The sequence below is a fragment of the Cibotium barometz genome, chromosome 16, assembly GCF_041138505.1.
Source record: "Cibotium barometz isolate CiBa-2024 chromosome 16, ASM4113850v1, whole genome shotgun sequence".
Lineage (NCBI taxonomy): Eukaryota > Viridiplantae > Streptophyta > Polypodiopsida > Cyatheales > Cibotiaceae > Cibotium > Cibotium barometz.
The window spans coordinates 22,652,894-22,791,549 of NC_141061.1; the positions used below are offsets into that span (position 1 = coordinate 22,652,894).

General features: G+C 42.8%; 1 protein-coding gene across 2 annotated transcripts; it reads right to left on the bottom strand.

Annotated features, from left to right (window-relative positions):
• Positions 1 to 50,634: 50,634 nt before the first annotated feature.
• SS4 (starch synthase 4) lies at positions 50,635 to 121,376 on the bottom strand. 2 transcript variants are annotated; one of them, XM_086810329.1, is made up of 16 exons: positions 120,550 to 121,376; positions 119,947 to 120,214; positions 101,201 to 101,285; positions 99,909 to 100,923; positions 99,770 to 99,821; positions 99,300 to 99,422; positions 99,035 to 99,110; positions 98,751 to 98,935; positions 98,434 to 98,628; positions 98,258 to 98,329; positions 97,841 to 98,056; positions 53,464 to 53,589; positions 52,338 to 52,487; positions 52,186 to 52,247; positions 52,022 to 52,097; positions 50,635 to 51,662 (listed from the first exon to the last, which is right to left on the bottom strand). In XM_086810329.1, the coding sequence occupies exons 1-16, from the start codon at positions 120,738 to 120,740 to the stop codon at positions 51,492 to 51,494; spliced, it is 3,063 nt and encodes a 1,020-aa protein (XP_086666455.1). In that variant the 5' UTR covers positions 120,741 to 121,376; the 3' UTR covers positions 50,635 to 51,491. The 2 variants fall into 2 exon arrangements, 1 of the variants encoding a protein (XP_086666455.1); XR_015267650.1 differs by lacking the exons at positions 50,635 to 51,662; positions 52,022 to 52,097; positions 52,186 to 52,247; positions 52,338 to 52,487 and adding an exon at positions 53,714 to 53,878.
• Positions 121,377 to 138,656: the final 17,280 nt, after the last annotated feature.

The window sequence follows — 138,656 nt, forward strand, 5'->3', positions numbered from 1 at the left end:
CATACCTTGATATTTTCTTACTTGTGATGCATGTAGAGGGAGGTATTTCTTCCTTGTGAATGGAGAAGAGGGTTTTTCTTGTGAAAGGAGAAGGGGGCTTTCTTGTGAAGGGAGAAGGTCTTGTGAAGGTGAGAAGAGGGTTTTCTTGTGAAAATGGCTTATGAAGGTGAAAAGGGGATTTTCTTGTGAAGGTGAGGGCTTGTGAGAAGAGCTTGAGAAGGACTTGTGAAGGGAGAAGAAGAGGGTTTGCTTGTGATGGTGAGGGAGGGCTTATGAAGAGAGAAGAGGAGAAGGGCTTGTGAAGGGAAAAGGGCTTGTAAAGGCAAGGGGGGTAGTTATGACCCTTACACGTGGCAACACGTTGGATGCATACATTCTGTTACGTGGGATATACATGCCGATTTTGCATGGGAAACACGGGCATTGCATGGGAAAACCAATGGTGGCATACTATTGCACATTATCACTTATAAAAATCATCACTTATAATAATAAGTGTGAATGGGTAACATTCGTGGGGGTGATGGTTGTAGGCCAAAGACCCACTAATGTGTAGCATGGGGGTACCAGCGCCGCGGGTACACAAGGGGCACATGAGTATGGTGTGTAGCTAGTAACGTACACACTGGATGCCCGGGGTCACTGGTGTATATAATGGTTGGGTGGTTAAACATGGTATGCCAAGCTAGGTTTGTGTTTTGCTATTCTTGAGTTCACCTTGTTCTCTCTCACGTTTGCATGAGGCTTGATTTAGATATTTACCTTGCATGGAGGCCTGAGATTTCATATCAGAGCTTAGGTACTTGTTCTTGGCTATGGGGAAATGTTTGTAGAGCAGGTTTGAGCTTCTCTGAGCAAGGAGAGGCGTGAAGATCTACATCCATCCACCCGTTTTGTTTTCGTTTGTCGCTTCCGTCACATTGATTGTTGCCATTATTGTGGTTCTTGCTACAAGGTGTGTGGATAGGCCACACCTTGGTGAGGTCTTTGTGTTGCCTCACAGAACACAAGTCTTGGTCTCTCTCCTTCTCGACCTTGCAACACAAGCAAGTAGCGACCATCGCCATAGCCACCATCGACTGTCAGCAATGGAACTCAAAGAAGAAGAAGAAAAAAGGAAATCCATGATTTCTTTTATTAAAAATAAAGCCCTAAATCTCTTTATTTTAAAGGTTCCTTGGAGGAGGTTCATATGCGGTGATCTCAGCAAAAAGAATTTCCTTCTGGTCGTTTGTTACTCGCAGGGCAATTGGCACAATGTTTGAAGCTGTAGTTCTACATGGTTTCAAGCTTCATCGACTTAGACATCCTTACGAATAGGGGGCTCACTTATCCCTTCTCTTTTATTTTGCCATCGTTTGGTGCTACTTGCATATTATTGGTTAAAAATGGAATCCAATCACTTTGCTCCTGTACACAAACCCTATCATAGGCCCGATTCCTAGATTTGTTTTGTGCCCAATGGAATAAACACCCAAGTCTATTCCTCTTCATCAACAAATGCATTATTTGTGGGAGAAAATGAATTTATTTATGAATGATATCCACACTATTATAACACCTATAGTACCTCAGCTGTACCCATCCCTTGGGTAATCGTCGTGAGGGTACTTTGAAAAAGCAATTAAAGCCAAAACTTACACTAAAGGATTTGAAACCACCAAAGTACACTGGCACTTTACCTTCTCACAAGGCTAATGCAGTAGATCAGTGGCTTTCTAAGTGGGAATAATGCTTTACTTTATGTGATATCACAGATGAGCACATTAGAATCCATGTTGCATATAATTTACAAGATGTGGCTCATCATTGGTGAATGTGTACCTTGAACCTTTGATCGAGGAGAGCTTAAGACACTATTGCATTAAGCATTAAGGAGTTCCATCTACAACAAAAGGAGTCCCCCAATATCCTCTAAGAGTAGGTAATTGGGAAGTATTGTGGGGGAGAGGATCATCCCATATGCCACCGTTGGGAATGACAAGGTACTCAATCTTCGTTGGTCTCCCATATGGGACAAAGCTAAGAATCAATCATCTTCTAGATCTAATGCACATCATAAACAATGTAGCATTGAATATTTGGGACCACATAATTGGCAAGAGAGATTCTTTAGCGGTTTAGGAGGACTTAAGATTGATTGAATACCTCCCCACCACTTGGCCAATAGTTCACGTAAAGAGAATGTGGGGGAGAGAGAGAGCTTGAGTTCCTTGCAAGAAAACACACACACACACACACACACACACACACACAAGAGAATGCAAGACACAAGAGAGAGATGGATGGCTGAATTTTCTTCTATCTTCTTCTCTTCTCTAGAACCATATAACAAAAAGATAAGAGTACATACATAAAGAGAAAGTACTCTCCTACAACATACAAAGTGGTCGGTCTATAGTGTGAACCCGGCTGGCTCTATAACTAAGACATAACTTTAGTACTCCAAAGTGGCTATCACACAGCCTGTCATCCACCACTAGTGGCATATTAACCATAATTGCACCAACCGTGCCAGTGACACAAGTGCGGATACTATCACCCAGGCGCGTCATCAATGTCTATTGTAGCACTAGTTGAGCTCGATATCTCAACACTCCCCCTCGAGCTCAACTCCACACACTGCACTCCAAGCTCGCTCCTAAACCTGTGGAGCTTCGCTGTGCTCAATGCCTTTGTGAAGATGTCAGCCACCTGATCCTCTATGATCACATATATGATCTACATCATCTTATAGAACCTTCTCCCTCACAAAGTGATAATGCACCTCAATGTGCTTCATTCTATCATGGTATACTAGGTTACAAGCCAACTGTATGCTACTCATGTTGTCACAATAAATGACAACTTCTCTATCCACGGGCTCACCCATATCATCAAGTAGCTTCTAAAACCAAGCTGCAGCACCCCTGTACTCTGCCTCTATACTCGATAAGGCAACTGTTGGTTGCTTCTTACTGCTCCAACTCACAGCTCCCAAATGAGAACATAAAACCACTGGTAGATCTCATGTCTACAACACTACCATCCCAATCAGCATGTAGTTGCATCTCTATACCAGCCTCATAGAAAAGTCCATAATCAACTGTGGACTTATAAACTCAGAATCTGTCTAGCCGCATCCAAGTGTGGCTTCCTAGGGGCCTGCATAAACTGACTCACAAGTCCAACATCATAACTCAAGTTTTCCCTAGTAATGGTTGTGTAGATTAAGCTACGTGCTATGTGCCTGTATGTAGTGGGGTCCTCCAAAAGCTCACCTGTATATGCAGAAAGCTTTGTGTTATGATCCAATGGCACTGAAATAAGCTTATAGCCTATCATACCATACTTGGACAACATATCCAAGCCATATTGTCTCTGCAAAATAACAAAATGCCATGAGGTGATCTCACCACCTCTATGCCCAAAAATATCACAGCTCACCCAAATCCTTCATCTCAAACTTTTGCCATGAGGTGATCTCACCACCTCTATGCCCAAAAATAACAAAATGCCATGAGGTGATCTCACCACCTCTATGCCCAAAAATATCACAGCTCACCCAAATCCTTCATCTCAAACTTTTGCTTCAAAAGCCTCTTGACATCTTATACGTCAACATCAATATCATAGTGATAATCAAGTCATCCACATAGACTAACAGCATGACTCTTCTATCTGTCTTTTTTACATAAAGTGAAAAATCTGCATTGGATATCTGAAATTCAATAGCAACAAGATGCTACCCGATCTTGTTTGAACATGCTTTGGGTGCCTGCTTCAAGCCATACTATAAGGCTTTGTGTAGCCTGCACGCAAAATCTGGGTGTGCATCACTCTCATAACCTGGTGGCTGCATCATGTAAACTTCTTCTTGCAAACCACCATGCAAGAAGGCATTCTTTACATCCATCTGATGTAAAGACCAAGATGTAAAGACCAACCCCTTGTTGTAGCCATAGCAATGATAGCTCTCATGGTTGCCATTCTTGCAACCGCGCTAAATGTCTCTTCATAGTCAATGCCATAAGTCTGCGCATAGCCTTTGGCCACCAATCTTGCCTTATACCTACTCACTAAACCATCAGCATTATGCTTGACTTTATACATCCAATTCCTTCTTTTCCTTAGGCAAAGGCACTAACTCCGATGTTGCATTTGAATCCAATGCTGTCATCTCCTCATTCATGGCATCTTCCAATTTCTTATTTCCAAATGCTTGCTCAAAACAAGTGGGCTTTAATTCTTGTATCGCTTTAACCATGTAAGCATAATGATGGGTTGTATATCCATCATATCTCAACCTGTCAACAGGGTACTAATCCTCGTAGACCTGCATACACCCAGATCACTGCCAAATGTTCTCAAAAAAGCCCTCGTTCTCCTTACACCAAGAGTAACCACAAATGAGATACCAAGCTCCTCATCAAGACTCTGCTTAGAGCCGCTAGAGTCACCATCCACATATGAGTGACCTATTGATAGATTAGGCATAAAGGTTGATCTACCTTTTCCTTCCCTCTACATGATACATGTGTACCTACATCCTCAACCTGCCTAACCATGGGCTAACATTGGATCCATTGCTAGAGGATTCTCTAGGTCCACTAGGCACCTGTGGTTGCTCCTCTACATGTGGTGCAGCATCAACACCTCTTACATCTACATCTTCTGTTGCCTTCACACTGTCGGTGCATACCAGCTACTCATCTCGTCAAAGATAACATCTCTACTTACTCGCATTTCACGAGTGGTAGGGTTATAACATCGATAGCTTTTCTGTTCCATAGCATAACCAATAAAGATGCATTTCTCTACCTTTGGATCCAGCTTTGTCCTCACTTCATTAGGAACATGTATATATGCAATACACCCAAACACTTTTAAGTGAGACACATCTGGTCTTATGCTTGTAAATTTTTGTTCAGGCATCATACCATGAACAATCGGTGTCCTGTTCATAATATACATAGTAGTTACCTACTACTTCTACCCAAAAATAATGTGGCATACTCTTTTCAACCATCAAGGTACGTCCCAATTTTGTAATGTTCCTATGTTTTCTTTCTGTAACACCATTTTGTTGTGGAGTGTATCTACATGTAAACAGTCTCTTGATTCCATGCTTCCTCAAGAAATCGCTGAACTCATTGGAGAAATATTCTCCCTCACTGTTTGATCTCATGCATTTTATTTGCATGCCTTTTTCCTTCTCAACCAAGGCTTTAAATCTCTGAAAGTGAGCAAACACCTCACTTTTCTCCTTCATGAATGTAAACCCACACTTTCCTAGTGTGGTGTCAATGAATGTAACATAATACCTACAACCTGCAATTGTTGCAATCTTGGTCGGCGGTCCCCATACATCTGAATGTATGACATCTAATGGCCTTGCACTGACATGCTTTTCATGTGGGAAAGCATGTTTGGCCTGTTTATCAAGATGGCATGCTTCACATACTTTGTGCACATACCATCAATCTTAAACTTTGGCAAAATTGTAACAATATTTTGGTCATGTGCATAGACTGTAGTCACTGTACATTCACATGACCAATGCATTTGTGCCATATGTCAATATCTACAAATGACACATGCATAAACATGGCTACCTTTACTTCAGGCATGTTCACATCCAAAGTAAACATCCTACCATTTCTGTTACCCTTTGCAACCAAGCGACACTGATTTTTTAAGTCTTCCACAACATTCTTGAGGATTAAGCCTCACTTGTAGACCCTACTCAACCATCTGTCCAACAAAAACCAGGTTCTTTATAATATTTGGAACATAAAGTATAGTACTTCATTTTTCCATCCTGCATAGACAATTAAACTACTGAGTAGTACTTCAGCACAACCTGTAGGTCACCAAGTCTGACCATAGTACATGCATACATCCAATGTCAACAATACATGTGCAAACACTATTTGTACTCGCAAAATGCACTAACGCACTAATGCCAGTGACAGTTCTCAACCAGAACTTCCCAAAACTGCAAAAATACCTTGCAGCCCCAGTGAGGATAGAACAGTGATCAAAACGTGCTCGAAATGCGTTTCTGGCTGTGCAAAACTCAGTACAAAGTACTGCGTACCACATATGATCTAAGCTTGTTAGCATTGATTTAAATGTTTGGTAAATGTTGAATTAATGCTTAAATGCCTAGAATGCCATGTCACTTGTACACAAACTGGGTGTGCACGTGACATTAACCGAGTCTAGTTGGTCAGTAAAAAAACAAGCCCTCTAGGCTAGCAAGCTACTACAGCCAACCAGGGAAAAAACTATAGCACCCCCATGTGGAGCAAAACTGGGAAAAAATGGACAGTGAGGAAAAAATGGAGAAACTCCTACACGGGCAGGCACACCCACTAAAAGATCCCTGTCCCCATCGTGCAACGAATTCAGGGGTGCCAGTAGCGAAAGTAGCATTTCTTACGCGGGGCAAGGTCCCTCACTCGGGGCCTTGCCCACGGATATCCGGACAAGAGACTAATCCCTTGGTTCTTCCAAAACCGAACCCAGAAAAACTTCCCTAGCCCGGAAAGCACGAGCGATTCCTCCAGGATATTTTTACTCTATCATAGTCAAGAGCCTTAACTAACTGAACTGATCTAACCAAACTCGTAAGTATCATAGTCAGATCAAGGAAAAGACTTGCACTTGGATCATAGAAACCAACGCTTTTTTCCTCATTGAGAGGCATAGCCGTTGATTCTTTTCCATAGAACATTTTTTATCCGAGATTTACTTCATCTATCGTACCATAACAGAATTGAGTCTCATTTTAGGGATCCATCAGTCCAGCCTAAACCCATCCAGTCCCGTGAGTTAGTCAACCTCCCAACCACTGTAGTGATGGGATCCAATTAGGAATTTGGTTAGGTTTTGTCCTGGGTACCAAGGAAAAGAGTTCCCAGGCCCCCTAGCCGGATATTCATGAAAACTTAAAACTAGTCACACCACTTATACACCGAATACGAAATTGCCTTTTACATAGATTTAGCTATCTTTAAAACAATCATTTAATGAAATCATAGTGTCACTGATTATAATCCTCAAAATCTCTAGTTGAATCCTTATTTCCAGTCATTCCTTCATTGGTGTACCTATGGCATCATTGGCAACCAGAATGCTCACCACCTGTCCACTTAGGGGCCTTTTTGATGGTTCCTAGCTCATAGTACTCGGCAATATATTCACATATCAAAATGGAATCTCCATTGAAGATCAGCAAGATCAGCAAGGTCAACCAACGGATCCATATAAAAGAGCCATGGACTCATCCGTTGAGGATCAGCAAGATCAACCAACGGATCCATATAAAAGAGCCATGGACTCATCCGTTGAGGACCAGCAAGGTCAATCAACCAGATCCATGCCCAAATTCAGAAAACAACTCTTACTCCTTGTTCCAATATCTTCCATGACGCACGTGTGGGTATCTTCGGCGACCCAGAGCCCGAGCACCGTATGGTCAGCACCCTCTAGGATCCTTCGCAGGTCACCTAGCACTTCACTCATAGGCCGCTTCCTTGGTCCCTCATCCACCGTACCGAAAGCTAACCATTTAAATCGAACCGAGGCTGGTCAAGACCTCGCCCAACTTTGTTACATGAGACGTCCTCTGTTGACTCTCCTCAGCTGTTGCAACTTTATCAGTTAGGTCTCCACAACCTCATTCATCACAAGACAATCAAAATGCTTCCCAGCATTTTTGACATAAAATAGTCATTTAAAAATAGGTCATAAATACAGTTTCTATAATGAACTCTCGTCTTTCCACATTATTCCACATTATTTAATTCCACATCCATTTCATATGTATTCCTATTCTCATCCAATCACATCATTTTCATCTCATCACATCTTTCCTCAATTTATCCTCATCAAATCTCATCCACTCGCATCTACCCATATCCACATCTCATCACATCACATTCATTCACATCCCATCCATTCAGACCACATCACATTCACTCACATCATATCTCATTCACTCACATCACATCTCATTCATTTTACCTCACATCTCATTCATTCACATCTATCCCGATTCACATCCCATCACATCACATTCATTCATATCCATCACATTCACATTCATTCATATCCATCACATTCATTCTCATCACCATCCCATCACATACATTCTATCCACATCACATCACATCTATCCACACACATTCATACGCATCTCATCTCATTCATCCACATCCATCCAATCGTTCACATGTACGACTACCCACATCTATCCATACATTTATATCTATCACTTCACATCCACATATATTCATGTCACATCATATCTCTATACATCACATCACATTCTTTCACATACACATACACATCCATTCTTCACATACACATTCACATCCATTCTTCACATACACATCCACATCCATTCGTTCACATACACATTCACATCCATTTTCATCACATATCATCCACTCACATCCCATATCATTTACATCCTGATTCACATGACATCACATCTCTTCCATTCATTCACATCTATCTGATTCACATCACATCTATTCATAGAATTTAAACATAGATTTTAAGAGAATTCTAATTTTGATATAAAATTTATTTTATGCATCTATTTATGCATAAAAATCAACTTTAATGAGAATAACACTTGAAAAAAAAATATTCCTTTATGCATCTTAAAATTCAAATTTAATGAGAATAATAATTCCTTTATGCATCTTTCTATGCATAAAAATAATTCCTTTATGCATCTTTCTATGCATAAAAATCAAATTTAATGAGAATAACACTTTTGAAATAAAAATAATTCCTTTATGCATCTTAAAAATCAAATTTAATGAGAATAACACTTTTGAAATAAAAATAATTCCTTTATGTATCTTAAAAATCAAATTTAATGAGAATAACACTTTTGAAATAAAAATAATTCCTTTATGCATCTTTCTATGCATAAAAATCAAATTTAACAAGAATAACACTTTTAAAATAAAAATATGGATCTTTCTATGCATAAAAATCAAATATAATGAGAATAACACTTTTGAAATAAAAAAAATTCCTTTATGCATCTTAAAAATCAAATTTAATGAGAATAACACTTTTGAAATAAAAATAATTCTTTTATGCATCTTTCTATGCATAAAAATCAAATTTAATGAGAATAACACTTTTAAAATAAAAATAATTCCTTTATGCATCTTTCTACGCATAAAAATCAAATTTAATGAGAATAACACTTTTGAAATAAAAAAAATTCCTTTATGCATCTTTCTATGCATAAAAAATAATTTTAATAATTAATATCAGTGATATCCATACATATTCATAGGTGAGTATGTACATGGAATAATTAGAATATTTCTTTTAGATGCAAAAATGGTGGGAATTACTCTTTTGGAATAAAATAAAAATCTTTTCCACAAAATTCTGGAAAACTTTGCCAAAACCTCCTTTGTATGGCTGACCATTTCTCATTTTTAACATTCTATTTTTGACTTAAATTAACCCAAATTAGATTCCAAGAACTTTAATCTAAATCAAGAGAGTAAACAATAAAAAGAGTTTAATTAATCCTTCTAGGATTAAGAAAGGCTGGAATGTAAAGAAGAGAAGGGGTGGCCTTTTCATCAAAGGCATAGCATTAGAATTTAACAAAGCATAAAATTTAAGAAAACCATAGATTTAAAATTCAAAAAAGAGTAAGAAATTAGCTTACATGGAGCGTGTAAGCTCTCCTTTGGCTTGAGGGATTGAAGGTTCTACTCTTGTTTGAAGCAAGAGTGGCCACCAATTCACTTTAGAGAGGATTAGGCCAAAAATAATTGAATTATTAACAAATTCAATGTTAAATGGCTCAACATAGGAGCAGAGTCTTTAATTTATCTCTTCCCTAAATTTGGATTAATCCTATTGGTCCATAGAAACCTTAATTCAAAATTTTCAAAAAATCTGGACCCTTAGGCTTTTGTGCACATTATAATTTATTTCTAATGCACCTCAAGAATTTCTTTTTGAACTTCTGATTCGGGGGAATTTATTTTAATAAGAAGGGATATTTTTCCATCCAAAGATATCTAAAAAATCGAATTACCTCTCTCTAGAACATTTTCTTTCTCTAGGCCAAAATAGATAGAAACAAGATCTGTTATTATTCTGAAAAGGGGATTGATATACAATGGGGAGGGGTGGAACAACTGAAGTTGAATTCCAGGGGATTAAGTTTCGAGAAAAGGATATTTTTTCCATTCTGGAACTTCCCATATCTTGGGCTATATCTTTTAGGCGGTGGAAGTTTGGAATCACCTTCTTGAATTAAAAACCTTTTGAAAGGTGCTGGTGCTGGCTTCGGTAGGACTTTGACATCAAAGGCCTTGGCAAAATCCTTCGCCATCCGCACTGCTTCGGCCATGGAAACTGGCTTGGCATTCTTCACCAGGATATTCAAAGGTTCGTTCAATCCCCGAATGAAGCTGGCCATCAGCTGTTCTTCATCCAAGCAGTGGCGACGTATTTGAGGAGGAGAGAGAATGCTTGGTGATATATTTCAATAGTTCTACTCCCCTGGGTGCAAGAGCATATTGCTTTTATGCCCGAGAAAACTACAAAAAGGGGGATCATGTGCTGTATTATAGGCTCCTACAGTGCTCGTTCTTTTGCAGGAGTTTGCTAGTATTTGCAGTATGCACATTGTTTCTGAGACTGTGTCTGTTATCAGGTTCTTTTATATGCTATGGCTTGTACACGAATTTGGAGCTCCTGGAGCACTATGGCTCTATGCTACCTCAAAATCCCAATGACAAGGTATCCATTAGGCTGCACACCTTCAAAAGTTTTACGCCAGCAGACATGGTGTGCCTACACAGTTACTCAACTCCAATCTTAGGTGTCATTGATTTTTTCCCTCTATCTTTTTGACAATCCTCGTCTTCCTTGCCGCTTATGAGCTCTAAATCTGGATCTATAATAGGTCCAATTGTCCATTTTCTATACCAGTCCATAGGAGTCATTTGTATAGGGCACGCTCCACTCTCAATCCTTCTATTGAAATGTCTTGCCAGTTCTTTCGATCGCAATATGTGTCCTTCCAGCAACAATCTTCTATGTCAGAGATAGATATTCTTATTGAGATTCTTGCTATATTTTAATTGTAACCAATCTCCCCATGGTGGACATGCCTTATAACCCTTTGTTCATCGACCTACAAACAATCGAAGTCTTAATGCAATTGTTATTTCATGTCACTTCAAATCCAAACAAAAGAGCTACAATCACGTACCTGAATGTAATATTCCTCCCTCTGGCTTTTGAGGTGTGCATGTGTAAGAACCTCCCCTTCTGATCTTATAAATATTCCCCTCTCTGAAATAAAAAAAAGATCTTGTTTTACCCTGTTTTGGCCTAGAGAGAGAAAATGTCTAGAGAGAGGTAATTGAAAATTGAGATATTTTTGGATATAAAAATCCTCCTAGTGTCTAAAATGGTTTCCCCTGAAACATAAATTCAAAAAGAACTTTCCAATGTGCAATTGGAATTAATAAAAAATAGGTATAAAGGACCTTAGCCTAAGGGTCTAGATTTTCAGAAATTTTTGAATTATGCTCCAATTAAGGTTCCTATGGACTAATAAGATTAATCCAAATGTAGGGAGGAGATAAATTGAAGAATAAAAGAAAATCTCCCAAAAATGAGTAAATGCTCACATAAGATGAAGAGTTCATTAAGGACGAGGTTTATTAGTTAAAAAAGAAGAGATATTTAGAGGAAATGATGCATTTTTGACACCTTAGTGTGGGGATCTCCCATCATGAAGGAGGCGCCTATTTCACATGTATGGAGGAGTTTTAAACTCATAAATAATGAGATATTTTCATCTCTCCTCTCTCCTATTTCAACTAGATCCAAAAAGTAAGCTAAACTTACCTAAAAATGGTCAAAAATTAACCAAACTGATCTGGAAAATTCTAGAATCAGTTTTCTTGGTTAGAGACTCACTTTTTCCTATAAATAGATGCCTCCCCCTTTGTAAAAGATTAATAGTGTTTATGCACTGTTACTCTACTCCTACCCAGAGCCAATTACATTGAATTCTGTTGATAATTCAATTGTTTTTGACTAAATCCTCTCAAGGAGTGAAATGATATAACTGTCAAGGATTTGGACATCACAGTATGGATTGCCCAACTCCTTTTGGATCAAGGTTTTTGGGGCAAGGAAATCAGGGATCAAGATTCCAAACTCCCGCTCCTTCCTTCCAGAGTAATCAGGTTTCTATCCGTGCCAAAATCAAGGAAATCCCAAAGGTAGACCCTCTAACCAACCCGCGGTTTCAATCCAAAGTAATGCAAGATCTCCACCTCAGAATAGGGGAAGTCAAAGAGAGATGTTCCGTTCACTTCCAAGGCAGTAACACTTGAAGTGCTTGAAGAAGAAGAAGAAGATGAAAGAGATCATACTCCACCTCTGTGAGATGAGGACATCTCGCATTTTTTAAGTGGGATAGGATTTAAGATTCCTCCCCAGCTCTCAAGATGTCCAGTTTTGGTGGCCACTCTTGATCCAAACAAGAGTAGAACCCTTAATCCCTCAAGCCAAAGGAAAGCTTATAAAACTCCATGTAAGCTAAAATTTCTACTTTTTAATTTCAAATCTTTGGTTTTCTGATTTTCTTATTTTTTTTATAGTTGATTAAAGTGAATCCTGATGTTATGCCTTGATGAAAAGGCTACCCCCTTCTCTTCCTTAAGAATTCAGCCTTTCTTTATCCTAGAATGATTAACAAATAAATTGATCAAACTTTTCTTATTGTTTACTCACTAGAAAGTGAAAATTGAGTAGATTAGAGTACTTTACTTCAAATTGGGGTTAATTTTAAATTGAAAGTAGAATGTTAAAAATTGAGAAATGGTCAGCCATACAAAGGAGGTTATGGTAAAATTTTCTTGAATTTTTGTGGGAAATAAATTTTATTTTTATGTTATTCTAAAAGAGTAATTCCCGCTATTTGTGCATTCTAAAAAAAATATTTTTATTTACTCCATGTACATATTCACCTATGAATATGTATGGATATCATTGATATTAATTATTGAATTTAACTTCTATGCATAGAAAGATGCATAATGGAAATTTTTATTATAAAAGTGTTGTTTTCATTGAATTTAATTTCTATGCATAGAAAGATGCATATTGAAATTTTTTTACTATAAAAGCATTATTTTCATTGAATTTAATTTCTATGCATAGAAAGATGCATAATGGAAATTTTTTTATTATAAAAGTGTTATTTTCATTGAATTTAATTTCTATGCATACAAAGATGCATAGAAAAATTTTTATTATTAAAGTGTTGTTTTCATTGAATTTAATTTCTATGCATAGAAAGATGCATAATGGAAATTTTATTATAAAAGTGTTGTTTTCATTGAATTTAACTTTATGCATAGAAAGATGCATAAAGGATTTATTTTTATTTCAAAAGTGTTATTCTCATTAAAATTGATTTTATGCATAGAAAGATGCATAAAGGATTGTTTTTATTTCAAAAGTGTTATTCTCATTAAAATTGGTTTTATGCATAGAAATATGCATAAAGAATTTATTTTTATTTAAAAAGTGTTACTTTCATTAAAATTGATTTTATGCAAAGAAATATGCATAAAAGATTCATTTTTATTTCAAAAGTGTTATTCTCATTAAAATTGATTTTATGCATAGAAATATGCATAAAGGATTTATTTTTATTTCAAAAGTGTTACTTTCATTAAAATTGATTTTATGCATAGAAAGATGCATAAAAGATTCATTTTTATTTCAAAAGTGGTATTCTCATTAAAATTGATTTTATGCATAGAAAGATGCATAAAGAATTGTTTTTATTTCAAAAGTGTTATTCTCATTCAAATTGGTTTTATGCATAGAAAGATGCATAAAGGATTTAATTTTATTTTAAAAGTGTTATTTTCCTTAAAATTGAATTTATGCATAAAAGGATTTTTATAAAAGTGTTATTCCCGCTAAAGTTGATTTTTATGCATAAATAGATGCGTAAAGAATCTTTATATCAAAATTAGAATTCTCTTAAATTCTATGAATAAGATGTGATGAGAATCAGTTAGATGTGAATGAATAGATGGATGGATATGATGTGAATAGAGGTGATGAGATGTGAGGTGAATAGATATGATGAGATGAGATATGAATCAGATAGATGTGAATGGATGGATGGATGTGATGTGAATAGAGGTGATGCGATATGAGGTGAATAGATGTGATGAGATATGAGGTGAATAGATGTGATGAGATGAGATGTGAATCAGATAGATGTGAATAGATGGATGGATGTGATGTGAATAGAGGTGATAAGATGTGAGGTGAATAGATGTAATGAGATGTGATGAGAATCAGATAAGTGTGAATGAATGGATGGGTGGATGTGATGTGAATAGAGGTGATATGTGAGGTAAATAGATGTGATGAGATGAGATGTGATGTGAATCAGATAGATGTGAATGAATGGATGAGATGTGATGTCATGTAAATCAAGATGTAAATGAATGATATGGGATATGAGTGGATGATATGTGATAAAAATGGACATGAATGTATAAGTGAAGAATGGATGTGGTTATGTATGTGAAGAATGAATGTGAATGTGTATGTGAAAGAATGGATGTGGATGTATGTGAAGAATGGATATGGATGTATGTGAAAGAATGGATATGGATGTGTATGTGAAAGAATGTGATGTGGATGTGTATGTGTATGTGAAAGAATGTGAAGTGATGTAAAGAGATGTGATGTGACATGAATATATGTGGATGTGAAGTGATAGATATGAATGTATGAATAGATATGGGTAATCGTACTTGTGAACGATTGGATGAATGTGGATGAATGTGGATGAATGAGATGAGATGTGTATGAATGAGATATGCTGTGGATAGATATGATGTGATGTTATGTATGTGATGGGATGGTGATGAGAATGAATGTGATGAATATGAATGAATGTGAATGTGCTAGATATGAATGAAAGTGAATGTGATGGATATGAATGAATGTGAATGTGTTAGATATGAATGAAAGTGAATGTGATGGATATGAATGAATGTGAATGTGATGGATATGAATGAATGAATGTGAATGAATGTGAATGCGACGGATATGAATGAATGTGATGTGGTCTAAATGGATGAGATGTGAATGAATGTGATGTGATGAGATGTGGATATGGGTAGATGTGAGTGGATGAGATCTAATGCAGATAAATAAGAAAAGATGTGATGAAATGGAAAATGATGTGATAAGAACGGGAATACATATGAAATAAATGAGAATTGATGTGGAACAATGTGGAAAGACGAGAGTTTGTTATAGAAACTGTATTTATGACCTGTTTTTAAATGACTATTTTATGTCAAGAATGCTGGAGAAGCATTTTGACCGTCTTGTGAATGAGGTCATGGAGACCTAATCTGATAAAGTTGCAACAACTGACGGAAAGTCAATGGAGGAAATCTCGCATAGCAAGGTTGGCCGAGGTCTTGACCGGCCTCGGTTCGATTAAAATGGTGAGCTTCCGGTACGGTGGATGAGGGACCAAGGAAGCGGCCTAGAGTGAAGCGCGAGGTCACCTGTGTGCGAAGGATCCTATAGAGGATGCTGACCATACGGTGCTTGGGCTCTGGGTCGCCGAAGATACCCACACGTGCGTCAAGGAAGATATTGGAACAAGGAGTAAGAGTTGTTTTCTGAATTCGGGCATGGATCTGGTTGATTGACCTTGCTGGTCCTTAACGGATGAGTCCATGGCTCTTTTATATGGATCCGTTGGTTGACCTTGCTGATCTTCAACGGAGATTCCATTTTGATATGTGAATATATTACCGATTACTATGAGCTAGAAACTATCGAAAAGGTCCCCTGAGTGGACAGGTGGTGAGCGTTCTGGTTGCCAATGATGCCATAGGTACATCGATGAAGGAATGATTGGAATTAAGGATTCAACTGGAGATTTTGAGGATTATGATTAGTGACTCTATGATTTCATTAAATGATTGTTTTAAAGACAGCTGATTCTGTGAAAAAGGCAATTTCATATTGGGTGTGTAAGTGGTGTGACTAATTTTAAGTTTGCATGAATACCCAGCTAGGGGACCTGGGAACTCTTTTCCCTGGTACCCGGGACAAAACCTAACCAAATTCTTAATTGGATCCTATCACTACAGTGGTTGGGCGGTTGGCTCTAACCCACAGGACTGGATGGGGTTAGGCTGGACTGATGGATCCCTAAATTGAGACTCAATTCATTTATAGTACGATAGATGAAGTAAATCCCGAACAAAAATTGTTCTATGGAAAAGAATCAACGATTGTGCCTCTCAATGAAGAAAAAAGCGTTAGTCTCTATGATCCAAGTGCAATCTTTTCCCTGATCTGACTAGGGTTTGGTCAGATCAGTTCAGTTAGTTAAGGCTTTTGACTACATTAGAGAAAAATTATCTTGGAGGAATCGCCCGTGCTTTCCGGGCAAGGGAAGTTTTTCCGAGATCGGTTTTGGAAGAACCAATAGATTAGTCTCTTGTCCGGATATCCGTGGGCGAGGCCCCAAGTGAGGGACACTGCCCTGCACAAGAAGTGCTACTTCCGCTACTAGCACCCTTGAATTTGCGTGATGGGGACGGATCTCACACTGAAGAATAATCGTAAACAGGATAGTCATGAATAGTCCATGTTAGAATGTTGCAAACCTCAAATCCTTGTTCGTAGCTCGTTCGCCTATATGCTTGGACATGTCAAGCACTTTTATCCCTTTCCAAAGTTGTTGTAGGTCTTTGATGAGTGGTGCTAGGTACACACTGATGTATTTGACTTATTGTTTTTCTACATTGAAGTGTTGTATCGAGTCAAAGTTTTCAAGAAGTATAAACATATTGAGTGGATACAATTTCATCCCATGTTGTGAGCAAAAAGAGCAAAGGAGGAGTAATGGAGAGCGTCATTTGGACTTATGGATTGATGGGTCAATGTATCCCAAGGATCCATTTACAAATGCACCACCTCATTTTACAACATTACAAACCTACTACATTTCACGGGTGATGGTAGACAAGGTTTGTTGGGTTATGCCCAACACTTGGAAACAAAAGCGATGGTTGCAGAATAGCAGAGGGATTTTCTACATTTAGAGAACACTGAAATCAAAAAATTAAATGGGTTGTATGCAGAGAAGCTTATGGTAAACAAAGGAACAATTCAAGACTTGGAGAAAAAGATTAATGCTTTAAGGAGAAAGGACACAGCACTAGGGCCACGTAAAAGAAGAAGGTAACTTTGCAACATAGAGAAAATGAAAGTTGGAAGTGGAGGGATGAAGAAGCGAGTACAGGGTGCTGCTGTAAGGTAATGTTTGTTGAAATTAGAGCATTGTGATGAGCTATGGTGGATCAAACACTAGAATCAACATCATTAACAAAGTGATTAGTAAATAATTAAGATGTAATTAAGACATAATTAGTGGATAATCAACATCATTAACAAAGTGATTAGTAAATAATTAAGACGTAATTAGTGGGTAATTAACAAATAGATTAATGTAGGCATGGATACTCAAAAACCAGCAAATTCTCATTAGGGCTATGCCTCAATTTATAGAGTTTACATCAAGCATCTAATCTCACTGATTTATCCATGATTCACTCCACCTCTTTTCCTTGATTCTCTCCACCTCTTCACTTTTTCCAGAATATCTCCCAGAATATCTCCACACTTCCTAAATCTTCTCATGCTACCCTTTATTCTCTCCCAATAGATTCTTCTCACCTTTTCACAGGTTCTTTCACATTTACATCTTCTCTTTTACAGCCTCTAACCAAGGGCTTATTCCCGTACACACCCTATTCACTTGTATTTTCAACACCTCCCCTCAAGTGAATACTCCTAGTACACCTAGACCCTATACCAAGTTTGCCTCCCCTTACTTGATAGCCCGTGACTAGTGTCTATTCCTCCCCTCAAGTTATCTTAGCACACCTGGACCCTGTATCAAGTTTCTCTCTTACTTGACAGTCCGTGACCAGTGCCTCAAGTCTCTAAACTCCATAGTCCTTGACACTCTCTCTCTCATGTATCCAAGGCTACTATAAGTGCCCGTGACTTTGACTAAAGTGCTCACACATACATCTACCACGTGGCCTACATTATCGGTGGCTTAGAGGTGGTTTTACTTTGTTGGGGCAGGTTACATTGGGTTGTGGGGTCTCTCTCTCTCTCTCTCTCTCAAAGATTTTCCATGGCTCCTCACTCTTTGGAGCCTCACATCTTCTCTTGTCTTCAGTCTTCTTATCGTGGCAGCTTCTCTCCATGCGTCTATCTTCCTCTTCTTTTAGTCTTCTTAGGGCAGCTTCTCTTCTCGTGTCCATGTCTTCCTTTAGATTTTCTTGGTGTGGATCTTCCTCTTGGAAAGAGATATTCTTCTTCTTTCATGGCTGAGGCCATGAGCTTGTCTATCAGGTCTTCTTGCTCCATGTGAGCAACATGTTTAAACATTTTGTTGACATTTCTTTTGGGCTTTTTCTATTTATCTTGTGTCATTATGCAATGCAAACCCAAATTTATGCGGGAGGTCTTACCTCTTGCCTTATTCTGGACAAGGGCAGTGTCTGATCCCATATTTACACTGATATAATGTGCCCAATACATAATGCGTATAGCATTCATTCTTATGCACATTCCCAAATGCAACTCTGGTTGTGAATAATCTTGAATTTGAGTGTAATTTGTAGGCATTAACCAAGGGTTAAATGCAAAATGATGATTTTCACAAATTTATCAGCACAATTTTACTAGAAATTACATTAAATCAAGGGTAACCAATTTGTATGGGATGGTTGGAGTATCAAACCAACTCCGAATTGCAATCTGAAGTTATAAGGATCTATATCAGATACCTAATGGTTAATTTGAACCCTCAATTGCACCAAAATATAGTGATTAGCATTGATTAATTGTTGATTAGTAAATTAATCCACTGTTTTGTGTGCAAAAAACAGAGTATGCGGGGAGTCCAGATCTGGTGCCTTAGACTTCAAATGAGCTCAAATGCTTTCAAAGCCATCAATAGCAATGAGTCTAGTAGAGGATTAAGCCAAGAAACACAAGATTTGACCAAATATTGAAAGCTTAATCTCTGTTTTACCAAAGTCACCTGTAGATTTGATGAAGAGCTTGGATCTCACTGTAGACTTGATGAAATTGAATTTTGTCTTCACCAGCTTATAGAGCATGCTTGAGAACACCTTGGGCTAAGAGGAATTAGAGTGATTCACCCTGAGTGAGTGTAGATCTGAGATCTTCTGCTGAAAAACGTAGCCTACTAAAACAGCCATTTCTCCTTCATCCGGCGGCGGATTGCTACGTTGTTTGGATGAGCTTGAAGAGCTATGAGATACCTATCATGTGCTAGAAGGGTTTGGCCTAATTTTATGTGTGCAAGGAGAGGGAGCTCCTCCACTGGCTGGGGGTACAGAGGTGAGTTGGAAAAAGAGAAAAAATTATAATTTTTTACTAATCCTAATTAACAAAATAATTAGCAAGATAATGGGCTCACAAATTAGCATGGCTCTGATACCATGTTGAAATTAGAGCATTGTGATGAGCTATGGTGGATCAAACACTAGAATCAACATCATTAACAAAGTGATTAGCAAATAATTAAGACGTAATTAGTGGGTAATTAACAAATAGATTAATGTAGGCATGGATACTCAAAAACCAGCAAATTCTCATTAGGGCTATGCCTCAATTTATAGAGTGTACATCAAGCATCTAATCCCACTGATTTCTCCATGATTCACTCCACCTCTTTTCCCTGATTCTCTCCACCTCTTCACTTTTCCCAGAATATCTCCACACTTCCTAAATCTTCTCATGCTACCCTTTATTCTCTTCCAGTAGATTCTTCTCACCTTTTCACAGGTTCTTTCACATTTACATCTTCTCTTTTACAGCCTCTAACAAAGGGCTTGTTCCCGCACACACCCTATTCACTTGTATTTTCAACAATGTTAACTCTCGTTTCATATATATTTCTCTTTTTAGATTAGGTTCTTTGTTTGAAACTAGACATAAGTAATCAAATTTGATGTTATTCTATTTTTAGATCTTTACTTCATCCAGAGTCCAAGGTACATTCTGAAGCTGGAGTGCATTATAATCATTTGGTACCAAAAGGAATAGTGGAAGAGGTGTTGTATCAAAAGAAGTTTCAAAAAATCAAAGAGAAGCATGTGTCTTCTTTTATGAACAAGAACCAGCTCGTGCAATCAATGCTGGATGAGACTGGCATCTCTTAGAAAGCATATAGTATACTATTTAAGGCACTAGTATAGAAATGTCAAAGTAAGAAGCATAAAGGTTCGTTACTTCCAAAACCAATGCAAGTAAAGTCTGCACGCCAACATGTGAACTCAGAGGTGTTTGAGAAGCTTGGTTCACCAGTACATATTGAAGCAACATTCATTGGCTAAAGATAGAGAGGTACTCTTTAACCAACACAACAATATTTTCTTTGATCTTGAAGCTTTGCAAAGGTACGGAGTTTAATTCTTTGAGATTAGTTAAGAAGAATGTGAAGGAGTTCCAAAATTTGTTTTGAAACTGGATGAGTGTGAGATTTTAAAGAATAGAAAAATGGAGAGAGTTACTATCACTCTAATGAACAGGGCCTTAGACACATCAATTACAAAAGATAATGCAAGATATTTCAATGTTCAATCGGAGAATAACATATTGCCACTTAGATAATTTGAGGTATCTTCTTTATTATTGAATATGATTGTGTATTACGTTGAAATAATTTAAACATGAAACTTGTATTAAACATGAGCTTCTTCCTAATGACACGGGTGGATAAAGAAGACTTTGAAATTTTGCATTGGGTGTTTCATCAAACTATAATTCCATCACTAATTAGTGAGCAAAGAAATGGAAGGGCCCTTCATGTGCCTGGGTTTGGTGACTATAAAGTGGAATGGCACATGGCAGGTGATTTGAAGACTCTAAAATGCATGTATAACATAAGCAAAGGTGCAAATACAAAGAGTCCATGTCTATATTGGATGTCAAGTGCCAAGACTTTAGATCTTGTACTATGGAACAAAGCTCCGATTTTAAAAGATAAAGATTTCAAAGCAGTGCTTGATATTCCTCTATCCAGAGTGCACATATGCACATTGCATGCACTATGTAGAATTGTAGAGAAGCTAGTGTATTTGTTCATATGCTTTGCATGGACGTTAAAGCCTTAAAAAAAATATTTAAAAGCAATCAAAGCAATAGAAAAAGTGCTATCAAACATTGGCTTGCATGGGGGGCATGTTAAAATTGAGGAGGATGACAAGCGGTCACAAGGGGACAGCAAAGTACCAAAAAAACCATCAATAGGTGGTGTGAAAGATAAAAAGATTTTTGTCATACTGCCTCAAAGACTATCGAGATAACTCGGGTAAAAGATTTTTAATCGATGGAAAGATCTACATAATGCAATCAAGGACATTGGAAATGAAGGTTCAATCCAAAATCGGAAGGTAGATGTGTGGATTTCACTTGACAAGATCTTTGCATTCACGGAGAAAAAGAGTTGGAGCAATAGTGAGATAAAATTATTTGAAAACATATTAGAGACTTGGAGAGGAAGGCATTCATTGTAGGATGGAGTGATCAACATGTAACTCATTGATGGTAAGAACTTTAAAAGCTGCTGCAATTTCAATACTATGAGACCAACTAATACATACATCTGATTTTTTTCTATTTTGTCATTGATTGCAGCATATACTATATAATCATACACCATATTTTGCAAAGACATACGGTTCATTGTCAATATGATCAACTCAAAGCATGGAGAAGTCACATTACATGGCAAGAACAGGTTACTTTAAGCACCCTAGACATGGTGGAGGCAAGAATCAAGCCAATAGTCTTTTAGAGAGTTACATCAATGGACTTATAGGAAATTGATTCACAAAGCAAAACAAAAAGACACATTCAAGTCCTCATCATTGACACGTGTACATTGACACGTGTAATACAATTTATCAATAAAGAAAAGTGACAATGTACTTGGAATCAATCAACTGCAATAAGAGAGCACCATCAGTTGTGGCGTTGCTCAAGAGTCAGGGTTGGGAGAAGGTGGTCTAGATGAGGTGGGCTTGATCTTCTTCAATGGTCTTCCTTCTTTATCTTCCTTTTCCTCTTCTTCATCTTCATATACGAGGAGGAGATCTGTTTTTGGCATTTTCACCGTTGGAGGCAGTAGTTCTGACCAGCTTTTTCTTGTCCTTATTAGATATCTTTTTCCATATGGATGCAATGTGTCTAGGTTTGTAATTCCCGCTACAATAGTATGCACTATATATGACAAGTAGTAGGAGAATCTTAGTGCTTGGTAACCATACCCTTGACCAAACACCCGCAGTGCAAACTATTTCTCAACAAGCACCACTTTCTCAGCATTTAAAGGCACCTCATGTCCACCACAAAACCTGGATAGTACTTTGAATGCGAATAAGGGAATTTTACATTGTCTTTTGTTGAGAACTCCTTGTGAAATATAATGATCTGCGTATTAAAATTATAATCATTATGACTCATGTCACTGCTGTTATCAATTTTGAGCAAGTTTCTTAAATTGCATGTACCTTTTGATGATTCAAATGTCATATATTGAGCAAGAGAAACATCCTTTCGATAACCTGTTGACTTTGAAGTGGAAGCTCCGGATGATCTTGAGCCTCCTGCTCTCTTCAGGAAATCATCATATACAAAAACTTGGTACCAATGTTATATGTTTAATTGACACAATCGACAAAGTCCACGTAAATCAAATTCTTATAGTTTGAAAAATCTTTAGCTCTATTACCTGTTGATTTTCATCACCCTCAAGCATGGATCTTGTCCACAAAAGGATCGTGGACTTATTGTCTTCATGCACAGTAGGTGCCAAAAATTTACCCATATCTGCTAAACCAAGACAGTCGACAATTGTTGCAGCCTCCTCCTCGGAAGGCAATTGGGTTTCATATATCCTAGCTTCATCGAACATCTTCTTTAATATCTCCTTTCCAAGCAGGTACTCGGAGTCCTAGACTACAGAATCAGCTACTAGTAGATAATTGTCAACTCCTTCCTCTATCCGGCCCATGTCTGCTTCACTAAAATTTGCTAAGGCAGCCAAGCAATAGTCTTCACGAATATTGAAATGTTACATAATGTCTGTTAATATTACATAATCATCTTGGGCTGCCATAGTAAAGCTGGGCAAGGAAGGTAGTGACAACTTTTCCCTGTTCATTCTCATTAGATTGATTGTATTCCAATGAAATAGGTGCTGCATCGAAGGGGATAAGGGATGCATTAGCCTCAAAGGTTTCCTTTTCGGCCTCTACCCTCTCCTCTCTTGGGTCTATAGCCACCTTTTTTCCAACCTCATCATCCTCGATTGGCACTTGATTGCTTTCCAAAGTCACTGTCTTGGGCTCTGAGTCCTCAATAAGAAGATGCAGAAAACAAAGAAAACCATAACTAAATTGGAGCAAGTGACACTTCTTTGAGTGTATTGGGAATTTCTCCTCTACTCTATTGCTACAGCTGGGAATCTTTTCAAGACAACGGCTAAGCCTCCTCTTCATGATGTTGTTTGTTGCAAAATCAGATGGATGAACATATCGTTCACCATCGGACACATAACGATATTGGCAGAAACAGTGTCTTCATACTCCTTCTCACGGTCATCGAGAACAATCCTACAAGAATTAATTATGTTCTCAAGAGAAAGTTCCTTGTTGAACATTGAAGACAACTCATGCAAACGCTCGTGGACTTGTGCATTGTACAAGAACATAAACACCTTTTCTACACAAGACTCTTCTGCCTCGTCATCCGATTTGTAGACAATGTCCAACTCTTTTGAAGACATGCCTAAAAAAAACATTTCAGTAAATTAGAACATGCACGCTTATTATATATGGGGTCAGTACCTTGCGATAAGGAGATTTGGATATACGCATGCAATCCCCCTGTCACTTGGTACTAGCACCAAAAAAAGAGGGGTCAGTACCAAGCAGTAGAGGACTCACGTGGAATTCACGAGCCCATCACCGCTTGGTACCTAAATTTAAAGAGACTTAAAGGGATCAATATGTTTTTTTTGAGATGAAGCCTTTATATATTAAATAAAAACATACAAGCGACATATTTTATATTTTAGTTATATTTTGTAAGCTGAAATAGTCTGCCTTCCAGGCCTGAAAATTGATGGCATGCCCTAACCTTCAACGTGAAAGTCTATAAACTTACTAGGCCTTCATATTTACACATTTGCAAATGGATGAGGGGTCAGTACACCAAGCGGTAGAGGGCTCATGCGGAATTCAAGAGCTATCACTGCTTGGTACTGACCCCTTAATTTAAAGAGACTTAAAGGGGTCAATAAGTTTTTTTATTTTAGATGAAGCCTTTATATATTAAATAAAAAACATACAAGAGGCATATTTTGTATTTTAGTTGTATTTTGTAAGTTGAAATAGTCTGTCTTCCAGGCCTGAAAATTTAAGGCTTGCCCTAAGCTTCGACTTAAAGGCCTATAAACTTACTTGGCCTTCATTTTTACACATTTGCAACCCACTGCTACTCTAGAAAATTTGATTTCAATTGAAACCTTAGTTTCCATGGTGACCTTCCCTGAAGCCTTCACCTGAAGGTTAAAATTAAAATGCCTTTGAAGGTCGTTGCAGCCTTGAAATTTCAGGGCCCAATTTTTATTTCTCCAACCATCGGAGTGGCTTGAGGTTTTTGCTTTGGGGAAGGTGGGCTCAAACCGGCTCCCCCCCACCTCATCGTGTGTGTGTGTGTGTGTGTGTGTGTGTGTGTGTGTGTGTGTGTGTTTGTTCCTTTTGAGTGTTTTTGAGAGAGAGAGAGAGAGAGAGAGAGAGAGAGAGAGAGAGAGAGAGGGAGGGAGGGACGGAGGGAGGGAGGGAGAGAGAGAGAGAGAGAGAGAGAGATGGGCATACCTACAGAAAACATTGAAAGCTTCAGTTTTCCAAGACGAAGGAGCGATGGCATTGGCGATGCAGATGGTCAAAAACATAGGTAACTCAACGCAAATGAGTGTCTCAGCTTATCACCACAGAGCCGGTTAGCTTTGAGGATTTCCTATTAGACTTAAACCTAGAAGGATTTTAGCTTGCAAAGAAAATTTATGAAATAGTGTAAATTTTTAAAAATGTATGTCCCAAATTGCTTGATTTGCTGGTTTGAGAAGAGTCCAATGGGAATTTGGGTACGTTTCTCAAAACTATTTTCCTCAAACATTGCTCCCAAGGGAGATTTGGGACGTTATCGACTCGTACCACACGAGGAGATTTGGGATGTTATCGACTCATACCACTCATGCGGACATTTAAAAGGTCGGACGCATTAATGACACGTCAATATGGTATGTACTATGTGCTCACTCCTCTCCTTTCTTGCATGTGTTTTTTTTTCTCACCTCTGAGTCTCTGACAAAATAGCAAGAGCCAAACTCCATCGCTGCTACATCCATCGTCCTCCAAGTCTCCGACTACATCAGCCTCCTCAATGCCCCCCAAATTGAGCCAAACGCCATTGACCTCAACATCCATTGTACGTATTTCAGAGTTCTTTCAAACCCTTTATTAACGTTTTGATGTATGTTTTGTGAATGTTGATAATAGTGTCTATACAAAGTGCTCAGGGTTTCATTGGGGTCCTTCTGGTCCCATATCACTTAATACTGAGCCCCTTGGCTCACGTTGCCCACGGAACTAGTACCAAGTGATTAGCAAGTCTCTTGGTACTAACCCTCTTGTGGAATGTTACCCACGGGTTCAAACTTCAAACCCCGCTGCCCGCCCGCACAGGCACAAACCCTGCTGCACAATGTTGGTCATGGGGTCAGTATAAAGCGATTAATAGGCCTGTGAATTTTTGTTTAATTGATTCTCACTTAGTACCGAGCCCACTGTGATATCTTGTGGTCATGGGGTCAGTACCAAGTGATTCAAAGGCCTATGGGTTTTTGTCTATGCATATCACTTGGTACCGACCCCACTGTGATAACATTGGTCATGGGGTCAATACCAAGCGATTCTATGCTCTCTGGAACTCCTATTTGTTTCATATTGCTTGGTACCGACCCCATTGTCATAATGTTTTTCAAAGGGTCAGTACTAAGCGATCCAAAGGCCTCCAAAATTCTGTTTGCTTTATATTGCTTGGTACCAACCCCACTGTGATAACGTTGGTCATGGGGTGAGTACCAAGTGATTCTAAGCCCTCTGGACTCCTGTTTATTTCATATCGCTTGGTACCGACCCCACTGTGATAATGTTGGTCATGGGGTTAGTACCAAGCGATTCGAAGCCCTCTGGAGTCCTGTTTGTTTTATATCGCTTGGTAGCAACCCATTGTCATAATGTTTTTCATGGGGTCAGTTACCAAGCGATTCAAAGGCCTCCAGAATCATGTCTGTTTTATATCGCTTGGTACCGACCCCACTATGATAACGTTGGTCATGGGGTCAGTAGTACCAAGCGATACAATGTCTGTTTTATATCGCTTGGTACCGACCCCACTATGATAATGTTGGTCATGGGGTCAGTAGTACCAAGCGATACAATGTACTCTGGAATCCTATTTGTGTTATATCGCTTGGTGCTTACTTTTTTTAATGCGTTTTTCATCATGCTTTGTTTATTTGTTTAGATGGCTCGTACCAAGGCAACTGCTCAGAGGCTTGAAAGACCTACCAAGTCACTGCAGGCGCAAGGCAAAACATGGAGGTATCAAGCTCACAGGGCAGTTTTGTAGGAGCTTCGTCGCATTGAGCGACACATATAGCCTGCGATATCCAGGCTCCCTTTCCAGAGGATTGTGCGTGAAATTTGTGAGCAATTGAGTATTGGCATGCGGTGGCAAGCATCTGCATTATTATGTCTTCAAGAAATCACTGAGGGGACTAGATAATTGAGTTTTTTGAAGATGCTTACTTTCTCGTCGCGCTCATGCCCATAGGCTGACAATAATGCCTAGGGATTTTGATACCCTTCGTCGATTGCGGTACAGATACGACAAGATGCTTGTTCCTGTTTCTGTAAGCGATCCTTGAATGCAGCATATCCTTACAGTTCTCCCCCTCCATCCTCGTACAAGGCCATCTGAGAGCTCTCGTGCTGCTTACGATAGGGACACCCGTTTCGTAGAGTAGGTTAAGACTAGAACACCCCAGTGATGATGCCCCTCAAGCAGAACCTCACACACAACTATAACCCCCAAGGCACAACCATAACTGGAGGACCAACCATAACCGGAGGCTACTGCAGCAACACAACAACCACATCCCTCCGCTGAAGTTGAATTTATGTTGCAGAAGAAGAAGATGCAGACAGGATAGAGAGGGAATTAGGTCTAATTAAAGCAGAGAATATCAAAGAATTGAGAGTTTTGGAGGCTATTACGCTGGTTAGAGCAGCATTTTCACTTCGGGGGGCCAAAGACTTGTCACGCGTCTGAATGGATTCGATTTACGTGTTTTGAGGAATGACGCAATGGAAATCATAGATAACATTGTCAATATTCTACTACGGTATGTATAGTATATATAATTCATGATGTATATAGTATGATGCATGACTCAGCTATAAGTACCAGTGGACTAATTCTTTGTTCTTTTCATTGTTGCCTTTAGGTGTATTGTATATTACTACTACCACAGAAGAGGTCCAAAACTGTACATATACTATGGATCCTCTCATTTACAAAATGATAGCTCATCATTTTTGAGCCTTATGTCTTGGTTTGAACCAGTGAACCTCGATTTAGCAAGACTTATTTTCACGGCTTACCATGAAGAGCGAGTCTCATGTTAAGTTTTAAATTGACATCAAATATTTGGTAATCTATATGTGTTTTCTTTAATAATACCTATGTCCTCTGTTTTTTCAGCCCGGACACTGAAGTTTGCTTTTGTACGACATTGAACAAAACACGTGTTATTTTGCAAACTCTGTTCAACACTATCATGGTTGCGTTAGAGAGTAAGTCCTTATTGACATTTCCCTCTTCCACAAGCATGTAGATTTATTTAAGTAGAATAAGCTAATGCTAGTTTTTTCGACCTCTCAGATGTGCTCAAAATTTTGTATATGCATTGAAACATCTCTTAATGGAGCCAAACCTTGTACAAAACATGACATATCATAGGATAAGGGTGCTAGTCCATCCCAGATGTCAGTTGTGGATGGAGGACGGCCCTAAATGCCTACCTTTTAATAAAGAAATTTTTTGATATTCCTGATGTAAGTGATGTTTGTAACATAGACTTGCATAATCTAATGTAGCCATAATGTCCCTAACAAAGCTTTTCTCTGTGTACAGGAAATAATTCTGAGCAAATATGCTCCCTTGCATGTAAAACAGTTCAAGACCAAAGCTATACAAAGAATTATTTTGGCTGTCCATGATCTAAATGTGGATTTCTTGGGGAGGAATGTATAAATTAACTGACCAATTCTGTGAGATCCCTGTTCCCACCATGCAACGGGTTCGGATGCTGGCAGCGGAAGTAGCACATTTTGCGAGGATAGGATCCCACACTCGGGACCTCACCCACGGATATCTGGACAAGAGACTAATCGGTCGGTTTATTCAAAACCGAACTCGGAAAAACTTCCCTTACCCGGAAAGCACGGGCGATTCCTCCAAGATAACTTTTTACTCTAACGTAGTCAAGACCATTAGTGATCAAACTGATTCGACTGCACCTATAAAGATATTCGGCCAAATCAAGGAAGAAACTTGCACTTGGATCATTGGGATCAACGCTTTTTTCCCCATCAAGAGGCACAGTCGTTGATTCCTATCCATAGAACAATTACTATCCGGGATTTACTTCATCTATCGTAATAACAGAAATTGAGTCTCGATTTTTCACATCCACATCTACATGCACATTCATACATCCTCATCCATACATCCACATCTACATGCACATTCACATCCATACATCCACATCTATATGCATACATTCACATCTACATGCATACATCCACAACCACATTTATACATCTACATCTACATGCATATATCCACATCTCCATGCATGCATCTACATCTACATGCATATATCCACATCTCCATGCATGCATCTACATCCACATCCACATTTACATCCATACATCTACATCTACATGCATACATCCACCTCCACATTCACATCCACATCTATACATCTACATCTACATGCATACATCTATACATCTACATCTACATGCATACATCCACCTCCACATTCACATCCACATCTATACATCTACATCTACATGCATACATCCACATCCACATTCACATTCACATCCATATATCTACATCTACATGCATACATCTACATCTCTATGCATACATCCACATCCACATTCACATTCACCTCCATACATCTACATCTACATGCATACATCCACCTCCACATTCACATCCACATCTATACATCTACATCTACATGCATACATCCACCTCCACATTCACATCCACATCCACATCTATACATCTACATCTACAAGCATACATCCACATCTCCATGCATACATCCACATCCACATTCACATTCACATCCATACATCTACATCCACATTCACATTCACATCCATACATCTACATCTACATGTATACATCCACATCTCCATGCATACATCCACATCCACATTCACATTCACATCCATATATCTACATCTACATGCATACATCTACATCTCTATACATACATCCACATCCACATTCACATTCACCTCCATACATCTACATCTACATGCATACATCCACCTCCACATTCACATCCACATCTATACATCTACATCTACATGCATACATCCACCTCCATATTCACATCCACATCTATGCATCTACATCTACATGCATACATCCACATCTCCATGCACATTCATACATCCACATCTACATGCATATATCTATACATACACAACCACATTCACATCCATAAATCCACATCCACTCATCCCATACTCAATCTTATCACATCTCATATAACTCTTAACTCATCCTATCACATCTCAATATCTATTTATAGAATACAAGAGAATTCTTATATTTGATATAAGATTTCTTTACGCATGCATAAATTCTATTTTTAGGAGAATAACACTTTCGAAATAAAATCAATCTTTTATGCATCTTCCTATGCATCTTCCTATGCATAAATCCAATTTAGTAGGAATTACACTTTTAGAATAAAAGAATTTCTCTTATGCATCTTATTTATGCAAAAATTCTATTTATGATGAAAATCACACTTTTAATATAAAAATTATATCCTTTAAGCATATGTTTATGCATACAATTCTTTTATGATAAAAATTATTCTTTTAATATAAAATTTTTATCCTTTATGCATATGTTTATGCATACAATTCATTTATGATAAAAAATCATTCTTTTAATAAAAGAATTTCTCTTATGCATCTTAATTATGCATAACATAAAAATCAAATTCTCCATGATTACAATAAAATTCTTTTAATTAATCTAGGATGATAATTCCTAGAATATGGTAGGAAATCCTCTTTTCATGCTTTGAATGAAATTATTTTATGAGTAATTTTTATAAAAATTTTGCCATAGCTCCGCTACTATGACTGATAAATCTCAATTATTTTAAAAGATAAAGCTTATCATTAAGGAAATGATTAGAATGATCCCTAATTGGATCATTAACCCATAATGGATTGAATCATCAATATTCATAAACTAAAAGCATAGGGAAAGCCATTAATTTGGTCTTAAGCATAGATTAATCTTGGATTAAGAAAAAGCTTTATGAAAAGCTTCATTTGGATTGAGAGTAGGTCATGAGTATGACCATTTCTTTAGTGAGAGAGAGATATTACATAAAAACCATTAGAATTAAGCATAAATGTAAATTTATGTAATTCTTTTCTATCATTCATTAATTACTTCAATAGCATTCAAAAACCATTCCAATTAAGCTTCTCAAGCTTGAGAGGGGTTGAGAAGAGAGAAACATTGAGAGATTATAGAAAAGCTCAAAATTCACCACTTACCTTACAAATTGCTTGATTCTTTGTTCACGGTAGAGGCCCCTAACCAATCAATTGGTTTAGTATGTTGATGGAGCCACCAATGGAGATTGAAGAAAGAGGGAAGCTCCAATTTCTTACAAATTGGAGAGAATTTTAGAGAATAGTAAATATTAGCATTATTTCAGCATAGTTCTAGAATAGTAAGATTCTCCTCCTTTTTTCAAAGGATTCATGTTGGAGAGGGAGGCTCTAACCAAAGCTAACTGATTTCTAGAATTTTCCAATTTCAGTTTGGTTGAATTTGGACTAGATTTGGACCTAGTTTGGTTCCTTTTTTATTCGGTTTGGTTTCTTTTTGATTTGGTTTGGTTCAAGAGAGAGGAGAGATAAAAATATCACATTATTTTTTAGTTTAAAACTCATTTAAGCATGTGAAATATGCACCTCCTTTAATGGACTCCCCTTCCTTACATATGTGTCCAAATGGAATCATTATACCCAAAATATCTCATATTTTTAATATTGCTCATAGTTTTTTACTAATAAACCTTGTACATTTTCAACTCTTCATCTTATGTGAGCATTTACTCATTTTTGGATATCCAAAATATCTCATATTTTTAATATTGCTCATAGTTTTTTACTGATAAACCTTGTACATTTTCAACTCTTCATCTTATGTGAGCATTTACTCATTTTTGGATACCCAAAATATCTCATATTTTTGATATTACTCATAGTTTCTTACTAATAAACCTTGTACATAGTCAACTCTTCATCTTATGTGAGCATTTACATAGTAGCGGAGCTATGGCAAAATTTTTATAAAAATTACTCATAAAATAATTTCATTCAAAGCATGAAAAGAGAATTTCCTACCATATTCTAGGAATTATCATCCTAGATTAATTAAAAGAATTTTATTGTAATCATGAAAAATTTGATTTTTATGTTATGCATAATTAAGATGCATAAGAGAAATTCTTTTATTAAAAGAATGATTTTTCATCATAAATGAATTGTATGCATAAACATATGCATAAAGGATAAAAAATTTATAATAAAAGAATGATTTTTATCATAAAATAATTGTATGCATAAACATATGCTTAAAGGATATAATTTTTATGTTAAGAGTGTGATTTTCATCATAAATGGAATTTTTGCATAAATAAGATGCATAAGAGAAATTCTTTTATTCTAAAAGTGTAATTTTTACAAAATTGGATTTATCTCCTCCCTACACATGGATTGATACTATTGGCCCATAGGAACCTTAATTGGACCATAATCCAAAAATTTCTGAAAATCTAGACCCTTAGGCTAAGGTCCTTTATACCCATTTCCAATTAATTCCAATTGCACATTGGAAAGTTCTTTTTGAATTTCTGTTTCAAGGAAACTTATTTTAATAAGATGAGATAATTTTCTATCCAAAAATATTAAAAATCTGAATATTCTCTCTCTAGAATATTTTCTCTCTCTATGTCAAAACAGGCAGAGACGAGATCTCTTATAATTCTGAAGAGGGAATTGATTACAGGGAAAGATGTTGGATATCTTAAGAGGCTGGGGAGGAATCTTACATTCTCTCCCACTTGAAAAACGTGAGATGTCCTCATCTCGCAAACTGGGGATAATTTCACAAGATGCACGAATATGAGACTTAGAGAAAAATTTAATTAAGATTAACCACCAAATAAAACAGTCTCAAAGAGAGTAAGGGTCAAGACAAGAACAAGATTTAAACTTTATTCATTCTTGGAACATATACAATAAAGATAGAAGAACTCTTTACACTTCCATAAGCCTGTCCATCATATGATCACAAAGGCAGTACTCACAAGCTGTGCACGTATAAGGTAACTCATCTATGGGAATAATTCTGTTGGTTATTGCTGCACCTATCTCAGTGGTATGAGGTGATCTAGCAAAAGGACCTCTGAGAGGCAAGCCAAAAACGGGGTAAAGGCATATCTTCTGATGAGGAAGAAAACACGCCAGTAAGAAGACCCGCTCAGAAAACCCAAGATGCCTTGATCTCATGACGCAGTAGTATCGGGGACCCAAACCCAAAGCTTCAATAACCATGGCCAAGCGGACATTGTAACGAAAGTGCTGCTGACCCCAGGGTGTTACCCTAGTTATGTCTTGATAGGTCCGCCATTTGGTCTGAGCTACAGAAGTTCCTAGGTGAGGAAAAAGTGAGCGCTCATACAGTTCTATAAAATCCTTCTTCACAGACTCGCTTGCGTCTTGAAGGTGAGAAATCATCATGGATAAAACTAATTCCTGTTGCCAAGCCATGAAGGAGATTAAGAAAGAAAGGAGATCGATGGAAGTAAGATTACTGTGAGCGATAAGTAAAAGTTACGACTTATATAAAGGAAGGAGCTAGCGTAACCTAGAAGCTAACGGTATCTTGCCATTGAAGTTTTACCATCTTTTCATGATTTGGGTTTGGCACATATTTCTATAGAAGGCATTAAGAACTTTGAGATGAGGAGATAAAAGAAGTTCGTAGGCTAAGTCACTTACTTTCTTTGGTCCACAATATCTGGGGGATAACTACTTATACTCCCCAAGAGATAAAGAACTTCTTTTGGGCCGTACTCGAATGAAGACCGAAACCTTGGTATCCAAAACACCGATTTTTACTTCTGAACTCATTGTTCTGAATCCTTAAAAACAGGTGGGACTCCTGAGAAGTATTCTAGGGAAAGGGTCTTCCTTTTTTTTTTAAATAGATTTTTTCTTTTATTTTAGAGAGGGAATAATTATAACATCAGAAAGGGAGATTCTTACTCCTTTATACCTCGAAGGCTGGGGAGGAATCTTACAAATTCAACCAAATAGCTCAAATTTAGCCTAGTGATAGGCATGTGAATCAAACTAGGATCCTCCAAGAGATTACATGTTATTAGACAACCTTGTGCTCTGCTCCAATGTCACTAAGATTGGCTTACACCCTGGTATCCAATATTTGAACAACATGTCCAAATCATATTATCTTTACAAAACTATCACACAATATACTCACCTCCTCTAGGATTGGAACTCACGTGATATACTCACCTCCTCTAGGATTGGAACTCACCCAAATTTGTCTTTCCAGACTCCTCCTTAAGAACTCTCTTCACATCATTAATGTGATCACATCAAGTCCTCATCCTTATGAGTCTTTCTCACATAAAGTGAGAAATCAACATTAGATATTTAAAATCCAATGGTGAAAACATATCCCACTATCTTATCTCCATACTTGAAGTGTCTACTTCAAGACATAAAAGGCTTTGCATAATAACTAGTAAACAAAATTTAGGTGTACATGCTCCTCATATCTTCATGCTACACCATGTAAAATTACTCTTATTAGTCACCATATAAAAATATATTCTTTACATCCATTTAGTATAAACATCATCCCTTAGGTGCAGCCATAGTAGTATAACTTCTCTCATGTTTTTCATCCTAGAAATTAGGTCTAATCCCTTCTCATAATCAATGTCATGTGTATGTGTATATCCCTTAAGTCAATATTAGACAATTTGGGAAAAATCTCATATTTTGGGAATCATTTTTTCTATATAGTTTTGGACATATCTTTAACATAACAACTCTAAATTTATTGGAGAGTATAGATTTAGATTCTACTTTTCAAGATCTTTCTGATGATATGTCACATGAGGGGGTTTTGACAAAATTTTGGACAAGTTCACCAAATGATCCCATTTTTCAAATGGGAATGGGAATTTTCCAAAATTATCTAATAAGGTGTTCCTTGGCAAACAATCTTACTTTGTACCTACTCTAACAGAACCATCTAAATTAAGATTCCAGTTTTAGACCTTGCCTTCTTTTCCTTGGGTAAAGACTTTAAATCCTACATGTCTCATTAGCATCTTCTCAATGCTTATATCTAAGTGCCTCCTCAAAACATGTGCGCTCTACCTCTTGTATAGATTTAACCGTCTCCTCAAAACATGCTTATGTCCAAGTGCCTCCTCAAAACCTATGGTCCCTATCTCCCGTATAGATTTAACCATATATGTATAATGATGGACCATTAAGAAAATTTTGGACTTTAAAAACAGGACCTTTATAAGGGCCTTCTCTTGCTTCCATGAATCAAGTAAAAGTGTAAATAAAATGTTATGATATTTTCACTCTCTCTCCTCTTTTATAATCAAGGAGATCTCATTTTACTAGTTTATAATAGATTCACCTACTATTTTATTCTAATAATGTCCCTTTCTAAGATTGGGACCACATGTCCTCAAAATTAAAAATCTCAAATTTTAATTTTCTACTTGAGCTAAAAATGTGCAGCTTGAAATATGTGGCACTCTTAACTACCCACATGACTTTTCAACTTTAAATTCTATCAAATCTAACGTATTTAAAAATTTAAAATTTGAAATAAAAAAACATGAGATTCTAACTATAGAATTTATATTTTTTAATTTCTTTTTGGCCACGCCAAGCTTGAAAAGATGCAGGGGAGAAGAGAGCTTGAGCTCTTGCAAGCATACACACACTCACAAAACCCTAAAAGAGAACACACAAGGTGAGAGGCTGAAATCTTCTTCTTCTTCACACAACACTCAACACACCATATACAAAGATAAGAGTACACACCATATGAAATGGTGCTCAACCAAATATATACTAGGGTTCTCTATAGTGTGAACCCAACTAAATGAGCTGGCGCTATAACTATGCCAGTCTCTAGAATGGCTCTCACACAACCTGTCATCCCACTAGCCACATATCACCCATGATGTCACCAACCATGCCAGTGGTGTAAGTGTGGGGCGGCCTATATCCCCCAGGCGGGTCATCAGTGTCTACCGCCTCACTAGATGAGCTCGATATCTCAACACTCTCCTTCGAGCTCAACTCCATCTCATGTACACCAAGCGAAGCCCTGAATATGCAGAGCTTCTCTGTACCCAATGCTTTGGTGAAGATGTCAGCCACCTGATCCTGTGTGCTGACATAAACAAGGTCAACATCTCCTGCCAAAACCTTCTCTCTGACAAAATGGTAGTGGACCTCTATATGCTTCGTGCGAGCATGAAAAACTGGGTTCTTGGCCAACTATATATTGCTAATGTTATCACGGAAAATGACAACTTGTCTATCCACTGATAGACCCAAATCTACAAGTAGCTTTCTTAACCAAGCTACCTCACATGCTGCCATAGCAGCACCTCATTACTCGGCCTCTGTACTGGATAGAGCAACCGTAGGCTGCTTCTTGCTGCTCCAAGTCACAGCAGCACTCCCCAAAGAAAACATGAAGCCACTAGTAGATCTTCTATCTGAGATACTACCAGCCCAATCAGCATTTGTGTACCCATGTACACATATCTTTGTCCCAGTTTCATAAAATAGTCCACAATGCAAAGTAGACCTCACATACCTCAGTATGCGTCTCAATGCATCCAAATGCGACTTCCGAGGAACTTGCATAAACTGACTCACCAACCCAACAGCATAGCCCAAATCTAGCCTGGTGATCGTCATGTAGATCAAGCTTTTTACTATGCGCCTATACATAGTAGGATCCTCCAAAATCTCTCCTGAATCTGCACTCAACTTGCCATTCTGATCCAATGGCACTGAGATAGGCTTACAGCCTGTCATACTATACTTGGACCCAAGAAATATCTGAGCTCCCCTAGATCCTTCATCTCAAACTTCCGTCTAAGCAAGATCTTTACATCAAAGATCTTTGCATCATGGTTCCCCGTAATGATCAGGTCATCTACATAGATAACAACAAGCACAACCCCTCTATCACTATGTACATACAGCGAGAAACCTGCATTGGCTACATGAAAGCCAATAGTGACAAGATATTCAGAAATCTTGTCAAACCATGCTCTTGGTGCTTGTTTTAAGCCATACAAGGCTTTCTTCAACCTGCACACATGCTCGGGGTGTGACTCACATTTTCATAACCAGGTGGCTACAACATATACACCTCTTCCTGCAAATTCCCATGCAAGAATGCATTCTTTACATCCATCTCTGATGTAAAGACCATTGCTTTGACGCAACCACTGCTATCACAACTCTCACTGTTGCCATCTTGGCAACTGGGCAGAAAGTTTCCTCATAATCAATGCCATATGTCTGCGCCCGCATATCCTTTGGCTACCAATCTAGCCTTGTACCTGCTTATGCTTCCATCACTGGCTGTTATGTTTTACTTTGTACACCCACTTGTATCCAATGGCTTTCTTGCCTTCAAGAAATTACACTAAATCCCAAGTCTCATTTCCATATAGTGCATCCATCTCCTCATCCATAGGTTTCTCCCAACACACATTTCCAACAGCCTCATCAATGCATGTGGGCTCTACAACCTATACAACTTTTGCCATGTATGCATAGTGATGTGCCACATAACCATCATAGGTAAACCTCTGCAACACAGGATTTTTTACTCTCCCATATCTTCGCAGCTTTGCATTCATGGCTTCCATAGCCTTCTTTACACCAGGTGTTCTCATAGCTGGTATCCCAAGATCCTCATCAAGACTCATCTCTGAGCTACTAGAAGGTTTTTGAGTTGTCCACACTTTTGCATACTTGTCTTCTCTAGTGTTTGGGAGAGTTGTTTTCAAATTTTATCACTCTCTCATTTTTGTAGAGAGAGATTTGAATCTCTATGTGTAGCCTTCAACTTTCATATCCCAACTATTTTTCTTTCTCAAACTCTTCCTTTCCCTCCATTTCCACATTTATGGCACTAGATCTTCTCAACCCTAGGACGATTTTGACTATAGCGACCAAGTGGGAGAGAGAATGAAGGGAGTGTTGATTTTCTGGTGCCATTTAGTTGGAACCAAAATTTTATATTTCCTTTCATTAATCTTTCTATACAAATTCAAAGGAGGAGAGACATAAAGTATGTTTTATGTTATGTTTTGGGATATTGTTATGGTTACTTGGTGTCTTGTTTTTATTTTTTATTAAGTTTGGTTGAATAGTTATAATTAGTGTAATTAAGATAATTTCATGTTATGTATACTATTATGCTAGCTATATTTCATGCCAAGCTAATTTTTATACTTGTTAGTTATAATTGTATATTTTGTAATGTGGTTTATTGTAATAATTTGATGTGGATTAATACTCTACATCCACAAAGTAAAAAAAGAGAAGGAGAAGAGAGCTATGAAGGTTCGTGTTAATGATTTATTTTAGTGAAGGTTTAATTTTATATTTATGTTTAATGTAATGTCAAAGTTTGGTTTATATTTATGTTAACTGTAATGTTTCATTTTGGTTTAGTGTCTCTATTTAATATTACTAGTGTGATTAAGTTTGATTCACTATTGAACAAAATTTTTGATTCCATGTTGTGTTGAAAGTTATAATGTTGCGAGATAAAATTTGCAAGACATGAGCAATACCTTCACACAATAAATGAGACATAGGGACCATATAATAAGGAAGGAATAAGTTGGCAATCTTATATAATGTTATACAAACAATTGGATGCAAGGTTTAAGATAGTGATACAAAAGAGAAGGGTTTTGCCTCTTCCTAAACCATTTCATACAAGCACAAAAATTAATGAATGGTAAGGTCCTAGAACTAATTGGTGAGAATATATACCGCACACATGAATGTAATTTTGGTACAAATAAGGACCCTTCTTTACCTTGCATGCAAACAATAACTTTGTATTAGATATTGTTATGGCTCACCCTAACCCTCCTTGAAACATATCCAAAAAAAGATTACCTGGTGAACTGCAAACTGTCGTTGAGGATCTTTCCAATGGCCGAGCTCGTAACCCTTAACAATAACTTTGTATTAGATATTGTTATGGCTCACCCTAACCCTCCTTGAAACATATCCAAAAAAAGATTACCTGGTGAACCGCAAACTGTCGTTGATGATCTTTCCAATGGCCGAGCTCGTAACCCTTGATGTCTCCAAGCTCCACAACTCCTTGAGAAGCAATTCCACCACGTCTCACACCGCCGCGTTGCACTACGGGTCCTCGTCCCTAGCATGCATTAGGGAGAGAGATTAGCAAGAGGATTAGCAAGAGCAAGACTCAATTGCACAATGGGAGAGTATGTTGTGTTATGAGAGAAATTCACTTATATACATGGCCATAAGTGTTTACACTCACTTAAAGTGTGGTCGGTCGGGCACTTTAGGCTCATTAGAGGCCTAATACTATTGCAATGACTACTCTCATAATATATCCATGAAATACATCACTTAGGACTGCATCCTAACTTGCTACCACACGCTCTTGAAGCGTGTGGTAGCAAGAGCAAGACTCAATTGCACAATGGGAGAGTATGTTGTGTTATGAGAGAAATTCACTTATATACATGGCCATAAGTGTTTACACTCACTTAAAGTGTGGTCGGTCGGGCACTTTAGGCTCATTAGAGGCCTAATACTATTGCAATGACTACTATCATAATATATCCATGAAATACATCACTTAGGACTGCATCCTAACTTGCTACCACACGCTCTTGAAGCGAGAATTGCCATAAATACTCTGTCACACCATTACGGGCACCTGTCCAAGTTGTAGCTTTGGACACTATTGCTTCATATCTTGAATGTATGACCCTTTGGTGTATCTATCGTGACTCCTTGATGTGAGATAATGGCAGTAGCTCTTGTTAATCCTAGAATTGGATTAACATTCCCCCCTTCCTGATGCGATCGCGTCCGTGTGATCGCATTGAAGACCTTTGTGTGGGAAGAATGAACAATCTTGTTGATGGCTTTGATGTTGAATGACGTTCAATGGTCTTTGTTCCCCCGGAGGAAATAAGAAAAGCTAGTTAATGAATGAAGAGGTTAGTTATGTAGTGGGAATTCCTAACGGGGTGGGGGATTTTTGCGAATGATTGCATTTTTATTTTTGTGTGAGGCCCTTTTTTTTTCTTTTTTTTGGCCCACTTTGTTTTTGGCAATCATCGGCAAAGTTACATGTGATTTTTGTTAGTGTGGGGACACTAAGAGATGTTAATAAGAGATGTTAATAAATGGGAGAGAAGAGAGAGAAGGATCCGGAGGAACGTAGACTTAATAATCAGCGAGATGATGATTCTTAGTTCCTCATTTGATTCATTGAAGCGACATTCATCATTTGAAGTAATTGGCTTGTGATGATGTCCCTTTGTGTGGCAGGATTCTTGTCAAATGTTGTTGAGTGGACATGATCCTGTCTTCTTCTGCCCATGTGCTTTTTATGTTTTTATGCATAATTAAGTGCTCTTAGAAGCAAATTTTCATGAAGTACAAGAATTGAGTCATATAGACTTTTATTGAACTGCTCCGTGTTGAAGTAGCCACTTGTTGTCGACTCGCGAGGCTAATATAGAACTGCTCCGTGTTGAAGTAGCCATTTGTTGTCGACTCGCGAGGCTAATATAGAGATCTTCACTAGGGATTGAAAATCATTGAGTTGTGAAGATTGTGGCGCTGTTTGGAGAGGTTTGTAATTTGAAGAAAAATTCCAGGCGATGGGTTGTACCACATTGACCAGGCGTTCGCCCACCATGGCCCTCCCATCTAGAGATGTACTTGGAAGTTGTCGATGGTGAGGCTTTGGTGTAAATGTTTTCCAGTGCATGAGTATGGATATTACTCATGGAGCAGCTGCTACATTAATTTAGCCAAAAGAATAGTAAGCAATAAGCTTAATAAATATAGTGGCTATTGTGTGATATGGCTTAATCCATGATGAGGCTTAAATCGTGAAAGTGTAGGTTCTTAAGCCATGAGATGGAACTCCCTGAATTATAATTCCGTGAATTTACAAGTTTTGACGGTTTTTTTTTTTTGGTCTTCTATTCTAGGTCATGACAAGAGCAATAGCTTCTTATGCGCTCATTTCTTACTTCCAAAGGGGTGATGATAGAATTGTTATTTTGTTCTTGATGTATTCCTAAGTCTCCGCATTTGATCTTGAAACTGTTGCAAAAATGATGTCGAGGCAGTAGGGAAGACTGCTTTTGATTGTTTGCTTGAATATACAAGCTCTTATGTTGGTGCTAAATGCACGAGAGTGGTGGAGGGATTTGCTTTCTGCTACTTGGGATTCATTCTTATCGAACTATAGGTGAAGTTGTTGGGGTTGAAGTCGTGGTGACGTTTTCTTCACATTGTTCAATTTTGGCAACCATATGATGGAATTACCATCATAGTATCCTTGTTGTTGAAATACATGCACAGGCACCCATCTTTGATGAACACTATAATTTGGTTACCGATGTGCTGGTGTTGAGGCTTTCTTCTTTGTGCAAGCTTAGGGGACTTTGTGATGCGCTTGGGGACCCAAGTCATCTTTGTAAGGAATTCTATGAGAAGCTTATCCTCCTCTTTCCTTGTAAAAGGGAAAAAATAAAGACATCATCTTTGTTGAAGGAATTCTATGAGAAGCTTATCCTCCTCTTCCTTGTGAAAGAGAACTTATTCCTGACTCAAATTTCTAAGTACAAGAAGGCTGTGAGGCATTCTATGTCCCTTGTGTGATATTCATCCTCACTTGGCTCGTACTTACTAAGTTAGACTTGCTAGTGTGTAGGGAATGTGCACTGATCCTTCCCTAGGTGGTGCCTTTGGGATGAAGCCATCACCTATCACATCAGAGAAAATATTGTGTGACCCCATGGAAGGTCAAATTTCACCTCCCATCACTAAGTCATCCTTTATTATATCTAGGAATGCAGAATCTGGTTGTATTGGTTTCACAGCAAAGAATCCAAAACTGGGTATTTTTGTGGCTTCTTACTAAGAATGGTCATGGGTTTGGCTACGGTCTTTGGCATGCTCCAAGGTTCCTTTACTGGTTCTCTCGTTGACTTTGGAATAGCGTCTCTACCCGGGTGGGGTTAGTAGCTTGTACTCGACTACTTGCTCAAGTATTAGCTCTAGTTCAAGATGCACATTCCTTACAAGCGTGCTTGGTCTTGTTTCCTTCACTCCTTCTCCAATGCAAGTTTGGCGTACTCTTGGAATTTGTCTCAAATGTTTGTATGGGTTTCTTCTCTTTAGGAAGAGTTGGTTTGAGTGAGAGATTGCCGTCTATTGTCTATATGAGGGAGGCAACTTCGCAGCTATCATGCAAGCAACTTTCAATGGTTATGGCATTGTAGCCTTTGACAAATAATTATACATTGCATTTTTGCATGCTCTTCAAGATTTTCTCATTAACCTGTGGTTCTAGTCCATTAGCCTTTTTACGTGCAGCCTTTGGGGCTTGTACCTTAGGCTCTTTGGCATATGGTTTTGAGGTTAAACCTGAGCTTTTTGCTTCTTAGCTGCCTTGGATGTTTCCTTGGCAAATTGCCCTCATCTTGGTCTAGAAGCTTGTGATGGCATTGAGGGAGATTGTATGAATAATTCCTCCTTGTATGCTTTTAATAACAAGTTAAGGCTCACTGAAGTGGAAGATGCTCCAGTTCACGGGTGATTATCACTCTGTTGGGACATTCCTTGAAAGCATAATTGAATCCACAATTATAACATGTGCCTCTATATGGAATGATATTAGGATTTGGCACTAGATTTGAGGATAGAGTTGGGGTACTTGGTGTGAAGATAGCTCTATGAGGACACTCAACGACACGGTATGAGCCCCTACAATGAAAAAAATTAAAGAGGTGGCCTACGTGACATGTTATTGAAGTCTCTCAGTCTTTGTTGCACCATAGTTTTGAACAAGGAGGCATAGCCAATGGTTGGAGGTTGCTTTAGATATCCATAAGAATTATATTATTCATATGACTCATAGCTCTCATGTTCTAGACCCTCAGAATTGGCTGACAACATTGTTGTACTGGTGTGGTTCCAAGAGAAACTAGTTGGGATGGTAATTTCAGAGTATGGCATTGGTGGAAATCTATACATACCTCTTGGTATAGGGTTTATGATAAATGGACACTAGATTATATCGGCTACAAAGAATTTGGTATGGGAGGTAGGGCTAGTCATAGTTTTAGCACTGGGAGCATAGGTTGTGGTGTTGGGTTTCCTTGGTACCAACAATAGGTTGTATCATGGTTCCCATAGCACTAGCAATGAGCACAATACTATTGCTATCTAGGCCTTAATAGTGGAGACTCCATGCTTGTATGATTTTGGGAAAAAAATACACACCAAATCATATCTCTCCATGAAAATAAATGTGGGTGTCCCCCTTGAGGAACTAGTTGGGACTGGGTGTCCCACACTTAAGGAACTAGTTGGGGTTGGCCTTAAGGATGACCCTACCGTTGCTAGTCTAAACAATTTAGCAAATTATCTGCTAACTTTTCCATGATCGTATCCTTGACTAGGAATCAAGATAGTGCTAGTTGGACACTCTTACTAGAACTTTGAGGCTTTGGATGATGTGTCTCCTATCTCTTGGTTCAGGTGGATGACTTCCATATCAATCTCTCTCCATATAAATAAATGTGGTGTCCCACTTGAGAAACTATGTTGGCTGGGGTCGGCTTGGGGCTGGCCTTGCCGCTATTACAATCAGCACCAATTTAGTTAGTACTGACTCCGACAATTCCTACTTCATATAGCTTTATTCGAGACGACTTCCTAATCTAGATACTCTTGATCTGAATGCATTTTTTCTCTGACAGGTTAGAAGAGTTCATCTCTCTAGACTCCCTTCTCAGACTCATTTGCTCTGACTTATCCTTCAACTGACACCCCTCATAAAGAAAACTAAAAAAACACATGCAATTAGATCCACCGTGACCCAAAAGCTCGGTCTTCAGTGTACTAGGACTCTAGCTAGTGTGCATGAAGTATGCCCTTCAAAATCTGATCCACTCTCTCTCTCTTTGCCATCAGACTCAGGATGATCATTTGAGGAACTCATACTCAAGGCAGTCTCTAATCTCTCAAAAACGAGTTGCTAGAAGTGTCCAAAAAAATTAGTCCCTATCATTGACTATATCAAAGGTAGTCCATATACCTGAAAAAGTTGCTCAGTAAATTGTTGCGCCAATTCAATTGCATTCATTGGCACTTTTATAGGTAAAAGTCATGCTATTTTTATCAATCTATCTAGCACCACCCAAATAGCATCATGCCCTTTTGTGGTCTATGGCTAACCTATAATGAAGTCCATGGAAATACTCTACCATTTATCTCTTGGGTTACCTTAATGCAAGTGAACTTTCAGATGACTATGACTTGAGCAACCTCGGAGTAAAGGTATTGTACTTGGTGGTTAAATGATCTCCTTCATAATACATACATGTCCACTTCGCTCTCTCTTGTGTTCTCAAGCTTCCTCTTCTCTCTCTTCTTCATTAATTTACACATTAGTTGATGCACATATCTTAGCAATTTCATGCTCTATCCAATTTGTGCTCAATGGTGCTCCATGCATCTCCTATGATTGCCAACGTGGTATCAGAGCCATGCTTCTCAATGTTTATGCTTAATCTCTGCTCATCATTTACTCTCTTTTAGCATGATTAATTTTATTTTCACATACCCTAATTATGATTGGTAATTACCCTAATTATGATTGGTGAGTAATTACCCTTTTATCATTTTTCACCATTTTTGCTAGTTAGGTCATCTCCCTCCTCTACCCCCTGTCATCGGAGCCTTGATTGCTCTCCATACACCCAACCATTGAGCAAACCATCAATTGGAGGCTCTTCCCAACTCAAGCGCACACCTGCTTCAATCAAACACTTTTGCATGCGCCATTGCCATCATCAGATGATTTAAAAAATATGGCTTATTTTGGAAAAATGCAACGGCAACTTATTCATAGCCTTTTGGTCTAATTTGTTGCACACTCAGGGGTTTTCAAGGGCGGTGAACTCAACTTTAGTGTCAGATTTTTTAAAGAATACGCATAAAAGCCACTACAGTCCTAGGTACATCTCTAAGAGTCACTTTTGTTGTACAAAGGAGATTAAGGCAACAATGTTAAGGTTAATCTTGTGGTTAGTGGTTCTAAACTCATGTTAATCTATTGCTATAAGTGCCCCTTCAAGATTTTTTGAAGAAGATTTGTGCAAGGGCTTCAATTTGACACTCCAAGATGCCTCTTCTTCTACACTACAAACAATAATTGCCTCTACTAATCAATGATTAATCAGCACTAATACTAGTATTTTCAGACCATTGAGGGTTCAACCTTACCATTGGGGACTTGCTACAGCTTGCCAAAGGTTCATATTGAAAAAGCCGCTTGATTTTTCCCTCCAACGGTGCTCTACAAATCAGGAAATTTTTTGCTCAATTAACAAAAAAAAATCTTTCACTAATACCTTGATTAGTGCTAATTATCTAAGGTTTTTAGGTCCATTAATGGTTCAGATCTCACATTCCAATGTTGCTAAACATTTGCAAAGCATCATATCAGATTTTTCCCTTGATTTGAATGGTCAATTTATTAATCCAAAATCGGTTATAAATCTATATTAGCATTGTTTGGGACAATGGAATTTTTGAGCTTGAATACTTCATGTAACTTGCTCATAAGTCAATTTTACAAGGGCAAGACACTAGCCCTTTGATAATTCTAAGACCCCCTTAAGTAGATTTAATGCATTATCATGTGATGATAGGGATATGCATCATCATCATTTCAGGCTTCATGAACACATTGAGAATATGATCCATCCTTGCCTACATGGATTTCATTACACAATGAAATCAAGGATGAAGAAGACCAAGGGCTACATCAACATCAAGATCTACATTGACATGAAAACTATCAAGAGCTACATCGACATAACGAGGCTACATCAAGAAGATCTTCATCTACATATTGGTCATTGAGAGGGGATTCTCCCTTTATTTCTAAATTCTATTTTATGGGTTCTCTAGTCAGGTCATCCCCAAAAATATGAAGCTTTTGGGCTTTTTAGGATTGCTGAAAAGCCTTGATGTTATAAAAGGCATAGGTGGCTTCCTAGAATAGCCAAGGCCATCCCACTCACGAGCACCCTTGTATCCTAAATGAATTGTAATCATAACTAGAAGTCTAGCATCTGTCATCATTGACTAGCGCATTGTAAACCACCATGAAGTAAGACCTATGGGAAATTGGATGGTCATCGTAAACAACATTGTAAATAGTAATTAGAGCTAGCACTGAAATCATAGTAGCCATGGATATTTTGTTGAGGGAGGGTGTTGAAATAATACACCAAGATACCATGTGACATTGGGGATATAGGTATATGATTTATTAGGTCTATAGCCAACTTGGTGTGAATACTCTAGGTGTGAACAACCTCTTAGTTAGAGGCAAAAGATAGGGTTTGGTGCCTATAAAAGGGTATTGTACTTGGTGGTTCACTGATCTCATTCATTTTCGTCGTCATGGATGGGCAAGTGACTCTCTGCCATCGCTCAATGAGGCCACACGGTTAAGACAAAACCTTAAAACCCTGTTGTATATATGTAACTTAGTACTTTATATTAATTGTGCATGCCCATATACCCAAGAATGATAAAAAACATGAAACCCAAAACAAAACTAAAAACAACCAAAAATTAAAAACACACATAAGTGCACACCACATACACACACCCCCACTCACCTACATCATGTGTACCCACACTTACATGCACGTACACTCAACCCCCCCTAGGCCCTTTTTTTTCTCTCTCTTTCTCACTTCCTTAAACCCTTTAAACACACATTAAAATTGAGGATAGTTTATTTTTGAAAAAAAAACTTGAAAAAGGGTGCCACATCATTACATAGGCTCATGTATGCCATGTCATTAGCACAACACTTCTATGAATGGAGCCCCAACGTTTGGGTTCCGAAGTCAAGAAAACCCGCACCACATGCCTCTGTAACAACCATGCCATCAAAACACCAGACCAAAGATGGAGTGGAGCCCATAAGGCATGCCCTCCAATGCCAACCCCAAATCTGAAGTAGGAATGGAGAGAGGAATAGGTTCCACCTTAACTTATGTGCCAACAACACCTTCTGAGAAGTCAGGAGTCTCAGATGCCAAGCAATAAGATGCAATGCCTTTCCCATGTGCATCAATGTTCCCATCAAAGAAGAGCCACCCACAGCTCCAATCCCCAAAGAGTGCATGCGCACACTTCCATGGCACTGTCGACGAGTAATCCCAACGCTTAAAACGATCACCACAATCCGACAACAGACCCGTGGTGCGCGCCACACTAGAACACCAAATCGAAGCTAGAACTAGAAAGACAAAGCTCAATCTACTACACCAACAAAGCCTAGCGCGGTAGCAGTGGCCTTAAAAGGCTTTCGTCTTGGATGGGCAAGTGACTCTAACCATCGCTCAATGAGGCCACACGGTTAAGATGAAACCTTAAAACCCTGTTGTATATATGTAATTTAGTACTTTATATTAATTTTGCATACCCATATACCCAAGAATGATTTAAAAAAACATGAAACCCAAAACAGAACTAAAAACGACCAAAAATTAAAAACATGCATGAGCACACACCACATACACACCCCCACTCCTGCATCATGTGTACCCACACATACATGCACATACACTCAAGCCCCCCTCACCCCCCCGGGTCCTTCTCTCTCTCTCTCTCTCTCTCTCTCTCTCTCTCTCTCTCTCTCCCCCTTAAACCCTTTAAACTTCTTTTCCTAAAGTTTTAACTTAGAGAAACTTTACACACACACGCACACACACACACACACAAAACTTGAGGAAAGTTTATTGTTTTTAAAAAAAACTTTAAAAAGGGTGCCACAGCATCACATAGGCTCATGTATGTGATGTCAAAAACACTATTTATTAAAAAAAACTTAAATTTTATTATTATTGTTTATTGCAAAAAAAAATTTAAGGAATAGGAAAGAAACAAAGAATGAATGAAAGAGAGAGAAAAAGAGAGAAAGAGAAAGAGAAAGAGAAAGAGAAAAGAAGAGCAACAAGCGAGAATGAGAGACAAAAAGAAAGAGAGAGAAAGAGGGTGCATGAAAACCTCCCCGAAGATAAGAACCGGGAAAAGAACCTAATCAGGGGGAAGTCCTGACAACGCAACCGCGAAGCCGACAAAATCTAGACTCAATCGAGCTCTTCCTCTCCCTCCAAGTTGCAAAACATGCCTAACAAGGTAGAGAAGCCTAGGTCGTTTTGCAAAGCCACATCCCAGAGACTCGGCATTGTCCAACAAGCAGCCCATCACTCGCAGTTTACCAACATACATGTCATAGTGTGTGTCATACATTCTTCCATAATAAAATCTTCCATTCTCATGGGATAACCCAACGTCATTCACACATGCCTTATTGACCATCCTCATTACACATCAACTCTCAATTCTCTATCTAAAACGATGTGTAAGGGTCAAAGAAAGTAGACAAATAAGTGTCAAAGAAAGTGATGTATTGGAGTTTTCATCGAAAGGAGCCTCTACACGGACCCACCTTTTACCCAACACCCATGTAAGACACCTACAATATACACATGGGCGCTAGTAGACACATCAATAGGCACTGATATCTCAAGCACCTTCATCATTAAGCCTCATTGCCCAAAGTCATTCATGTATATTTCTGGATAGGGATGCCATGGCGAGTGTAAACCTAGCCCATGGTATGACCCATCGCCTGGACCTTCCTCAAATTAGTAAGAACTTTCCATAGTCTCTTCTTTGGCCCCACCACCCATTGATCCACCTTGCCTCTATCCCCAATGCTCTCACTATGCTAAATCACTTGAGCCACACAGGCCACCCAACACCATTTCAGCTATGGGCAAAGCCAACTACCATGCATCAACAATCTAATGATCTTGTCTCCCCAAGAAAAGAGATGTCAAGAAAATGTCAAAGAAAGCAGCACAAAGAGTCAAAAGAAAGCATTTGAGTTGATGAAATCTTGAAGTTACGCACACATGGGACACACCTTCCGCCCAGTGCCCATGCATGTCATCTCCATATTTCACTATGGATAACAAATTTATTTTTCATATCTCACATCTCACAGCACAAACAAACACATAAACCTGCAACTAACCTCGTCAATGCCGACCCTCAGGTACATCTCTAGGTAGGGGACCACGTGAGCCCATGGTAGGACCCATCACCTAAAGAACCCCCCTCGATCTTACAGGTACCTCCAATGAGGTTCAATGCATGCAAGCTTTGCTTCGACTCTAGTTCAATACCAACAAAACGTTGCCATGACCAACGTATTCTCCATGAAGAAGTCTAATATCTAGGAATCACACTATAAGCTCCCAGACTGCCATACCCATGCTAATCATTTCATGGTGGTCTTGGCCCTCATTCCGCCAATCACATATGGACCCCTTCTACCAACTATCTAATTTTGAAGGATCCACGCCACTTCAACCACCACCAAATGCCTCGGATGAAAAACATCTCCATTGCCTATCATCTTTCATGTCGCCTCACCAAGCTACCTACCACCAAGGCAACCTACAACTTCTCACCACTTTTCCATGCCTCTCGTTGTGGATGGGTCCTGAACTATACCACTTAACCTCTCCTTGCTGATATGTATGCCATGACGAAGCCCAATCACCATCAAGAAAGGAGGTATGTTAACCACTCCATAGGTCAACATGGTTTCAACCACTCAACTTACCATAAAGCGCTTTGCCAACTTACCCCTCAAACGGACACTGAAAAGTAAGACAACGTTGGAACATTTAAAGTGGTCTTACCTTATGCTTAATGTCAAATAAAAGAAAGAGTAAGAACTTCATGCACATACTTGCTTAAGATTAGTAATAGAGGACTGGACCATTTTTAAGTTGTGCCAACCTAGTGTGAACTTGTATGTAAGTCATTTTTTATAATAAACAATACACAATCATTCTCTTGTAATAGTTTACTTTTGAGCTCTCCCCTTCCCTCTTCTTACTTATTTGTACGCTATTGCAATGTAGTGTTCACGAAAGCAAAAGGCTAACATTTGATGCAAGGACCTTGGAGCTATGTATTCTCCCCTCTAACAAGCTTGTATAGCTAGTCTCATAGAAAAGACCAAAATTGTGAAGGTCACTTTAAGGTAAACATAAGATGAGATGATCTCGACCTATAGTGCTTCTTTGTAGGAATCTTCTTTCGGTGGGGCCCCTCAATTCTTGAAGGGATACATGTTTAAATCAACAATTTACTTCTTGCATAAAGCCTTATGTTAATCTTCCTCTAAGGACATTGTATTCTTATATTGAACTATTAGATTGATTGTACCACCCATAATCTCATTAGAGTAGCTTTTGGCCTTGTGTTTGTTCATCACATTTGGCACTGCAACACACTTCGCGTAAGTGTGCTAAAAAACATTCACATGAGTAGGTTTGGGGGTTTTATTGCAAAGGAGAAAACTAAAATGAGGCAAAAGGTGAAAGGTAAAAACTTTGAGTCATTAATTTCGCACGAAATTAATGTATATGATACTACTTAGGAGTTGAAAGATACATTTAGTATGCTAGTATTCTCCTTTGGATGTTTATCATCATTTGATTTCAAGCTTCAAGTTCACCATAAATTGGGATAAAGATGTGAAATAGAATAATTAAAATTGGGATAAAGATGTGAAATATAATAATTAAATAATTGAGCCTGTGGCTAGAGTAACTTGGTAAAGGGTTTTATTTTCTCGTACAAACGCTTCAAGAGAACTCACGCCTCCTAGGGAGGTGGTGTGACATACACTCAAGCAGAGGTGCACAGACCTCTTTGATATATTTTTAAGCTTGGAATGATCATGAAAAAAAGTTCAGCTGTAAAGTAAACCCTATCATATGCACAACTCATCTAATAGAATTGTGTTGTTACACACATTGAAGTGGCCAAATCAATCTCAAAAATGCTGATTTAGCAAAACATTGTGTACACTTCCTCTCCATAAGCAGGACCATAGCCATATGCAACAGAACCAGCGCATCTGCAACCATCAGGGGTTGCTTCAATCATTGAAAAAGATGAGTTTGGAATGTTACTATGAATCTTTCTGTCTCTATGTGCACATAGCCCATTGATAAACACACGACACTGCCGTTGTCATCATCACAACCAACCCCCTTCATTATCGTTGCCACCACCACTACCTTCACATTATCATCACCACCATTATCGACAATGGTGTTGCATGTTGCTCTTGGGTGTCATTCTAGGTACATAAGTTGCAGAAGCTTTTATACTTGCTTTACAGAAGGAAGATATTACTTCCAAGAATGTATCAACCTTCCATGGTACTAATGGGTTAGAGAGTCGGCTATCATCGTTGTAAGCTACAACACATGGGAGGAGAGGTGATGCATACTGTCCTGATTTGACGGTCATACTCAAGCTGGTGTACTACACATGGCAATCCAGAACACAATCAATAACCCCCTGAAATGCTTGAGCCACACATCAAGAAGTTGCTCTTGCTCTTGTGAATGCCCTTTCATAAAGCTCAGCATACTGATCAGCAGAAGAATTCCAACTAAAATCCATCTTCATAGCATTTCTTACAAGTTCCTGCCACCATTCTCTTCTCTGGACATAGTAATTCAAAGCACGGTCCAAAGCATAGTTCAAATCCTACAAGTACAAAACCAAGGCTTAAGCATGCTCATTTCTTAAGATTCTGCATGTGTGCATGTGCACACATGGGTAAGTGTGCGCACAAGCAGGCCTGCCCGCATGCATCATGTGTGGGCATCTGTGCACATCACGTGGGCAGGTGTATGTGCGCATGCACACATGTAGGTAAGCAGGTATATGTGCATGCATGCCTAGACATGTGTAATGCATAGGCATGTGCATGCGTGCCTAGACGTGTGCTAGGCGTGGACATGTCACATTGTCATGTGTCACACCTGGGGGTGAGCACAGGTGAGTGCAAGTGGGTGAGGAGAGAGAGAGAGAGAGAGATTCATTATTGGCATATTGCAAGTGACCTTTTCATTCACGCCCGAAAATGTAAAGCCGTTTCTCCTCTGCAATGGAATTGTTTCATCATCTACATCGAACACGCTACACATGTTCTCAATGTGAGTATCCAATGCAGCCGAAGAAAAGAGTACTATAAGAAACCATTGGACTAAGAAGAGCTGCAGCTAACCTGTCATTCAATCCACCTGTACGTCGTGCGACTGGTATAGCACCGTAGCGCATGGCAATCATCTAAATACAGAAAATCACAGGCAAATTACACTGTTTATCTTTAAAAAGAACCTTGATGCAAATGCAAGGTGACAGAATAAGGTTATTTACCTGAGTCAAACCACAAGGTTCAAAAATGGAAGGGATGATAAAAATGTCTGCTCCAGCATAAATGGAATGTGAAAGAGACTCATCGTACTTTAAAATCAGCCGGACATGGGGATGCTGGCTAAACTGATGTGAAATAGCTTCAAATTCACTCTGTCAAAAAGGCCATTGAATATGATTGGAACAAAGAAAACACACCACCACAAAAGGAAACACTCTTATTCTTCATTGCTTGTGGAGACATAGACAAGGAGTTTAAGGTTAGCTTGTGTATCAAGGATATTCAACATCTCTACTTCCACCCTCAGGATTAAGTGTCTTCCAGGCAAAGCTAACCCAGTGGCTAATGCATGAAGCATGAAAGGAGCCGTTTCCTACATCCAATCCACACGGATGGAGCTTGCTGTTGCAGGACTAGACGAGATGAAGCACTAGGACGCGAATTCGGATGAATTCAGTACTCATTGGGAAAATCATTGGACGCTACAGGACCATGTCATTTCTTGATATGGGATAGTTGGCTCTACTCCACGACAGGCCCCTCACATATTCCCAACAGAGACAACTGCTCAATGCAATATATCAGCATCAGCTTCTCTCCTCCAAAGTGTGCTTTTTTTAACCTATCAGCCTATTTGGTGAGACCCCAGGCAACACAAAAAAAGTCTTCAAGCCAGCCTTATTGATATCCTGCACATACAGCTTCTTGGAGGAGGCTATTTCTAGTGGAGTTCGAATCATCTGAGACTGCTCACAGTGTCCTGAAGCAATGTCTCACTGCCCACTGCCCAGTATGGTTCTTACTGTTCCTGGTAGACAATTGCTCTTGGCACTGCAACTGAGATGGGAGCCCTCAAAGGCCTTCTCAGCACCTGAATGGCAAGATGCCTGTGCTAATCGGGGGGGCCTTAGCTGCCAAGAAACACAATGGAGATTTTCTTCCACTAAACGCACAGCTAGATTGAAAGGAGTGCCATCTGCAGTTTGTTTTTTGCCTCTGGTGCTTTAAACAGAAGATTTTCTTAGCTCCACTCAGTTACATTTACATGTACCATGTGTTCGTGAATCAAAATCAAAAGGCATATAAAAACTTTTGAAAATGTTGTTAGAAAATGCTTTAATAATTTACCTGGATGTGATGTATTGGACTGGAACCCAAAAGAACAAACTGGCCGCCTTGCTCAAGTGTTCGGTATATGGCATGACGAATCAAATGCACACCTTTTTGTGGAACCAGCCTAGTTATGCATCCGACCTGCAAAATTTTCAAACATATTATCACACTACGTATTGAAAGTGGCTTATTGAATTTTCTTTCAACCAGATTAAATAGCCTTGAGATTGCAGGTATTGATTACAGATAAGGTGCATCATCCCACCGTCTGATGACATCCAAGGCAGCCAGTTTCCTTGAGATGGCAACCCAAACTCCCTGTGGTCTCCCTAGGCATGCTCTGGCATGCTGCCTTCCTGCATTTATGTCTCTTCCCCGTCAACTAGCCCTCTAGCTCTACGCTGTCCAGCACTTCAGCAGAATAATGCGCCTGTAGAAGAATGCCAAAAATATTTGGCCATCATTATACTCTGTTTCGACTAAGAACTTAGAAGGACAAAAGCCTCTCTGAAAAGGCAGTGAAAGTGGCCTCTTCTTATACTATGCTGGGCATCGAAGAATGCCATGCACCTTAGTCTCACTTCATTAATGTTGCATACTTGGCACAACCATAATTCATGAGGGGAGTTGGCTTGGCATGATGTTACGTACCTAATACTAACCCTACGAATTAGGGCCTAATCTGGCAGGTTTAGGGGCCCCTGAGATTAACAGAAGCAGGCTCATACAGGTGGCTAAGGTTATTATAGTAGCAGCGGTAGTCACTATATAAGTGAGGTATGGGTTATTATCATAACGGCTTGGCAGTTAGTGTGCCTGGACCAAGAGTTGTCATACTCCTATTATGGACAAGGCAGATCACAGATAATCTTGCCAAGGGCTTGTACAGGCAGGCTCTAGTGGTATGGGATGCCAAGGCTGATTTGGCACGGATCTATGGGAGCAAGCCTTAGCCCTGTGTTTAGCTTGTGATTTAGGTGATCTGTGGGAGCGAGCCTTAGCCCTGTGTTTAGCCTGTGATTTAGGTGATCCTTCAGGAGGGTTATTACTTGGTATCACAGCTAACCTAAACACAGAGATAAAAGTAAGGTTTGTGTCTTATGTGTGTTTTTTCAATTCTATCCCCCAACTCAGGTATTTCTCTCGACATCAGATGCATGTTTTGGTCTCGGAAAGAAGTAGTTGCTTTTCTTGATTTTTGTTGGCATGATAGAAGCATCTGGATTCTGAGAGAGGGAGGAAAGAGAGAGAGAAGTGTGTATGCTATTTCAGAAACCTTGGTTTTCTTCTCTCTGCTCGGAAGCTGCACCAGTGAAGCGTTGCGTTGCCAGGTTGTACGCGCGCAAGGGTTGGGTTGTTTTGGGGGGAGGGGGGGGGGTGCATGGTATGTGTCACTGTAGCACATGCGCACAGCCAGCCAGCAGCTCTGCAGGCCATACAGTAGACTGTACTGGCCATACAACAGCCACACAGCAATGCCGTAATGATGTGGCAGCAATACAGCAGGAAAGCAGGGCACACAGATGACAGAAAGCTTAACAGGTGCAGAGAGGAGGGTGTGTGCATGGCTGCAAGCAGAAAAAGCAGATCGCTCAGAGTGCATGCAGAAAGGAGCCACGTTTTTTAATTAAAAAAAACAGAACATTAAAAAAAGAGCATGTGGGGCTGTTGTGAGAAAACGTGGATAAGGGGTCTGTTTTTCCTCGCACATATCTAAAAGAAGCCTAGATTTATTTTTTTAAAGTAAAAAAGCACATACTGCTTTTTTCTTATTGAAAAGGAAGCATACTTGTTCCATCCTTTCCCAAATGCCCGGAAGATTCAAATGGTACGGGGACTCCTGAAAGGGAAGGCCTTGGGCTGGTGGAGAGAAAATTGAGGAACAGACCTACTACTTGGCAGATTTTGAGACACAGTTTCACGATGAGTTCCTCCAAGCGAAGGATGTGTTTTATGTGGTGTACAAGTATGAAGAATTGGATATGACAACACACACTGGGACAATAACACATGGCAAGTGCCCATGACATCACTACTTATCACACACAAACACATAAATGGCTACAAGAGGTTGTTCACATGCACCTACTCACACCAGTGAGTATTTACACACACATACAAGGGCTTTTCACACACAAACACAAAACAGGGGTACATGTATATGACAGATACACACAGACACTCCGAATACTGAACAATTCCCCCCTTCAAAGCGAAGGCGGTGAGACCCGTATGCAAAGAAAAGATGCTACCACCTACCCTATCAACGCTGCCCTCAGAGCAAGACTCACCATGTGTCTCCTCCCGTGCCATGGTCACACAATCTCTCTAGTCAGGGTTTTGGACCAAGGCAGATCAAGAAGCACCTACCTTCTAACTCCATCACATGTTGCAAGGGAGCGATCTAGCCATGTGCACCTCCCATGCCATGCTAACCCTCCAATCAGCAAGTGACCGACACAATTAGGCCAGCTCTTCGTCACCCCATCTAACTCCTAACAAGGATAAGAGAAAACACGGAGCCTTTTATAAGTGAAGGTGATACAAACATATAAAGGAAAGCACACACACATGGATTACTTCACTCAGATTCAGAGAGTCCCCAGGCAGAGAACCCATGACTCACACATATACAAAGAAGGGAAATTTTTTGAAGCTTAATGACTTCCGTATGTCGATGAAGAACAGTCTCTTCCGGCGGCGTTTCCATGCTACTGCTCCTTGGGCACCAAGCTTGATGAAGACGAAGAAGGGAACAGCTGAGACTTCATGTGTTGGTACATGATCAATCAGGTAAAAGCAATCAGGCCTTACACATGTGGGAATGTGCTAAGCTCTGTTGCAAAGGCAAAGGGACAACTGCCAACACTGTGAGATGTGCCATGGTTGAGGCTGAGAAGCTGTAGGCAGAACCTTGACAGTCAGGCAGATGGGAAGAACCATTGTTGGGAAGCATAAGAGGCACAGGGGCTACTGTTCCTGCTGTAGTATGTCGAAGGTGGCGCAAGGAGGACATTCAGAAGTAGCCGATAGGCATTGAACAAGCTCCCCCAAGAAACACTCACAAACAGTATTGGTTGCCGATGACAGAGTTCACAGAGCCAGCTGAATGGCTGAGCAGGCGGGCGGTGCTGTCACTACAATGGCATACACGGCTGAGACGATGGCGGCGGTGGAGCAATATGCACTAACGTCGCCAAATGCGCTGGGTGGAGCAAGCCAGACTAGAGGCAACCTCAGAGGCTGTGCGGTGGCGAGCTGGCGGAAGAGCGGCGACGAGCTAGCGAGGCAATTGGGCACGCAAGAAGCAATAGTAGCGGTCACAGTGAGGCGGGCAGAGCAGTAGGTGTGCAGGAGGATCTGGGTGGACTAGGGCAGGCGGCGAGTGGAGCGACTAGTGTCCCCAGCAATTTGGGTGGTGCAGCTGATGGGGATGGGCTCGGTGGGGGCGGTGTGCCCAATGCTAGTGCCACCCATAGTTGCTGTCTTTCACCGTAGGTCCGTATGACACAGTTGTACGGTATGGCATGGTACCGTACGATATGGTATGGTACCGTATGGTCCCCTGACTGTTTTCTTTTTTTTGGGGGGGGGGGGATGGCTATTTTTGGCTGTTTGTAACTGTTATGGGGCTTGCTTGCGTTGGGCCTTGGCCTTGGGTGCCTCCCTTTTAAAAGCTCTCCTCCAACGTTCTCTCCATCACAAGTTTCAAGCTCTCATAGCTCTAGCCTCTCAAGCTCAAGCTCTCCTCTTTTGGGCCTTGGCACTTGCAAGGTGCCCAACTCCAAGCCTCCAAGCATTCTCTCTCCCTCTCTCGTGTTGGAATAGGGTTCCACAAGAGCAGCTATGGCTCCATTAAGGAAAGGAAAGGAAAGTTATATTAACATCTACAGAAGACCCCAAGGGCGTATGAGACCAAAAGTAATACAATGGTACCATGGATATACTGAGCCATAGAAAAATAAAAGAAAAAGTAAAATGAAAACATCTAACAGTACATGTGATCAACAGAGAAAAGGAGAGAGAGAGAGAGAGAGAGAGAGAGAGAGAGAAATGATGAAAAAGGAGACAAGCTAGGCACAATGAGGTTATGATTAATGGTTGTAAATCAACAAGTACAATGACCCTTTTTGTAGGCAGGGAAGCCTTATCTTCTGACTCAACACAATCACACGGATGAGCACATAGGTCACACATGGCAACACTTATCTTATCCACTTATAAGGGGTGTTCACACCTAGATAGGTGTTCACACACACTTACTCATGAATAAGTGTACACACACACAAGGTGGACACAACTAGGTGGACACTTACATGTACACACATGAGACTCCGAAATACCCAACAAACCCCCCTTCAGAGCGAAGGTGATATCTTATGAAGTGGCCTTCATACTTATGGTGATTTGGGCTCACTAGCACCACGTGATGCAAAAGATCACAGTGGCCATACCTGACATGAGAGACCAAATCACAGTCAAGCCTGCAAATGAAGCTTGACCACATACAAGATTCCTCAACCCTTCTAGAGTTCCCCCCCTTGACTCAAAACAGAGTAATGAAGAAAATTACGAAGCCTTTTATAGCAAAAGGCGGTACAAACATTGATGGGAAAACACTAACACACATGAACATTTATTACAAATCAATTTCGGGGGACATCCTAGGCAAAGGACTCGACTTTAACACACATAAAAACCGGAAAATGGAAGTCACATCCCCCCTCGATGCCAGTGATGTTGCCTTTTCTGGCATCTACTCCAAGCAGTGGATGCCTGGCGCGTCATTTTAGGCCCAAGGGCCAGGGGTCCAGGGCAGAGAACGCGAGAGACTCTCAATGTGTCGGTGAAGGCTTTAATGATGTGATCAAGATAGCTCCGATTTTGCCATTTTTTGGCTGATTTGGGGAAAACCCCCAAATCAATGTGCTTGCAAGAGCTCCAATTTGATGCATTTGGCCTTCAAATTAGAAACCCGCAATTTTTACTGAATGTTGGATACTTTAATTAAGCAATTTTGTACTTGATTTTGAAAATCCCCAATTTCAAAAATTAGGGTTTTCTGCAATTACGGTTTTCTACTGCTTGCTGATTTCTACAAGTGGCTGATTCTTGATGTGCAGGTTGAACTCGAAGAAGATTGTGATGATGAAGTCGGACTAGCATGTGCGGCTGAATGGCGAGGCCTTATGAATAGGCTTTAGTAAGCCTTTTAGTAAGGCTATAATAAGCCTTATGTAAGGCTTAAGGCTTTTAAGCCTTAATACTTCGAAACTGGAGCCGGCTATGAGAAAACGGCGCTAACGGGAAAAAAATTTGCGATGAACATCCGACACAATGGACAGGTGGCGGACAAGAAAAAAAAAACAATGGCGACAAGAGTCTCAGCCGGCTAAGGTAATGGCCAGTGAAGAGATGATGTGCAGCCAGCCAAGAAGAGAGTAGGCGAACCCTAAAATCTGTAAACCTTAAAAATCAACAAGGCTTTGATACCAATTGTTGGAACACGGTTCCACAGGAGCAGCTATGGGGGCTCATAGGGCTCCATGGACGATGTTAGAGAAAATGAAAATGAAATGAAATGATATATTAACCTCTTCAAAAGGCCAAAATGACCTATGAGACCAAAAAGGTTACAACAATTGGTGGATCTGATACAATGTCTGTGTAAGAAAAGCTAAAACAACTAAACAACAACTATGAGGAAAAGTAAGGTACAAGGAGCTCCTAATGGATAACATCTTAGAAGGAAAACTCCAGCAACAAAGGTAAGCATCATATACATCACTATCCAAAGATGTCTCTCATCGGTCGATGGCAGATATCCTCCATGTCCTCCATGGCAAGTGCTCTGACTGGACGTCTCCCATGCCGTGCTAGTATGGTCCTGATCCTCTGTTGTAGTCTCTGCCGGTGTCGAGATGGGCCTCTCATCTTGGGGCGCCTGGACCGCCCCAACTCTATAGCCCGATCAATCAATGTACCTCTGGTGCGGCTATACTCTGGGGCTAGCTGCAATGCCTGCTGGCCTGACTGCTCAATCTCTAGTTGAAATAAGTCTGTAATCTGCCTCTGTAGGTGTCTCTCCCTCTCTGATCCCCTCCCTCTCAAGAGACCCTCTCTATGTCTACGCAGCTCCAGTAAGTATAATCCGAGGCATCTCTGATCCTGGTATCTCACGACTCTGGAAAGTGGTCCGAAACCCTCTCTGAACAGGTAGTGAAAACCCTCTCGTATCTCATAATATACTGGACAGTGACATATGTAATGTAACTCTGTCTCTGGCTCCATCTGGCACAACTGGCAAATCCTGGCCTCAGCTGGTACTCCTCTGAATCTGCCAGTCTCAATCTCTAGCTGGTGTGAGGATGTGCGCATCTGACCAATAGCACATCGTACCCCATGAGAAAGATGAGTATCCATGTAGCTGGGTCTAATCACAAACCCATCCTCCGTGAGCTGGAGAAGATGATCTCTATAGAAAGCCATCTTCGTACCAAGCTCGTGTGTCGGCTGTATCCATTGCTCTCCTCAAGGAAAATAGTTGGCCACTAAAATCCACACCAAGGTAAGTATATGCATCTGTATACTCCACTGTCTCCTGACCATATGTAAAGGAGGGTGTGCTGACCTCCTAACCCACTGTGCTGTGGTGTTAAAGACCATCACCTTGGTTTTACCAAGGTTAACAGACAATCCATTGTCCTGTGCAAACGTGTGCAATGCATCCAAATGATGCTGCATCCCCTCTGGAGAAGGATAACAATGCTGAGAGAGAGAGAGAGAGAGAGAGAGAGAGAGAGAAATAGAGACAGAACAATGCTAAAAAAGGAACCAAGCTGGACACAATGTGGTTACCATTAATGGTTGTAAATAACCGAGTACAATGAGCCTTTTTGTAGGCAAGGAAGCCTTATCTTCTGACTAAACACAATCAGACAAATGAACACATAGGTGACACATGGCAACACTAATCTTATCCACTTATAAGGGCTGTTCACACCTAGATAGGTGTTCACACACACTTACACATGAATAGGTGTACACACGCACACAAGGTGGACACATACACACAGACACACAGGTGGACACTTACGGGTACACATGTGAGACTCCAAAATACCCAACATCTCTCTCCAAACCATAGCCATTCTCTCTCTCTCTCTCTCTCTCTCTCTCTCTCTCTCTCTCTCTCTTTTCGTAAAGGTAAGAACGTAATATTCTGCAAAGGTAATGTACACAGGCCTCATGGCCAATAGCTTTGCTAGAACACAAACAAACTCAAGAAAAGGGGGGAGGGGGGGACGGAAATAGTAGACACTCCCGAGAACTAATACATTTTCCCGAGCAGTGACGATGCCGCTGGGAAAAAGCCCTCTATCAACTATGCACGCAATGGAACTGTGCAGATGATCCGAATCCAAGACGCGGCCAATCTCAGCCTATCACATGCGCGGAAGCCATGGCCGAAAGCTGCCACAACAGCAAGCCCCAAATTCATCCAATATGGCCCTGTATACTCGACTGGCCATCGAAGATGAATGCATTTTGGGTGAGCCATATGTGCCACAAGCCAATCGACCTAAAGAAATGAAACAAAAAATCCACAAGTGCAGCCTCCACTATTGCACCCAGAAGATTGCCGAAAACCCAAGCCCTGACTGAAACATGTGTGTGTGCAATGGACCACCAAGCTCGGGAAACAAAATGACAAACACATTTAGCAACCAGGAAATACATAAATAAATGGTGGCTATTCTCTAGGCAAGTGGTGTAGAAAACACAAAGGCCTGCTGCAAGCTTCCTCCTGCACAATTGATCCCCTGTAGGCAAACCTCCCACCAACACCCGCCAAACAAAGACTTTCCCTTGAAAAGGGCTCTTGGAACGCCAAACACCCATCAATATATGCTTCCACCACGAGCGTCTTCAAGCTACCCGCCAGACTTTGTTGGCTTTTTCAGTAACCCACCTCTTATCCTCAACCAACAAATGGTAGACTTGGTTAGCAGACACTAGCATAAGATCCCCCAGGATTTTTAAGCATCCAATCAGCCCATGGTGTAACAGCCTCGAGGGGCGGAATATTCCCAAACGAATCTAATTTCTCCTTAATCACTCCACAGTAAACTATAAGACCTAGGAACCCTAAAATGCTGACGAATCCAACGGAAAGAGAAAACCCCACCCTGCCTCGGTATCAATGCATCAGCCACCCGCACCAAGCGCAACCTAGCCATACGGCTCAACTGCTTGCGTGAATCATCACTCCCTCGCCAAGTCACAACCCGTGTGGTAACAAAAGGCTCTCTCTGCAAAAGTCGTAGCACGGCCTGCTCTCTCCCCCCCTCTTGTGGTTCTGCCTGCGCCTTCCCCCTTGAATGGGAGAGATTTAGGGTTAGAGATTCATGTGGGAGACATACACAGAGAGAAGCAAGGGAGAGAGACAGAGAGTTGTGGGGATAAGTCAACTCATGGGAATGAGTGTGTGACTCCCCTATCACACATGTATATTGCACTAGTACACATAGTGCACTTAGTACATTAAAAGTACTAAGTGTACTATGTACTATAACTTATGGGCTTGTACACACTATAAGGGTGGGCATAGTGCCTTTACCCCAACAACCTCCCACTTAAAGGCAAAGTGCCCTTAAATGAAGGAAAAGAAAAAATCAGCATGTACATGATAATATACAAGGCCATATCAAGGCTGGAACTGGCCTCATCCAATGCCCATCAAGTGTCTGCAATGAGCAAACCGCTCCGGAGGCAAACTCTTTGTCAACAGATCAGCCGGGTTGTCATCCGTATGAATCTTAACAAGCTGAATTTGCTTGTTCTCTATCACCTCTCTGATGAAGTGATACTTCACATCCACATGCTTCGTCTTTACATGAAAGACAGGGTTCTTTGCCAACTAGATGGCACTCTGACTGTCACAATGCAACAATGGAATATCCCCTGTATAACCCAAATCAACCACTAACCGAGATAGCCATAATGCCTCCTTGCAAGCCTCTGTGGCTGCAATATACTCGGCCTCTGTAGTAGATAAGGCAGTGCACTTCTGCATCCTGGATATCCATGACACAGCACCTCCTGTGAATGTAAACACATAACCGGTAGTAGACTTCCGGTTATCTGGATGACCGGCATAATCCGAATCCGTGTAACCATGCACTAATGCATCCTATTTGCCAAAACAAATGCACATATCCTGTGTGCCCTTCAGGTATCTCATGACACCTTTCACTGGTTCCCAATGCTTCTTGCCAAGGTTGGCCATGTATCTAGAAACCACTCCCACTGCAAATGCAATGTCCGGCCTAGTAGCAACCATGGCATAAATGAGACTGCCACAAGCTGAAGCATACGGAATCTTGGCCATATCAGCCCTGCCACTATCTGACTATGGGCTGTCCATAGCACTGAGTTTCAAATATGGAGGCAAAGGAGTACTAGTCTTCTTCCCCCCGTCCATATTGAACCTCTGCAAGACTTTGCCAATGTATTCCTTCTGAGACAAATACAACACATGCTGATTTCTGTCCCGAAGTATCCGCATACCCAAAATGTGATTTGTATCACCCAGATCCTTCATATCAAAGGTTTGATGCAGCCTCTGCTTCAAGGCATCCATCTCCTTACGAGATTTCCCGGCAATGAACATATCATCAACATACAAGATGAGGATCAATAGACTGCCATCCAAAGCTTTCTTGGTGTACAAGCAGTGATCTATGTCACTTCTCCTGAATTTCTGGGATTTCATGAATGTATCAAATTTATGATACCATTCCCTTGGTGCCTGTTTGAGCCCATAAAGACTCTTTTTCAGCTTGCATACAAGCTTCTCCTTTCCACTCACTGCATAACCCTCTGGCTGTTGCATATATATCTCCTCATGGAGATCACCGTGAAGAAAAGCAGTCTTCACATCCATCTGAATCAAGTCCAGATCATCATGCGCAACCAAAGCTAACACAGCTCTAAGTGTGGTCATTTTGACCACTGGAGAGAAGATCTCCTCAAAGTCCACACCATATTCCTGCTTGAAGCCCTTAGCCACTAACCTTGCTTTGTATCTTGGCTTTGCATCAGGTGCAACTTTGAGCCTATAAACCCATTTGCAAGGCAAAACCTTCTTGCCTGCAGGCAAATGCACCAACTTCCATGTTCCATTTTTGTGCAGAGAATCCATCTCTGACTTCATGGCACGCTCCCAAAGAGCCTTGTCTGCCCTCTGTAAAGCCTCCTTATAACATGAGGGCTCCCCACAGTCAGTGAGCATCAAGTAGTCAACCCCTGGAACAAACCAGTCAGGGGCTCTGGAGGGTCTTGTGGACCTATGTACCCAATGACCATCATTTGCAGGTTGCTGTCCAGCCTGCATATCACCCATTGGTGGCTCCTATTCCATGCCATAAGGCTGAAGAAGCATGCCCGGTATCTCCTCTAACTGTGGTATATCCATAGGGATATCTTCTGCCATCTCTGGCTGTCCATTTGGACCATTTTCAGCACCATTTAAGGGCTGGTTTTCCTGCTGTAATGGCTGATTTACAGCCCATGGTTGTTGTCCATGATGTCCATCATCATCAAAGATGACTCTGCCAGGCTCCTGTTGCCTTGCAGGCTCCTTATACATGCATGTTTCATCAAAAATGACATCATTGCTGCGTATAATCTTTCTATTCACGGGATCCCAAAGTCTATACCCCATTTCACCTCTGTCACCATATCCTAGGAATATGCATTTGTGAGACTTAGGATCAAGTTTGGTGCGCATTTCCCTGCGTATGTGCACGTACGCAACGCAACCAAACACTCTCAAGTGCTTGTATGACGGAGGCTTCCCTGCCCATACTTCCTCTGGCACTTTCCCACCAAGCCTCGTGTTAGGTGACCTGTTTATAAGGTGAACGGCTGTCATAACAGCTTCAGCCCAAAAACCATGAGGTAATGCAGCATGTGACAACATAGAACGGACCTTCTCCTGTATGGTCCTGTTCATCCTCTCTGCTGTCCCGTTTTGTGGAGGATCATAAGGAGTAGAGAGCTCCCTCTTGATGCCTTTAGCATCACAAAAGTCCTGAAACTGTTTGGACATATACTCTCCACCATTGTCGGAACGCAAAGCCTTCAGTGTTTTACCAGTTTGATTCTCAACATGAGCAACAAACTTCTGAAACACTGAGAATGTATCACTCTTCAAACGAAGAGGATAGACCCACACCTTGCGTGTGGCATCATCAATAAAAGACACAAAGTATTTTGCCCCTCCCAAAGAAAGCTGAGGCATCTCACATACATCTGTATGCACAAGCTCTAACTGAGCATCTTTCTGTCCAAGAGCTTTCTTGTGGGGGCACTGGAGTTGCCTGCCATATATACAATGCTCACAAAACTGAAAACTTGAAAACTTTAGAGAAGGCAAGTAACCCAAACGAGACAATTGCTCCATTCCTTTGACACTCATGTGTCCCAACCGGCTATGCCACATAGAGATTTCCGGCAGCTCGGTTGCATTTACATTAGCATGGTGACAAACACCTGCATGCATGAAGTAAAGAGTGTCCACCTTAGAGCCTCTGGCAACAACCAGTGAGCCCTTACTAATCTTCCACTTTCCACGACCAAATGTGGTAACATAATCAGCATCATCAAGCTGTCCAGTAGAAAGCAGATTCTTCTTGATTTCAGGCACATGCCTGACATCATGGAGCATAAGCTGTGAGCCATCAGAAAATACAAGCCTCACATCACCTCTGCCAAGAATCTTGCATGCATGGTTATCACCCAAATAAACCACTCCTTCATTGCCAGCAGTATACCTGACAAACAAGTCTCTGCAACCTGTGACATGAAAGGAGGCACCTGAATCAATGATCCATGAGTGCATACCATGACCACCTGTAAGAAGTGAATGGGCATCAAGTGAAGACGTAAATAGAACCTCATCCTCACTGTCACCTGCACGTGACACATTGATTTCTTCAATCTTGACTCCACTTTTGCCCTTTGGCTTTACATCTTTGGCTTCATCTTTGTCTTTGTCTTTGCCTTTTCCCTTTTCCTTTTGATCATGTTTCCATTTGTAGCATTGCTTTTTAATGTGTCCCTTCTTGCCACAATAATGGCATTCCAAGTCCTTTTTGGAGCGGGACTTGCTCCTTCCCCGTTCTTGGCTTTTACCCCTTTGCTGGGATCTCCCACGTGCATTCATTGCATTGGACTTTCCAACAGAGTTGTTTTTCCTGTTCATCTCTTCTTGAAGAAGAGCACCCTCAACATCTGCATATGACAGCATAGCATTCGAATTGCTAGTGGCTGTCCTGAATGTGTCCCAACTCTCTGGCAAAGTGCATAAGAGAAAAGTGGCTTTGAACTCATCGTCCATTGCCAACTTTTGATTAATAACTTGGCTGACAATACCATTAAACTCATTTAGATGGGCTGTCATAGACGCCCCTTCCTTCATCTGAAGACCTATGAGTTTCTTCAACCAATACACTTTGCTTGAGGCACTTTGCTGGGCATACAAGTCCTGCAATCTCTGCCACATTCCCCAAGCTGTCTTCTCTTCACGAATGCTGAAAAGTAAAGTGTCTGACACAGACAACATGATAGTAGATCTTGCCAGCTCATCCATATCTTCTCACTCTTTAGCAGTAAGAGAAGCGGGCATTACACCCCTTTCTTTGATAGGCTTGTGCTGCTTCTTCTGAAGCAACACATTATAGCACTGGGTTTGCCAAATATCATAGTTATGTGAGCCTTCAAGCTTCTTGATGTGAAGCAATGAAGAGCTCTCACCTGTGGTTGCCATAGCAATATGCAACCTGTCAATGCCTGACTCCCTGCAAAAATGTGCAGACACTGCACCAAAAAGCACACAAAGTGCTCACAGTTGTTCTCCCAAGCTTTATCTCCCACTGCGGAAGCACAAATGCAACTTTTCTCCCACTGTATGTGATGAAACCACCAAAATCTGGTTGCTGCAGATTTAGGACAGCACCTTAAATGTGCTCTGTTGCTCTTCCAAAGTACTGTACAGCAGTACCAAGTGCTCTCTTGTGATGTACCAAACCTGTACCGGCAAGTACAGCAGCTGAAATTGAACCTTTTCCTCACTCAAATCAGTGTACAGCCATGCCAAAACGTGCACAAAGCTGTGCCAAATCTGTACCAGCAGGTACAGTAGCAATAAATGCTCTCTTGGCTGTCCAAATGAGTGAAAATCAGACTTTTATAGTCCCCACCACTGCATACAACAGTCCCGGACTGAAATTGAGCAAAAGCCCCTTGACTGCAAGTGGATTTCTGAGGATTCAAAGCATAAAAGTCTTGCCTGCTGCTTTGCCAAGCTTAACAAGCATAAATTCTTGAAAAGCCCTTTGATTTAAGATCAATTGCTGATCATACATGGTACATTGACGCACATAAAGGCATCCAAAGTCTTCGAAATGCTTCCCCCTGGCCACATATACATCCAATACATGAAAGCCCTTTGATTTACAGCCACATTGAGTGCTTGTAAGGCATCAACACATTATCCACAGCATCAAATGCGATTGCCTGCATGCAAATCAATCAAATCGGCACAAAAGCCCCTTGATTTGCACTGCAATTTGCTGCAATTTTGCCCGAATGTGCGATTTCTCACACCATACAGCATGTATGACTACTTAATTGCACAATCACATCAAAAACCCCAAATTTCGACATCCAATTTCCTGTAAACATGGCTTCGACTGAGCATCTGACCCATTAGCTGGAGTTTCAGGCTTTCCCGTGACAGCCTGCTTTCCAGGCCTCGAAAAGGAGTACCTTCCTCTTCTCGCAGTGATTGGTGGTGCCATCGGGAGAGTGATGGAATCCCCCCCACCGCTGCCTCGGCCCTTGCACAAGCAGCGCGGATTCCATCTCTCCGCATTTGTATTGCCTCGTCGGATTCTGTCTCTCACATGATATATATTCCCAGTCTTCAGGGCGATCCCATAATGCAGGGAGTGTATTCCGGCCTTCCAGGCCAATGGAACCCCCCCCCCCCCGCCCCCCCCCCCCCCCCCCCCCCCGAGGTGGCGGCCGATTCTTCGTCGTGACTTCTCTCGCCTTCACTGCCCAGTGGGGCACGTTGACCCCACCCTCGCTTCGTCGAGCCTTCCTCTCCGATGGATACCTCTCAGCAGCATCCCTCTCCAGCCTCTCCACCTTCCCACTTCCCCTCGCCTCCTCCCCCGCCACCTTCCCCCCCTCCTACACCCTCGCCTCCAACTCTTCCCGCAGTCGCTCCATTTGCCCCTTCCTCTTTCTCCGTGCCTACGATCCCCCCCCCCTCTCCAAAGCATTCCCGTCCGCCCCCTACAGCCCCTAACCCGGAGAGGAGAAAGCTGGTGAGTACCGTTCGCCGCCTGATTCATCGTTCCTCAGAGTTAGTGGAGATGACCATTGCGGCCTAAGGGACAGACAAGTTCGAGGAGACCGTAGCCCCTATTCCGGTATGTGTGGTCTTCCACCACTCGAGACCCTCTACGCCAAAGACTGTCGCGATGATCTTCTCTTTCCCCTTGAGCGCAGCCCCCGAGACAGAGTGAGATCGAGAGTCGGTGGCTGCTGCCATACAGGATCAGGCAGTTGAGATATCACATCATCTGCAGGATCTATGGATCATCGACGTTCTTACTCATCTATGGCCTTTGGCCAGGATGGAGCACAGCCCATAGAGACCAAGGCGGGGAGATTGTGACCTCCAGCCTGGAGGTGCTGCTTTTTGTGTTCATGCATACCTCTCTCACACTACCTCTCCCCCCTTCTTAAAGATACCGTGATCGATGGAGCACAGAGTATGCATACTCTCGCGCTCGGGCAGAGTGGCAATACATATAGGGCAAGATCCACGCCCACTTGGCGCGACTCCGCACCAGGGCAGATTGTGACTATTCCCCGTCTAAGCCCGCGCCCAAGACTCTTCGAGTGGAGGGCAGTTCCAGTAGTTCCGCCTCACACAGAGATTGATATGAGGATTGTCTCATGGAACATTCACGGGAGGCCCTCAGAGCTTTCAAAGACGAGGCGTCCTTAGAGGAGAGCTACATGGAGTTATGGTGGGGGGATCTATCGACATTCTTTTCCTTCAGGAGCACCATCTTACTAAAGGCACACTCGCCGCTGCGGGAAGATTCTACCAAGCAAGAGTCATACTTTTTGGTCTCCATCCTTCGGCCCTTCAGGAACGGAGGGAGGAGTGTGTCTCTCTCTCAGTGATGAGTAGCTCTACCGTGACAGGATCAGGAGTCAGTTCCAAGTGTTGGTATGATGACGAATGTTGGGCCACACGCTTCCATCTTAAGCATGATGGTACGGATTGGGCAAACCATGAAGCGCCAAGCGCAACAGATTTCTCTACGGCTCACCCATCGCAAGAAACAGGAGTTCTATGCTCAGAAAGAGGATGAGTTATACTAACTTTTCTTAGGGCCGAACTGCAAAGAGGCCTGGAGGAAACTCCGAGAACATCGCCCTCCCACACCTATCACCTGCCCGGACACATGGCACTCCTATGCACGCTCCCTCTTATCATATCCCCGATCAGCCACCCCTACCCCCATCACCAGATCCCCGCCCCGCCACCTCCACCTTCTTCACAAAGGGCATGGTCCTAAATGCCATTCGTAGACTACGCAATGGGCAAGCCCAAGATCATGAGGGACTCACTGCCGAGTACATCTCGCATGCCGATGATACCCTGGCCCCCCTACTAGCCTACATGTTCAATAGAGCCCTTTGTGAAGGATTTCCACCCTCTTGGTCCACCAACACCATCACCCCCATCCTCAAAGCCGGACACTTGATCCTAATAACTACACGACGATCATGATTGGCCACACATTGGCCAAACTCTATGGATCAGTGCTAGAGGCAGAGCTCAGTTCATTTGCAGAGAGCCAGGGATGCAGAGCCTCAGGACAGGCTAGCTTTCGGAGGAGCTACTCTACACTTGACCACATCTTCACCCTCCGTGCCATTATCGAGGAGGGGGGTAGAGCACAACATCAGAGGATTTACTGCTGCTTTGTGGATTTCCGCAAAGCTTTTGATACTGTGCCCCGAGCCCGCCTCCTACACCGTCTACAGGAGATCGGAGTCCCATCTGACATGGTTTGGAGCATCATCGCCCTCTGTGAGTCCGTCACCGGACGAGTGAGAGCCCCAAGAGGTACATCATAGGAGATTTCCAACACTATCGGGGTGAAACAGGGCTGCCCTCTATCACCAACTCTTTTCGGCCTCTACATTGATGAGATCTCGAGCTTCATTGATGGATTAGGCGGGGTTGGTCCCACACTGGCAGGCATATTGATCCCCATACTACTTTATGCAAATGACATCGTCCTCCTCTCAGACTCAGCCGAAGGGCTTCAGAGACAGTTGGATGCCTTACATGACTTTTGCACCCAACGGGACCTCCCTGTTAACCTTGGTAAAACCAAGGTAATGGTCTTCAGTACCTCTCGCCCCTTCACATCCAAATTGAGCTTCACATATAGAGGGGATCATGTGGAGATTGTCTCATCCTATGTCTACCTTGGTGTCACTTTCAGTGGCCCACGCTTTACCATGCTTCCCGCAGCACATGCCAGAGTGACGCAGGGATATGCAGCCTTGAGCTTACTTGAGCGGCAATGCTTCCAAGCACATTTCCAGAAGCCCAAGACGAAGGGCTGGCTTTTTGACACCCTCGTCACACCAGCCTTGATGTATGGAGCAGCTTTTTGGGGGCCAGATTTATCCGATGAGGATTGGCAACGAGTTCAGAGGCCCCAGGTCATGATGTTCTCCCGTATGATCTACAGCAAACCATCAATCCCACACCAGATTATCCAGGCATAGTTTGCTGCAGCCCCGATGGTAGTGGAGGCACTCTTCCAGACAATCACATACCTCCATCGCATCAGTCACATGGATCCCCACAGGTACCCGAGGCTTGCCTTGGAGTCCTCCAGACAGCTTGCACTTGAGGGGCACTCTGGAGTATGGTATGCACTAGTTTCCACTTGGTTCTAAGTATATGGGCTCTGCATGGACCGCCTACCCCCCCTTCAGTACAGCTTGGACTCCCCTTTTCTTCGGCTATCTCACGAGGATACCAACCAGGTATTTCGGTCATATCTTCTCAGCCTCTACACACATTGCACACGGATCACACCTCCGGAGCTCCCCACAAAGATGCATTTCTACAGAGATCACTTCCTTACACTCACTGAGGATGGATTCATCCAGCAGCCGGGCTACTTGAGTGTTCACATGTCCCATGCCATGTGGATTGCAATCGGCCAGATACGGGTTTCATCCCACCACCTCAGAGTGGAGACAAGTAGAGTTGAGCGCATCTTCAGAGCCCGGAAGCTCATACAGAGACCCAGCGAGGAGAGGATCTGCCGACTATGCCACACAGAGGTTGAGACGGAGGAGCATTACATATGCCGCTGCTCGGTATACTATGAGATCCGCGGGAGGTTTCACTGTCTATTTCGTGAGGGATTCGGTCCACTCTCCAGGATCATTGACTTCCAAGACCAGCGTTGCATGGGCCTCTTCCTGCTTGAGCTCCGCAGACATAGGGACACCTTCTTAAGAGAGCCTCATCCCCAGCCACCCCACCCCCTCCCTCGCCAGCCCCCCCTCCCTCGCTAGCCAACCATCACCAATTTCTTCCGGACCCAAGAGGTGGAGGACACCAACATAGTGGATCTTGTGGACCCTCCATGAGCTGCTCTAGACCTACCTCGCCCAAGAGGAGTCACCTCGGACCGAGCCTCTGCACTCCAGCGTGCCCGACGCCCTCGACGGCCCCCCCCGCCCCCCCGCCCCCAACCCCCAACCCCCCCCCCCCCCCCCCCCCCCCCCCCTGTGGGCCACGATCACCTCATCAGCTCCAAATCCAAGACATGCTCCACCTGAGGGAGACCTCTCGGCCATACTCTTCAGCCCCATGCTTGATATTTTGGAGAGTGGTATACCATCTACTCGGAGCTTATGTTGCTCTCATGTTTCTATGTTCTTAGTACTCCATGATGAGTTTCCATGGACAGTTTTGTATCACCCCAGTGAGATAGCTATGTTTATGTTTTTCTTTCTGTTTTATTTTCCATTCCATGATGAGATATGCCATGGACATTATTTGTATGAGTTTGGTCTCATCGGCCTATTGGGTCTTTAGTAGACGCTTAATATATCTCTCCCTCCCTCCCTCTCTCTCTCTCTCTCTCTCTCTCTCTCTCTCTCTCTCTCTCTCTCTCTACCACACAGAGCATCAAGTCCCTCTACCACACAGAGACAAATTCATGAGGTTCTCCGCCGACATGACATGCTCCCATCGTAGAGGCCTGACATTCACTCCACCATCGGATCGCATTCACTCCACCATCGGATCGGTCCTGGCCGAGGCGGGTATCATCATTAGCTGATCACAGCATATCTCACTTTACACAGGATCGTCTATTGATCACATGTACTGTCAGATGTTTTCATTTTACTTTTTCTTTCAGTTTTCCATGGCTCAATATATCCATGGTACCATTGAATTACTTTTGGTCCCATAGGCCTTTGGGGTCTTCCGTAGATGTTAATATAACTCGCTCTCTCTCTCTCTCTCTCTCTCTCTCTCTCTCTCTCTCTCTCTCTCTCTCTCTCTCTCTCTCTCAGCGTTGCTTGGGCCTCTTCCTGCTTGAGCTCCGCAGACACAGCGACACCTTCTTGAGACACAGGCCCCAGCCACCCCGCCCCCTCCCTCGGGCAGCCAACCATCACCAGTTTCTTCCGGACCCATGAGGTGGAGGAAACCGACATAGTGGATCTTGTGGACCCTCCACGAGCTGCTCTGGACCTACCTCGCCCGAGAGGAGTTACCTCGGACCAAGCCTCTGCACTCCAGCATGCCCGACGCCCTCGACCCCCCCGTCGGCCACGATCACCTCATCAGCTCCAGATCCAAGACATGCTCCACCACCATCGAGCTACCTTTCCACGTGACATAGCTGAGGGAGACCTCTTGGCCATACTCGTCAACCCCATGCTTGACATTTTGGAGAGTGGTATACCATCTACTCGGAGCTGATGTTGCTCCCATGTTTTTATGTTCTTAGTTTTCCATGACGAGTTTCCATGGACAGCTTTGTATCACCCCAGTGAGATAGCTATATTTATGTTTTCATTCTGTTTTATTTTCCATTCCATGATGAGATATGCCATGGACATTATTGTACCACTTTGGTCTCATAGGCCCATTGGGTCTTTAGTAGACGCTTAATATATCTTTCTTTCTTTCTTTCTTTTCTCTCTCTCTCTCTACAGGGACATTATTTTCTTTATAGAAACACACCAGAGCCCTCAGAGAGGTCTGCCACGTGTAACAGGATTTTAGTGGGAATCAGTTTTCAGAGAGAGCACACGGAGAGCAGGTAGGGCTAGAGGATCGGGAGGAGTGGCCATTCTATTCAAAACAGAGCTTCAGTCGACGATCAGCATTATCAGCAGAGACCCAGAGGCCCGTTTTTTGGGGGTGAGATTTCAGCTGACAGAGGCCAGGACTATGTACATTGCTATGTGTTACTTTCCACCAGACACCTCACTTTATACCACGAATACAGAGGAGATAGAGGATGGAGAGGAGATAGAGGAGGTGGAGAGGGAGGAGACCGGAGGAGCTACATCACCATACAGTGCACTCTGAGATGGGATTACACAATACCTCAGACTAGGAGAGGTCTTACTAGTGGGAGACTTCAATGCCAGGAAAAGAAGCAGGTAATGATTTTTGAGGGACATCCCATACAGCTACCTACTCTAGAGGACGAGGACTCTGGATGATGGAGGGTGTCTGCAGATACTAAGCCAATCAAATAGTATGGACGGGAGCTTCTGGAGCTAGGATCACGCCATCGTCTCCTCATCTATAACGGGATGGAAAGATGGCCACAGTCAAGAGGACTTACATGCTTTCCACATGTAGATGGAAGTAGCACAGTGGATTACATCCTAGGCTCCGGGGAGACAGCTCAGCTCATACATGATTTCTTAGCACCCCGATACCCATCAGAGCTGATTACACATACTTATCTTTCACCAAGATAGCCACCCCCCCTCCCCCCGCCTCAGCACCCAGCTCCACCCATCACACCACTGTCCACTTCACTCATGACTATGATCACATATATCAGAATACCCTTTACCATGGTCTACTTGACATGGATCCCGCAGCACCTCTAGAGATACTCACATCACAGTTGACTGATCTACTCCACTCCTCTGCCATTGCCAGCTTCCCTCATACCACCCATACCCCCTCTAAAGCTAAAGTAGGGATGACGCCCCAGAATGGTTGGTAACGACGAGTGTCATGAGACTCATGCTCGCCTCAAACGATAGAAAAAACTAGGGGAGATCTCTGCGCGTGAAGCTCAAAGATTAAACTGAGCTTGGAAGAGGAGGAAACATGAAATCGAACAATACTGGGAGTTGTACCATGTACCAACTATTCTTGAGCATTAACTTGAAAGAGGCTTGGAGGCGGTTTCGTGAGCCATGACCACCCACACCCATCACTAATCCGACCACCTGGCATGATTATACAAAGTCCTCTGCTATGTACTAGATCAGCCTCTGTTACCCTCTCCACCCGATCCTCGACCCACCACCTCTACTTTTTTCACTTCGAGTATGGTAGAGAAAGCTCTTAAGAGGCTACATCATGGGAAATCCGCAGATCATACAGGGATACGAGGTGAGCACTTCTCCTATGCCTCTACCACTATAGCTCTTTTCCTTGCACATCTCTTCAACAGGGAACTTGTAGAGGGCGTCCCACACACATGGAGCATGAATATCATTACCCCCATTCACAAATCAGGTGACCCAATGGACCCCGGGAACTACAGGACTCTCATGGTTGGCCATATTATGGCCAACATATATGGATAAGTACTTGAGACACAGCTCAGCTCTCTAGCCGAGAGGGAGGGTCTTCGGGCTCCAGGAGAGGCTGGGTTCCGCAGTAACTTCTGCACACTGGATCATATCTTCACCTTGAGGAGCCTGATTGAGCAGGCCAAGTCACACAAGCAGAGACTTTATTGTTGCTTTGTGGATTTCTGCAAAGCATTCAACACAATGCCACGGGACCAGCTCCTGCAGAGTTTGCAAACTCTTGGGGTGCCTTCAGATATGATATGGGGGATCATTGCTTTATATGAGAGGGTGACGGGAAGGTGGTCTGTCAGAGGAGATACATAGTACCATGGGGGTGAAGCAGGGCTGCCCACTCTCCCCAACACTCTTTGGCTTGTACATATATGAGGTCACGGACTTCAAACACAGAGGAGGGAGTGGTGCATCACTCTCCAGGGTTTTGGTCACTTTACTACTCTATGCAGATGACATTATTCTGATATCTGACTCGCAGGAGGGACTGCAATGCCACATGGATGATTTAGATGATGTTTGTACACACAGAGGCCTTTCAGGTGAACCTTGGGAAAACCAAGGTCAAGATCTTTCACACTTCCAGACAGGTTATGAAAGATACAATGATCACATATAGAGGCAGTCAGGTGGAGACGACAGATTCCAGAATCATATGTATACTTGGGTATTACCTTCACTAATAATGGGAGCCGTTTCTCCATGAGATAGCCTACATGCATCGCAGGACAGGCTCACCCGAGGTTATGCTGCCCTTGCATTGATGGAGCGACAGTGTCATCAGGCTCACTTCCAGGGGCCTCGCACCAAAGGATGGCTATTTGACACCTTAGTCACCCCAGCGATGATGTATGCAGCACCGGTATGGGCCCCTAACCTCTCCACATGATTGGCGTCGGATGGAGAGACCACAGATCCTCATGATCTCCAGGATGATTCGCAGTAAACCATCAGTTCCACATGAGATCATCAGAGCAGAGCTTGCATCATGGGGGGCAGTGCATCAGACCATAGCCTACATCAGACACATCAGATCCATGGGTCCAGAGAGACTACCCCGCTTAGCCATGGAGTCCTCACACAGTATTGCCACAGAGGGCCGTCACCCATCATGGTATGCTGCAGTAGATGAGTGGTTCTCAGCACATGGGCTAGACATAGATAGATTACCGCCCTTCCGGTATGATGATGACTCCCCATACTTTACACTCTCCTAAGAGGAGAGGAATAGAGTTCTAAGACAGGATTTGATCTAGATGCACACCAAGGAGACTTGGTCAGGTCCCCTTCCCACCAAGATGCAGTACTACAGAGATCATTTCCTTAGATTCACAGAGGATGGATTTGTCAGACGACGAGGCTACATGGATGTACACACGTCCCACACTATGAGAGTGACTATTGGTCAGATCAGAATCCCTCACACTAAGGCAAGGAGAGCAGCACGGACCCCTAGAGAGGACAGAGTATGCAGATTATGCCTTAGAGAGGTAGAGTCAGAGGAGCATTACATATGCAGGTGCCCTGTATATTATGAGATCAGAAGGAGATACCACTGCCTGTTCAGAGAGGATTTTGGCCCACTTAGCCGGGTGATGGAGTATCCTGATCAGAGATGCCAAGGCCTTTTCCTACTTGGGCTACACCGACATAGAGAGAGGCTTCTACAAGTGCAGAGCCAAAGATCCCAGCCACAGACCACCAGCTTCTTCAGGCCTATCAGCAAGCCACATCCCCTCCCCTTGTATCATCTACCTCCCGACGAGGGCTCACATTTCAGAGACCAGTCTACCCAAATCTAGGCACGATACCGCAGAGCTATCGAGGAGAGAGTCTAGAGGCTACACCAGGACACAGTAGATGTGAGAGTCATCCTCGCCCCATGCCCCATGTATGATGTACTTCACCCCACCATCTCCACTGGGTGTAATTAGTACTATACCACTTATCATGATTACATGGACTGTCACCAGGAGGTGAAACTTTTTGCAGTTGTTTTCCTTATTTACATTTCTTTATAAATATATATTTTTCTTTTCTTTCTCTTTGGTTGCTGTTGCTTTCCCCCGGGATCTCTTGGAAGGGCTTGGGCCATTGCAATGTCAGAATGGGTCAGCCAGTGGGACTTTGGACCAGTGGTTGGCTAAGCCTGAGAACTGCACTGAAAAATGAATGACAGTGTCCAGGACATGGGCACTGAAAGATGAAGAACAGTGTCCAGGACATGGGCACTGAAAGATGAATGACAGTGTCCAGGACATGGGCACTGAAAGATGAAGGACAGTGTCCAGGACATGGCCACTGAATGAGGGTATAGGCCAGTTTACACTAGTAAGTGGCCGCCACCGAAATGTGAATGTATCTTGAATTCTAAGCAAATTTTGAAGTGACCATAGTGGTCAAAGATGGTCAGGAGACCAGAAGGAATGCAGATGACATCATTCCTAAAATCTAGGGAACTGCTATTTTTGGCAGTGTCGGAATTGGAAAGTGTTCGCGTCAGTTTGTGCGGAATATCAAGGGGACCAAAAGCTGACAAAGGACTGTTGTGAGAATGTGAACCAGTCAGGAGATTTTTAGCCTGGAAGATTGCATGTGGAAAAGGCTTAAAAATGTGCCAAGTGTCAAATTTTGGTGCATTTTCCTCATTGAGAAGAGGGAAGCGTGGGAATTTGGGAAGAGGAGGCTCATTTGCAGCCATCGTGTGGTTTTGTTGCAAGAAAAACAGCTATGGTGGTGCACTCCCTTGCCCTGCAACTCAAGAATTGAGGGTTGAGCTTGCTCCCCACAGCCTCTCTCTCTCTCTTTCTCTCTCTTGCAGACTATGGAAATGCTCTCATCAGATAAAATCAGGTACAGTTGTGTGAATTTCATGCTTATATGCAAAGGTTAGTTGCCTCCTTGAACAGGAACAGGTGTAGTTGGTTCCTACACCAAAGCAGGGACGGAAGAGGGTAATAACCTCTTCAATACAATGCTGTTTCAGCACTGTTTAGGTGCTGTTTTTGGGCTGTTATGTTGCCCGGTTGATGCCAAAATGCAGTAGGACTTTGCTTTAGTCCTTCAGGACAGTACAAGGGTTATTTTGGGCTGAAAACAGAGCTGAAAACAGGTCTGTGCAGAAAATTACAGCAAGCTGAATTGTGATGTTTTGGACTCCATTGGGTAGCTTGATGCCTATGGAAGTGAGCCTGTCAGTTGGGACTCATTCTGAGATGTTATGGAACAGTTTTAGTGCAGTTACGCTGGCAAATTTCTCCCAGAATTTGTAAAACTCAGCTGATGCAAGTAGAGTGCTTTGTTGCACTTGTACTTTGTAATTTCCAACCTTTTAACAATAAAGAAATACCGCAAGGGGCGCCAGACTTCGGGGCCAATGTGTTGTTGAGCGAGGGAGCGAGGATTCTGTGATTGTGTGTCTGAGTAAGTCCAGGTTATTTGTGAATGAATTACCGCTTTATGTGTCCATAGACCGGTTTCATGGTTCCATTGCCGGGATAGGGTCCTCTTTCCTGCAAGAGCCCGGACACGGATTGGATTGGGTGAACATGAGACACACATAGTGAGGTACAACTGATTACAGGTGAGAAAAAGTACGGTCTCTTTCTTTGGATACAGGTTCCCTTAATTTTTCAGTTGACAGTATGACAGACAAAGGGAAAGGCAAGCTCCCTGCCGAAGAGAGTTCCTCTTCTACTCGCAGACAGCGTATAGAGGTGACAGGTGCCCAGGTGTCAGCCTCTGCTCGGACGGAGCCAGTAGTACAGCCAGCCTTGTTAGAGGAAGAACAGGAACAGGAGGATTTGTTTCAGGCACAGCTTCTTAGCATGCTTGGAACTTTTCAGCAGCTAGTTAAGAATCCCAGAATGAAGAAATTTTTGCAGTCACGTACAGGGGATTCCCAAGTTGAAGCATCCCGGCATGCAATAGAGAGGGCACAAGAACAGTTGCAAATGAGGGTAGAGCATGTTGAGCAGGCACCTGTGATACTAGCTGATCCAGTGCAACATGCTACACAGGCACAGGTACAGGCATTTAATGGCCAGGGCAGTAATGTGCAAAGGGTCATGCCGACCATTCCTCCATTCATTGCTTCCCAGCCTGGCTATTTTGGTGGTGGGTCTGTTTTCCAGGCCATGGCTAGGCCGCCCACAGTTTTACCAGGACTGATGTCAAGAGGGTCACCAGGAATGATGCCTATGGAAGCTGTGAACCCTCTTTATGCCAATATAGGTGTGCAGCCCGGATTTCAAACTTATTTTAGTCCAGCTTTGGGGCCCGCAGCACCTGTCAGTGTGGCTGAATTTTCTCAACCTAGTGGACAAAGAGCAGTAAGGACTGATGCAGAAAAGGTGCAAAAGGATTACAAAGGAGGTCAAGCAGTAAAGTTTGAGACTTTCAGTGGGATGCAAGACAAATTGAAAGCGCTGACTTTTATTCAGCAGTTTGATGCAGCATACACTGGGGGTAACTTTACAGAGTCTTCTAAGGTGCGGAAGGCTGCTACTTTTTTGAAAGGTAATGCATTACAGTGGTGGACTTCATTGTTGATGCAAGGACAGGCACCTGCTACATGGGTCCAATTCAAGCAGCAGTTCTCTTTTGCATGGCTGACAAACACCTTCGAAGTGGATGTGATGACAGCATGGCACAAACTGGATGCAGCTAATTGTGCAAATCTGGAAGAGTACAATAAGAAGTTTTGGGATGCACTCTTGCCAGTAACTTCTTACAAGACAGTGCCATTGTCAGAGCAAATAGAGAAGTATTGCTGTGGTTTGCCCAAAGAAATCAGGGATTATTGCATTAAGACCAATGTTTCTAATATGACTCAGCTCATTGAGAATGCAAACATGGCTAATGCATTGCTACAGGGAGGTTCACGTGGCTTTAAGAGCACAGTGAAGAAGGAACCTCAAGACAAAGGACAGAAGAGGCCACTGTATGGCAAGTCATTTGAAGAGAGAAAGGCATTGATGCAAGGTGGGAAATGTTTCATCTGTGAACAGAAAGGGCATATGGCTGCAAAATGTCCACAACAGCCAATAAAAGATGCGGAGGATAAACAAGGGCCACCCAAGAAGAAGACAATGCCAAGTGCAGGATTGATACCTGACATGGTTGGTGACCAGCCATGTGATGATGCGACAGAATTGTGCAGAGCATGGGGTAAAATCAGAGATGCTACATTGCTGATTTTCTTTGACCCTGGTGCTCGAGCCAACTTTATTTCACCAGCATTGGCAGCCAAGTTGGGAATTCGTGCTGAAGAGATGGGACCAGTTGGACAGGCTGATTTGGCATGCCCTGGGCATTCAGTTCCTGTCACTCCTTTACTTGGCAAACTTCACATGCATATACAGAGTTATGTCGACACAGAGGAGTTTCTTATCATGCCCTTGGAAGGATGTGATGTCCTATTGGGAATTCCATGGTGTCATAGGAAACATGCAGTGTTGGATGCTTTCAACAGGAAAATCACAATTGTACATAGGGACAAGACTCATGTTCTGGATGTGAAGCTGAAAGGAGAGTCTGTCCCAGTTATTTCCGCTTTTTGAACCTGAATTTTAAATGACCTGTACATTTGTATTATATGTTTGGCAATGTATAGTTTTGACGTTTGTTGTCAATGACTTAATCAATGAATGAACTTTCAGTGCTTTGAAGTTGTATCTGTTACGCTTCAAATGAATGATTTACATGTTGTGACACTAATAGTACAAGATATATGCTATCGCCCTGTGTTGCATCCGGAAACATGTATTTGAAAGGCTTGAACCTGCGATGGCACAAATGGTAGTGGGGAATCCCTATCATCGCCCCGTGTCATCCGTTGGCAGGAGATACATGCGATGACACTAATCACCTGGGGAATCTGGTGATCGTCCTGTGTCATCCGTTTGCATGTGGACTTGCAATCGAGGTCGCTTGCTTCTTTCAAGAGGGGGGTATGTCACCAGGAGGTGAAACTTTTTGCAATTGTTTTCCTTATTTACATTTCTTTATAAATATATATTTTTCTTTTCTTTCTCTTTGGTTGCTGTTGCTTTCCCCCGGGATCTCTTGGAAGGGCTTGGGCCATTGCAATGTTAGAATGGGTCAGCCAGTGGGACTTTGGACCAGTGGTTGGCTAAGCCTGAGAACTGCACTGAAAAATGAATGACAGTGTCCAGGACATGGGCACTGAAAGATGAAGAACAGTGTCCAGGACATGGGCACTGAAAGATGAATGACAGTGTCCAGGACATGGGCACTGAAAGATGAAGGACAGTGTCCAGGACATGGCCACTGAATGAGGGTATAGGCCAGTTTACACTAGTAAGTGGCCGCCACCGAAATGTGAATGTATCTTGAATTCTAAGCAAATTTTGAAGTGACCATAGTGGTCAAAGATGGTCAGGAGACCAGAAGGAATGCAGATGACATCATTCCTAAAATCTAGGGAACTGCTATTTTTGGCAGTGTCGGAATTGAAAAGTGTTCGCGTCAGTTTGTGGGGAATATCAAGGGGACCAAAAGCTGACAAAGGACTGTTGTGAGAATGTGAACCAGTCAGGAGATTTTTAGCCTGGAAGATTGCATGTGGAAAAGGCTTAAAAATGTGCCAAGTGTCAAATTTAGGTGCATTTTCCTCATTGAGAAGAGGGAAGCGTGGGAATTTGGGAAGAGGAGGCTCATTTGCAGCCATCGTGTGGTTTCGTTGCAGGAAAAACAGCTATGGTGGTGCACTCCCTTGCCCTGCAACTCAAGAATTGAGGGTTGAGCTTGCTCCCCACAGCCTCTCTCTCTCTCTTTCTCTCTCTTGCAGACTATGGAAATGCTCTCATCAGATAAAATCAGGTACAGTTGTGTGAATTTCATGCTTATATGCAAAGGCTAGTTGCCTCCTTGAACAGGAACAGGTGTAGTTGGTTCCTACACCAAAGCAGGGACGGAAGAGGGTAATAACCTCTTCAATACAATGCTGTTTCAGCACTGTTTAGGTGCTGTTTTTGGGCTGTTATGTTGCCCGGTTGATGCCAAAATGCAGTAGGACTTTGCTTTAGTCCTTCAGGACAGTACAAGGGTTATTTTGGTCTGAAAACAGAGCTGAAAACAGGTCTGTGCAGAAAATTACAGCAAGCTGAATTGTGATGTTTTGGACTCCATTGGGTAGCTTGATGCCTATGGAAGTGAGCCTGTCAGTTGTTGGGACTCATTCTGAGATGTTATGGAACAGTTTTAGTGCAGTTATGCTGGCAAATTTCTCCCAGAATTTGTAAAACTCAGCTGATGCAAGTAGAGTGCTTTGTTGCACTTGTACTTTGTAATTTCCAACCTTTTAACAATAAAGAAATACCGCAAGGGGCGCCAGACTTCGGGGCCAATGTGTTGTTGAGCGAGGGAGCGAGGATTCTGTGATTGTGTGTCTGAGTAAGTCCAGGTTATTTGTGAATGAATTACCGCTTTATGTGTCCATAGACCGGTTTCATGGTTCCATTGCCGGGATAGGGTCCTCTTTCCTGCAAGAGCCCGGACACGGATTGGATTGGGTGAACATGAGACACACATAGTGAGGTACAACTGATTACAGGTGAGAAAAAGTACGGTCTCTTTCTTTGGATACAGGTTCCCTTAATTTTTCAGTTGACAGTATGACAGACAAAGGGAAAGGCAAGCTCCCTGCCGAAGAGAGTTCCTCTTCTACTCGCAGACAGCGTATAGAGGTGACAGGTGCCCAGGTGTCAGCCTCTGCTCGGACGGAGCCAGTAGTACAGCCAGCCTTGTTAGAGGAAGAACAGGAACAGGAGGATTTGTTTCAGGCACAGCTTCTTAGCATGCTTGGAACTTTTCAGCAGCTAGTTAAGAATCCCAGAATGAAGAAATTTTTGCAGTCACGTACAGGGGATTCCCAAGTTGAAGCATCCCGGCATGCAATAGAGAGGGCACAAGAACAGTTGCAAATGAGGGTAGAGCATGTTGAGCAGGCACCTGTGATACTAGCTGATCCAGTGCAACATGCTACACAGGCACAGGTACAGGCATTTAATGGCCAGGGCAGTAATGTGCAAAGGGTCATGCCGACCATTCCTCCATTCATTGCTTCCCAGCCTGGCTATTTTGGTGGTGGGTCTGTTTTCCAGGCCATGGCTAGGCCGCCCACAGTTTTACCAGGACTGATGTCAAGAGGGTCACCAGGAATGATGCCTATGGAAGCTGTGAACCCTCTTTATGCCAATATAGGTGTGCAGCCCGGATTTCAAACTTATTTTAGTCCAGCTTTGGGGCCCGCAGCACCTGTCAGTGTGGCTGAATTTTCTCAACCTAGTGGACAAAGAGCAGTAAGGACTGATGCAGAAAAGGTGCAAAAGGATTACAAAGGAGGTCAAGCAGTAAAGTTTGAGACTTTCAGTGGGATGCAAGACAAATTGAAAGCGCTGACTTTTATTCAGCAGTTTGATGCAGCATACACTGGGGGTAACTTTACAGAGTCTTCTAAGGTGCGGAAGGCTGCTACTTTTTTGAAAGGTAATGCATTACAGTGGTGGACTTCATTGTTGATGCAAGGACAGGCACCTGATATGGTAATGAGTGTAGTAAAGAGAGAGTGAGAGAGATGTAACAAACTAAAAGAGATAGTCACAGTGATTACACGACTCAAAGACCCTTTGATTAATGATGTTAAAAGTTTCAAAGAGTACAACACTTTTGTAGGCTTTTAGAGCCTTATCTTTTGACACACCACACTCGGGCAATGACACATGGCAAGTGCCCATGACATCATTGCTTATCACATACACACATAAACAGCTATAAGAGGTTATTCAAATGCACTTATTCAATTACTCACAAAAGTGAGTATTTAAACACACATACAAGGGCTTTTCACACACAGACACAAGTGGGTACACAAATATGGGTACATGTATACGATGGATACACACACACACACTCCGAATACCCAACACATTTGAGGCCAATTAGGAAGTTGTTAGCAATATGTAAGTCTTGTTGATAACAAGATGAACTGCAAAAGGAACCTCATGATGTTCCTTTACCAAAAGTTTATGCATACTTGTGTTACGAGGAACATAAATGCGATCATGATAATAAAGTAATCCATCGACGAGAGAAAAAGCTGTATAAATCTTTAAATCAAACTGTGGACGAACACAAGCGGGTACACAAACAGGGGTGCACCGTGCATGTATACGATGGATACACATACAGAGACTCCGAATACCCAACACATTTGAGGCCAGGAAGCTGTTAGCAATATGTAAGTCTTGTAACTCTAATCTCCCTTCAACTGGTATCACAGCCTTGGTAAACATAACTGCAAAGACCTGCTGAGCACTTGCCTCTCACTTTCAATAAACACTTTCATTGGTACTTGCTAGTCGTATTGGACCTACTATACGCCAACTACTCGCATGGCTATACACAGTTATGGAACAAGTAAACCGGCCTACACACTGCTTGATTGCTTCAGAACGCTGCCCAAGCCCAATACCGGTTGGTGCGCAGCAACCAAGCTAGCTTGTCGACTCTTGAGCAAAGCTTAGCTAGACTTGCTTAGCAGATAGCGTAGGGCAACACGCAGTCTGTGGAGAGTGCAGCAGTTGCTACGCAGGCTGCAGCTGAGGCGGGTGACAGCAGCTGCACAAGTCGTTGGTCATCATCGCCACGAACGAGGCGTAGCAAGGCGTTGGGCGTTAGACGCCTGACCACAAGGCGTAAAACCAACTACCGGTGCTCAGCTGGAGGAGTCGGGCGTCGTGCGGGAGAGGCTCCGTGTCACTGTTTCTACCGGCGCCTGTTTGTCGTGCTAGGGCAAGGTCGTGGCGGGCTCTGTGGACCAGGACGGGCAGTCCTTCTTGGATGATTACCAGCAGGCGGCCGCCCAGCAAGAATAGGGCATTTCTCGCCCAGCCTCCTCGGCCGCATCCAGTATGTAAGTGTCGCCCGGCACATCCAACACCAACTTGTACGCCTGCACCTACCCGACTACAAAGGTTTGCTGCAAGAGCCACAGGAAGCAGCACGAATACAGCTTCAACACGAGTCTGCACAGCAGCAGCAAATTTGACGCCCCCCCTTTTTTTTCTACAACAGAAATCATCCAATTTTCAGAGGTATTTGCTTCAATTTTTTGGGATTTTGCATGTCCAATCATCAATTGAGCAGGTACAATCATCAATTGAGCAGGTACAGGTCCAAATTGCTCAGATTTTGAGCAAAATTGGCAAAATTGGGTGACTTTGGTCACATTCCTGGTCAACAATTTGCAGGAAATTGGATGTCAAAATTTGGGGCTTTTGATGTAATTGTGCCATTGGGCATTCATACATGCTGTATGATGTGAGCAATCTCACATTCGGGCCTAAATTGCAGGAAATTGCAGTGCAGATCAAAGGGCTTTTGTGCCGATTGAGTTGATTTGCATGCAGGCACTGGCATTTGATGCTTTGGGCAATGTGTTGATGCCTGTCAAGCACTCAATGTGCTTGTAAATCAAGGGGCTTTTATGTATTGGATGTATATGCGGCCAGGGGGAAGCACTGTGAAGACTCTGGATGCCTTCATGTGCGTTAATGTACCATGTATGATCAGAAATTGATCTTGAATCAAGGGGCTTTTCAAGATTTTATGCTTGTTGAGCTTGGCGAAGCAGCAGGGAAGACTTTTATGCCTTGAATCCTCAGAAATCCACTTGCAGTCAAGGGGATTTTGCCCAATTTTTGTTCGGGACTGTTGTATGCAGTGGTGGGGACTGTAAAAGTCTGATTTTCACTCATTTGGACAGCCAGGAGAGCATTTATTGCTGCTGTACTTGCTGGTACAGATTTGGTACAACTTTGTACAAGTTTCGGCATGGCTGTACATTGATTTGAGTGAGGAAAAGGCTCATTTTCAGCTGCTGTACTTGCCGGTACAGGTTTGGTACATCATTGGTGAGCACTTAGTACTGTTGTACAGTACTTTGGAAGGGGAACAGAGCACATCTAAGGTGCTGTCCTAAATCTGCAGCAACCAGATTTTGGTGATTTTATCACATACGATGGGAGTAGAGTTGCATTTGTGCTTCCGCAGTGGGAGATAAACTTTGGGAGAACAACTGTGAGCACTTTGCGTGCTTTGGTGCAATGTTTGCACATCTTGCAGGGAGTCAGGCGTTGACTGTGACAGGTTGCATATTGCTATGGCAACCACAGGTGAGAGCTCTTCATTGCTTCACATCAAGAAGCTTGAAGGCTCACATAATTATGACATTTGGCAAACCCAATGCTATAATGTGTTGCTCCGGAAGAAGCAGCACAAGCCCATCAAAGAAAGGGGTGTAATGCCCGCTTCTCTTAATGCTGAAGAATGGGAAGATATGGATGAGCTGGCAAGATCTACCATCATGTTGTCTGTGTCAGACTCTTTACTTTTCAGCATTCGTGAAGAGAAGACAACTTGGGGAATGTGGCAAAGATTGCAAGACTTGTATGCCCAGCAAAGTGCCTCAAGCAAAGTGTATTGGTTGAAGAAACTCATAGGTCTTCAAATGAAGGAAGGGGCGTCTATGACAGCCCATCTAAATGAGTTTAATGGTGTTGTCAGCCAGGTAATCAATCAAAAGGTGGCAATGGACGATGAGTTCAAAGCCACCTTTCTCTTATGCACTTTGCCAGAGAGTTGGGACACATTCAGGACAGCCACTAGCAATTCAAATGCTATGCTGTCATATGCAGATGTGGAGGGTGCTCTCCTTCAAGAGGAGATGAACAGGAAAAACAACTCTGTTGGAAAGTCCAATGCAATGAATGCACGTGGGAGATCCCAGCAAAGGGGTAAAAGCCAAGAAAACGGGGAAGGAGCAAGTCCCGCTCCAAAAAGGACTTGGAATGCCATTATTGTGGCAAGAAGGGACATATCAAAAAGCAATGCTACAAATGGAAGAATGATCAAAAGGAAAAGGGCAAACGAAAAGACAAAGACAAAGATGAAGCCAAAGATGCAAAGCCAAAGGACAAAAGTGGAGTCAAGATTGAAGAAGTCAATGTGTCACATGCAGGTGACAGTGAGGATGAAGTCCTATTCACATCTTCACTTGATGCCCATTCACTTCTTGCAGGAGATGGTCATGGTATGCACTCATGGATCATTGATTCAGGTGCCTCCTTTCATGTTACAGGTTGCAGAGACTTGTTTGTCAGGTATACTGCTGGCAATGAAGGAGTAGTTTATTTGGGTGACAACCATGCATGCAAGATTCTTGGCAGAGGTGATGTGAGGCTTGTGTTTTCTGATGGCTCACAGCTTATGCTCCATGATGTCAGGCATGTGCCTGAGATCAAGAAGAACCTGCTTTCTACTGGATAGCTTGATGATGCTGATTATGTTACCACATTTGGTCGTGGAAAGTGGAAGATTAGTAAGGGCTCACTGGTTGTTGCCAGAGGCTCTAAGGTGGACACTCTTTATTTCATGCATGCTGGTGTTTGTCACCATGCTAATGTAAATGCAACCGAGCTGCCGGAAATCTCTGTGTGGCATAGCCGGTTGGGACACATGAGTGTCAAAGGAATGGAGCAATTGTCTCGTTTTGGTTACTTGCCTTCTCTAAAGTTCCCAAGTTTTCAGTTTTGTGAGCATTGTATATATGGCAGGCAACTCCAGTGCCCCCACAAGAAAGCTCTTGGACAGAAAGATGCTCAATTAGAGCTTGTGCATACAGATGTATGTGAGATGCCTCAGCTTTCTTTGGGAGGGGCAAAATATTTTGTGTCCTTTATTGATGATGCCACACGCAAGGTGTGGGTTTATCCTCTTCGTTTGAAGAGTGATACATTCTCAGTGTTTCAGAAGTTTGTTGCACATGTTGAGAATCAAACTGGCAAAACACTGAAGGCTTTGCGTTCCGACAATGGTGAAGAGTATATGTCCAAACAGTTTCAGGACTTTTGTGATGCTAAAGGCATCAAGAGGGAGCTCTCTACTCCTTATGATCCTCCACAAAACGGGACAGCAGAGAGGATGAACAGGACCATTCAGGAGAAGGTCCGTTCTATGTTGTCACATGCTGCATTACCTCATGGTTTTTGGGCTGAAGCTGTTATGACAGCCGTTCATCTCATAAACAGGTCACCTAACACGAGGCTTGGTGGGAAAGTGCCAGAGGAAGTATGGACAGGGAAGCCTCCGTCCTACAATCACTTGAGAGTGTTTGGTTGTGTTGCGTACGTGCACATACGCAGGGAAATACGCACCAAACTTGATCCTAAGTCTCACAAATGCATATTTCTAGGATATGGTGACAGAGGTGAAATGGGGTATAGACTTTGGGATCCGGTGAATAGAAAGATTATACGCAGCAATGATGTCATTTTTTATGAAACATGCATGTATAAGGAGCCTGCAAGGCAACAGGAGCCTGGCAGAGTCATCTTTGATGATGATGGACATCATGGACAACAACCAAGGGCTGTAAATCAGCCATTACAGCAGCAAAACCAGCCCTCAAATGGTGCTGAAAATGGTCCAAATGGACAGCCAGAGATGGCAGAAGATATCCCTATGGATATTCCACAGTTAGAGGAGATACCGGGCATGATATTTCAACCTTATGGCATGGAACAGGAGCCACCAATAGGTGATATGCAGGCTGGACAGCAACCTGCAAATGATGGTCATTGGGTACGGAGGTCCACAAGACCCTCCAGAGCCCCTAACAGGTTTGTTCCAGGGGTTGACTACTTGATGCTCACTGACTGTGGGGAGCCCTCATGTTATAAGGAGGCTTTACAGAGGGCAGACAAGGCTCCTTGGGAGCGTGCCATGAAGTCAGAGATGGATTCTCTGCACAAAAATGGAACATGGAAGTTGGTGCATTTGCCTACAGGCAAGAAGGTTTTGCCATGCAAGTGGGTTTACAGGCTCAAAGTTGCACCTGATGCAAAGCCAAGATACTAAGGCAGGTTAGTGGCTAAGGGCTTCAAGCAGGAATATGGTGTGGACTGAGATCTTCTCTCCAGTGGTCAAAATGACCACACTTAGAGCTGTATTAGCTTTGGTTGCTCATGATGATCTGGATTTGATTCAGATGGATGATCTCCATGAGGAGATATATATGCAACAGCCAAAGGGTTATGCAGTGAATGGAAAGGAGAAGCTTGTATGCAAGCTGAAAAAGAGTCTTTATGGGCTCAAACAGGCACCAAGGGAATGGTATCATAAATTTAATACATTCATGAAATCCCAGGATTTCAGGAGAAGTGACATAGATCACTGCTTATACACCAAGAAAGCTTTGGATGGCAGTCTATTGATCCTCATCTTGTATGTTGATGATATGTTGATTGCCGGGAAATCTCGTAAAGAGATGGATGCCTTGAAGAAGAGGCTGCATCAAACCTTTGATATGAAGGATTTGGGTGATGCAAATCACATTTTGGGTATGCGGATACTTCGGGACAGAAATCAGCATGTGTTGTATTTGTCTCAGAAGGAATACATTGGCAAAGTTTTGCAGAAGTTCAATATGGACGGGGGGAAGAAGACTAGTACTCCTTTGCCTCCATATGTGAAACTCAGTGCTATGGACAGCCCACAGTCAGATACTGGCAGGGCTGATATGGCCAAGATTCCGTATGCTTCAGCTTGTGGCAGTCTCATGTATGCCATGGTTGCTACCAGGCCGGACATTAGTTTCTAGATACATGGCCAATCCTAGCAAGAAGCATTGGGAAGCAGTGAAAGGTGTCATGAGATACCTGAAGGGCACACAGGATATGTGCATATGCTTTGGCAAACAGGATGCATTAGTGCATGGTTACACGGATTCGGATTATGCTGGTCATCCAAATAACCGGAAGTCTACTACCGGTTATGTATTTACATTCACAGGAGGTGCTGTGTCATAGATATCCAGGGTGCAGAAGTGCACTGCCTTATCTACTACAGAGGCCGAGTATATTGCAGCCACAGAGGCTTGCAAGGAGGCATTATGGCTATCTCGGTTAGTGGTTGATTTGGGTTATACAGGGGATATTCCATTGTTGCATTGTGACAGTCAGAGTGCCATCCAGTTGGCAAAGAACCCTGTCTTTCATGCAAAGACGAAGCATGTGGATGTGAAATATCACTTCATCAGAGAGGTGATAGAGAACAAGCAAGTTCAGCTTGTTAAGATTCATACGGATGACAACCCGGCTGATCTGTTGACAAAGAGTTTGCCTCCAGAGCGGTTTGCTCATTGCAGACACTTGATGGGCATTGGATGAGGCCAGTTTCAGCCTTGATATGGCCTTGTATATTATCATGTACATGCTGATTTTTTCTTTTCCTTCATTTAAGGGCACTTTGCCTTTAAGTGGGAGGTTGTTGGGGTAAAGGCATTATGCCCACCCTTGTAGTGTGTACAAGCCCATAAGTTATAGTACATAGTACACTTAGTACTTTTAATGTACTAAGTGCACTATGTGTACTAGAGCAAATATACATGTGTGATAGGGGAGTCACACACTCACACATTGAGTTGACTTATCCCCACAACTCTCTCTCTCTCTCTCTCTCTCTCTCTCTCTCTCTCTCTCTCTCTCTCCCCCTTCTTCTCTGTGTATGTCTCCCACATGAAAAACCCTAACTCTAATCTCCCTTCAAGCGGAAGAGTAATAACTGCCCAAGCAACCTTAGCCCGGGCTGGCTGACCATCCCGCCCAGACCAAAGAAAGTTCCTGATCAGCCTCTGTACTTGGCTGATGCAAGAGCTCGAGAAGATCCAGCAAGACGTGATGTACCACATGGTCGCTAAAAGCACCTGATTTGTCATCACCACCCTCCCAGCCAAGGATAGCCGAGCTGTACTCCAATACAAAAGCTTCTTTCGAATGCTTAGAAGAAGCGGGGCGATCTGCTGCTCAGGTGACAAATCAAGTCCAATCTGGCATCCCAAATACCGCACTGCTGTGCCAGGAGGAATCCATCTAAAACCCGGGTCTAGGATCCATGCCGGAGCGGGAGCGCTACTGATCCAAAAGGCCACTGTCTTGCGCCAATTGATCAATGCTCCCGAAGCTGCACCAAAAACCTGTAGCGACTGCTCTGCCCTCTGAAGATTGGCCTCTTGGCCATGCAAAAACAATCCCGTGTCATCAACAAACGAGCAGGTCCTCACCCCGGACTGGGAGCTGGAGTCCTCTCAAACCAACCTCCTCTCTTCTTTGCTGTCAGATACATGCTCATAGCCTCAGCAAAGAAGAGAAAAAGAAACGGGGCAAGAGGGCACCCCTGACAGACTGATCTGGTCAACTCAAAACTCGGCCCCCGTCCTCCTGCCATCAGCACCTGGCTACGAGCTGTGGAATATAGAGCCGCCACTTCTCAAATCCAGACTGGCTCAAAACCCAAGCAAAGCATAGCGCCCTCTAAGAAACCCCAATCAACTATCGTGTGCCTTCTCAAAATCGAGAAGCATCACGACCAGGTCCTCACCGAGAAATCTAGCTCGGGCCGTCGCCTCCCAGAAGGTGAAAATGTTGTCAAGGATACTGCGCTCCTTGACGAATCCTGTCTGGGTAGCATGAATCAGCTCCCCAAGGAAGGGCTGGATCCTCAAACTCAAGGCCTTTGCCAGGACCTTGTAGACAGTATTGAGGATCGTAATAGGTCTCCAATGCCGAATATCATCTGACACTCCCTCCCCCTTGGGGATAAGAAAGATCAAGCCCTCTGAAAAGCTCTGTGGCATCACCCCAGTGTCCAAAACATACTGAAAGCCCCTGCGGAGGCCTGGCCCCAAAAGGTCCCAATAACGCATAAAAAGGCAGGCGTCAATACGTCCTCCTCAGAGCAACTATGGCGCGGAAGGACCCTCAAAGCCTCAACAAGCTCATTCTCTGAAACAAGCTCACCCAGAACTGTGCGCATACGATCTGTGACCCTCCTCTGTACATGGGCCCACACAGTCTGTCTGCAAGCATCACGTGCCTCCGTGGCTAGCTCCGCTGAAAGCAGGTCTCTATAGAACTCAGTGGCAATGGCTCTAATCTCCCCGGGCTCAATGGCTAACGATCCGTCCTACCTCCTGAGCTGGCGTACTCCTGCTCGAGCATGGCGGGGTCCGGTAATCTCAAAGAACTCCCCAGCCACTCTATCACCAAGCTGCGTCCACTGAGAGGCCTGGCGATGATAGTAGAACTCATGTCTCTGCTATTCTGCCTCTCTAACCTCCTGGCGTGCCTGGCTCAGCTGGGACGCCACCCACTCACATGTAGGCTGCTGCTCCTGAAGGCGCTGGAGCGAAGCAAGGCTACGTCTCAAGCGACGCTCCCGCTCTCATGTCTCTCCCAGCCGTGTCAAGGCTACAGCGTGCAAAAAAGAGCTGAGCTCGATGAGTCCCTGGGCACACTAGCCTGCTGCATCCAGGTCAGAGCTCTGGCTATCATGCCATATCCTCTCAATGTCCTCAGAAAGACTGGGATCCTCAACTGCAAGCTGAATGCATCTGTAACAAGGGTCCAGAACTCTGCTCTGGCACTAGCATGGTTGGGCGCATAGACATTGAGCACGCCAAAGAGCTCATCGTGCATCCTCAGAATAACATATTGTGCTCTACCAGGCACAATGACCCCGCGATCCACAATGGCCTGCCGCCATACATCTGCAATGACCATACACACTCCTCCCTGCCCACCCAAGGGACCAAACCCTACAGATCAAAATGTGTCCCATCTACCAGGCATCACCGAACCATATCTCCGAATCCTGCTCTCACTCAAATGGTGCTCCTGCATCATCAGAATATCAATACTGCCCCCAACCAGGCATCTCTGAAGCTCCTGCCTCAAGCAGCCACGATAACGTACATAGTGTGCGCCGCCAAGGCCCTGTACATTCCATGAGATGATCCTAATGGATGACCTGCTGAGGTGGAGGCTGTCTCAGCCATATGGCGGGCCTTCGCAAGCGGCTTGGATGGAGAATAGTCCCCATCCGAGCGGCTACGAATCTGCCCACCCGGTGTGCTGCAAGAATCTCGAATCAGGCACCAGTGGCTGTCCCCCATGGCGACTGCCTCCCGCTCAGAGAGAGCAACCTCGTGTATGCATACATAACCAGGGTCGCGTGCTAAGTCTGCCACTATGCGAACCACCAAATGTCGAATCCCGGAGGCATCCGCACTCCCGGTATCAAAGAAATGAGCCAGCTCCCAGAGTCGGCCTATCACGTCTGCCATCTCCAGATCGCTCACATGGTGAGAAAACTCAACTGCCTGAGACTTCAAAATGCTAAGAGAGAGATCCAGAGTCCACTCTCGGTCGCTAGTGCCACAGAGAGGGAAGGAGAAGACCACCGCTGAATCAAGTGCCTCCTCCCCTCGGGCCGGAGGTATCACCACATGAACTCTGATGGGTGCTGGCTCATGGGGGCCCTCCGCTCCAAAAAGCCATGTGAAGGAGTAGTCAAAAGCCTCCGAGCGTTGTCTAGTGTCGAGACTACTCAGCTGACTGCGGATAGAGGATATCCGTGAAGCCCGAATCGGCATGGTAGGTCTCCTCTCCGGTGCTTTTGCAAGGTCGGTGCTCAGTGCCCGCCGGACTGCAGGTGAGTGCCAGGGTACTGCCAGGGCCTCCCGGAGAGCTGAGGGGAGCGGAGGGGGGGGAGGGGGGGGGAGAAGGGGGTGGGGAAGGAGCCGCTGACAAAACGGGAGCGGGAACGGGAGGAGGCGAAGGTGGAAGCGAGGCGGGCGGGGGGGGGACGGGGGAGGGGGGAGGGGGGGGGGGGTGGGGGCGAAGGAGGGGGTGCTGGCATCTCCTGATCCTCAGTCTGCGCTGGGGTCTCCTCCTAGAGGGGAGCAAAGCTGTTCCTCACTAGAACCCAGTGATGCTGAGACTGTGACTGCTGCTACTGCATCGGTCTCTGAGCATGCGGTTGTGGCCGTCTCCCTCTACGGCGCCCCTGTCCAGGATGCCAATCCGAGGTCTCTGTGGGCTGAGCAGGTGTCCCGGAGGCTACCTGCCGAGCCGCATCTGTGGGCGGGCCATCGGGGGCCGACTGCTGCGGTGAAGGTCGGGGTCTCTTGCGAGGGCAGGCCTTGGCCAGGTGGCCGACCTGCCTGCATATAAAACACTGGTTCGGGAGCCCCGAAAACTCCACTCTCTGATCGATCCACCCCCCCCTCCCCCCATCCTAGGGAGCTGAATGACCTTCGGAAGGGAGGAGACGTTAGGAACCAAAACTCTGACCGAAGGCGGGCCAGCTGCTCTAGCCACCACTGAAGCTGCTGTGGGGCCAGTCTCAAGCACCGAGCCCACCAATCTCCTATCCTAGAAAGGAGCGGAAGGTACTCGCGGGGGGGGGGGGGGGGGGTCGCGGAGGAAGGGGAGAGAGCAGGGGGCGCGAAGGAGACGGGGCAGGCGGGCAGGGGGCGGCGGGCGCGAAAGAGAAGGGGCGGGGGTGCGAGAAAACCAGGCGGGGGGAGCAATCACGAGGGCGGAGAGGTCGTGCGCGAGCGGGGGAGGGGGGGGGGGCGAAAGCTTCAGCGAGCAAGTTTTGCCTAAGGGATTCGATTTGCTTATATCGATGCCAGGAAGAGGAGCAAAGGGGTAGAGAGGCTGCAAGCAAGGCAACCTGGGCATGATCAGGTTTCTAATTTTTTGTTGATTTCCACGTGAGTAGGGAAAAAAAGTGGGTAAAATTGGCTTATGCATTCTCTCCTTCTCTTCCATACAAAGCCTGCTAAACCTTATTCTAGGGCTAGGGTTGGCTGATTTTTAGGGTTAGGATTTTCTCGTTTTAGAGTTAGAGTTTTACTATGGGCATACTACAAGTAGGAGCTTGTTTGCTCTGATACCACTATGAGGACTTCTTAGCCTAACAATATTCTATAATACATGATTAGAGACTTAATACTGAAAGCAAAGACAAGTAGAGCGAAAAGTTGTGTTAGCATTGAGACACAAGGCCTTATTAAATAGGGCTTAAAGACGTACACACATCCCAAATGCAATTGTGTGGCTCTTGGTCAAAGAGTTGTCTTTAGATGAGTAGTTGTGTTGTTAGGGCGAAGGTTCATATCCTTTGGATAGGACATGCCTCTTCATAATAACCCTTGCGATGGGACACACAGTGTCTCTTCACTAATAATAGATAAGGTTGCGCAATTAGAGATATTAAGAGAGATTAGTCACAAATCGTGTCGTATTATGTCCATGACCAGCAAGGTAAGTGGGAACAATATTTGCTTTTGGTTCACACAGTTCTTAATGACTCTTTTTCTTCAGCTATTGGAAGCTTCGTGTGTGCAAGCACTTATAGATTTTTGAGGAGGCTATATAAGTAGGTTGATTGAAGAGGGAGCTGAGTAGTTGCTTCTTCAGCAAACAAGGGACTCCCAGAGAGCAGCCACGCTTCAATAGTACAAGCGCAGGTAGAGCAAGTGTTTCCTTCTGCCATTGTTTTCATGTTGAATATTTGGCACTAGTTTTTGGGGGTTTTTTTTTAAGGTTTTATTAGGGTCTTTACACACCAACCCTCACCCTACCTACATGGTTGCGCTGGGCCAATCGGAGTGGGCGCTATGTTGCTTCCCTTTACACACCGCTTGTTTGCATGCTCATCCGATTGCCACACTAGCCTCCACCTCCTGCCCCTGTTTCGCCTCTGTGTGGGCAGCCGAGCTTGGTTGCCCAATCTTGGGCGCACTAATCTCCAGCCAATGGAACGTGGTTGGTGGACCAGGCTGCCATTCCTTCCCGGCCAGAACGCAGAGAAAAGATGGAAATGTTGCTTGGCATTTGTAGACCGATTTCCAGCACCTTCCTCTTCCCTCGGCATTGGGAGGCATTCTTTCTCTCTCTCGCCTGTACCTCTGTGCCCCCTGCACCCCTTTCTCTTCGCTTCTCTCTTCCCACCCGCCTTCTCTCTCTTCGCCCCCTTACTCTTCGCTTCTCTCTCTCTCTGATTTCGCCCGCCTGTACCTCTGCGCCCCTTTCCCCACCGACCCTTGCTCAGGCCCCCAAGGCAGCAACATAACTCTCCCCTACACCTGCAGCTGAGCATCTTGTAGGTCGCATTTTCTGAGTTTCCCCCAAAGGGGAGAGGGTACCCTTGAGGGGGGACTCGTTCCACCAACAGCCCTCTCCTTTATCAACAGCAACACATGGAAAGTAAGAAGTCTTTTGCCTCAGTCATCGCTTCACGATTACCGCCCATTCCTCCACCCGTGAGCAAGCCGACACCATGGGAAGCCTACCTCATGCAAGAACTGAAGAAACTCCAGGGAGAATTAGCAGCACTGAAACACGAGACTATCAAGAAAGATGAACAAATCAACGAACTGAAAATCGTAATGCCAATTGCAACTAACAACCTCAATATAAAGTTAAAGAAGCAAGAAAGAATGGCAAATGGGCAATATACAGAGGAGGACAAGAAATCATTAAAGAATTCCGTACCCCACCCCCCTCAAGAGCAAATCCATCCATGGATGAAATATAGCTATTTTTATTTTGAACCTCAATTTCGAACTAGATGCAATAGAACCCATTGTAACTTAAACTCTTAAGAGTCTTAAGAGTTCATTTTGAGTTATTTTTTTTCAGTTTTATGCCTCTTTGGCATCGATACCGAGAGTGGAATGTAAATGGATGTACCTGATCTGTCCCATAGGTCGGATTCGGCCTCCCGTGGACGTTAATATAACTTTCTTTCTTTTCTTTCCTCGAGTCTCTCCAGGTAACCTTCATTTTTTAAAGCATTTTTTTTTGTCTTGCACTTCTCTCTCCTCACGGCATGGAGCCCTACCTCTTATCATGTTGCATGCACTTCTATGCCCAAAGCTAACCAGTTGACAGAGTCTTATCAAAAGATCTTAGAGTCTGTAAAGGACAGGTTGGCCAAAGCACAGGAGGCCTATACTCGACAAGGCAACAAGAACAGAAAAGGATGTGAATTGGGTTTATCTCAAGATTATAGAACAAAGGTTGAAATAGGTGGGCAAGCAATGCCCACAAAGTTGTCATTTCGGAGTTTTGGACCTTTTCCCATTCTAAAGAAGATCAACGAGGTGTCCATGAAGTTACCTACAGGATAGTCTTCAAAGAAGTTCTTGTCAAGCCAAACTGCTTCATGCATCCCTCAATCCTGAAACTTTGTGAGGAGCTGACGCTTTCTTCGGTTGGAACCATGCTTGATACAGTGCAAAAGGATCTATTCTAGAACCATCACTTCGGCTTCGGCGAGAAGATTTGGTTCCGGTTCATCTTGGACTTTTGAGGGAGGAGGTATGGCATAGTGCTACAGACAAGTGACATGAAACACATCATGCATGGTCCAATTGGCATTATTGACGGACTATTTGGAGGCTATGCAGCTTCCATCAAGTAAAGCAAAAGGAAATGTCACGTGCATCCCACACTTGGATGCCACATAGACATATCTGTATAGCAGGTAGAAAACTTAGAGTGGTAACTGGCTTTGTGAGCCCTTGTTTGGGACAAGTCAGCCAAGAATCCACTATAGAGCATGAAGCTCAGGTGTACTAGTCCCGTACATGGTTAGGGTTAGGTGTGCATGTCCCGGTCCCTGGACATGAAGTCACTGCATGTCCCGCATGTCTTTGTAACCCTCTGGAATGATGTAAAGGTGTACCGAGCATTTATTAGGCTTCCAGCTTTATGCACCAGTCTAGGTTCAGGAGACACAGGCTTGGAAGAGCAAACCAAGGGCCACCATGATCTACCTCAAAAGGGGCAAGAGCTTGGACATGGACATGGGCCTAACCATAGGCCAGCAGAGAATGCAACCACCTCACACATGTGAAAAGCGATGACATAAGAAGGCTATTTTCAGCATGTCGTGAGCATATCAAACTGGCCGACAGCAGTTCCAAAAACTGACTGCAGAATAGGGAGAATATATTAACAGCCCTGCTGACCAGTCCTTAAATCATCTCATAATCCTGCAAGTGCCAAAGGTTCAAGGGCCTAGACAGCCAGTTAGGAGCCAAGGGCAAGGTGGAAGGTGAAGATCAAGGGTCATCTTCAGGCTGAGAGTTACCTCAGCCAAGTGACGGTCTCCAAGGTCAGTTCAGTCCTGGTTATTTACAGCCAGCAGTCAGTCAATCTACTAATTCAATAAAGCAAATACACCATATGTGGTGGGGGCCCTTAAGAGGGTATTTGGGACCCAATATTGCGCATTGTCTCTCTTCTCTCTGTGCACTCTTATTCTCATTACATTGTGCTATACATCGTCAAGAAAAAAGGTGCTGAAAGCTATTTCTCAAAGTATAATCCTCGTATGTAATCTTCCGCATGTTACAGAACATCTGATCAAGGTAACTGTATACAATATAAGAGAGATCACTAGAGAGTATGACTATGAGATGAGAAAAAGTTACAATAACGTTATTAACTGTTGGGAAGTTTGGACTTACAATGGGTCTTTCTGAGTCCAGACCAGCTCCAGAAAGCCTCAGAGTGGTTCTGAGAGCTGCTTTGTTGGCTGCCTTTCCACCAATGTCTTCAGCACTGTATTGATGATATATGAGTAAGTCGGAAGCCGGATTCCAAGACTCTGTATCGATACCATTCAGTATTCCAAAAAACTTGTGTGAATGTGCCATGAGGGTCAAATGCAGACCTTTACCCCCCTGCAAAAGGCAAAAGTGTTTTTCTCCAACGTTTACACAATCACAGGGTCCTGTAAACCCGTAAAGAAGGAAGATCTCACCCACCCAGGAGATCTCCCCCATCAAACTACCGCCCGTTCGATGGGCGGGGGATCTGTATGTAAAGCGGTTCATTACTTGGAGAAAAGCCAATTTGTGTCAAAATGTGTCCTACTGGCATACCTCTGAGCTCTGTACTTCTTGAGCATACGTTGGAGAAACTGTAGTCACTATGTTTGAAAAAACAATTCCCCCCTGATACCAAACAGTAGACTGACAAGTCAAGATTGGGATCAAGCCACCATACATCAATAATATATGAATGTTATCAGAAATTTCAACTGTCAGTATTCTCACACCTTCAACAGATTTATTCTGCTATGTGCAAAGTTGTCCTGCATTCGGTCAGGTCTATGCAGCTGCTGAGGATCAAGGCCACAAGCAGCTAAAGCTCCAGGATTTTCTGTGCCCTGATACTCAAAGTTATGGCACGTAAATGCTACCCTTGCAGAGTCCAGCCCTTGTGGTACATATAAATTCCAGTACAAAGGAGCCTGAAGAGCACAACGAAGCCAAGCTCTTAGTACAGAGGCTTTTTCACCACTTATTTTGAGGTTTTTTAAACCTTGTCATTCACTTGAAAAGTAAGATATAGAGATTAAAGAAAGATACAGACAACTGCTGCCGTGTGCCAATCATGACAATGGATGATGTCTGGCCTCTTGCTGGCTTGTAAAACAAACTCAAGGGCCGTCCGGGAGAAGTATGTAAACCTTCTGAAGTCATCAGTTTCACCATACACCTGCCCTCTCCAGAACAATTTTGCAGGGTGATGGGGCTCGATAAAATACACAGGTAACCCTGGAAAAACTCAAAAGGCAAAAGTGTACAAAAAAACTCTTACATACAGTCACTTCGCCAAGCATATATGTGAAGAAAGCTAAACGTATAGCAACTGACCTTCGACTGTCCCGACCCAAATTTTGTTTTTAAAGGTGTGTCCGTCAAAGTAGGAGTTCAAATCCATGTTAAGAACCTGTATAAGTTGTTCAAACACTAGCTTTAGATGAGAGGGAAATCACAAGAATAGTAGAAACATGATAGACATAGATGCTTGTCGAACTCAAAGCATTTGGGGACGTGTATTAAAAAATTTAATTGTACCTTCAGATTGTTTATTCTGCTATAGTCCATTCGGGAAAGCGTATAAAAAGATTAACTGTACCTTGAGATTGTTTATTCGACTATAGTCCATACAATCATATTTTGGGAGCACCACCTCCACAAGGTGGCCCCTCCTTTGCAGTGATTTGCCCAGGCCAGTCACGACATCTCCTAAACCACCGACCTTCATCACATATGAAACAAAACTTTATTAATATTACGATGTCAAACCCTATCATGTGTGAGTACAGAGTAGGATACTACTCAAAGCTTACTATAATCCTCTGAGAAGGCTTTACAAGTGCATAAAACAGTAGAACCACATACAACAAGCTTGATCTCATATGAGCTCGTAAGGCTCATAAGGGAGCTCTTATGAGCTCGTATGGGCTCATGTGAGATCATGTGGGCTCATGAGGGCTCATACACGCTCATGAGAGCTCGTGTGAGCTCATGAGGGCTGGTGTGAGCTTATGAGAGCTCATGTGAGGTCGGAAGCGATCATGTGAGGTCATTAAGGGCTCATGTTACCTTGGCAACCGGGGCCATCTCTGCAGCAATATGTACAATGTGCATTCCTGGTCTGCAAGAGTAGAGTAAGCCATTTCCTGTTATAAACACACTCTATTGAATGAGGCATCAAGGACGTGCATATTACACTACCCCATACCTTTTCTTTGTTTTCAAAAGCTCCAGCAATCCAGACAGAATGTCATCATCTGGTAAACTTTTCTTAGCAATAAAGATATCCTTGATGCCAGGATCTCTTCGCCATGCCATCTCTCGTAGTGTGGCCGCATCTGCAAACAAGAGCTTCTTTTCTAGCAGCCAACTATCAATGGAGAGAAGCAAGTGGCTCCAAAACTCCCACGGCATGTCATCTACCCTCTCTTTCTGGGAGAGACCATTCTTTTCCACCTTTAACTGCTCAAGGCTGGCCTGAAATGCTTCCACTTCTGCCTGATAAACCCCCAACTGGGACCTTATCTCATCATCTGACTCGACAAGCTTCTGCTCAAGCAGCTTAGTTTGTTCCCGCAAAACTTCGTTTTCCACTTGGGCCCGTTTGAGAACCTCATTTTCCGCTTCAAATCTGGATAACAGAGATTGCAACTCACTAACTTTATCCTGCAGCGCCCTGCTCTCAGCAAGCTTCAAACCTGCACTATGCTGTCGATCCAAACTTATTGAAGGTCTCCCGGTCTCAAACTTTTGCAGATTTTCAAGTACAACTTGCTTTTCTAGCTTCAATTTTGCCAACTCTAGTGAATTAGACTCAGCCATAGCCAACTTGGCCTCAAGCTCTGAGACTCCCTTCTGCAAGGCGTCCTTCTCTGACTTAAGCTGTGCTATCACTTCATTTTTTCTGCTCAAATCAGCCAAGTCACACTGCAGCGACTTGATCTCCTCTTGCAGTACCTGATTCTCTTTATTTACCTCCTTCTGTTGAGAGATGACCTTCACCACTTCAGTATTCTCTGAGAGCTTTCCCTGCAAGACCTCTATTTCCTGTTCAAGTAGCTTCATCTTAGCCTTCTCTTGAGATGCAGATTTCAGCTTTGTGTCTGCCTCCGCTAACTGCAGCTGCAACACGTTCACTTGTGCCTGCAGAGTGTCCTTGTCACGACGCATCTGCTCCAACTGCTCCAAATTTTGCATTCGAGCTTCATTGAGCATCAAAATGTCTTCAAACCACCCCCCCCCCAAAAAAAAAAAAACACAACATATTGCATAAAGAGTTTAGATAAACAAGTGAAATCAGAGATATATATCCTATTACTCAACTCCTTTTCATATGGCCCTCACTAACACATCAAACCTCGTGACTTTAAGTACTCTGTGGGCCCTTGCCCTTGTGGCTATCACACAACATGCTGCCCAGAAGGGGATGTGTATTCAAAACCCCTACATCTCAAAATATAACGCATAACCCACCAAAAAAATAAAAAACTTTGTACTTACTTCTCTCAGCATCTTTGACCTTGTGCATCAAGTCCTCTACGATGTCGATAAAGCTTTCCTCCTCAGCAACTAAGTTGCTTCCTGGCTGCACACAAGCCATCGGGCTGCATAAGTATGAGCATAACATAAATCATTAAAGAGGCATTGTCAGATCCTCAGTCCAAGAAAGCTCCTGTTACCACTATGAATACATGGCAAAGGTAATAGACAACAAGGAGATTTACATGAAAGATGATCCTACAGCTCCTGTTACCTCTGAATACATCACAAAATGTAAGACATCAAGGAGAACTACATGAAAGGCAATCCCACCTGAGGCCTGTTGCGTCCCATTAGTGGCTGGGATAATCTAGCCCCAGGGCAGCCAAGATAGATCAGACAGCAGGAGGGCAGCTCAGGGCTTTGTGGAGCCAGCTGCGGACAAGTGCGAACAACCCACTACAAGGCGGCCAGGTGGTTAGGCCTGCACATTGGAAGCCACCAGCTGGGCTGGGTGGCACTAGTGCCAACCTATGGGCTGTTACGTACCTAGTACTAATCCTCTGGATTGTTGGCCTATCTAGTAGGGTTAGGGGAGCCCTGTGATTAGGAGAAAGCAGGCTAATACCATTGGCTAGCTTTTACAGAGGCGCAGACAGCCATAGAGAGGTCAAGGGCTGAGAAGAAAAAGGTTACAGATAAGCATAAAAGGGCGGTGGAGTACAAGGAAGGTGATTGGGTATTGTTGAAGTTTGAGAAAGCCGTTGGGGGTGTTCGTGGTGCTCGATGGTGATGCGTCTCCTACGTGCGTTAGTCTTCCGCTGCGCATTCTGACATGGTATCAGAGCCCGGGCGTGTGTGGTCCTGAGCGGCTCAGGCATGTGTGGTCCTGGGCGACCCCCTCGCGCCTCGGTGGTTTGCGGAGCTCGAATCGAGGGAGGGTGTTGGAAGGTTGGCGATTTCAAGCATGTGATCTATGGCTAGGCAGCAGCTATTTTGAGAAATCAGTTACAAGAAGGAAGAAAGAATGAGACTATGAATTGCAAATGATCGAAGAGAGTGTATGTTATTGCTTGGTATTTGGAACTATGATTGGGTCTATATGAGTGGTTATACTTTACCAGATGTGAAGTGAAGCTTTTCCAACTTCGCAGGGACGATTCTCATGGATCTTGGTGTATGCACATATATTTTGTTAAGATCCAGATTCATACCAATTTTTGTTGATTTTGAAATCAAGAGGTTTCTCCAATAGATTTATTCCCCGGAGAAGGTTCAGTTTGTATGCTAAAAGAGATTGCTAGCACCCTTAGGAAATCTTTCGAAAGACTTGCAAGCTGAGGAGTGATGGATTGTACGACGTATATGGGGTATATTCTAGTGGTATGGGACGCTAGGATGTATCACATGTGCGGGTTTATAGGGTTCTGTCAAGGCAAATGTTTTAGCTTCTCATGGGATAGTTATCCATAACTCAAGAGTGTTGGATGCCTAGTTCATGGGATGAGTGCACTAGCCTCTGATATGGCAGATGTCCAGTTCATTAGCCATACCTTTGACGTGGCAGATGTACGGTTTATGGACCATACCTTTGTTGAGGCAAATGTCCAAGTTATCAGCTTTTATGGCTATTGTCTAGAGCTATGTAGCGAGGTATTGAGGTGGGATTATACTAGTCCTCCACACACATAATGCCCACATACTAAATTGTCACATGCCACATAACCATGTCAGCAGACAGTTTCACACGCACGGTTCACGGGCAGGCGTCCCCTTACTCGAAACTACACAATGGTCAGGCAAGCATGAAAACAGCATGCCAATTCAATTTGCAAGCAAGCACATAAAGATGCTATGCAATGCAACATTGGTATGGACAATCCTTGTTCATGAGACTATACCAAGGTAGTCGTGTTCAAGGCAAGTACACGAGGTACCAGACCCAATGTGTAATATGCGGAAGCTTCGGAGAAGGATCGGTACTTCAAAACTCAGAAATCAGCACTCTTTTTGCGACGGAATTAACGCACAAACTGAAAGACGATGTGCAGAAAATAGAGAGAGAAGGGGGAGATGGAGAGGACACAGTATTGGGTCCCAATTACCCTCTGTAGGGCCCCCACCACGGATGGTATATTTGCTTTATTAGAATGATGTAAATCTGAAAACAAATACAGAAACTTGACCTTTTCTTGGCTGGAAAACCTGCCCTTGACCTTCAGTCCTTCACCCCTTTGCTTTAGCAAGTTCTTGGCTGTCCTGGCCCTTGTTTGCTTGGAGCACTTGGTGAATTATGAGATGATCTCATTGATTTCTTGGCTGGGCTTTTATACCCCCTTTTGCATCCAGTCGGCCAGCTTCAGAAAGCTCCACGACTGGGTATTTTCCAATAAAATGTTTTCACACTTTATTAAATGCTGGCCATTCTGCGCAGCCTTCTGGGACAGCATCCTGGCTGCTGGGCAATCAGCGCATGGGTGTGGGACTGCTCCCTACACCTGGCCGACTTGCTGGGTAGGGTATTAGACCTGTCGGCAGCTTGAAAGCTGGCCGACAGCCCCTTCCAGCCCATGCCATGGCTGGTGGGCACAGCCTGGGCCCTCCTGGCCCCTTGGGGGTGGTTCTACACCTCCCCCATGCCCACACTAAGAGTGCAAGTGCAAATCTTCGCACTGGGGTAGCCCTATGGGCTGGCCCCATCTCTACATGCAAACCTACATGCCTACAGAGGCCTGGCATCCAGTTGCAAACCAGATACACAGAACATCTGACATCATTCCAGAGGGAGACTCACAGCGCGGACTGGCACTGCTTCATGTGTAGGACTGTGCACACCTGACCTTGGACTCATGTGCAGGACAATGCACACCTGACCTCGGACGACTGAGATGGATCCCTGGCTGACTCGTCCCGGACTGGGCTCACATGGGACCAGTTCACCATCCCAGGTCCTGCACCTTCTGTACAGAAATGTCTACGTGGCATCCAAGTGCGGGATGCACGTGACATCCCCTTCTGCTTAACTTGACGGAAGCTGCATAGCCTCCAAATAATCCGTCAATAATGCCGGATAGTCTTCGAAAAATTCTTTGTCGAGCCATATCACTTCATGAGTTCCTCGGTCCTGAAACTTCGTGAGGAACTGTCGTAGTCTTCGGCCTGAGCCATGCTTGAAACGGTGCAGAAGGATCTGTTCTGGAACCATTACTTCTGCTTCATCAATAATGTCTGGTTCCGCTTCGTCTTTGACCTCTGAAGGGGGTGGACCTGCATATGGCTTTAACCAACTGACATGAAATACATCATGCATAGTCCAACTCGGAGGTAGCTTTAACTGCATAGACACCTCATTAATCTTTTTCCGGATGGGAAATGGTCCGAAGCTCCTGAAAGACAACTTTGGGCATCGCTTGCCCACCTGCTTCAATCTTTGCTTCATAATCCGAAGATACACCCAATCCCCTTCCGAAAACTTCATGTCCCTTCGGTCTTTATTGGCCTGTCGAGTGTAGGCCTCTTGCGCTTTAGCCAATCTGTCTTTAACGGACTCTAGGATCTCCTGGTAAGACTCCGTCACTTTGTTCGTCTCCGGTACTGAAGACGAAGTCCTGGTTAACAACGACTGGAAAGGCCTTCCAAACGCTGCCTCATATGGAGTCCTGCCAATAGCTGAAGAAAAAGAGTCATTCAAAACAGCTTGAACTAAAGGCAAAAACGATTCCCACTTACCTTGCTGATCGTGGACATAACACTTCAGCACATCAAAGGCCAACTGGTTGTATATCTCTGTCTAGCCATCTGTCTGTGGGTGGAATGCACTGGAAAAATTCAACTTAGTACCAAAATTATCAAACAATGAATCCAAAAATGACTGGTAAACTTGGCATCTCGGTCTGACACTATGGTCCTAGGAATCCCGCCAATCGGGTACCAATGCCGAATGAATAACTGGGCAACATCCTCGGCGGTCACATTGGCCCTACAAGGAATAAGCATAACAAATTTGCTGAACCTATCAACAATAGTTAAACACTGTGTATTACGCTTACTCAGACTAGGAGGCAGATTTGTGACAAAGTCCATCGAAATGTCCTGGAAAGGACCTTCAGGAATTGGCAAAGGCTGTAACAACCCTATCTTCTTTCCACGAGGAGCTTTCACCTTTTGACAAATGTCACAGCGTTGTACATATGTAAACACATCACGCCTCATCTTTGGCCAATAGTATTGCCATTCTAATTTCTCCAGAGTCGAATTCATGCCCCTATGACCACCTGTAATGGCGTCATGGGCATCATGGAGAAGAGCTGCCCGGAATGATTTCATGACACATAGTCAGCCTTTATAGAAAAGCCAACCATCGCGTATCAGAAAATGGCATGGTCCTGTGGCATCCAATGCCTGTTCCCACTGTGTACCGAATTCCTCGGAATCCGCGTACGTGTGCTTCATGTCTTCTAGTCCTGTACCAACAAGGTCAAATCTAGTGGTCTGAATCGCAGATACTTGTCCCTTCCTGCTCAAAGCATCGGCCACTGGATTGGCCTTTCCTGGAAGGTACTCAATCATGCCACCAAACTGCTGGAATATCTGACTCCAGCGGTGTTGTCGATCACTCCACTGTGCACTTGGCATCGTCTGAATCCAACGCAATGCCTGATGGTCAGTGCGAACCTCGAAGTCACGGCCATACAGGAAATGTTTCCAATGTTTCAAGGCCTGTATAACTGCTAGGAGTTCACGATCGTAGACTGAGTAGTTCTTTTCGGCGGGCAGTAACTTACGAGACATGTAAGCTACCGGATGACCATTCTGTTGCAATACACCTCCAATTGCGATGTTATTCGCATCAGTGATCACTTGAAATGGTTCGTCCCACAAGGCAAGGGCTAAACAAGGCGCTTCTGACAAAGCCACCTTGAGGTTCTGGAATGCCTCCAACGCTCGTGGAGTCATTCGAATCTTTTGCCTTCTTGTTTTCACTCCCTTTAGCAGATCGGTGAGGTCTGCCAAGAGATCAAAAAACTTGTCGATGTGGGTGGAATATGCCTGGCATATACCCACAAATGATCTAATGTCATAAGCAGTCTGAGGTACTTCCCAGTTAACAATCTCGGCCACTTTAGCCGGATCAAGTCGAATGCCTTCAGCACTAATTATATATCCCAAGTAATGTACCTAGAACAGATAAAATTCTGACTTCTTTTCATTGACATAGAGCTCGTTGCTTTCCAGCAACTTAAGGACTTTCTCCACATCAATGTCATGCTGCTCAACTGTAGTTGAAAATATGAGTATGTCGTCCAGAAATATGAACACACACACTCCAATCAACTCCCGAAAAATACGCATCATCATGCGGTTAAATGTGGCTGGGGCGTTCGTCAATCCAAATGGCATAACCACAAATTCATAGTGGGCCCGTTCTGTACGGAAAGCTGTCTTGGGGATGTCCCCCTCAACAATCCGTACCTGGTGGTACCCACTCTTTAAATCCAGTTTGGAGAACACCTTAGCTCCATTCAGCCTCTCGAGAATATAGTCAATTCGAGGCATCGGGAATCTGCTCTTGATAGTCAGCTTGTTGAGTGCACGATAATCGACACACAACCGAGAAGACCCATCTTTCTTCTTGACAAACAAGATCGGAGCTGCAAATGGCGACACACTAGGGCCGATGAAGCCAGCTTGCAACAATTCTTGGAGTTGGCGGTCCAACTCCGATTCCATTGCCTTAGAAAGGCGATACGGAAACTTGCTCAGGGGTTCCGAGCCTGGGAGGAGGTCAATCTTGTGATCCTCCGGTCTGGACGGGGGGAGCTGGGGAGGGAGACTGTCCCGAAGAAAAATCTTCTGGAACTTTTCATGGAGAACCGAGTACTTCTCGGAAGCACTGGCCACTGTCTGGGCTCTCTGGATGTAAATCATCGCACACTGTGCGCCTTTCTTGACTGCTCGCTTAGCGTGCAAGTGGCTTATGAGCGGAAAGTTTGGAATACCTGGCTCACACGTAATGGTCACCGGGGTGTTTGACACATTCCGATCAATCTGGAACGTGTGCTTGTCCCACTTGACATCAGGAAGAAACTTGTGAAACCACTGGATACCCAAAATTATGTCTGCTCCTACAAGAGGGGCAACCATAAAGTCACGCACAAACTCTATGCCCTGAATCACTAACTTAGCACCTAGAGCTTCATACTTGACGCTCGTTGTCATACCTGTGCTAAAACCCTCAACTTGTTTGTCCACCGGAGTTAGCTCGAAACGGGCACGCCTAGCGGCCTCTTCCGTGATCACATCCTCTGTGGTGCCGCTGTCAAACAAGACAACGACTCTCTGGCCACCTATGTAGCCAAAGGACTTGAGCAATTCGTTGCGCTCATACTCCTGGTCATGGGCGCCCTTCTGCTTATCTTCGAGCTCCCGGCTAATAATTGCTCCAACTGAAGCACCGGGGGTTGAAGAACTAGGGGTAGCCGCTGGGGTCTGTGTGGGAGCTGTGCTCACCACGGAAGCTGTGGAGGCGGCGGCGGCCTTTGGAGGCTTCTTCGGACAATCCCGAGAAGTATGTCCTTTTGTGTGACAAAAGTAACATCTACCCTCCTTCCTGTACTGAGAAAGCTCCTCAGCACTCAACTTGCCACCTGTCTTGCCTGCCTCCGCTTTCTGGTCTGGAGTAAGCTTAGACGCATTGTTCGAGTTCTTGGAGCCAGAGGCTCCCGGGCTCTGTCCTGGGGAAGACCCCGTCTGGTTCTGGCTTTTGCCCCCCGAGGCGTTAGCCTTGGGAGAAGCCGGCTGGGAAGTCTTGGGCTTGCCACCATTGTGTTTCATTTCTGCACTCTGCGCAAGCGAGAGTGCGTCCTCAAAGGTGGCTGGCCTAAACATACGCACCTCCCATTGGATTTGCGTGTCCAGGCCATACAAAAACTGCCCTTTCTTGTCCGAATCAGATAAGCCTAATTGTAGACACAAGGTCGAAATTTTATTGGCAAACTGAAGGACTGGTTGCGCGTTCTCACGCGCTCCCCTGAACTCGTCTTCGAGTCGCTCAAGGTAGTGGGGCGGTAGAAACCACTGCTTAAGGTCGCGGACGAACTCGTCCCACACATAAGCTGCCATACCTGCTCTGGTGTGGGCATGAGCCCACTGAGTCCACCAAGGAATGGCCTCACCTTCCAAATACCAACTAGCTAAGATCACTTTGTCAATATCTGTTTTCCTAACTGCGGCAAAGTAAGCTTCAAATTGATGTAACCATGAATACAGAGTAGTGGGATCGAGTTTACCATTATACTTACTAAAATTCATTTTCTCGGGAAAATGATTCGAGGGCGCCGCCGGTGTCAATCTGGCGTCCAAAGCTCGGAGGTAACGCTCGTGTTCCACTCGTCGCATGGCGTCGTCTTCTCGTTGTCGAATCTCCAATGCACGCATCTGCATCTCAAGCAAGGAGCTTGGCTGCGGCTGTGACCCCGCGAGAGGGTCCCTGTGACGAGGATCTGGTATTTGGGATACGGAAGGAGAGGGAGGAGGAGATAGAAAACGCGACGCTGGAGAGCGAGAACGCTCCTCCAGAGCCAAAATCCGCGCCTTCTGCTCATCCAACTTGGTTGTCTGGTCTGCGATTGCTCGCATCATCTGCTGGAACATGTCTGTGACACTCAAGCCGGTTGCCCTAGCTGGGCTGCCTGGTGCACTCTGGTCCCATGGTTCTGGTTCTCTCTTGTCGCCGAAACTCGCCATAGCGGGAAAATGCAATTCCTTTCCGGAACGCAATCTGACCATCCACTATCTGTGTGGGAGACTTCCAGAGGCTTCCGGAGGCTAAAAACCAACCGTCCTTCGAGGGACAGGAGTCACTCCGAAAGGGGTAGTCCACCGGCGTCTAAAAACCAACCACACGAGCGAAAAAAATTTCTGGTTTTCTTTGCTGAATCTTTGTCCTTGAAGTGAGCTCTGATACCACTGTAATATGCGGAAGCTTCGGAGAAGGATCGGTACTTCAAAACTCAGAAATCAGCACTCTTTTTGCGACGGAATTAACGCACAAACTGAAAGACAATGTGCAGAAAATAGAGAGAGAAGGGGGAGATGGAGAGGACACAGTATTGGGTCCCAATTACCCTCTGTAGGGCCCCCACCACGGATGGTGTATTTGCTTTATTAGAATGATGTAAATCTGAAAACAAATACAGAAACTTGACCTTTTCTTGGCTGGAAAACCTGCCCTTGACCTTCAGTCCTTCACCCCTTTGCTTTAGCAAGTTCTTGGCTGTCCTGGCCCTTGTTTGCTTGGAGCACTTGGTGAATTATGAGATGATCTCATTGATTTCTTGGCTGGGCTTTTATACCCCCTTTTGCATCCAGTCGGCCAGCTTCAGAAAGCTCCACGACTGGGTATTTTCCAATAAAATGTTTTCACACTTTATTAAATGCTGGCCATTCTGCGCAGCCTTCTGGGACAGCATCCTGGCTGCTGGGCAATCAGCGCATGGGTGTGGGACTGCTCCCTACACCTGGCCGACTTGCTGGGTAGGGTATTAGACCTGTCGGCAGCTTGAAAGCTGGCCGACAGCCCCTTCCAGCCCATGCCATGGCTGGTGGGCACAGCCTGGGCCCTCCTGGCCCCTTGGGGGTGGTTCTACACCTCCCCCATGCCCACACTAAGAGTGCAAGTGCAAATCTTCGCACTGGGGTAGCCCTATGGGCTGGCCCCATCTCTACATGCAAACCTACATGCCTACAAAGGCCTGGCATCCAGTTGCAAACCAGATACACAGAACATCTGACATCATTCCAGAGGGAGACTCACAGCGCGGACTGGCACTGCTTCATGTGCAGGACTCTGCACACCTGACCTTGGACTCATGTGCAGGACAATGCACACCTGACCTCGAGATGGATCCCTGGCTGACTCGTCCCGGACTGGGCTCACATGGGACCAATTCACCATCCCAGGTCCTGCACCTTCTGTACAGAAATGTCTACGTGGCATCTAAGTGCGGGATGCACGTGACACAATGGAACACCAATCCTCCAGGCATTTCCGGGCATGTACACAGGCCCAAGTCCCAACGGAAAGCCAAATCTACACTATCACATGAGTAGCATCAATACCCAGCAAATGCAACTCCAATGGACGCCATTCCAACGTATATACATAATGAGAAAGCGCGGATGGACCAGTTGGGTGGCCAAATGGTGACAATTACATTATGTGATTGGAGGACTATCATGACACTCGAGGTATGCATGATGAGTCGGCTCTGACAAAGCATGTGATGGGGTTAGAAGATAGTGTTTTTCTTTTGTGTCGGGTCTCACCTCCTTCGCTCCGAAGGGAGGATTGTTGGGTATTCAAAGTCTTCACATGTGTGTCCATCCCGTTTATGTGTGTATGTGTAAACTTATTCATATGTATGTGTGTGAACACCTGCTTAGGTGTGCACACCTCTTTAAGTGTGACATGTGTTGTGATTTGTTTGGGTCAGTATGGCTGATATTCACGATTGTGTAGCAAGGTATTGACTAGTGGGATTATTCTTGATCGATCTAGTTCCAGTAGTGTTGATGTTGGCAGATTTCGCTTGCATCTTGATTACCTTGACATAGTAGGCTGAATTGGGACTTGAAGTTTCTCGATACTTAAGGCAGTCAAAGACTAACCGAGATAGATTCCTATTCATGATAATTGTTCTCAGTCTGAGGAGAACACAAACAATGCAGCAAAGCACACCAACTACAAAAAGCATCGACCAAAAGTGACCAGGGATTTGTGTTTTAGGATTTCTAGGGTTGCTCGGACAGCATATCACCACTCGCACATGCGCATCTCTCTCTCGCTCTCTCTCTTTTCATGGAATCCACCAAGTTCCTTCATACAAACCCAACAAAAAAGCACTTCCCAAATTTGCAAATCAAACATGAACATGGTGACCGAGAGATATCTCAACAAGGTGACTGTTGACAACACATGCTAGACACACAAACCCTGTAGGGTTTCCCGCTCCCATGATCAAGACAGCTCTGATACCAACTCTAAAGCTCCTTCCATAAGACCACCTGATACACAAGCTAAACACGCAAGGTTAGATCACATAGAGGGGCGCAGGCAAACTCACCTCCCAACCGTAGATTCCATTCGGAATCTCCCCCGAGCCAAGGGCCAAGGTTCCACTCCCACAGGCCAAGCCAATCAGCCCTGGCGTCCCATACTACCAAAGCCTATCCTAAGGGACCCTCCGAAAGACACTATGAACCGCCATTTCCATGGCAGGAGCAAGACTACTCTAGTGCAAGCATAGACCAACGCCTCATGCACACAATAACCACGAGTCACTTATATAGTGACTAGTGCTGCTATAAATGAACATCCAATCATAAATAGCCAGTAACCATGGATTATCAATAACAATGAACCCTAGCCACCTGCAGCCTTCCCCCTACTCTCAAGGCTCCCCGACCCTGCCCAGATTAGGATCTAATCCTAATCCTGAGAATTAGTGTTAGGTACATAACAGTGGATATCTCAAAGACCACAGCATCCTACAAACTCCAACATTTGTCGAACAACATCCACTTGGAGGGTCGCCATTTCATGTCCTAAAAGATAATGTTCTTAGACACATGTAACCTCGTTGCCTTGACAAAGAGTGAGATCACAGCCCTAGAGGAGGGCCGAACCCACAGGTGCTTCCTTCGACTAGTCAGGCATATGCTTTATTACACTGACCTACCAAGTTTATCTTCTACTCATCTATTGTTTTAGCTCTTAGAGATCGTCTATATATTATCTAGCAAAAATTGTATACTCATTGTACCTTCATGGTCTCATCAGGCATTTTTCGGCTCTCGTAGAAGTTGATAAATCTCTCTGCTCCAACTTCAACGCCCACCACCCATACCCATGCTCCGGCTCCATGCCCTTGAGGAATTCTTAATTGAGAGCCCAATCCATTCTATGAGTTAGATGCCCCCGACCCAAAGCATCAGGACCCTCCATCAAGCAGAGACAAATCTGGGAGGTTCTCCGCCAACATGACATGTTGCCATCACAAAGGCCTGACCCTCTTTCTACCTTGTGATTGGTACTCGCTGAGGTGCGATCAGAGGATATCAACTGCTACCTCGATGTATATACACATTGGTGTTTTTCCATTATTTTAATTTCCTTTTCAGTTCTTACATGGCTCAGTATATCCATTGTATGATTTTATTACTTATGGTCTAATAGACCCTTGGGATCTTCCGTAGATGTTAATAGAGGTAGTCGAGTGGTTTCATGCACATGGCATACAGATGGACCGTCTCCCCCCATTTCAGTATAGCCTGGATTCCTCATACCTTGATCTCTCAAGGTCAGGAGATCAACCGGATCATCCAGTTAGATCTACTCATACACCAGACATGGGTGTCTCCGTCAGAGATTGGTAAGAAGTGTGAGTTCTACAGAGATTACTTCTTGAGACTCTCCAAGGATGGATTCTTTGAGATCCTGGGATACATACAGATACACATGTCACATGCCATGCTTATCACGATCGGCCAGCTCAGGGTATCCTCCCACCGCCTTATCCCACATGAGGAGAGGACATGCACAGTATGCATCACAGGAGCAGTAGAGGATGAGACCCATTATATGCTCAGTTGCCCGGCTTACTATGAGATACAGGGGAGATTCCATTGCCTCTTCCGAGAGGGATTCGGACCACTCACACGGGTGATACAGTTTGCGGATCAGAGGTGCTTGGGCATGTACTTGATGGAGCTCAAATGACACAGGGATGTAGTGTTGAGGCAGCATGCTGAGAGACAGCCCCGGCTCCGACAGGACACCTCACAGAGAGCCATCACAGATTTCTTTGTGGTACATACATCCACATCGGAATCTACTGCCCACAACAATTCCTCTACTACGACATCAGAGCCCACCACCCGTACCCACGCTCCAGCTCCACGCCCCAGAGGAGTTCTTAGTGAGAGAGCTCGATCCATTCTGCGAGCAAGACATCCCCAACCCAGAGCATCAGGACCCTCCACCACACACAGACGGATTCGTGAGGTTCTCCACCGACATGTCACACTCCCATCACAGAGGCCTAACATTCACTCCACCATCAGATCGGTTCTGGCCGAGGCGAGTATCGACATTAGTTGATCACAGCATATCTCACTCTACACAGGATCATATGTTGATCACATGTACTGTCAGATGTTTTCATTTTACTTTTTCTTTCAGTTTTCCATGGCTCAGTATATCCATGGTACCATTGTATTACTTTTGGTCTCATAGGCCCTTGTTCCGTAGACATTAATATAACTTTCTTTCTTTCTTTCACTCAGCACCTCATATCCAGTGGCAGCCAGACACTCTTTCTCGAAGAGATGAGACCGTGGAAATGATGAGCCACTTGACTGGAAATTCTAGATGGATGACGATGGCACCATACACACATGAGATCTCCTTGGTACTGATATGAAGATGGATTTGCACATGTATTCACATGCTCACTATGGTGCTCACCATCATGATGTTAATGATGATGATGGTATGATATACATACAGCTAGTCTAGGCGAAAATAAAACTTTCTTTATCCCTCACATGCGCACACATGTACACACGCACATAACCATACTCTATGCTGAAATAACAACTCGTGCGTGTGTATATGCACCTGCTATGAGGGCAAAAAGACAAAAGGACCATATGTACGAGAGATCAAGGAAAAACAACACAACATGAAATATGTGAGTGAGTCTATATATAATGGTGAGTGCACCTATGTACAAGAGCCCTCTGATGTGAGGTGACTCTGAGTAGAAAGACCAGTGCAGAAGTAGAGATGATGTCGGAGCTGAAGCACGGTCGAATGACGAAGGCCCCCATCGATGTGAGGCAAAGCACTTTGAGATGTGGTCGGTGTCGAAGGCTCGCGTCGATGGATGCAAAGGCACTCCGTGTCACCAGCCTAGACATTTCCCAGTATGAAAGGGGTTTGGTGGACTCCAAGATGTCCAAATATTCGGAAAGAACAAGCTTTGGGAATGGGGGATCATCCTGCAATACAAAGGATCACACTCCTAAAATTTAGGAGAGTTGCTATTTTTGGCCCGATGGAAATTTTGTTTGCGTCATTACATCTGGAATTGAGTAGATACCAAGAGTTGCCAAAGTACCTATGACAAATGGCCTACCAGTTGGGATATTTTTAGAGACAAAGATTATGGGAGAACCCATCTCTTAGATTGTGACATGTGGCAAGAAAGTGGATCAAAGTGAGACAAGTGGCCTCACACTTGTCGTTATAGCCTTCTCTTGCCATTTTAGCTCATGGGAGGCCCAAATCTATAAATTGGAGCCCTCTCTCTTCATTTGAGGATACTCTCTTGCTGCACACTAGCCTCTACCACCATTATAGGCTGCCCACTCTCTTTCTCTCTCTCTTGAAGGCTACCCATGAAGAATACCGGCTGTTGGGAACTGTTTTGGAGGCTTCCATCGTGAAGAAATACTGAAGGCAAGGGTATTTAATCAATTTATTACGATTTCTAGCCACTGTACTTGTTGTACCAGCCCTTGTACTTGTTATACTTGTTGTACCTGCTGCACCTAATGATGGCTACTCTCTTTCTCTCTCTCTTGAAGGCTACCCATGAAGAATACCGGCTGTCGAGGACTGTTTTGGAGGCTTCCATCACACGAAGAAATACTGAAGGCAAGGGTATTTAATCAATTTATTATGATTTCTAGCCATTATACTTGTTGTACCTACTGTACTTGTTGTACCTACTGTACCAATCATTGTACTGGTTGTAACAGCCACTGTTCTTAGACGAAGATCTTTAGTGTCTCGTAATTGGACAGAAGGAACCTCTATAACGAGGCAAACTTTTGGGGTGCCTGGTATCCCGGTTAATGTTACAGGTGTGGGCATAATATGGGATGCAATTGTGAGGGGTAACCCCTTGTTTTGGCGCACATTGCAACAAGTCATGATGTATCTGCTAGCACTCACACTCTTTTACATGCGAGTAATGTTCATAGTGATATTTAGGGGATCACTTCCCACTCATCTTGTGTATGAGGATCCACCTCTTAAAGGTGACGAAGAAGTTTTGATTCTAGACACTATCATTGATTATCAAATTACATCAACCCATACTAGAAAATAAATATATCAAATATTTGTTGACTTTCAAAAATCACCCTCGTAAAGATGCGAGATGGGTGCCTCAGAAATATTTCCATGTCTTCCTTGGTTGTACCTGCTATACCAACCACTGTACCTACTCTACCAGTCCTTATACTTGATGTACCAACCATTGCACCTACCGTACCAACCACTATACCTGTTGTACCAGCCATTGTACTTGTTGTACCGACTGAATGGAGAGTTGTACTTGCTGTACCAGCTCTATTGCATGAACACCCGTGGTTTTTGGGGAAGAATCAATACCCACATGAAGGTATATGGTTTATATTGTTGGCTCGGCATTTCTACAGCTATGTGCCGGCTGAATTTTATGGTTGCCCCGTGTTGGGCTATGTTATGATATTTGTATATGGATAATCCGGCATCTCCCGTGAGGAGGGGCACCGTGAGTTTCATTGGTATCAGGGCATAGGCTTTCTTAGAAGTGGAGGCTTCCTTCTATCAATAAGAAAGAGAAAGGATCTCAAGTGGGGCCCACACTTATCATCATTGTTGTTAAGCATTGCCAACCGCTTCATAGCCTATGAAGCAAGAGCATGAGCATGAGCATGAGCAATTGATAGCTTGTTGATCTAAGGATTTATGAATTCACAAAATTTTATCTTGGAAGTATGAAGTTGGCTTTAAGTGCACGTGTTTAGCACTCTTTCCATATGGATATTGTGGATTATATTATCAAGCTTATAGGCAAGCTATATGGATATATCTCGAGATATCTTAAGGATATGCCATCATGCAAGAAGAAAGGTGTTATTGTTTGCCTTGAGATGGTTTCAGGGAAACATTGTTTATGGCTCCCTTTATTGGGAAGGATTATGTTTTTGGCTCCTTTTATTTGGGATGCATTGGACTTATGAAACTCATGGTTTTCTCATGGATCGAGGATTTCTATTGGCAGCCGAAATGCCTGTAAAACTATTGGTGGCCAAAATGCCTATAAATTACGTGTACCAGAAATGTTTATGGAGCACCAAGATATCTATTGTGCTTCTTATCTTATGTTACGGACTTGAGCCCACCTCTCCTCCACAGTGTGTAGTCAGAGCACCAACACGGAGTGCAAGTGGTAAAGTAGACATGACGCCTGGTTGGCAGGGGACTTATGTCTACGCCAAGGGTTGTGGACCGACACCTTGTTGGCGTGGAACCCAATGGAGAGTAGCATGCGTTTGACGTCACCCGGGATTGGAGAACGAGTAACTGCTCCTTGGAGTTGGATTCGATTTGGAGTATGGACAGAGAAACATGATTATGATATCTTGACTTATGGGACTGTTTTGTCTCGCCTATTTGTTTTAGGACATGATTTTGATATTGCTATAATGGAGACTTGTTACGTCTCGCCCATTTATTTGGGACATGGATTCTTTCAGTTATATACCTAGATGAATCCAGGAACATGCCCAAATTCACCTTTTAGGAACGTGCATGTTATATACTCATGGTAGTCAACCCACAAGACTATATAACTATCAACTCCATTATGCATAGTATAGACTAGATACTACGACATCCCCACTAACGTCATTAGTGCCCAATAGTGGGTGTAGAACTTTGTATCAAGATATGCTTACACACACACTCCACTCACACACACACACACACATAAGAGCATATATTCACACAAAGTCCTTTGTACCAAGTTTCTGTCAAACCCCCGGAGATGCAAGGCAGACTCAGCCATAATGAAGCCTAGCACTAAGGGAAGTAGCAAATAGAAAGAATTAGTACAGCAAATAAGTAGTTGATAGGGCATATGCACCGCTAAAGATAGAAAGAATAACCACATGGATTCTTTCAGTTATATTGGATTTTTGAGACGGTCTTGTCTCACCCACTTGATGGGCTTGAAGCTTAAAGTTGCGGACAACTTTCAAGAAGTTGGAGAGGATGTGTACATGGGTTTAGATAAAACCCAAGATATTACCTTGCTATATCTGCAGTATTTGTTATACTATTTCCCTTGCGGAGTGGCTTGGATATATCGTTATGAGACTAGATATTGACTTGAGAGTTCCACTCAAGCAAGGCTTACATGAGACTGGGTAAACTCCGAGAGGCTCCACCAATGTTTTCTCCTTCACTAATGTGATCAGTGAGTACTGATATGATCAGTAACTTTGACATGTGACTTGAGCCCATCTCTTTCTCTGTAGAGTATGATAGATGTCCACCTGGGAGTTAACTGGTATATAGTCACTGTTTAAGGCTGGATGGCCTTCATTTGAGGACTCTAGTATAACTAGATCCAGGCTCATCCTTTTGGATGAGAACAACCTTGCTTTCCCGCAAGGGAGCTATCACAGTTACGGTCAACTATTTCCGAGAAGATGTCACCAGCCTAGACATTTTCCAATATGAAAGGGGTCTGGAGGATGTCCAAATATTTGGAAAGAACAAGCTTTGGAAATGGGGGATCATCCTGGAATACAAAGGATCACAATCCTAAAATTTAGGAGAGTTGCTATTTTTGGCCCGACTCCGATGGAAATTCTATTCGCGTCATTACGTTTGGAATTGAGTAGATACCAAGAGTTGCCAAAGTACCTATGACAAATGGGCTACTAGTTGGGATATTTTTAGAGATAAAGATTACGGGAGAACCCATCTCTTAGATTGTGACATGTGGCAAGAAAGTGGATCAAAGTGAGACAAGTGGCCTCACACTTGTCGTTATAGCCTTCTCTTGCTATTTTAGGTCATGGGAGGCCCAAATCTATAATTGAAGCCCTCTCTCTTCATTTGAGGAGGCTCTCTTGCTGCACACTATCCTCTACCACTATTCCCTAATGATGGTTACTCTCTTTCTCTCTCTCTCTCTTAGGCTGCCCATGAAGAATACCAGCTGTTGGGGACTGTTTTGAAGGCTTCCATCGCAAGAAATACTGAAGGCAAGGATATTTAATCATTTTATTATGATTTCTAGCCACTGTACTTGTTGTACCAGCCCTTGTACTTGCTATACCTACTATGCCAACCATTGTTCTTGCTGTACCAGCCCTTGTATTTGCTGTACCTACTGTCCTAGCCACTCTATCAACTGTGCCAACCACTGTACCTACTTTTATTATGATTTCTATCCACTGTACTTGTTGTACCAGTCCTTGTACTTGCTATACCTACTATGCCAATCATTGTTCTTGCTGTACCAGCCCTTGTATTTGTTGTACCTACTGTACTAGCCACTCTATCGACTGTGCCAACCACTGTACCTACTGTACCAGTCCTTATCCTTGTTGTACCAACCATTGTACTTGTACCGGCTAAATGGAGAGTTGTACTTGTTGTACCAGCTCTATTGCATGAAGACCCATGGTTTTTGGGGAAGAATCAATACCCACACGGATGTATATGGTTTATATTGCTGGCTCGGCATTTCTACAACTATGTGCCGGCTGAATTTTATGGTTGCCTCATGTTGGGCTGTGTTATGGTATTGGTATATGGATAATCTGGCATCTCCCGTGAGGAGGGGCACCCGGGAAGTTACACTCCGAGGTGGTAGTGGCAGTGGAAGATGAAGTGATGCAGGCTCTGGTGACAAGGGTGCTGTTGTACCTGAGGTGGTAGATGAAGAGTAGAGAGGGCTGCCGTCCCGAGTGGTGGTGGTGGTGGTGCAAGCTCTAATGACAAGGGTGCTGCAAGACCTGAAGGGTGCAAGCTCTGGTGACAAGGGTGCCGAGTACCTATCGAGTGGTGAGGAGCAAAGACGGCTGCCGTCCCGAGTGGTGCAAGCTCTAGTGACACGGGTGTTGAGTACCTAAAGTGGTGTCAATGGTGAAGATAAGCAGAGAGTGGGCTGCCATCCTGATGGTGTGATGTAGCAAAGAGTGGGTTGTTGTCCCAATGGTGAGAGCTGAGAAAAAACGCTGAAGTGCTCTATGTAGCAGAGGGGGCTGCTGTCCCATGAGCTGTGGTAAAACGCTGATAATATGCTGATGTAAGCGCTGATGTAAACTCTGATGTAAACGCTGATGTAAGTGCTGATGATACTGAATGCAAACACGGATGTAAGCGCTGATGATATGCTGATGTACTGAATGTAAATGCTGAATGTAGCAGAGCGGGCAGCTGTCCCATGGTGTGACCAGTAGTAGCAGAGAGTGGGCTGCTGGCCACCTCAATGTGGCCAGATGAGAAAACGCTGAGGTGCTGTCCTGTCAGGTGAAGATGATGAAACTATGTGGTGTAGAGCCCGGCAGAAGCAATAGCAGCAGCATATGAAGTGGTACCGGATATGATCAATGATATGGTACACAGTAGTGAATGATGAGGCAAAGCTATATATACTGAGGGGGACTGCTGGTCGGCCAGCAGCAAAGCCACAAAATCCCCAAATAAAACCAAAAAACCCAGAAAAATCCCCCTTTTTAGGCCCTGTTTAGGGCTGGGAAAAATACTGTTGTCACACACCTGCATCTCCTAGTTCATACTTTTAGTCATTTACATTGCATAAATGGAAAAACCAAAATCTACATAGAATTAAAACCCAACAAAGGACACAAAAGTACTAACACATGCTACAGCTTGATGAAAACAGATGAGATACCAGAGAATCAGATGCTGAGGAAGCAGCGGTGTCAGCTTCATTCCCCTGTTGGAGCTCATTGTGGCCCACTACATTCGGTGCCGGAAATGAAGTCTCGTCACTGCTAGACAGTACCTGCTCAGAAGTATCACCAATTATGTTGCCATTTTGTACTTCAGCACCCTGTTCAGACACCTCTTTGCCACCCTCGATTGCTGAGCTTTCTGGATCAACAGGAGACAAATCCTTTCCCAGCACCTTCTTCACAGGGGTTTTCTTTTGATAAGCTCTGCCATACAATAACACGTTTGACAAATACCTAATGTGAAACTCACATGCAAAATATGTAGCTTGAACAGCAAAGCTCTGCCTAAATTGGCAGCCTAGGTACATGACTAGAATCGACATCTTGCACCTCATGAGGGGCAATAATTAAGCGGAAAGTATGGTAGTACTACAGATTGCAGTTTTTCTGTGGGTGAGAGTGTGTGTGTCTGTGCATGTGTGCACACGTGCGCTCTCACTTGCTAGAGTCGTTACCTTCCATCTCTTGAAGGATAACAAGTGGTAGTGGGTCTTGAACTGGATAATTTTGTGAGACTTACACAGCCACTGAAAGCATACCTCGCATTTCTAGCGCGCATTTTGCATGTGGGCATGATATGGCATGTGTTACATTGACTACCCAGTAGAGAAGGATTGGCCCTTGTATTGAAACATTTGCAGCAGACGGATCGCGGTTGTGGAGCCCTTCCGATCCCTGCACTGCTATTCACTGCTGACAGACTCACAGGAGCAGCTCCAATGGCAGTCATATTGCAATAGGCAAGGCTTCTGAGGCAAAACCCAGAACTAAATACTATAATACTTAAGATCCATATGGGCTTTTTGTGAATAAATCAACCAAAAATGTCCAAAAGGCCTTCCTGCTGCCCAAGAAGATCATGTTAAAGCCCAGCTATGCATTGGAGCCAATGCACCCTTAGGAATTCTGCATTGCGAAAACACTCCAATGGGTTCTCATGACATCGATTCTTTAAAGCCTTGGACCAATCCACAGCTGCCAAATCATCAAGGATGCTAGAGCTATGCAGTGAAATGGGTACTGATGACATCAACTTGCCGAGGCCATGGACCAATCAACAGCTACCAAATCAGCACAATTGCTCAAACTGGGCATCCCATCAGCTGTATGCTTGCGCAAAAATTTGGCGAGATTACTAAATTACCTGTGCTGCCGTTAGCTGCATGACCTTGAAGGGTTGCTGTATAACCTATGCTCCTTCCATAACAGGAGCACAAAGGTGCTGAGGTAAACGATGGGGTTTTTATAGGAAATATATGCTTAAACATTTGTGGGCTTGGGGCTCAGAAATCCTGTAGGATGTCACGTGTTGAGGCTTTGAGTCGCTTTACACAAGGCCACTCACACCTTATCTTTGCAAAAGAGTAATAGGCAGTGGGATTTAAAAAATTCAATGAAAAGCAAGGTTCCAAAAGTTTGAAGGTTCTTCTTCTATAACCTATTGAAGTGCATTTCGAAAAACTTGCATATAAAAAACATTGAAAATGGGTAAAAATAGGTTTTAAAAAGGTGGTAAAAATCAACCTTGAGACTCCAATCTTGTGACACTGGTAGTAGGTAGTATGTGCACGTAACATCATCATCATGATCATGTGAGTGTGTGTGCTACTTGATAGTAGTGGTGGAAAGCATAACCAAAGGAGATATTATTGTAACTTCATCCAATTCGGTCCATTGTTAACACACATTCAAAGTGCAAATCTCAAGATTAGAAGCTAAAATATAATCAAATGTGTTGAAGGGCCTTTGCTCAAGTGGCTATTACATGACTTCAAAGTTTGACACCTATATATATACATGTGTGCGTGTGTGTGTGTGTGCATATATGTACATATGTGTGTGTGTACATATATATACATATGTGTGTGTGTGTGTGTGTGTGTGTGTGTGTGTGTGTGTACATATATGTATGTGTGTGTGTGTGTGTGTGTGTGTGTGTGTGTGTGTGTGTGTGTGTGTGTGTGTATTTTTATTTATTTATTTATGCATATACACATACATATATATAACCTATATAAATATGTGTGTGTGTGTGTGTGTGTGTGTAACGCACTAGAAAATGTATATATAAATAAATGTCTTTCGTTTTGCAATTCTAGAAATATGATCCCACACTATCAGCTACATTAAAAGTTAAGTTTTGTCAATTGAACTGCATTCATGTAGTTCAGTTGTGTGACAGATAAATGATTTGTATATAAACTCGATAGTTTACAAATGATTTGCATTCATCTAGTTAGCTCGTGTGATAAATAAATTGATTTGTTAAATAAACCAAACATTTATAAATAAAGGTGCCATACCCTAGGACAAAAGATTTAAGGCTAGAAGAAGATTATAGCCAAGGCATCAAGCAAAATGTAAAAGGAGCATTTGCTTGGCTTTAGCCAGTAACCGATAGATATTGGCTCAAATCGATGGATATTAAAGGGTGCAGAATTGTCGAATTTGTCAATAGGAGCCATCCCTTAAATTTTCCTAATGACATTAGCATACTCTCAATTTCAAGGATTTGTGTCGCAGCACTTGTGTATGCTAGAACAGATTAAACCTTTGATTTTGTTTACTAGTAAATGACTTGTAGGCCTATCGCATGCACCTCATCTGGTCTTAGGTGACCTTGAACCTCATAACTAGTTGGGGAGCAATAAGGATTAGGTTTTGCTTTAAGACAACTACAATTTGAAATCGGGGGTTCTAAGTGTGAAAAATATGTATCCAATGGAAAGGGCCAAATTACAATTTCGATTTTAAAAAAGAGGAATGAGGTTGTAGTAGTGTAAATGTCATGCAAAAGCCGAATTGTCATGCACGGGTAAATGGAGGGATGGGATCTGTAGATAGGTTTGCAAGAAAGGAATAGCAAATAGGTGGAGGGTGGGGTTTGTGTTGTAACTCTCTTTATTTTGTGGATGTGTAAAACTACCGCTAGTATGCTTGGACTTATTACCTCCACCTCTGCCTCTTTGTTGTCCTCTCCAACGTCCCCCAAACCCTAGCCTTTTTCCTACACTTCCCCCTTGCCTTTTCCAAACTGCTTCAAGCCCTCTACCCTCCTTTCTTCTTCCCTCCCCCCTCCTTTGCCCCTCCCACTCCGCCTGACTATCCCCCTCTTCGACCTCTATCCACACAAACCCTTTGCCCTTCAACGTGTAAATTGCAAACCCCAATACCTCCCACGTGCGCACACACAATGACACTCACGACTCCTTTACCTCTTCCCCCATAGACCTACGTAATCACAATCACAATGCCTCTGTAACTATGCCTCTTCTCCTCTAGTTGCTACTTCTTCCCGTATATCCTAGGTGAGATTGGTTCAAATATTTTCAAGCTTAACAATCTTGTAAAAGCTTATGAAAAATTATTGTATAGAGAGTGATATGGAAAATCTATTAATAACTTAAGATTCATACTTGAGTCTATAAAACACCACCAAACTCATTGTTTAAAGTAAGATGTAATTTTCCTATTTTCATCAATATGATTGTTTGAAAATTATTTCATGCAACAATTCTCGAGATTTATTTGCTCAGTTTAACACCCACTAGTGGCAATAGTGGAAGCTCCATTTCCAATTATTGTCATCTATTCAAGGCACAAAAACTGTGAGACTCCCACCCCTCTATCTATACAAAAATATAGCAACAAAAAATACACTAAAGGTAGAGCGACTCATTCGAGACCTCATATCATAATATCCTAACGCTTGACTATTTTATGTGCTCCCCTCTATTTGACTATAACAATCCTTACGTAAGGAAAGGTGAATGATTCCTTTAGGTGTTTTCCCTTCATAATTCTCACAAGCAAGTCACATCAAGCAGCTCAACAAGATGTTTTCCCTTCATAATTCTCACAAGCAAGTCACATCAAGATGTCCTGACTCCTCGATTATGGAAGCTATTTCTCTAACCTTTTACATGGCTACATATCTAGACTACTCATCCCAAGTTTCTCGTTCTAAAATGCAATTTAGCCTCATTTTGGAAAGTACCCGTGATCTCATGTCCACCTTATTGAAATAGCAATGTGTGAGGGTACAACATGAGTAGAGTAAGGAGAAGAGCATGCACATTAGAAAGGAAGAAAGACTAAGGGTCTTAAGGCTCATTTGTATGGTTACTTGAAAAAGGGAGCACATGGAAAGCACAAGGAGACACATGGAGTGTGGGCATTTATTGACACATGGATAGCACAAGGGTGTACATAGCTGATAGCTTTTGATTTGGTGAGAGCTATAAAAACATGTAATCCTCTTCTCATTTTAAGAGCTTGATTAATGTAATCATCATGTTATTAGTGTTTTGATTATACTTTAGTTTATCCTTGTTTGAGTGATTTTCGTATTTAATCACGAAGTTTATGTCTTGTTGTAAGCCTCCCTAGCAACGCTAAATTTCTACTTGGTATCAGAGCCCCCTAGGGCTAGTTAATAGCAAGTGATTAGAGGTGGGTTTAGTTAACCTAGGTTAGTATTAAGGAAAGATTAATCTCTTTCTTCATTGCCCTCCTTTGTGTTTGACTAGGGTTATTTTGAGAGAAAGAGAGACCAACAAAATCAAACGCTTGGTTGTTGTTTTGGTCTGAGTATTTGTATTCCTAGCTCACTCTCAGATTTACACACTATATCCTAGTGTACATCTCCATTTGTGCTATAGTGACAATCAATCTGGAGAAGAAGAGTGAAGGCTACTCAGAATAGCAAAAGCTGCAGTAATCATCAAATAGTCTTACACAAGTAACACACATAACTCTTCAATGAAAAGATTCAAAGCAACACTATCATCGTGTGTAAGAACTCCCTCAGAAAGGCATAGCACTGCTTCCAGCACAAAGCTCTAATAATAAAAGCATCTATAGCATTACCAGCGGTGTAGTAGTAACAGATAGTTGCCACCACAGAGATGGCTGTTGTTATCAACTATCAGGGTGGATAGCATCACTAGAATGAAGACAACAGTAATAATCTCCACGAGCAGAAGGCACAAACAGAGGCTCTCTGAGCTAAAGCAAAACTTTGAAGAGAGAAAGCAAGAAGGGCAACACGAGTCATCTCTGAGCAATTATAAACAACAAATTGGTAGCTAAAAGCAAGGTTGGATGCTCATTCACCTTTAGCAAAGGTAGCTAGAAGAGATGGGAAAGCAAAAGCCTCTGCAAGGTAGGTCCCCATCCAAGCAACAAATCAGTAACCTTGAAGCAAGCTCAAGCACAAGTCCTAGCATGTGTCTTTATCCACAAAATGACGAGTGTACGAGTCCTTTAGCAATCAATACTTGTGGCGGCCATCAACTCGAGGAGTAGTTCATGACTAAGAGAAGAAGAATATAAGGAAGACCATTTTTTACTTTATGGCTAAGGTTCAAACCCTAAGGCTTTAAAATTTTGGTGTGAAGGGTCCTTCATAAAAGGTTGTTTACATGGAAAATAAAATCCTAATGTACATGAGTATCATGGGGTCCATTCATCAACATGTTCTTTATCTTGTGCCTCATCATGAAAATCGGCAAAAGCCTGGGCATCTACTACATCGTCAACAAAATCTTTTCACTACAAATTTGTAACCTTTGTAAATGCTACCAATATGAGTAGGCAAAGAATCAACCATGAGTTAAAAAGTGTTGTAATTCCATGGCCAAATGAGTACGCGTGGAATAAAATGTGTGTATGTGAGAGAAAACAAAGAGTTCTTAGGAAAGTATAGGAACACAACCACTAATATCGTTTGCAAACAAGAAGAAGCCAATACACCTAGGCTACTAAAGGTAGGAAAGAGAAAAAGGGCCTGGCTTCTCACCCCTAGTTGTAACTCTGTCCTCCCATGTGTAAGGTGTCAAGCCAAAGCCAACATTGTAGCCCATAAGGCAAGCTAAGATGGACCACTACATCATATGTCTAGGAGTATAGGCCCAGTGTAGCATGTTAAGTGATAGATCCTCATCACATCAAGGGGAAGTATTGAAATAGCAATGTGTGAGGGTACAACATGAGTAGAGCAAGGGGGATAGCATGCACATTAGAAAGGAAGAAAGACCTAGGGTCCTAACTCAAAGGTTGATTTATATGGTTACTTGTAATAGATGAAGTCAATGGTAAAAAAGGTAGCACATGGAAAGCACAAGAAGACACATAAGAGTGTGGGCATTTATTGACACATGGATGGCACAAGGGTGCACATAGCTTGTGATTTGGGACTCCTTAGAGCTATAAACATATGTAATCCTTAGCTCATTTTAAGAGCTTGATTAATGCAATCATCATGTTGATTATGCTTTAGTTAGTCCTTGTTTGAGTGATTTTATTATTATTTAATCATGATGTTTATTGCTTTTGCTGAGCTGCCCTAACAATGCTAAATTTCTACTCACCCTGCCATCCATGTTTGATCCTTTTTTTGCTTAGACCACTTCCATAGGCTTAGACTTGCCTTGTCCAATCCCATGGGTCTAACCTTTTGCCCAACCAACGGACCTAAGAAGTCGGTGTGAACTCAATTATGGGTGTGAACTCACACACCCATAATTGAAATTCCTTTTTACTCACACACACCATTTTAACACACACGCACTTCTCTGAAAATATTTCTTTTTATAAAAACATAACATCATATAAAACTTTTCACATGCATAATTCCATATGTCCAATCACATAACACAAGGTAGCATAGGAATGACACATCATCAGCATATATGTCCTTGCACCACCACAAGCGTGATCCTCACAAGATGGCACATACTGTCAAGCAGGATCACTTCTAGATCTGGGTGAGACCAATGCATGGAGGAGTCACACCTACCAAAACCATAAAATCCCACTATCCTAAGGAGTTGCTTCACCCAGTTCCCAGTGTGAGGGGCCATGTATGACTAGCAATGGCACACATACATAGTCACCAGGCTCCACACTGCCCGTAATCCATCTTGAGCCGCTTCCTTTTCATTACACCAATTGTGCCACGAGCCACTCACATTCAGTGAAGAGGGATCAAGGTCTTGACGATCACCTTCGTGTGATGACATCCACACAGAAATCCATGAATCTATGTGGTACCTTCACATGCTTCCACAAATAAACAAGATATATGCATCACATAAATATAGTGTCCAAACAATAGTTTCAAGACATGGATTCAAGCAGTATGCATCATACTCATATCTCTAGTAGTGTAAACCATCGCAAGCTCGACGACACATCACAACTCTTCAGTTGAAACTCAGAGTAAGCTGAGTTCCTCCAACCACATGGATCCTAGCAAGATCTTCTCAAGACATTAGATTTTCTTAGGAGATTATGACTCCGTAGTCAAATGGCCATTCATCATAGCTTTAAGATATAGTCTTTCAAGTACAATGGGGGTCTTTTCTAAGGTCACGACACCATTTCTCTTATCTGAATTTTATCATCTTAATGTTTGTCGTTTCTAAGAATTTTGTGGCCTTAATTTGGTACACCTCTATGCACATTAGGCTAAGATTCTTCTTATCTAGGGAATAACTTGTCTTAATTTTCGTTTGAGTCTTTACTTGTCTAAGGACTTGTTTTCCTATGTTCCTTGCATCTTGACAACCATACTAAGTCTTACCAAAGTCTCATTGGACCTTTGCCCTATTGCTCCTTTAGGATTCTCTCTCTAGCTTTATGATGAAATAGTCCCACTTCTAATAGATCGGATTTCACTTCTCTCCTAGGGTGTGGCCATTTCCTTCACTATTTGTTGAGAGAGAGAGAGAGAGAGAGAGAGAGAGAGAGAGAGAGAGAGAGAGAGAAGTTTGCAGGGTTTACTAAGAATAAAGTAGATTCATATGGGTCAAAAAAAGTTTCTTGTTTTCCTTCATAAAATGAGTAAGGAAATTACTCATTCTCATGGGTAATTAAGAGTCTCACTACGATTTTATAAAAATTACATTTTGACTTGCCAAATAAAATTCAATGATTCCAAGGTTATCCTAAATTTCTATCCTTGAATTTAATAAATCTTTTTATGCACACATAAAAGTTTTCTAGGAAAAATTAGGCATGTATAGCAGAAAGAGATAGCAAGACAAAGCACAATAGAAAATGCAATAGATACACAATGGAGAGAATTTAAAATTCTGATTATACTAAAGAGGTACAAGTGATGGTGTTGTCCACACATGCGCCCTCAAGTAGAGCTTAGATGGCGATCTAGAGAGACTCTGGATGAAGTATGTACGAAGTGTAGAAGGGGGTGGATACTCACAAGCATTGGATGCCTTAGCTCATGGTAACAATGTCTATATATAGTACTGTAGAGGCGGTGTGGTAGACGCGTATACAATGAGGGCGGTTACACTGCATAGACACAGTCACCACCCACGTATCAAGAACGCGGCCCACCGACCACCACCCACTAACGATGGACCTGGTATCCGAGGAAATATCCCTCATACCATCTCCTCGGGGGCATTAATGGTCACAATAATGACCCCATCGGCATCTAAGCCGGGGTTCCCACTAAAGACATATACACCATGGCAACTCCTCTCATAATGAGGGCCTAACAAATGTGCATTACACATCAAAGTGAGATACATGCTGAGAGGTAGGCATTGAGTGTATACTAACACTTCTCTCTCTACCAATTTAAGGGTTAATCTAAGATTAGGTCATTAATTAATTTTCTAGGATTAGGTCAATTAACCTTATCTTATCTATGCTTTAAATTAATGTGAGTGTAAGGGAATACTCATAAATTTACAAAATAACCTAAGGTTATAAAATTTTATTTTTCCAAGGTCTATTTAATGATTTTTGACTTTTTATCTATTTTAGGACCTTGTAAAGGGATTTCATTTAGTCCCAAAAAACAACGAGATACCCTCAAATTTGTAAGATTTGATTTATCCTTTGGGAAAAAGGTCTAAGTGATATAATTGAGCTCTACAAGTCTTATAAAAATTATGAGCTAAGGTGGTTATATCCTAAATCTACGGTGCAGTGTATTAATTCCATAGAGAATAATTTATTCAATTAATTGACCCAATTAAAAAAGAATTAAAACCATTCACATGTGAAAACAGACAAGAAAAATGCATAAATTGTATAATTGCACATGTTATACCTTGCCAGCCTATCTTGGGGTAAGGATGTTAATTTGTGAGAAAAAAAAACACGCCTACTATTGAGCCTCCAAATGTGCAGCCACAAACTCCAATGCTCAGACTTTGATGAGGTTTGAGGCATTAGATAGGTACTCTATGCTATAACTTATACAAACCTAGTCTAGGTGCTGAGAATCGTGCAGAATGTACTCTCCTATGAGCTAGAAAAAATCATGTATTTGCAATGAGGGTGGTGGCCTTTTTATACACAAAAAATGATGTGGCTGGGGACTAGTAATACACTTCCACATGAGTCATGCATGTAGCCCATGCAACTAAACCTTAATCTTCATGCATCTAACCACTCTACATGCATCTAGCCCTTACATCAAGTTAACTCCCTCTTTGAAGCACGGCTTGAGTTTTTTTATTAGTTCCCAAGCTTATCCCCTTATTCAATTTATTTTTTTCACTCTGAAATTCAATGTTAGACTTTACACTTTACCCGTTCAACCTTAATCCAATTAATGTGCACTCTTCTATTTATACTTTTCCAACGCTAGATCTATCTCATCTAGGCACATGCTTTATTTTTTAATTTATATGAGGATTATTTTTATTTACTTCATTTTCTTAGAATATATCATTTATTTATTTCATAAAATTTTCTAATGTCATCTTTCTCTTTCTTACTCCAATATGTGCAGGGGGCATATGTGCACATGGGAAGGCCCTAAATAATTTTGTGCACATACCAACTTGACCAATTAACTTAAATTTTATTTTTCTCAAACTTTTAAATTTATATCATTAATTGTACATCCTCTTGGATTAAATTTTCATCCACTCACTAGAATATGCATTCCAGAAAACAATACCTCAAATTATTTTACTATGTAGAAAGAGGGATCTCACATAAACAATATAAAAATACCCACTACTCCCAAATCACTTCTATAATTCAAGGCTCTTGTACCCATCAAAATTTATTAATGTGATGATGACCTCGGACCTCTCATAGGTGATGATGACCTTGGACCTCAAGTGAAAAAGTAATATAGGCATCAATACACAAAAACCATTACTATGATGATGATCTAAGACCTTGTGTAGGTAAACATTTATAGAGGCATCAACACACGCTAGTACACATTAACGAGGACATGAGGCATCAGCACATTCTATGACTTTTTACCTAGTACACATTAACAAGGACACGAGGGACCTACCCAAAATGGGGGACCTCTGTGCTCCCCGTTTTGGAACGCACTTCAATACCATTAACAATTCTTCATTAGAGGGACCTCATCCAATTAAATACAAGAGAATGCATATGTAACTCCGTTACAAATTACCAAAGCCTTGACATCATAATTGGTATCTCGAAATACTACTAAGTACTCTCGATGACTTTTTGGTCTTATTGACATTTAAAAAGGGATGGACTACCAAATCTTTGACATTACTCTTGTTAGCTCACATATAAGTACTTATGAAGATGTGGGTGAATTGTAAATGTTCCTTGAACATGTCTCAAGCTTATGGATAAATAAGTCTTACTCACATCAATATGGTCTTATGGATAAATAAGTCTTACTCACATCAATATGGTCTTATGTTGTATACACAAGAGGGATAATTCATCACATCATAAGATATGTAATGAAGAATTACCCTTGAATATCCTTCTAGAAAAGCCTACTTTTTCGTTCAATATTGATAAAGGGGTTTTCGCCTTAAATGTCTTCTCTTCTTGATATTTGACAATGTGAAGACCACAAGGGTGTAATCAACTTTGTACTTGTGAGCTTTTGAATCATGAGCTATTTTTAGATCTTACTCTCTCTAGTAGATTTTGCATGGCCTCTAATGCAAACCCATGGGACACAAAGGCCATACCCATAATATTGGGGTATCTACCATCCTTGAAACACATCCAATGGTGAACCGCAACTGTCATGAGGATCTTTCCAATGGCTGAGCTCGTAACCCTTGAGGTCTCCAAGCTCCACAACTCCGTGAGAAGTAATTCCACCACGTCTCCCCCGCGACCGTTGTCACACTGTCGTATTGCACTACGGGTCCTCGTCCCTCTTCTCACCTCACTTCACTCACACACACTCACTAGCATGCATTAGGGAGAGAGATTAGCAAAAGGATTAGCAAGAGCAAGACTTAATTGTACAATGGGAGAGTATGTTGTATTATGAGAGAAATTCACTTATATACATGGCCATAAGTGTTCACACTCACTTAAAGTGTTGGCTGACCGGGAACTTTAGGCTCATAAGAGGCCTAATGCTATTACAATGACTACTCTCATAATATATCCATGAAGTACATCACTTTAGGACTTCATCCTATCTTACTGCCATACGCTCTTGAAGCAAGAATCGCTATAAATACTCTGTCACACCATTACGGGCCATAAGTGTTCACACTCACTTAAATTGTGGCTGACCGGGAACTGTAGGCTCATAAGAGGCCTAATGCTATTACAATGACTAGTCTCATAATATATCCATGAAGTACATCACTTTAGGACTTCATCCTATCTTGCTGCCATACGCTCTTGAAGCGAGAATCACTATAAATACTCCGTCACACCATTACGGGCTCCCATCCAAGTTGTAGCTTTGGACATTATTGCTTCATATCTTGAATGTATAACCCTTTGGTGTATCTACCATGACTTCTTGATGTAAGATAATGGTGGTAGCTCTTGTTAATCCTAGAACTGGATTAACATTCCCCCCTTCCTGATGACGATCACATCCGCGTGATCGCGTTGAAGACCTTTGTGTGGAGAGAATGAACAAGCTTGTCGATGGCTTTGATGTTGAATGACGTTCAATGGTCTTTGTTCCTCCGGAAGGAATAAGAAAAGCTAGTTAATGAATGAAGAGGTTAGTAGTGTATTGGGAATTACTAACGGGGTGGGGGGTTTTTGCAATGATTGCATTTTTAGTTTTGTGTGAGCCCTTTTTTCTTTTTTTTTAACCCACTTTGTTTTTGGCAGTCATCGCGAGATAAAGTTACATGTGATTTTTGCTAGTGGGGACACTAAGAGATGTTAATAATGGGAGAGAAGAGAGAGAAGGATCCGGAGGAACTTAGACTTAATCATCAGAACGAGATGGTGATTCTCAGTTCCTCATTTAATTAATTGAAGCGACATTCATCATTTGAAGTAATTGGCTTGTGATGATGTCCCTTTGTGTGACAGGATTCTTATCAAATGTTGTTAAGTAGGACCTGATCTTGTCTTCTACTTTCCATGGGCGTTTTATATTTTTATGTAGAATTAAGTGCTCTTAGAAGCAGATTTTCATGAAGTACAAGAATTGAGTCATATAGACTCTTATTAAACTGCTCTGTGTTAAAATAGTCACTTGTTGGTGAGGATTGAAAGAATTACGTCGACTTGCGAGGCTAATAAAGAGATCTTCACTAGGGATTGAAAATCATTGAGTTGTGAAGATTGTGGCATCGTTTGGAGAGGTTTGTAATTTGAAGGAAAATTACAGGCGATGGGTTGTACCATTGACCAGGCTTTCGCCCACCCCATGCCCCCCCCATCCACCAGAGATGTACCTGGAAGTTGTCGATGGTGAGGCTTTGGTGTAAATGTTCTCCAGTGCATGAGTATGGATATGTAATGGAGCAGCTGCTACATTAATTTAGCCAAAAGATTTCATCTAGGTCATGATTTGCACAAATAACAGTGATTGTTTGCTTGAATAGACAAGCTCTTGTGTTGGTGCTAGATGCACGAGAGTAGTCGAGGGATTTGCTTACTGTTGCTTGGGATTCATTCTTATCAAACTATAGGTGAAGTTGTTGAGGTTGAAGTCAGTGGGGTGAGGTTTTCTTCATAGTATTCGATTTTGGCAACCATATGATGGAATTACCATCATAGTATCCTTGTTGAAGTACATGCACAGGCACCCATCTTAGATGAACACTGTAATTTGGTTGCCGATGTGCTTGGTGTTGAGGCTTTCTTCTTTATACAAGCTTAGAGGACTTTGTGATGTGCTTGGGGACCCAAGCTTTGGTATTTCTTTGGTAGTACCCTTATGCTTGCAGTAATGTTTTTGGTACCCACACTTGTTGCATTGGTGGAGTTCTTTTAAAAACTCGCATAGGCTTTTGTGGACGTTGTTGTGGAGTACTCTTCTTCTTCTTTGGCTTTCGAGTGCTTCGTTGAGGAAGAGGTTTTGACTATCGAGGCACCCAAATTTAATTGGCACCTTCATAGTAGCCTTGAGCTACAAGTAGCTGCTTCTCCACCCACATTTTTATACTATTAAGATATCATGATTGTGGGAATCTTGGTGGAGTTTTCTTTTGGGTTGGTGTGGTAGGTTAGGGCCCTTCGTGATTTGGGTTGGCGCTGAGGCTGCAAGTTTGAGACTCATTGGCATTGTTGATGAATGAGGTTAGAGTCTCTTGTGGAGTGGCTCTCGTCGATGACGAAGCCTTTGAGCATGTGGTTGTCTCCTTTGAGCATGTGGTTGTCTCCTTTGGTGAGGTTTGTTAATGAAGATGCATAGGAGCTGGGGTCGATCCTTTGAGTTCTCTGTTAGAGTTAGATGGTTGGGCTTTGGGAACTATTTCAGGAATAGCTACTGATTGCGAGGTTTTGGCATCGAGCTTTGTAGGTGAGGATGGGGTTGAAGGAGTAGAGGCTTTATCCAAGTCAGTCATTGGTGCAGATGGTAGGTCATTGTGTAGAGGGGCTTTTGTGGAAGAGGCTTGTATCCTTTTGCGTTCAGCATCATAGATATCCATTAAAGTTGGATCCTCTTCATGGGACAGTATGGTATTGTCAACTTTTTGTCCGTTGATCGACATGATGACTCTATCGCTAGCAAAGCACAGTGGTGCTTGGGCAGCAAATAGTCCATTTATGGCCCAATATTAAATCTGCTTCCAACACATACTTAACCACAAAAAACTTGCAAGTAAGGATCGACATGATGACTCTATCGCTAGCAAAGCACAGTGGTGCTTGGACAGCAAACAGTCCATTTATGGCCCAATATTAAATCTGCTTTCAACACATACTTAACCACAAAAAACTTGCAAGTAAGGAGTTTAGTTTCAATATACATTGTATATTCAAAGTACCCCATACATGGCATGTTCAAGTCATGTGTAAAGGTAATCTGTTTAGGATGTGCCGTGAGTGTTGGTTGACCTAACAAATCCCATAGCTCGAGGGTCATGAGATTGTGTTCTCATGTTGGATAAAGCTGTGCTTGAACCGTGGTGATTTTATTTGCAATTTCCAATCCAAACAAAATCCTAGGGATCTTTTCAGTAAGGTATGTTGGAAGGTATGTTGGAAGTTCCAGCTCCTACAAGGTTTCTTCCTCCTGTACAAGGTTTCTTCCTCCCGTAATAACAATTATACATTGCCGCCGACAGGAGTGTTCAAGGTGACTGTTTGCATGGATTCATCTAGTGAATACAATGATTCACTTATCTAAGGTCCACCAAAGACGATATCATACTCAAGGGAATCTAGGGTAACATGAAATGTAAATTCCATATCGCCATCGATTGTTCGAGTAGTGTATCTAAAGTAACCTGAAACTTCAATGTTTTGTTCATTGGTTCCTGTTGGCAAGAATATTGCTTGTTGGGGTTAGTTTAGGTTGTCCTAATGACACACCCAAGTGTCTATTGTCATGATGTTATGACTTGCTCGGGGGCTAATCAATGCGCATTTGCGTGCGCTGAACATCATTTCCTGTAGGGAAATCCAACCATACCATGATAGAATCTTCCAAAGGAACCATGGGTGTTTCGGTTATTGTTTTAGCTTCAAATCCTGTGTCTGTTTCATATTCCCATTCACTTTCATCCTCTGTTTGGGTCTCAGCTTTTTCAAGAGTACCCAATGCATACAATGGCACACTTGGCCCTCTGACAATTCTTAATGAGGGCTGTTTGGAAACTTATGAATCCTGATATTCTTGTTTTATGTAGTTCGATATGTCCTTGTATAACTCAGGTTGAGCCATTAAAGGTGCAAGTGTTGATGTGATGCTGGCTTTATCATGAGAGAAGAGCATTCCTCTGAATGAGGTTTTAAGAGACTGTTTTTATCGAGAATGAGTACTCGAGAAGGTTTTACATTGTAAATTTAACACAACTAAAGTGGATTAGTAGCCTATATTCATTGATGACTCCACTGACAAATGTGTGGATGAACATAACTTGTCCTCAATGATGGGTAATCATGGACGTAGAAGCCCGTGATAACACTAAGTATGGTCAATAATGTGCATTAGACTTATTTATTTGGTAGAAGTTAGAGTAGAGCACTAGATAAGGTGGTATAAGTGATTTATAGGAGCACAAGTGTGAACAGCCCATACTTATCTTATTCATTTGTATATAAGCACTAGGTATGGTCGATAATGTGCCTTAGGCTTATTTGGTAGAATTTAGAGTAGAGAACTATATTAAGGTGTGGGAGCTAGACAAGTGCGAACCATCCACACTTATCTTATCCATTTGTATATAAGTGATTTTTTTTTATTTCTAATAATGAACCACATTGTAGTATCTTATCTATTTATGTATAAGTCAATTTTTTTACTTTCTAATAATGGGCCACACATTGTATTATCTTTAACTGTGAACTATTTTCTAGCGTTCTCTCACTACTGCTCATTACTATGCTCTAATGGTGGATTTTTTCTATGATTATGAGTTCCATTGCACTTATTTGTGTCTGAGCTTCAATTTAAGAACTCATTTGTGTGATTTGCATGAGATTGAGTGTGATTAGCTTAGATTTAGCTCTAGGTTAAATCTATGTGAAAGTAGCCTACTTATTGAGCTTCTTAAGTTGACGTGCATGCTCTTCTATTTCAATCTACAAGCTTAAGTGGAATACAGTAGAGATATGGAAAGGGGGAACTTGTGAGCTTGAGAACACACCTTGAGAAAGCGGCCATGGAAGCAATGTGAGAGAGAGTAGTAAAAGAAGCGTGGGATTTGAGGAAAGCTATGTGTGAGATCTAATGGGTCTTATTGTGTGCATAACTTGTGGAGCTTGCAAAGGAGTAAACACTAACAAAAGGGAGATATTATAAAGAGAAAGTGTATAACTTGGACTTTGTAGAAAATAGCATGATCCTTGAGGCTTGGGCCTTTGTCTTGAGCCTTGGGTGGCTTGCCTTGAGCCTTGGGTGGCTTGCCTTGAGCCTTGAGCCTTACATTGGTCTTGTCCGTCTACCTTGACCCTTGACATTGCCTCCATATTGATCTTGGTTTGATCTATCTTAAGCCTTGGACCTCCCTTGGTCCTACCTTGAGTGAGCCACGAGCCATGACTATATCAAATATTCTATACATACCTCATCAAGCAAGCGATGAAAACATTCAAACCATTCATGGGCCTACCTGTAAAACCTCTCCATTAACGAGGTAGAGGCGGACTATGCAATTTTCAAAAGCCACAAAACCAAGATGACCTTGAAAAATAGGTTGCAAACAAGGCTTCAAGATATAAAGATCTGAAAGAAGCTGACAAAGCCCACTCTTTGAGGCCAATGAAGCTTACTCTTCTCATAGTCTAGGTGTAGTTTGGGTGACAAATAAGACCCTGAGGAGCAGGACCCAAACCCACACTGCGACAATGAGAGACCACCCCACCAACTAGTCCACCCTTTCTAAACTCATGCATCATCATCCATGGGGTTAGTACTTACATCCACATTCTACCCCTATTCTTGAGCTTCTTCCTCCCCTTAACCACCTTATCACCCAGATCCATGAGCCTCCAATCATCATTGGACTATTCCTTGAGGGGCTTGATTGCCATTGCCAACCACACAAAAGAGGAAAGTAAAGATGATGGGAAGGACCCAAGGGTGTCCTTGCCCATCCATGAGTATCAACTCACTTATACACCCAATGTATGATACCTCATCTTCCTAGGTAATTTCCATGACATCCTTGACACACCCTTTGATATGGTGGAAGTTCGCCTAGTGAATCAACAAATGGATAATTTGTTTGCCCACCCCTGGTACACTAATAGAGAAGGAGGATAGTAAATTATTGATCCAAGGAGACTGCACATGTCATCTAGAAGTACAACCTAAGTGGCACATGTCATTTGAGAGTATAACATGAGTGCTGCAAGTCCTATCTCCTAAATGATCACCAAATATGGAGAAAGCACATGGCCACGGCAAGAGAAGTCTGCTCATGTCGATGGAAAGAAGCTTCCAATTGAAAGAACATGGTCCTAGTGTGCAAGTTATTGCAAATGGAAGGTAAAGGGTCCATCTATAACTTTCCTCACATTGATGGACCCATACCACTCATCACCATGGAGATGTGGCTCAGCATGAAAAGTTTCAATGATCTCTACTACACAAAGGTTCCTAACCCAACCATAGTTGCCACATAATGCCACTACTTTCAGCTCATCATCCTCATCCTCAATCATCCTAATCCCAATCAACCTCATCCTTAACGAGGTGCCGAAGGACTAATGGACAAGTAAAGAATGCTTGGTACTCGACCTCAATGATGAAGGCCCAAATTTTTGCCTAGTAGGTAGATCTCTATGGCATGGTCAAATACTTCTAGAGCTAAAGGATGGTCATCTTTGAGGATTTTTGAGTAACCCTTTAGCATCATGCAATGGTCTAGTTTTGATGGCTTTCCTACAAGACTTTAATCACTTCCTTCTATGAGATTGGTGGTATCTTTGGCACCATTGTAGGCTGGTAAGTCATCTTACATATACCGAGCCTTACCTACTATTTTCCATTTATTTATGTGCCTAAAGTCAGGTATAAAACCCTCATCAACTCAAAGAGTGGTGCCATCATGACCTTGATTCCCCAAACCGAGATGAAAGGTTGTTGTCAAAGAAATAAAAAATAAGAGTTGAAGAGAAAGCAAAGAGTTGGACCACATGTTGGATATTTCGAAGTCTCTGTGTGTGTACCCATTGTGTACATGTATCCTAAACAGATTTGGGGTATCCATCTAAAAATCCAATTCAATTTATGAGTTTTTCAATTCATGAATTCATTTCAAACATATTCTTAGCAAGTGAAAACATTTTTTTCACAGATTTACTTTGGAATTTTAGGCAGTTTCTGCTACTATTTCATAAGTTTACAACAGCGCTCTGATACCAATTGTGAGATCCCACTGCCCCCCCCCCGCGCACCGGATTCCCTATTGTTGCTGGCAGCGGAGGCAGCTCCCTCTTGCGCGAGGCAGGGTTTCCCACTCAAGGCCTCGCCCTTGAATGTCCGCGCACGCACATAGACTCTCTCTCTCTCTCTCTCTCTCTCTCTCTCACACACACACACACACACATAAACCCTGTACACACACGTATGTGTTTGAATGTTTTGATATATAATAGTATTAATATGCACATATATGTGTGAATGTTTTGATATATAATAATATTAATATATTATTATTATATATTTTAATATTTTTAATATATTTATATTTATATTTATATATTATATTACATTATTTTTATATATTTATAATATATCATTATATATTTACTATATATATGTCTT

What these genes read in the sequence shown, in the direction of transcription:
- SS4 (XM_086810329.1), bottom strand. Translation starts at nt 120,740, where the DNA reads ATGACTGCCATTGGAGCTGCTCCTGTGAGTCTGTCAGCAGTGAATAGC. An exon ending in CTTTTGAAAACAAAGAAAAG is followed by an intron (nt 99,822 to 99,908) that starts GTATGGGGTAGT and finishes CTACTCTTGCAG; the next exon opens with ACCAGGAATGCACATTGTAC. An exon ending in GCAGAATAAATCTGTTGAAG is followed by an intron (nt 98,330 to 98,433) that starts GTGTGAGAATAC and finishes GTTTGGTATCAG; the next exon opens with GGGGGAATTGTTTTTTCAAA.